General features: G+C 45.0%; 4 protein-coding genes and 1 long non-coding RNA gene across 9 annotated transcripts; 2 read left to right on the top strand and 3 right to left on the bottom strand.

The window, feature by feature from the left end:
• The first annotated feature begins 25,568 nt into the window (after nt 1–25,568).
• Nucleotides 25,569–74,214, top strand: Macroh2a2 (macroH2A.2 histone). Its single transcript, NM_001310271.1, is given in 9 exon segments — nt 25,569–25,716; nt 44,950–45,180; nt 55,911–56,017; nt 57,314–57,511; nt 59,421–59,531; nt 60,982–61,081; nt 65,400–65,489; nt 71,686–71,860; nt 73,419–74,214. Coding segments are annotated over 8 exon segments (1,119 nt in total). The 5' UTR covers nt 25,569–25,716; nt 44,950–45,008; the 3' UTR covers nt 73,585–74,214.
• Aifm2 (AIF family member 2, ferroptosis suppressor) lies at nt 74,198–98,540 on the bottom strand. The gene is made up of 9 exons (NM_001310225.1): nt 98,431–98,540; nt 90,999–91,197; nt 90,349–90,464; nt 88,873–88,992; nt 88,355–88,447; nt 78,532–78,640; nt 77,625–77,777; nt 76,352–76,552; nt 74,198–75,933 (listed from the first exon to the last, which is right to left on the bottom strand). The coding sequence occupies exons 2-9, from the start codon at nt 91,174–91,176 to the stop codon at nt 75,782–75,784; spliced, it is 1,122 nt and encodes a 373-aa protein (NP_001297154.1). The 5' UTR covers nt 91,177–91,197; nt 98,431–98,540; the 3' UTR covers nt 74,198–75,781.
• On the bottom strand, nt 91,027–109,954 carry Tysnd1 (trypsin like peroxisomal matrix peptidase 1). 2 transcript variants are annotated; one of them, XM_087184745.1, is made up of 4 exons: nt 108,625–109,921; nt 107,074–107,204; nt 105,899–106,084; nt 91,027–91,197 (listed from the first exon to the last, which is right to left on the bottom strand). In XM_087184745.1, exons 1-4 carry the CDS (start codon nt 109,788–109,790, stop codon nt 91,178–91,180), a joined length of 1,503 nt encoding a protein of 500 aa, XP_087040871.1. In that variant the 5' UTR covers nt 109,791–109,921; the 3' UTR covers nt 91,027–91,177. The 2 variants fall into 2 exon arrangements, with proteins under 2 accessions (XP_087040871.1, XP_004846250.2); XM_004846193.4 differs by lacking the exon at nt 91,027–91,197 and adding an exon at nt 102,676–103,475 and having other exon boundaries at nt 108,625–109,954.
• Nucleotides 109,955–112,319: 2,365 nt separating this feature from the next.
• On the bottom strand, nt 112,320–130,619 carry Sar1a (secretion associated Ras related GTPase 1A). 4 transcript variants are annotated; one of them, XM_087184746.1, is made up of 8 exons: nt 130,450–130,559; nt 126,837–126,974; nt 125,659–125,732; nt 125,245–125,364; nt 124,768–124,833; nt 120,422–120,525; nt 116,910–117,041; nt 112,320–114,686 (listed from the first exon to the last, which is right to left on the bottom strand). In XM_087184746.1, exons 3-8 carry the CDS (start codon nt 125,714–125,716, stop codon nt 114,570–114,572), a joined length of 597 nt encoding a protein of 198 aa, XP_087040872.1. In that variant the 5' UTR covers nt 125,717–125,732; nt 126,837–126,974; nt 130,450–130,559; the 3' UTR covers nt 112,320–114,569. The 4 variants fall into 4 exon arrangements, with proteins under 4 accessions (XP_087040872.1, XP_004846253.1, XP_004846254.1 ...); XM_004846196.4 differs by lacking the exon at nt 126,837–126,974 and having other exon boundaries at nt 130,450–130,619; XM_004846197.4 differs by lacking the exon at nt 126,837–126,974 and having other exon boundaries at nt 130,249–130,565.
• Nucleotides 130,620–130,731: 112 nt separating this feature from the next.
• LOC110349564 (uncharacterized) lies at nt 130,732–133,656 on the top strand. The gene is made up of 3 exons (XR_002395583.2): nt 130,732–130,864; nt 133,212–133,321; nt 133,434–133,656. It is a non-coding gene; the product is annotated as an uncharacterized LOC110349564 (long non-coding RNA).
• The last annotated feature ends 2,299 nt before the right edge of the window (nt 133,657–135,955 follow it).

Here is a 135,955-nt window from a genome sequence, read left to right as displayed (position 1 = left end):
TTCAAACCCAGTCTGGACTACATAGTGAGTTTAAGGACAGCCTGAACTACCTAGCAAAACCCTGTCTCAAAAAACCAAACAACACACTGCACCTGCCTCACAAATGCAAGGTCCTAAGTTCAATTCCTGGTACAAAAAAAAAAAAAAAAAGCACTAAACTTAATGTTTTTATCAAAATTAAAAATAAATCAAAAGTAAAAGAATTGATAAAGATAAATCCTGCTAATATTAATGAAAAGAAAGCTAGAGAAGCTATATCATCAGACAGAATAAAATTTGGAAAAAGAAAAATTATCAAGACTAAAGAGGGGCATTACATAATGATGAAGGGGCCAATTCTCCAAAAAGACATAGCAATCTTTAATGTGTAAGCACCTAACAAAAGACCATCTAACTATATAAAGCAAAAAATGATAGAACTTCAAAAAGAAATAGATGAATCCACTAGTGTAGCTGAAGATTTAAAGACCCTTTTCTCAGTACTATACAGATCCAGCAAGCAGAAGATCAGTCAACACACAGTTTAACTCAACAGCATCATCAAAAAACTGAAAATAATTCTATAGAATATTCCATCCAACTGAATATGTATTATTCTCAAACTCATGGGATTTTCACTTAGGCCACACACTGGGCCATAAAATACACCTTAAATAATTTTTAGAAGTATAAATAATTCAGTATATGTTTTCAAACAACATGGAGATGACACATATATGAAGATTAAATAACATACATCTAAGTAATACATGAGTCAAAGAAGAATCTCAAGAGAAATTTTTAAATATTTTGGATTAAATGAAAATACAATTATCAAAATTTTGGGCTACAGTGAAAGCAGTGCTTAAAGAAAAATTTGTAGTGTTAATACTTATATTAGAAAAGAAATATCTAAAGCAATAATCTAAGCTTTCATCTTTCTCAGGAAATTAGAATAAGTTAAATCTGTCACAGGGAGAAGATAAGAAACCATTAAAATTAGAGCAGATATCAATGAAACTGAAAATAGGAGCTCAATAGAGAAACATCATTGAAACCGAAAGCTGGTTCTCTGAAGGATCAATAAAATTGATCAACCTATAAGGAAAAAGAGAGAAAACACAAATTGCTAATATCAGAAATGAAGGAGAAGACATCACCACAGATCTCATGGGCATTAAAAAGATAAAAAAAATTCTATGAACAATTACATGTCCACAAATCTGATAACCTAGAAGAAATGGATCAAGTCCCTGAAAGACAAAACGAAATTGATACAAGAAGAAATATACAATTTGAATACATCTAGATCTGTTAAATAAATTGAATCAACAATTAACAATCTGCCAAAGTAGAAACTACCAGGAACTTATGCATTCACTAGTGAATTCTATTAAATATTTCAGAAAGAAATTATACCAATTTTCTACAATTTCTTCCAGAAGACAGAAATGGAGGAAATATTTCTTAACTCATGAGGTCAAAATTACTCCAATCCCAAAACCAGACAAAGAAAATACAAAGAAAAACAAATAATAAAAACCACACATCAGTATCTCTCATACAAAAACCTTCAACAAAATATTAGCAAATTGAACCTAACAGTATATGAAAAGAATTATATACCATAATCAAGTGAGATTTATTCCAGGCATGCAGGGCTGGTTCAACATTCCAAAACAATATAATCCATCATATCAACAGGCTAAAGAAGAAAAATGACCACATAAGTAGATGCAGAAAAGGCATTTAACAAAGCCCAATGCCCACTTCTGATTTAAAAACTCAGCAAACTATGAATAGAGGGGAACTTCACCAACTTAGAACATCTGTTAAAAAGTCTTCTTAGGGCCGGGGATTTAGCTCAGTAGTTCTGCTGCCTGCCTCGCAAACAGAAGGTCCAGAGTTTGATCCCCGGTACTAAAAAAAAATCTTCTTACATTGTACTTTGTGGGTATAAACTAAAAGCTTTCCCACTAAGATCGCAGATAAGACAGCGATGTCTCTGGCATCTTTGCACTGCACTGGATAAGAAAAAGAAAAGAAAAGGTATAAATATTAGGAAGGAAGAAATATAGCCATCTTTGTTTACAAGTGGCATGATCGTCTCCATTCAGAATCTCAAAGAAATGACAAAAAAAAAAAAAACTAAAAAACTCCTGGAACATGGGAGTAACAGACAGCAGCAAGGCTTCAGGATACAAACTTAGTACTAAAAAGTCAATTGGTTTCTTATATACCAGCAATGAAGAAGCAGGAACTCTGCGCTTTCCATTCAATTTTACTGTGAACATGAAATTGCTCTAAAAATAGTCTATTTATAAAGGAAATTTTTTAAATGATGAAAATGATTAGAGAGGAACTAACAAATATTGAAGATAAGCAAGAAGATTCAATATGTGATTAATAAGGATGTTGAAAGAAGAAATCTAAAGCAAGAGAATGGACCAAGTACCAAAAACTGCATTATAAGAAAAGTTTCTTGAATTTTTAAAAAAAGATTCTGAAATTACATTTTAAAAGAACACAACATCCCAGCACCCAGGAGTCTCAGGCAGGACAATCGCTTGAGCCCAGGAGTTCGGGACCAATCTGAGCAACATAATGAGACCCCAATACAAAAAACTATTTTTGAATAAGAAATGAAATAACATGTCATGTGCCTAAGAATAGCAACACTGAATGGCTCATATTGTAAAATATTCTAATAATATTACTTGGCTTTAAGAAAGAAAGAGAGAAGAAGGGAAAGAAAAGAAAGAAAGAAAAATTCCTTTAAGCACCGAGGCAAAATAGTTTATGAGTAATAACAGGGCCAGGGATTTAGCTCAGTGGTTTCGCTGCCTGCTGCGCAAGCGCAACGACCCAAGTTCGATTCCCAGTACCAAAAAAATAAATAAATAACAGACAGACAGTTCCATTATTATGAGGCATTTCCACACCAATACTCTTCCAAAAGCAAATAGAGAACATAGTTAAGATACTCAGAGAAAGAAAATAAAAGCCAAGGATTTCATAGGCAGCAAAACTAACATTCAAGTATAAAAGGCATAAGCTGTTATCAATGTGCAAAAAAATATAGGGTATATTGGTCCCAAGAGCCCTTCTGGAAAAATATATTAAGGCAGCTTCAGTCAACAAAATGACTCAAGAAACATTTAGCATAAGGATTGGTGGTAAGTAATAAACATGTAGTTAGTTATACAATCTATTAAGTGAGGGTTTAAAGGAAAGGGTTATACTATAGACAGTGTATAAAGATGTGTGTGTGTGGTTGTGTGTGTGTGTGTGTGTGTGTGTTTTGATTTGCCATTACTGAGGTTTGAAGCCAGGATCTCAGGCATCCTAGGCAAATACTGTATCACTGAGTTACATTCCCAGCCCTGTAAAAACATACTTTAACTTCCCTCAATAATAACATTAGTGGTGGTCATGTTACTATTATTACTCTGAGAGCATGTTGTATGAATGTAGGATGAAGAAAATGCATTAATTATGGCATATTCTAATTCTGTCTTATGTCCTTAACAAACAAGAGGCTTGATGTAGAACAGAGAAGAGTTTGAATTTCATAACTCTGTGGTTAGGAATTAGAAGTATCAATATGAACTTATGAGACATTTAACATTTTAAAAGAAAAAATGTACACATACACACAATCTCAACTCTGTCCACTGAATACTACTAGCAAACTAATAGCATCTATCATCCCAGCACACAGATTGCTTGAAATAACCATTTTCCTTTGAACAAAATGAAGATTTGCTTCTTGGGAGAAACTGCTGTTTTCTATTTGGGTTCAGAAAATGTAGGCAGGCCTGGAACATCCTGTCATGCTAGATAAGAGGAAGTTATCAAGGGGCCCAGGAATTTAGCTCAGTGGTTCCGCCGCCTGCCCCGCAAGCAGAAGGACCCAAGTTCGATCCCCAGTACCAAAAAAAGACAAAAAACAAAAAACAGAGGATATTATCAAGCTACCTAAGGGCTAAACATGACCTAGAGAAAATTTGAAGAAGCTTCCACCAACCAGAGATGGAACAATTTGAGCTTCAATAAAGATCATTTCAACTGATTAAATTCCATCATTGAGTTAATGACCATATTAAAAATTATTTTTTTAAAAATGAAGGGATAATCTTGAGAGGATGATATGAAACCAATTCATTATCTTAAATGAAGCATTTATTCTCCCTTCTCATATAAACTGTACCATGCGTAATCAAATAGTAATGAGGATATGTTTCTCTTTATAGTGAAGAAGAAATTAAAGAATTAGAATGTCATCATTTTGTAATCCCCAATGAATTAATAAATTTAGGCATTTAACATTAATGGCTGCTAACATCACAAAAAGAGAGACAATCGGGTATTCTGTGCCTCCTAGTGAAAGAGCACATAGCATTGTAGTCTTGCCAAAGGTATTGAACCCAAATCTAATCAGATCTCTGAATCCAGCTGCCCATGTGCTGGAAATAAAAATGACTGGAATGTTGTGTTAAACCACACTTGTGCAACAGCAAAAACGACTGTTTGTAATTATACATCAAAGAGTATAATTCTTCAATAGATAAAATGAGAGGAAAAGAAAGAGGTGAAGAAGGATATTGTATATTGAGAGATCTAGAAGATGCATAATAATTTTTGAATAGGCAAGACCCACCTGCAGTATCTAAAGATGTTCTCCTAGGTGATGAAATGACAAAATAATATAAGGAAACAATCATCATAAAACTCAGGATGAGGACCACTGCTTCTGATGAAGTAACAGGGGCCAGATTTGCCCTCCTGCCCAAAATAACTAACATACAGGCCAAATATGTAAAGGAGGGAAAGACTGTTTTCAGACATTGGATATCGGGCTTCACAAAGACTTACCCCTCAGAGAGGGTTAACAAATGAAGCATGTTCTCAAATTGCCCCAGTTTGCTGCATCTGTCCTGTCCAAGTCAAAACTCAGAGAAGACCCAACAGCCTTCGGGAGTTGAGGAGACAAAGCTGGGAGTTCAAGGAGCCGGGTGACTCGAGCAAGGTACCAGAGAGAAGAGAGGTGCACAGAGATGACATTGGAGATGCAGAAGCACCACTGGGTCCTCACAGCAATGTGTGTAGGGAAACTGCCCAAACCACTCCAAAAGAACAGCATGAATATTTTTAGGCACTTACACAGAACAGGAAAAGTTCATGGTCTCGCCCACTATAGTAGAAAACCTCATGATTCATGAGGCATTGAGTAATGAAACAAAATCATCCCTAGAACAAAAGCTACTCTGAGCTCGCTTAAAAGCAAGCCTCAAGATGATCAAACGGTTTCCAAGTAACTTAACTGCATCCCAGAAAGAAAATCAAGAATGTTTGCAGGAATGCAAACCATCCAGCATCCCACATGGCAAAATTCACTGTGTCTGGATCCAATAAAAAAAAAATTACCAGACATGAAAAGGAGCAGTAAAATGTGACTGAAAATGAAGAGATACAGAAATAACACAAATGATAGAATGAGTAGACAAGGGTGTCAAATAATTTTTATAATACAGTTTATAAGCTTGGTAAATTTTATATGTTTGGTACACTACAACATTTGAGATTTCAAAAACTTGGTAGGAAGAACAGCATAGTACACATTGCAAAAGAAAAGGTTAATGAATTTGAAAACATAGGAATAGAAATCCAAAATGAAACACATAGAGAAAGAAGACTGAGAAAAAAGAACCTTAATGAGCAATGTGCTCCAGCAGCCTAAAAATGTGTAATCAGAGTCCCCAAAGGGGAGAAAAAGGGAAGAGAGTGAGGCAAAAAATTTTTGGAAGAAATAATTACTGAGAATTTTCCACTGCGATCAAAAGTATTAAATCCTAGATTGAAGAAGCTCAATAAACCCAAGGCACAAGAAACGAGAAGTAAAGTCAACCAAGGTATATCAAAATAAAACTACTTAAAACCAGCAATAAAAATAAATCTTATAGTCAGCCAGAATAACAAAAAATTTTTAAACAAAGATTGACTCCTTAGTGCAATCAACGAAAGCCAGAAGTCAGTGGGGCAACATTTTTAAAGTATTGAACACCACCAACAACAAAAGCTATTGGTACACAACATTATACCTATCACAAATATTAAATATTTTTATTTCACAAAAGTGAAATAAAAAATTTTTTTTCAAGCATAGAAAACCTGAAAGAATTTATTAGCTGTAGACCTTCGCTTTAGGAACATTAAAGGAAATCCTTCAGACAGAAAGAAAATGATGACAGAATTTTGAAGCTATGTAACAGAATGAAGAGCACCAAAAATGTAAACATGTGGATAAATAGAAAAGCATTTTTCTCTTCTAAAAAAATCTTTAAAAGATAATGGGCAGTTTAAAGCAAAAATAATAACTACATTATGAGGTTTATAACTTATGTAGAATATTAAAATGTTAGACATGATAAAAACAAGACTAGTGATGACTCGCACGAGAAGGAAAGAGGTTGACAGAGTGACTGCAAGTCTAGTTACCTTGGGTAGGGCTGCCAGAGGACAATTTCTTTATTTTGATGTTGGTGATAACTCATGTTAATCCATACAGGTGCCCCGTTTTCTGTACAAAAGTTTTATAAAAGTTTTAAAAGCAATCAAAAAGTGAATCATTTCCTTTCTGTGAACTATATGAACAAGAGTAGAAAAAAAGACATATAAAACAAAGACTTAACAATAGTTACTTTATGGGTATTGAAGGTAAGGATGCCTAATTTTCTATTTTTTCCAAAATTCTTCCAATAAATAGTATTTACTTTTATAATCAGAAAAAATAAGTAAAAGCAAATATTTTGTATTGATACATTATCCACGAATTGCATCTGTGTTCTATGGGAACAAAATTCATATCTTTGGGCTCATTTCACCATCTTGCTTCTTTGCTCTGATTACATCAGTCCTGCCTATTCCTGTCTGAATTGCTCTGTGGTACGTGCAGACAGCCAGAATGTAGTAAATGGTAGGAATTCAAAAATAAAATCTAAGTACACAACCAAATTAGAGGCAGCTAAAATTATGTTTTTAAAGAATGTCTTGCTGTAATTAATAATAATTTTGGCTGAGAGCTGGGAGGTTAGGACAGTAATCCCAAAGCCAGAGTTGGCCATCTGCTACCCTGGGACTTCACTGGGACACTCTGGCATGGTTCACTGGATTTTGTGGTTGTTTTGTAAGCAAGGAGACTAAGATATTGCATTTACAATGCTGTAGAAGATCACTGAGTTATAGTATTCTAGACAGAAAAACAGAGCACCTCTAAATTTCATTTGACAGAAACCTTATGTTTGCATTAGCTGTACCCAAAACCAAGCACAAGCCTAAATGAAGACTGCCACAAACCTTTAACATCATCAGAAGATGGGATCCCAGGGGAAGAGAAGTCAGCCCAGGAAAATACCAGGTTTGACTAGAAATCTGAGGACCTGGTAAAGACACAGCCTACTAGAAAAATTAATTGCTCACAGAGCAAGCTGGAACATAAAAAATACACTGTGAACATCTGTTGTTTGCAAATGACTGGGGTTGAGTCAAGTAAGATTAGCCACATAGAAGAGCAAACCTCTTGTATTTCCCAAGAAAACAGCTTACACATCCTGCAGATTATCAGCAGGATTACCATGCACTGCAAATGAAAAGGAATACCTTGTTTGACTGTTGATTTAGAAAAACATAAACAATCAAAAAAGAAGTTTAGCATGTCAGGTGCTCTTATTAAGTATAACACAGGATTTCTTTCATGATGGCAGAACTCAAAAATTAGGATTTTACTTAACCTTTGAGAAATAGAAGAAAATTTTAAATACTTCCAGAAGAAGCCTTGGGAGGTATTAATTCAATTGAATCAGAAATACCCACAACCATTTTCAGGGTATTAAATACCCTAAATGTGAATATTCACATTTAAAAGGTGAGCTAAACGTTATCTGGACACTCATTCTGCTTGGATTATAGAAACATGTACACATGAAGATATACCGTTCATTCTTTTAAAAAATTGTTTTTAGAAAATCCAATGGGTGAACATTTATTTCTTTGGGTTATGTGCTATAATGTCCCCAGCATAATTTTTATTACAAACAACCATATGGGTTACCAAAGCAGACATATATATCACTGCAATACCTTGTAGTAACATATGAAGTCCTATAAGCTAGCGCACAGATGTGTAATATAGAACTGAAGCATTTCCTAGACAGTGGACCACTAGCAATAATCCTTAATGTCCCGGGGTCCCCAGGGGCACACTGAAAGCAGAATTCCTAGAGGCTGCATTTGGAATGAAATAACCCTTTGGAGTCAAGCAGGTGGTCTTGCTATTCAGTACTGGAGGGTTCCAAGCCACTGGCTCCTAATCTCAATGAGCAGCAGCTCCCATATCCACTCTGCACGGATATCTTTTTGAAAGTTCTTAAAGATCTACACTGTGAGCATCACCCCTGGTTCTCAGTAAGGTTGTCCTCCCTCTTGTCATATAGTTTGGGAGCAGTTGATTTTATCACAACATAGAAAAAAAGTTGAAAATACCCTCATCTAATGATCTGGATAAAAGGATCAACCAGAGAGAGAGGCCACAGAGTATTTTAGGGGAAAAAAACGGGCCTCATGAAAAAACCTGACTCCAAGGGCTGGGGTGACCTTGTACTGATTAGAGAACTTATCAGTAAAAGTGGTCAAGCTTCTAAGACCCACAAATATACCATAAAATTCTAGGTAGATCTACTTAATATGCCTCTTTGAAGAGGATTATCTTAATCCATTTGGGATGTTGTAACAAAATGCCTTAGACTGAGTCATTTATAAATAATAAAAGCTTACTGCTCATTGTTCTGAAGCCTTGGATGTCTAAGGGCAAGGTGCCAACCAATTCAGTAGTTCCTCATAGATGTATGTGCCTTTTCTTTTTTTGTTTGTTTCTTTCTTTCTTTTCTTTCTTTAGTGTACAGAGGTTGAACCCAGGGCCCTCGCATTATGGTACAACTTTAGCCCTTTTTATTTGGGGGGGGGGGGGACCGGGCCTTGCTAAGTCACCAACTTCCCAAGGCTGGACTCAAACTTGCAATCCTCCTGCCTCAGCCTCCGGCGGTGCTGCAATCACAGGCATGTACCACTATGCCCAGTTTAGATGAGCCTTCTTAATACACCTACATGGTGGAAGGGAAGATAAGCCTCCCCCAGCCTCTTTTAAAAATGTGCTAATCACCCCCTGAAGACCCCAGGAGGTGCACTGGGTTTAGGTTTCAATATCTGAATGGGGAAGGGTCAACATTCACATCATAGCAAATATCTTTCCATGAAAATAAGCATGTGTAATAAAGAAATTGGACCATATTAACTCCTCCCCATCAAACACAACCCGAAAAAATTCTTATGTTGTATCACTTGGGGGTCTAGACTGGCTTTCAATGTTGTATGAAATGTATGATATATCACATCTCATGTATACATACAGACCCAGACATGCACAGAGTCATCTGTGAAAGATTGGTACAGGAACCCCAACATATAACAAAATCCAAGGATTCCCAGGTCCCTTACATAAAATGGCATGGTATTTGCATATAGATCCTGCACATCCTCTCATACTCTAAATCATCTCTAGATTATTGATAACGGACTCAATACAATGTAAATGCTATGTCAATTGCCACACTGTACTGTTTAGGGAATAATGACAAGAAAAAAAACCATTTCTATGTATGTGCAGTAAAACATTTTCCCCTAAATATTTCCTGTCAGCAGGTGGTTGACTCCACAGGGACAGAGGGCTAAGTGTATGTATGTATATGCACATGGGCGTGTATATACACACTACACACATGACAGGATGGTGAGATCACTGGAGCAGAGAGGCAGGTGGTGAGAACCTTGGCATCTCTGTCAGAGTGGAAGCTCCCAGGCCCGCTGGGCTGCTAGCTGGCTACATAGTGTGGGACACTCATAACAAAGGTAGAAGACAGGTTCTGTCTGAGGCTGTGAAGTGAGAACCCCTGTCGGCAGAGATACTCTCAGAGAAAGCTGGAAGAAGAAAAGAAGAGAGTGACCCAGGTACCTTTCAATGATTGAAATGTAAGGATAAAAGGCTACTGTTTATCTCTCTTTCAGAAGGCTAGTGTTAATGCACATGCTGAGTTTTGAAGATGCAATAAGATGTCCTGTTATTCTGTAGGGAAAATAAAAATGTGACTGTGTAAAGAGGAAAGTGATTGGGTTGGTGAGTGCCAGTGGCCACCTGCCCCAGGGGGCCGAGAAGGGCTGATCTCTGTGCCAGGCCTCCACCCCAAGCCACCAATGGCTATGCACAGTGGCAGAGGACACTCCCTGTCCATAAAAGTTCCAAGATCCCACAGCTTACCACGGGAAATACCAACCCTTCACCCTTGGCCCAAAGCTCCACACTGGGGTCTCAACACCTTGAGATATCTTCTTGTGAAGCTGCTCTCCAGGCCTCTGATGGCCCACCAGGCTGGAACACCACTCACATCCCTAATGACCCACTTCCAGCTTCTACTTCCAGTCCTGCCTTCTCCCATCTCCACCTGCTGAGATCTCACACAGCCTTTCACATTTAGCTCAAATGCCATCTTCAACCCCCACGGGGGTTGCGGACAGGGAAGGGTGAGGGATGAAAGCCCAGGAGAAGCACTGCCTGTTACAAAATTTTCGTTAAAAAATAAAACATTTTGTGAAACAGTGAAGAGGAATAAAGAATCAAAGTAGTACAACAGCAAAGACTTTGGAATTACCCTACACTTGGATGTAAATCCTGGTCTTAGGCAAATTCCTTATCCTTTGTAGGCCTCACTCTCCTTACCCATTAGTGGGCTTAACAAGGCAGCTATATAAGGGGTTGCCATAAGGAGTGTAAGAGTTACTACATACAACACAGTGTAGCATGTGACAAATAGTAAGCGTGCAGTAAGGGCTTATTATTATGACCATTAGCATTACGACTAAAGTGATTTACAGTCACTGACACACGGGAAATGTTTAATAAATGGCAGCTATTAATATTATACATGTAAGGTTATATATTAAATAATGTTCATTTTAAAGGTTCTCATTTTAGATTCATTTTAAAGCAAATATTTAACATAATAATTGTGAAAGCAGAATTTGGGTATACTGCCTCCTCCTTATTAACCACTGTTGTCGTTTTAGAGGTAAAGAAACTAACACTCAAAGAGATTCTATTACTTGCCCAAGGTCAAACAATGAAGGATCTGGGAGTTAAATTGAGTCTTTATTCTCTAAACTCATTTTTCCTACCACAAACTGGCTGATAAAAATAAAATAAATTGGAAGAGGGCCAACAGTTCATCTATTCACCCAACTGAGAGATGTGTTCTTCCTCCACTGCTGGTCACTTCTGAGCCTTTTATTTCCCTCATATTAAAAAAAAAAAAAGGAAATTTTATTTGACATGCAATATATTTTCCTCCAGTTAAACACAGCAGATTGAACACACACAATGGATTAGGCAGTACACAGTTCTACTAATATTCCCTTAAATTAGGCAAAGTTGTAAATCTCTCCCTCATAACAAGGAGTATTGGAAAGCCAAGATTGATGAGGTATTCTACAATGTTAGGGACCCATATTCCTTCTCCCTTATTGCTCAGCCTTCCTGGGGTATATCCTCTTTGGCATAGTCGAGGTTGGCTTTGCCACCATGGCTATGTTCCAAGCAACAGGATGGAGAAGACATGCAGCTTACCTGGATGAGAATGATTGGAAAGTTACACACAAATGGGTACAGAACTGGCCAGAACTTAATGACACAGTCATATCTAGCTTCAAAGGAGTCTGGAAAGTACAATCTTTATTCTGGCTCTCCAGCTAGATTTGGAAGACTCTCATAAAGGAAAAAGATATTGAAAAGTGGGTAACAATTAACCAACTCTGTAATTTATGTTTACTTCCACTGTCTCCCAAAATCCACTAAAACAATAGTGAAGGTATTTAAATACATATACCCTCAAGTGAAGAAAGAGCATGAGAAAGGGTCACAGATGAAAAACCAAAAAAAAAAAGATAATAGAATACAGATATTTTCAGACATGTAAACATTTTACCTTTCATAATCCTTTCTCAAGAAATTCCTGGAAAGAATTATACTCCCCTGTGCTAGTCAGCTTTCCATGACGGTAACAAAATACCTGAGATTATCAACTTAAAAAGAGAAAAAGTTACTTTGGCTTACAGTTGTAGAGGTTCCTATCTATTATATTGGCTGGCTTTGTTGCTTTTAGGCATGTGACAAGGCAACACATCATAGCAGAGTGTACGGTGGAACAAAGCCACTTGCTCATGGCCTGGACACAAAACAAAAAGTGAAGAAGAGACTGGGATCCCATAATCCCTTTCAAGAGCATGCCTCCAATTACCTAAGGACTCCCACTAGGTCCCACCTCTTCCCAACAGCACCAAATTTGGAGCCAACTTTTTAAAACGTGAGCTCCTGGGGGACATTCCAGACCCAAACTCATAACAACCACCAAAATGAGGAAATCCACCCAGAAAGAGGAAAACAGATAATCCAGTACAAGAACTGGAGAACCAGGGCCCAAGATGTAGCTCAGTGGCACCACGCCTGCCTCGAAAGGGCAAGGTCCTGAATTCGATCCCTGTACCAAAAAAAAAAAGAATTGTGAAAATTACCAAGAGTATGAAAAAAGGAAGTTCAAAAAACACATATATGGCAGATCTAGAGAGAAGAGGAAGAGGAGGAATAGGAAGTAGAGAAGGAAGAGGAAAGAAAGATGAGGAAAAGAAAACACAAATAAGAGGAAGAGCAGGAGCAGCAACTGCCAGACTGATTACCTGCTTCCTTTGCCCCACTGAGAGGTGTTCTAGAGATCTGTGGTGAGTTTGGGGGATAAATTATGTTCAGGCATAAATCTTATGCAAGCAACTTCCCACCACAGCAAGCTGGTGGGTTGCATTGCTTGTGGATGTCAGACTGCTTGTGTGTTGGGGGGATGGCTCCACCTGAGAGGAAGCACGCTGTGGATGGTGAAGGCACTGTGCAGGGCAGGAGGGCCAGCAGGCTCAGTCCAGCCATCTTGAGAGATCTGTCCACAGAATGGGGGTCCTGGGCAGTGCCCTCTCTGTCTCTGGTACCATTGCTTGGGAAATGAAGTAGAGTGGTATCTGGTCATCTTCAGGATGGAATCAGGAGGAAAGGGCCAGTCCTACTATCCACAGAGCTGTAAGGTTGAGAGACAAGATGTACTCAAAAGGGATTTCAGTGTCAGCTGTGTTCCTGGGCTGCCCCTCATGTGAATTTCCACTTCCACTATGGGGGATTTCCCTACATCTGGACATAGGGATCTTTCACTGTACAGCCCAGGCAGGAGATCAGTGTCTTCACCAAGCCTCACTCTGAGCTCTCATCCACTCTTCTGCTGGAGACGTCACAGAGGGAAGGTGACTATGCCATCTCAGAATTGGCTCCTGGGAGGTTGAATATTCAGAGTCCCCCAGAACCCTTCGGAGAACTCAGAAGACCTCTGTGTCCAAGGGAAGCCTGGGAGAAAACTACATGGTCGGAAGGACACAGAAGAAACCAAGAACTTCGGTTCCTTGTAAAGGACAACTGGCTACCTGTGGAATACATGGAGAGGACCCTGGATTATGTCTACCTTTTGATTTCTGTACTATTTCCAAGTATTGTTTATGGCTTGAAGTGTTTGGAAGACAAAAATAAAAAGCAAATAAAGGAGGATGGGCAGAGAATGGCCAGGCTTATTTTAAGAATGCTTCAGAGGCTATGGGTGCAGCTCAGTGGTAGAGTCATGCTGGGCAAGGCCCTGGGTTCAATTCCCAAAACGACAAAAAAAAAATTGGTATTAACTTAAGAAAGATATTCATTCTGGAAGACTGATTCCAAAGAAGAATTGCAAGTTTGACCCTAGCCTGGGGAACTTAATGACTCAGCAAGACTCTATCTCAAAATAAAAAATTTAAAGGCCACGCATAGTGGTGCACGCCTATAATTCCAGCACTCAGGAGGCTGAGGCAGGAGGATTGCTGAGAGTTGGAGGTCAGCCTGGGCTACATAGTGAGTTCAAGTTCAGCCTGAACTACACAGCAAGACCTTGTCTCAAAAAAAAAAATTTGTTTGTTTGTTTGTTTGGTTTATTTTAGTACTGGGGATGGAACTTGGGACCTTGTGCTTGAAAGGCAGGTGGCAGAACCACTGAGCCAAATCCCTGGCCCAAAAGAAAATATTTTAAAAGTTAAAATTTTTAAAAGGTCTAGAGCCAGGCATGATAGTATACACCTATAATCCTAGCCCTCTAGGAGCCTGAAGCAGGAGGATCATCAGCCCAGCTGGGCTACTAAGCAACTTAACAAGATCCTATCTCAAAACAGAAGATGAAATAAGGGCTGAGGTTGTAGCTCAGTGCAAAAGCCCAAGCTTCAATCTGCACTACAGTACAAAGAAGAAAGGGAAGGGTGGGGAGGGAGGGGTGAGGAGGGGAGGGGAGGGGAGGGGAGGGAAGAGAGTTCAGTAATAACTACTGACTCTTTTTAACCACTTTTCATTGGTAGTTTCAAGGTGACTTCTGCACCTGCCACCATACCCCAGGTTTCCAAGTAGTTTCCAAGCTTTCAGAGAGAAGACAGCATGCCTTTTTGTATCTCTCCTGTGACCCAGCCCAGTTTCTTGAAGAGAATATGTACTTAAGAAGTCTTGTATTTCATTTAAAAATAAATAAATATTCAATACAGGCAACTGATTTTTGACAAAGGCACCAAGAATACTCAATGAGGCAAAGATGGTCTCTTCAACAAACGATGCTGGGAAAACTGGGTATCCATGTGCAAAAGAATGAAATTGTACTCCTACTTACACAATACAAAAATTAACCTGAAATGGATTAAAGATTTAAATGTAAGATCTAAAACTTTAAAACTCCCGGGAGGGGCCGGGGATTTAGCTCAGTGGTTCCGGTGCCTCCTCCGGGGAGAAAAGCTCTCTGACATTGGGTTTGGCCATGATTTTTTGATACGACACCAAAAGCACAAGGAACAAAAGCAAAATGAAACAAATGGAACTACAGCAAACTAAAAAGCTTCTGCACAGCAAGAAAACAACCAACAAAATGAAAAGGCACCATACAGAATGGAAGAAAATATTTTCAAACCACATGTCTGATAAAGATACTATCCCAGATATGTCAGGCTCACACAACTCAATAGCAAAAACAAGAACAAAAAATAAATAAATAAAAGAATTCAATTTAAAAATAGGCAAGTGACCTAAATAGACATTTTTTCAAAGAAGACATAAAAATGGCCAACAGATTCATTAAAAAGGTGCTCAACATCACTAATTATCAGAGAAATGCAAATGAAAACCACAAGCTATCACTTCGCTGCTGTTAGGATGGCTAGTATCAAAGAGACCAGAAATAAGTGTTGGTGAGGGTGTAGGGAAAAGAGAACCCTTGTTCATGGTACAATGTAAACTGGTATAGCCATTGTAAAAATCAGTATGACAGTCTCTCAAAAAATTAAAATAGAACTTCCATATGATCCAGCAATTCTACTTCTGGGTATATGCCTGAAGGAAACAAAATAAGCAGCTAAAAACTAATCTGCACATCCATGTTCATTGCAGCACAATTCATAAGAGCCAAGACACCTAAGCATCTGTTGATGGATAAATGTGTAAAGGAGAGGGGTGTGTATTTACAATAGATTATTATTCAGCCATAAAAGAGAAGAAAATCCTGCAATTTTTGACAACATGGATAATCCTTGAGGGCATTATGCTAAATGAAATAAGTCAGAAAAAGACAAATACTATATGATCTCGCTCACATGTAAAGTCTAAAAAAACTCATAGAAACAGAGTAAAATGGTACCAAGAGGTCGGGAGTTGGAGGAAACAGGAAATGTTGGTCAGAGAGTACAAACTTTCGGTTACACAATGAACAAGTTCTGAGGAATCTAATGTGCAGCATGATGGTGATAGTTAACAATGCTATATTGTGTACTCAAAATCTGCTAGGAGGATGAATCTGAAATGACCTCCACATACACACACACCAAAGAAAAAGACAACTATGTGAGGCGATGGGTGTTTTAATTAACTTGACAGGTAATCACTTCATTCACATATATCAACTATATGTGATATCAAAGTATTACATTGTGCACCTTAAACATGTAAAATTTTATTTGTCAGTTATTCCTCAATAAAGAGGGCACAAATTCAGGAATAAGTAAATAAATATTCACTGTAGAGCCTACTTTGTGTGTGGGCAGCAGGGAAGGTGGAGATAGGGCAGAGCCTTCTCTCTTCTCTTCTATTTCTGTTTTGCTCGACCTAGCATCCTCTTTTCTTCCAGTATTATTAGCAAGATCTAATTTCCAATAAGGACCATCAATAGCATCTAGAGATCAAGTAGCCAGGGATCCAAGAATGGTTTGCCCTCTTGTCCTCTGGAAAATAACCAAGGGCTTGTGATCAAGCCCATGGTTCTATCCCCACTTGATCAGGCAATAAGCTATGATGTGGCTGTAGCTCAATAAATGCTTTTATTTGAATTGTTTTCTAGAAGAGAACATGTTTCTCATGCAACAATCTTAATAGATGCAACTGGGCTCCATTTCTTGGCTTTGAGGTAATGAAAAATTAATTACCATACTTTACAAGTAATAGTTTCCACTCACAATGCTCCCTTAGAAGTAAATATATCATAAATAGTTACTGTAATACCAATGGCTGGTGGATTGGGCAGCCTGGCGTCCATAAATCCTTTTTCAACAAACATGTTATTTCTTCTGGGGGAACAAACAGATTTGTTTTAGATCAGAGAGTCAACTGACAGATGGCCTTTGTAAAAACACACCATTTGTATAAATAAATTATAGTTTTACTATGGTATTCCGCATTTGTGGACTTGGAAAATCAATGTACCTATTCTTTAGAATTGTCCTAAACTGGAAAAAAGCAATTTTTCTCAGGTGTGAGGTCACATTGCACAGATCTGCCAGCACAGATGCTGAAGTCCAAATTCTCTAGATGCTTGCTGCCACTTCCCATTACAACTGTCACAAAGAGGTCTGCCTGGAGGTAACAGGATGATCTCCCAGACAGCATCAGTGAGCAGAGCAAGCCACCAACTGGCACGCTCGCCTTAGCCCTGGGTTCTGTTTCCATTAAACTTAATGACTCCATGTGCCTTATTTTCCTAACCAAAATTTTGCATAATTGAAACTGACAGTGTATTTGTCTTAAAGACCTGAAATGTTTCATTTTCCTATACAATACAGTTCATCAGTTAAATGCTAAACATTTAGAAGATTCCTTTAAAGTCCAGAGCAACCTTAACTTTGAGCCTACCACAATCTCAGTCACTACCTATCTTACAACTATACACAAGTAACAAACACACCACATATTTATGTATTCACACACAGAAGGATTTATACGTAAGTACGTATCTATACACACACATACTCACCCGTGCAAATTTTCTTCCCAGAACCAAAATTCAAAACTTGGTATCCAAAAGGACAGATTTGTTACTGTTTCTCAGATCCAGGACTAGTAAACTGTTTCTTTTATTGGGAAACCAAGTCATTCATTTCAGCCATAGATGCTAAGAACGAGCTTTGTTGGCATAATGTTTGCTGATGTGTCCTTTCTTTAAGGACATATCCTTCTCCATAAATGATTATGATTTTAAAGCCATCAGTTCTGGCCAAGGCAATAATTTCAACATTAATCATGTTCACTATTAAAAATACAGTAACATTGGGCCGGGGATTTAGCTCAGTGGTTTCGCGGCCTGCTGCGCAAGCGCAAGGACCGGAGTTTGATCCTCGGTACTAAAAAAAAAAAACCAGTAAAATGAAAGATTTTGCACTTTTCTAGCTTTAAAAAAAAACATTTTAAATCAAATCAATTGCCTAGTATTTTTCAACTTTAAGGTACTTTCAGAAGTTGTACTTACTCTTTAAAATGATGAGATATTGTTTAGCTTTTTGGTTGCATTCATAACCTTAGACCCCCAAGTTGCTATTTAGAGTTATGACAGTTGGTGCCTTGATGGAATAAATACAATATCCCATGTTGCCTAATTACATTCAAAGAAGAGCTTAAACCAGCGATGTCCATTTGTTTTTATCATACTCCCAAGGAATCTTGGGTTACTTCAAAGGAGACCAGAAACTCTCAAACAAAATTAACCTGGATAAACAAATCTTACACATTTATACTTACATTTCCCAAATATAAATATACATCTAGAGCACCTGGAAGGAAGCTCCCCCACCACCATCCCAAGCTCCTAGGGCAGAGAAGGCGAGCTGGTCCCAGCACCTGGAAAGAAGCTCCCATGCCGCCATCCCATGCTCCTAGGCCAGAGAAGGGCAGAGAAGCTGAGCCAGTCCCAGCACCCAGAAGGAAGCTCCCCCACCACCATCCCAAGCTCCTAGGGCAGAGAAGCTGAGCTGATCCCAGCACCCGGAAGGAAGCTCCCCTGCTGCCATCCCAAGCTCCTAGGGCAGAGAAGGTGAGCCTTGTGGGTGCCAGAAGCACCCACCCCCCGCCGCCATGGAAATGAGAAGACACATAAACAAGCCTCAAAAACAGACTTCTGGATCACTTACAGCAACCCCAAAGGGAAACGAGATGGAACAATCTGATACTCAACTACCTGGACTCTCTGAACTGCCAATAAAAGAGGATCTGGGAAAAATGAAATCAGAAATAATTACTCAGATAACAGCAAGGATTTTGCTCATGGTGCAAGACATGATTAATAAATCTAGAATGGACACAGATGAAAAACTAGAGGATCTGAGGAACATGATGGAATCCCAACATAGCAAACAAATGGAATCCATAAAACAGATGCAAACAGATTTCCAAGAGATTAAAAACTCCATCAAAAGTCTGCGCAGCAGAATGAACCAATGTGAGGACAGAATTTCAGATATAGAAGAAACGATTGCAATTAGTGACCAGGAAAAGAAAAATTGCTTTAAAATTGTAAGGGACCATGAGAAATCAATCCAGCAGCTGCTAAACAATGCAAAGAAGAATAACATAAGACTGATTGGAGTCAATGAAGAAACAGGAGAGAGTGCAGATGACATTAAAAAAAACTGTTCACAGAAGTGATGGCAGAAAACTTCCCAAGGAGGGGAAAAGAACTTGACATACAGATAAGTGAGGCATATAGGACTCCAGCTAGCCTTGATCAAAAAAAATCTACACATAGGCGTATAATAGTTAGGATTCCAGAAATCCAACAGAAGAACAAAATTCTACAAGCAGTGAGAGAAAAGAAACAAATCACATACAAAGGAAAGCCCATCAGAATCACAGCAGACTTCTCAGTGCAAACCCTCAAGGCAAGAAGAGCTTGGAGTGGTGTATTTCAAGCCCTAAAGGAAAACAGCCTCCAACCCAGACTGATGTACCCTGCAAAACTGTCTTTCAAAATTGATGGAGAAATAAGATACTTTCATGATAAAGAGCACCTCAGAAACTTCATGAATACCAAACCAGCACTCCAAAAAATTTTAGACAATACCCTAGGAAAAGACAATGAGGATCACAACCCCAGGAAACCCAGCAGAATGAATCCATTGGGCGTGACAAATTAAACGCAAAAGGGGAGAATCCAACAAAAAGAAAAAGTCATGACAAGGCTTTTAAAACTTTGAACTTCATCTCCCTAATGAGTGTATAATTCAATCTTGTTATTGTACTGATTAGCATTTTTCTGATTCTAGAGTTGCACACCTTTCCTTGTGCTATACTGGCTATTTATCATCTTCTTAGGTCTACTTTTTAATTGGGTTGTCTATTAATGAGCTCTAAGAATTCTTTATATATTCTGCTCATAGGTTATATGCATTGTAAATATGGTCTGTTTAAGGACTACTTTTCATTTTAATGATGTCATTTAAAGTTGTAAATTTTGATGGAATCTCATTTATCAATTTTTTTCTTTTATATATCATGTCTTTTGTACCCTAGGTAGCTCTTGCCTACCCTGAATTCATAAACATTTTCCCTTATAATTTCTTCTTAAAGTTTTATACTTTTAGGCTTTCATATTTAGGTTCATAGATCCCTTCAAGTCATTTTCATGTATGGAAATAAAGAGTGCGGTTAATTTTTTATATACGGATACCAGGTGTTCTAGTGCCATTTGCTGAAAACACTATCTCTTCCTCGGCTCTTGAATTGAGTTTATATTCTATAAAATGCTAATGTTAAATAATCTTTCAAAGCTCAGTGGACCATATATGTGTGGTTCTACTTCTAGATTCTCTGTTTTATTCCAATGATCTATATGTCTTTTCTTACACCAACACTGCCTTGATTACTGTAGCTTTAGAAGAAGTCTTAAAATTAGGTACTAAACATCTTCCAACACTGTTTTTGTTTTTTTGTTGTTGTTGTTGTTAACTTTTCTAGGTCCTTTGTACTCCTACATAACTTTTAAATTTCAATATCCAATTCTTCATTTATAGCAAGTATACACAGACCTGAATTTTTATATATACCTTGTGTTTTCTAATCCTGCTAAATTCAAATACAAGTTCTAGGGCCTCCTAGAGATTTCTTAGTATTTTCTCTGTAGATGATCATTTCATCTACATATAAAGATTTTGCTTCTACCTTCCCAATCCTATCCTAATTGTGTCATTTTATTGCCAGACTATTTTGGTGGGGACTAGGTTTCAAAGTTTAATGGACAGATAAAGAGTAAGCATATCTGCCCTTGTTCCCCACCTTAAGGAGAAAGCATTGTATCTTCTCCACTCATATAAGGCATTTTTGCTGGAAATATGGAGTACATGTCTTTAATCTGTTGAGAAGGTTCTGTTCTACTTCTAGTCTCCTGATAGCTTTTACCATGAACAGCTGTAGAATTTAGTCCAATACTTTTTCTCCAACTAGTGACAGGATCATATGGCTTTTTCCTTTCCTCTGTTAAAATGATGACTTTTGGGGGTGGATCTTCCAATGCTGAACCAACACTGCCATCCCTATAACAAAACCACTTTCTACATACTACAAGATCTGACTTCTAATAGTTTGCTTTGTTAAACAAATGTCTATCTATGTTCATACTTTTTTCTTCTATTATCTTTATCCAGTTTTAGGATTCGCACAATGTTGAGTACCTAAAATGAGGGGAGAAGTGTTCCTTCTTTTTTCTGCTTTAATTGTTTGATATAATTTATCAGTTAAAATGTATATGAGCCTGCTGTTGTCATATAGGAAGGTTTTCAAGCTATGAATATACTTTCTTTAATAGGTGCTATTCAAATCTTATATTTCCTCCAGAGTTAGTTTCATTAATTTGTCTTCCAAAGTACTTCTTAGAAGTTGTCAAATTTATTTCAAAAAAAGACTTTTGTAACATGCTTTCTATATCCTTTTAAATTCTGTAAAATCTGTAGTAATGTCTCCTAGATCTTGATATTGTAATTTAAAAAACGTATAATTGATATTGTGTTACAGGAAGAAAAGGTCTAAAGGAGCAAGGGAAGTGGGAGGTGTAGGGGAAAGGAAAAAAGGGAAAAGAAAAAATATGAGAAAAGGAAAAAAATGGAAACAAAGTCTTTGCAAATAGGGAAGGGTGGAGGGGGTGAAGGGAGGGCAGGGGAAGGGGAAAAAAAATAAGAACCAAGATACTCATGTATGGTACAAGACCCCAGTGATGAATGAAACTGTATTTTATACATAAAATGTACCAATAAACTTAATGGGGAAAAAAATAAATAAATAAAATAAAATTTAAAAAAAAAAAAAATATATATATATATATATATATATATATATATATATATGCATGTAGTTCTTCTGGAAGAGGCAACGTTAGGAAATCAATGGCTGTTACCAAGATCCTAGAAGGGTAAAATGATCACAAATTATAGTATGCACTAAGCACTGGGTTAGAACTAATCAGGGAAAATAAAAGTCCACTGAATTGACAACATCACAAGAAAGAAAAAAGGTCAGGGGAGAGCAAAAGAAAATCAATAAAGCTATTTTTAAATAGGTGATTTTTTGAATCAATTACTAGCAGACCCAATAGGATATGAATGTGGTTGTACGGTTACCCATTTGATCCTTTTTTTTTTTCATAGATATGCTGTGCTACATTCCTGTCTGCGAATGGAGAGGCAATTCATCCTGTATCTCAATAAAATTTTACTAGACATCCCTGTCGCTAATGGAGCCAACTCAGAATCAATACATGTATTCATCATATTATCCACACATACAGGTCAAGGGTTAAGAAAATGTTTTCAATGCAGTTGTAATCAACCAAGCCTCTTGTAATTAGGCTGTTTGCTGACTCCTTAAGTGTAGGTATTGAGAGGGGTCCAAGAGGCTTCCTATCTTATGACCAAGTACAAAATGGCTTTGTTTATAACAAATGCACTTCCCTATCATCACATTAAGGCAGTGGATAAAAGCATGAACCTGCTGCTTCCTAAGTCTCTATCTGTGGGCAAGTTTCTCACCTGCACTCTGACTCAGTTTCTATAATTACAAAAAAAGAGAAATATTGTTTACAGCATAAAAGTGTTATAAGGATTAAACAAGTTAGGAAGGGTGAAGTGTTCAGTGCAGTCCACATAGTAAGCATTTACTAAGTGTGACCTCTTATTATCATCATTTATTACCTGACTTGTCAGAGGTTTCCTAGCTAGAGGTCGCTGCAGAACTCCAGACTACTGATGACCTTATAATCATGTTGACTTTTTTTTTTTTTTGGTACCGGGCATCGAACTCGGGTCCTTGCCCTTGCACAGCAGGCGGTGAAACCACTGAGCTAAATCCCCGGCCCTCATGTTGACTATTTTTAATGCATCTTAATTATAAAATATTACCTTAGTGTTCAGATTTTTATGTGTCAAATGTTCAGTATTAAACATACATCATTTGACTTGATCTGCATATTGGGGGCTTTTTTGAGACAGGGTTTTACTATGTAGTTCAGGCTGGCCTTGAACTCACTATGTAGCCCGGGCTGGCCTCAAACTCATGGCAATCCTCCTGCCTCAGCCTCCCAAGTGCTGGGCTTACAGGCATGCACCACCATGCCTGGCTTTCATCTGCATATTAAGATGCACATTTGTCCCTTATACATCCTGAAAAGCTTGGAGCTGCTGGACACTGCTTTGGTTGGGTCTGGAAATACCCTGGAAACTCCACCACTGATTATCTGCGCTACCTCACCGAGTCACAGCACCCACCTGTGTACCAGATTTCCTCCTATAGCACAAAGGGCTTGGACCAGGTGGCCTCTGTGGTTCTTCTGTTCTAAGAACCAGGGCACTAGGAGGACGATCTCCCCCTGGATTCTCAGAGCTGTGACTGCACCATCTACACATGGTCCCTAACTTACAATAGTGCAACTTACAATCTTTCAACTTCACAATGGTGCAAAAGCAGTAAGAATTTGATAGAAACTGTTCTTGGAATTTGGGTATTGACCTTAGTGATACGGAGTGTGATTCTCTCTTGCAGTGAGCCACAGCTCCCAGACAGCCAGGTGATCACGACAGGGAACAATCAATACTTTACAGTGGACTGTGTTGCTAAGCAAGACGTTCAGGGGGTTAGGAGCATCTGCCTATTAGTTGTACAATATTTTCAACTTACAACGGGTCTGTGGGAGATAACCCCATTGTAAGTGTGCGGAACATCTGTATTTGAAGAAACCGCCTAGGATTATTTGGGAGAATCCTGACTAACAAATTTCTTAGACACAGCCTTCCTCAGGATAGCACATCACCAAATGCTTGGATAAAATCAGTTTCATAAAATTCACATATACCATTTTAATTGAAAAATGATAGGGAGCGTGTAAATCTAATATATGCTGATGAGTTATTCAACTATATTTCAGTCAGCCTGCCTGACTGGAGGACAAAATAGGACTATTTTTCCAGCACTCCTAGAGGGAGGGCTCTGGAAATTTCTTGAATGTTGGTTTGAACTTTTATTTCTGGTGAAGAAATAAGGAGCACAGGCACTTCCTCTGGGAATGAGAAAAGACACTATTCAGAGATGCCACAAGAGATCACTCAAAATCCTTTAAATACATGTCTCAGGCAAAGAAGACTATCCTGCCTGGATTTCTGACCTGGCAGTACCTCCCAAGACAAATAACAGTGAAGTCGTACACAACACGAAAGGCTTAGGAAGGCAAGGGAAGGAAGTCCTGATCACCTGAGACTATGAGGTCCGGGAGAGTTTGAGAAGTCATATGGAATTTTTAAAAAGGTTTATTTACATCTGTAAGATATATGCAAGATTTAGGGGAAAATCAAGAGAGGAAGGCAGCTGATTTCTCAGCAAAAACACTTGTTTAAAATGCACGTTTTAAATTTAAAGTGCTATCTATAAATGCCAGCAATAGCAAGGGTCATTGGCAATAGGTTCTCCACACTCAAGTAATCAGGCTTTCAGTCACCCCAAACTCTCCCATTGCCTACACAGTTACAAGGTCATAGCAGCAAATATACACAATATTGTCAAACAGTAATGGCTCAGAAAAGCATCCATTTGGCCAATGCTGAAGAATTTTGTTTTCATCCAGATCTCTTCCTTGAAGAGATCGAACCATTGCCTCTTGGAATCCTTGAATTCATCAAGGAGAAATGAAAGGAAATATGGATGTTCTATTACAAGTTAGCATTTCCCAGTGACATGAAGAAAACGGTGTGACTGGCCTTCCAGCCATGAGCCCTGGGCCACATCTCACAATACAAAGGCGAGTGCTGGCTTCCAACGGAAACAAGCAGCTCCTACTCCCCACTGTCACACCTGATATTGTCTACCACACCCCCACACAAATGCGTTTTCCGGAAACGAATAAAAATTGGTCCCAAAGACAATAGCCTCATAGTAAGCTCTATCCCCATTGGGATATTACAGATGAACCTAATGCAAGCAGCCCAATTAAAAATCATGCCCATGTACCCAGTTTTGGACACCAAAATATACATCTCCTATTCCAGGGGATACACAACAGATTCTGAATTTGTCTTAATTCTTAGAAGAGAGGACAGGCATGGATACAAATTTTCAGTTCTCATGGCTGTGGCCGCCGTAGGCTCTCTTCCCAGTGGTGGCCACGAACACTAATGTGTCTTATTATTTCAGGACATGCGAGAATTGTTCGCGTTCACCTTCTGAGGCTCTCCCAGAACTGTGAGAGCCACACGACCACCCACGTCTCCTTCTCCCACCAAAGGTAGATCTGGCCAACAGGAGACTCTGGGTAGTGACCATGGTGCCTCGGTCCAGACTCTGGGGAAAACCTCATCTCAGCAGGAGGCCCTGGGCGCCTCCAGCAGATCCGCCAGCTACACGGAAGCAGAGCGGTTTCATCTTTAATGCTCCTGAAGGACAATAGCTCATCAAGCCCCATCGAAAGCCCCAGACCGGTCGTGGAGCCTGGGCTGGCAGGGGATGAGGCTGAGCGACTCCTCCTAGAGGTGGTTATGTGGAGAAGGAGCAATCCCTTCTCCCTCCTCCTCCTCCCCCCGCTACTATCCGCGGCCCGGAGAACTGCCGCTTGCCGCCATTGACACGCACAGATAAAACCCAAAGAAAGGCAAAGAGTCCTGCCCTGCACCGGCGCCGCGCGGGCCGAACCTGCGCCCGGGGAGGGGCGCGCAGAGGGCACCGGGCGCGCGGAGCAGGCGGCGCAGCACCAGGTGAGCCCGCCATGGCGATGGCATTATTGTTTAGGGGCTCCGGGGTCTGGAAACAAAACGCGCTGCCAGGGCAGTGCACGGGCCGGAGAGACCCACCCCTGCCTCTCCCCCTCGCCCCCGCGGGCGCACCCCGATAGCCGACCCATCTCTGCAAATAATAATAAGGATAATAATAAATCTGCCCAACTTGCCTCTTCGGGAAATAAAGGGGGAGGGTTGCTAAAGGAGCGGTAAAATTCCTGCGGCCGGCGAGGGGCCGGGGCTTCGTGGGCAGTGAGGGAGGAGGAAGGAAGGATGCAGGGTCAGCGGCGGGCCCGGGCGGCGGGACGCGAGGAGCGGGGGCTCCAGGGGATGCGGACTTCGGGGCGCGGAAGAGGAAGGAGGCGCCGAGGGGCACTGGGCGGGGGGCTGCGCCAGGGCCGAGGGCGCCCAGCCGGGCCGCGGGGGCCTCGGAGGTGCCCGGGCGCCGCAGGCTGACAATGGAGGGGCGCCGAGGCGAGGACCGCGGGCTGGGCGCAGGCGGCGCCGGGGAAGGTCGGGCCGGGGCCAGGCGGCGGCGCGGGCGGGCGAGGGCCGGGGGCTGCGGCGGGCGGGCGTGCGCCCCGGGCCGGGCCGACGCGGACGGGCGGGCGCAGGGCCGGGCACTCCCTCCGGTTCCCTTTCCGGGGCGCCCGGTGCCGACGCGCGCCGCGCTTTCCCCGGGAAATGGCGGCCCCTCCGCGGCTCGCCCGGGCAGTCCCAGCGTCGCGCTTTGCGCGGGAAAATAATAAATAATAATAACAGAAGAATGGGGAATAAAAGTAGTAAAGTGGCTGCGGCGCAGAGAAGGGCTACGGGGCCCGGCGGGTGGGGATCTGCTCTGCCGCCCCCCGCTCCCAGCCGGCGGTCCTGGCGCACCCCACTCCGCGCCCGGCCAGCATGGCATATCGCGCCCGCGGGTGTCCTTCTCTGCCTTTCCTCGTGGGGGCGCCCTCAGCCGCTGCCCTCTTTGTTCCACACAACAATGGCTAAAGGGGCATTGGTCCCCCAAGAGCCAAATGAGCCTCGCTTTCCAAGAGTTTCGCATCGCTGATTGATTGTTCCCAGGTTGACCCTGAAGACTGGTCATTGCTGGGGCTTTTTAGCAACAGCCTCGTGGTGGATGAGGGAATCAAAGTGGAGAAATGGGCTGAGAAACCAAAGCACAACTCCCTGCATGTTTAAGGGGTGCAGTGCGCACCAGGCTCCTCATCCTGATTGTGGGCCAGTTCCTATGGCACAGGGTACTGGTCTGCGAGGCCAGCCTTCTCCAGCGTGGGGAATTCAAGACGGGGGCCCACGGACCCCAGGAGCCCCAGGGGCTCTCAGTCCACCGTGGCAAACAGTCCCCAAATACAATTGCACCCTCCCTGGGCCGACAGTTGCTGCTGAAACGGTTCACTAGGTGAAAGAAAAAGAAAACCTTATTAAGTCCAAGAATGACTTCATTTATATTGTCTTGAAACACAAGCTAAGCCACACATAATTCTGTCTGTTCATATTTAACTGAAAGTTGTCTCTTACTCCTCTAGCAAACTCTTCTTATATTTAAACTAACTGTTCAGGGATCCAGCATTTGGTACCATGCCGGTGACTTTTAGAATTCTTTTAGCCCAAGATTATCATATAAATAAATACAGGGATTGCCCAGTGGAAAAATTTCTCTCGAATCGCGTACTTCACATCTTGGAAACTGCTCTTTACTTGTATCCAAATTTCCTCTTAAAATATATCTAGTTTTGCTCACCTCTGGTTTCCCTACCTCAGCACAGTTCTGCCTCGCTGGATCCATTCATTGTCAAGCTTTAGATATTGATGATTTCTGCTATTTCAAAACTCTTATGAAGTAGGGGCTGGGGTTTTAGCTCAGTGGTGCTGCCACCTACCTCGAAAGCACAAGGTCCTGAGTTTGATCCCTGGTGCCAAAAAAAAAAAAAATCAACAAACAAAACTCTATGAAGAATTTATCCCTGGATCCAGAATGTCCCAAAGACTCTGACCCTGCTCCCACCTGCAGTCCCTCCCTGCCATTCCATCTTGTCTGCTTCCTGGGGTTTGTGAGGCGCCTTTGGCTGGCTGTTCCCCAGCAGGTGGGACACCCTGCCAGCTATTGTCTGACACAACCACTTCTGTTTTTTCTGCCTCCTGCCAGCAAAGCAGGAGGTGAATTCTGTTGTAGGCGACTTTAAAAGAAAGATATCTGTAACTTGTTCAGGGAAGGGATGTGCAAAAGTTCAACCAACTTTCTCAGGAATGTTTTTCATTCTTAAGAAATAACCTCAGAGTTAGATGCAATCTTGGTAAATGCTTTTGATTTTTTTTTTTTTTTTTTTTTTTTTTTTTGGTACAGGGATCGAACTCAGGTCCGGAACCACTGAGCTAAATCCCTGGCCCTTGGTAAATGCTTTTGAAAAGTGCTTATCTTACACAAAGATAAGGGGGAAAAAAAGTGTGCTTAGAGGTCATTCAGCAAACATTCAAAGCTGAGATTTTCAAATACCTTTGGATGGAGGAAGCAGTGCAGATGTGAGGAAGTCAGGGGCTTTTCTCATTGAACTTGTAACCCCCAGCCTAGGAGAGAAAAATAGAATGCAGACAAAACAAAGTGAAAAGTGAAGCTGACATGCTTATAGGAAATCAGACACTTTCTTATACTCCCAACTGATGCATAAATACAGTCAATTTGAAGGGCAGGTTGGCACTATTAAATGGATACTGTGCACATTCTATGACTCAGCATTCCATTTCTTAGTATATATCCTAAAGAAAAAAGTACATGCATGCTCAAGTCATTGCTGAGTTTTTATAGTTCAAAAAATTTTTTTAAAAACCGTAAATAGGAATAGCCATAAGTAAACTCTGATAAATTTATCTGTCTTCTGGAATATTAGGCAGCCGTTAAAAAGAATGAAACAAGTACATAGAGAGAGATCATCAAGATGTACATTAATTAAAAAAAAGAGAAAGTGTAAAACAGTACATACTGTTTTGTACTATTGATATAAAAACAAAATGAGCTGGGAGTAATGGTGCGCGCCTGCAGTCCAACTACCAGAGAAGCTGAGTCAGGAGGATCTCAGGTTCGAGGACAGCCTGAACAACATAGTGAAACTCTTGTCTCAAAATAAAAATTGAAAACTAAAGATAAACAAGGACTGGGGATGTAGCTCAGCAGTAGAACACTTGTCTAGCACGCATGAGGCCCTGCTTTTGATACCCAGTGCCATACCAAAAAAAAAATGAAGGAAGAAAAGGAGGGAGAGAGGGAAGGAAAGTTTCTATAAGTAAAAATGCCACATAATTGGACAGAAAAAAGGTATAAAACGAGCTATCCACTAAAAGAGCCAAGAACTGGAGGAACTGCCAAGAAGGTATTTTTGTTTTTGTTTTTTGCAGTGCAAGGGATTGAGCCCAAGGTCTCAGGCATGCTAGGCAAGAACTCCAGCACTGAGCAAGGGACACGTGAGCTAATACATGCAAATCAGTGTATATGGCATATAGTAGGGGTGCAGTAGGGCTTTTTTTTCTGATACTGGAGATGGAACCTAGGGTATTCTCACTGAGCTACATCCCCAGCCCTTTTTAAAAAAAAATTTTTGAGACAGGGTCTCACTAAATTGCCCAGGTTGACCTTGAACTTGAGATCCTCCTCCCTCTGCTTCCCAAGTACCTGGGGATTATAGGCCTGCGCCCCTGCACCTGGCCTACAACAATCTCTAAAGGAAGAGGATTTAGGACTGGAAGGGAAGAATTGAGCTAGGCTTCACAGAGAGGAAGCGGAATTTGGAAGTAGGAGGGGAACAAGGCAGAAAGAGGAAGCTCATGCAGACACTGTGCCCTCTTCCCCATTCTTCAGTGAGACTGTGTTGAGTCCCCTGCGGCTGAGCATGGCAGCCTGCCTACCAAGGTTTGAGTTCAACGATGAATGAAAGGCACACTCTCAGTTTCTTTCATCACTATGATTCAGTAAATATCTTAAATGAGATATTTATAATAAAGAAAAGAATAAGCCCATAAGAGAGGAGATGAACTCTAATAATGGCACGGGGGGGGGGGGGTGTTTGTTTGCAGTAGTAGGGATTGAACCTGAGTCATCCCCATCCCTTTTTTATTTCATTTTGAGAAGAGGACTTGCTAAGTTGCCCAGGCTGGACTCAAACTCACAGCGATCCTCCTGCCTGAGCGTCTTATGGAATATTCACTTGTACTGAACGTCGGCTGTGTGGCTGATGCTCTACTGGGTTCCTTGAGGGATAAAGCAAGGAACAGAGTGTAGGAAAAGCAGCCCCAGATGAGGGTTCCGGAATGGGGGCGGGGTTGTAGGTGTGGCCTCACTCTGACTGTGTGTACACACAAGTCATCCCATGCCCTCTGGCCACCCAAAGCGCACCTGTCGCTGTGGCTGGAAGTAGGAAGGAAGGACAGTCCCTCCCCGTCTTAGATTACGATTTAGTAAAGTCCCAGAGTCCAGCACTGCAACAATTGTGGTTCCCCAGCAGATGGATTTGGAGGCCTCGGGATTAGACTAGGAGGGGCTCACAAGCGCCCAGCCTTCAGGAAAAGGAAAGCATTTCCCGTCATGTAGGTGTAGATACTGTGGCTCTCAGGATTTCCCTAGGGTTGAAATTTCATTTCCAGCCCTTTAACACCAGCTCCTGAGATACATGAGGAAAATCAGAGGGTGTTGCTGAATTTTAAGCCTTGTGTTATCATACACAAAGTTCCAAGAGCTATAATATTGTAGTAGCTGCCTTTGAAATGGAGGAACAAATAGACAGGAGTATGCTTTAGGAAAGAAGAGCTGAGTGTGGTGGTGGCACACCTGTGATTCCAGCGCTCTGGGAGGCTGAGGCAGGAGGATTGTTGTGGCTTTGAGCCCTGCCTGGGCTACATAGTGACTTAGCGGGACACAGTCTCAAAATAAAAAAAGCGGCCAGGGATGTAGCTCAATGCAGAGGCCCTGAGTTCAATCCTCAGTACCACAAAAGGAAAGAAAAGAAAACAGAAGACTGCATTCTGCAAAAGTAGTTTTCTATAATGGTTCCTTTTAAAGAAATAAATCATAATAGTTAATGTTTATTAGCTAAATGTTTACTACCAGCCAGGTAAGTACTCTTTATACATATTAACTCATTTAGTTTTGAAAACAGCCCCAAAGGTAGGCACTATTAAACCCATCTTTCAGAAACAAAAAAGAGGTTAAGAATGTGCCCAGAGTCCCCCTGTAAGGGATGCCAACATTGACAGCTTCACTCCACAGCCCTGTGTGCACATAGTAAGGACCAGGAACTACTTGCATTCCTGTGATTCTCAGGCTGTGTTCATTTAAATATTAAAATTATGAAGTGTATATAAATTTTTATTTTAAAAATTCCTTATTTGCGTCACTGTTTTCCCAACAAATGAAAGACACAGAGTACAGATTGAGTCACGTAACACATATTTTAAACTGTCTTGTCACTAAGTATTAAATAAGATGAATTTGGTGGTGTCTGTGAAGCCCTTATTGTTCATTTATCCATCTCACCGTCCATCATACTTTGCCCGATTTATTTGACTGGCATGGCAAATTTGGACCTGGAAAGGAGTAAGTAATTCAAGTCAGAATTTTCGTGCTCTGACAGAAATGTGTGTGGAAATACACATTCGCCACCAGCCTAGGGAGTCCCTCCAGCTGATTCAGCGATGGCAGAAGAGTTAGCGACAATGACTGTGATTTTTAACCCTAAATGACAATTCGTAGTCTGACCAGAAATTTGGGGTTTTTTTCTGAATATGTGAAGCAGCCCTAATGATATAGTTTTAGATGCCTAAATTTGGGGTGTTTCCATGACAGTGTGACAAAGATATAAGATAAAATCAGACTCTTCCTGGATCCCAGACCCTGAGTTTGCTGGGCTGAAGCTCCAAATGATTTGGGTACAGAATTCTGCAGCTCATGTCTTGAGCCCATTGCTGATACTCAATGACAGATTAAAATTAAATAGTGGTGGTGGAGAACAGAGAGGTAAATCCCAGTAACTTATACTGTGTACAAGATAAACTTTCAGGTCAGGCAGTAATTCACGGGCTCCCCATCAGAGCGGTAAACTTCCAAACTGATCAGCCTTGCAGGATTTCAGGGAAATAGTAATCCACTTAAGTGTCCCTCTACTGATAAACTGCACTTTTCCCTGAGCTGTTCTGTAGTCAACAGCATAGATCGTGGTCTTAGGGTGGAGACCAGGCAGTCCCAGAAGCAAGATTTTTCAGGTCCAGGTTTTCTCTTTTGTGATGATCATGGACAATGACATAGTGACTTCTAAGGAAAGATGCCTGGGTATGACTTACTCTTCCCTGGTTGGGCGTCACTGTGAATGTAAGTAACATGTCTGGGTCAGAAGGGGCCAGGCAGTGAGCGTTCTCACACAACAGCACCATCTTTTCAACTGGAGAAGACCTGCAGGTCAGCAGGTGTGATGTTCTCAGGTGAGGGGAGAGGTACAAGCCATCCAGGGTCCCACACACCTCCGCTCCAACCAGGACAGCTCTGCTCCCATCTGTGTTATGTATTAGAGCCCCCATAAACTTTGTTCAAGCAAAGAAGAGCTGCAAAAAATCTACTGATTTGCCTACAGGCCACACAGATGGTCAGTGCAGAGCTGGCTGCCCGCCTCATCCCACCATTATGTCCTCTTTGAGGTTTAGCGGGCTGTGTTGAGTGTGGCACTTATAGGTGCCACTATGGGTCCCACACATGCATAACCACTGAGTGACACTGCCTGTCCACAGCACAGAGCACGACAACTAGGACGGAAGCCCCCAGCCACTTGTCCCCACGGTGCAATCAGGCCTGAGGACTAAAGTAGGGAAAACAGGTTAGAGAGACCCAGGCAGGGCAAGGGCTGGAAAGAGAGGGCTCCAGAGCAGCTGCCCCTCCTTGTGGCTGACTGTTGTTGGGGGATGGAGGGCAGACACCTGCCCACCTGTGTGCTCATTTGCCAGGGGACACCCATGCCACTGGGAGCCCCTGGCACATCAGGCAGCACCTGTTGTCTGGCATGGTTCCCTCACCCAGCCCAGCATTCTCGACCTCACCCAACTCCTCATCTCGAAGAGAAGCCAGCTTGGCCCAGCCCCAGTCAAGGGAAGCCAGGAGGCTGCTGCTGGCACACAGCACTGTGCTTCTCCATGAAGACGCTCTGACTGTGAGGACGAAGCAGAGCCGGCCCACAGTTCCTGTTTGTCAGCTTCAAAGAGCAAAACAACAAGAAAAGACCAGGCTGGACCCACGATGGATTTTGTCTTTTTGTTTTGTTTTCTATGCATAAATGGATTCAGGAAGACAAGCTGCTTAATTTTCTGCTTGACTTTCTTCTTAGACACATTACTAACTCAGATTCAAAGAAAATAAAATTATTGTCCATTTCTCATCCAACTCATACCCTAGGTGACCAGACATATTTATATTAAAAATAACAAGGCTAATAATGAAGAAGCAAACTCTACAGCAGTGATTGCTGCTTTTCTCTGCCTAAAGAAAATCATAGGTCATGGCCGGGGATTTAGCTCAGTGGTTCTGCCACCTGCCTCGCAAGCGCAAGGGCCCAAGTTTGATCCCCAGTACCAAAAAAAGAACAGAAAATCATAGGTCAGATTCAGCAGGCTGTGGTGCCACAATGCAGTATTCCCAGCACTTGAGAAGTTGAGGTAGGAGAGTCCCAAGTTCAAAGCCAGTAAGACCTGTCTCAGAAAAAAAAAAATTTAAGTAAATAAAAAGGGCTGGGGGATGTAGCTCAGTGCAAAGACCCTGGGTTCAATCCCCAGTACCGCCAAAAAAAGAAGAAGAAGAGGAAGAGGAGGAGGAGGAGGAAGAAGGAGAAGAAGAAGAAATAAAAGAAAGGAAAAAAACATAGATCAGATTCAACAAAGACAACAAAACATGTTAAAAGTCTTCTGGGTACGGAAGTCCAGGACCCCACGTGCCCCCTCTTCTTACCATCTCTAGAAGGACTGCACTGACACTCTTCCTCTGAATCACAAAGGGCAGCCAAGCTTCCCACTCCACGTGAATTGAAACACTCTTTGAAAAGGAAATGATTTGTTATCCAATGCTATAATTTAAATAAATTGGATTAATGCTTGGTTCTTACGTTCATGGTTGGTTAATTCGGTTAATTTGATCTGAGTGTCATTTTGATGAAATTGCATTAGATATAGCTCTTTACATTATAAATTGTTAATGTGCTTTAACATATATGACGATAAAATTATTGACTATTCTCACTCACTTAAAGGTGACTGTGGAAGAAAATGGTTTGGAAAGTATTGCTTGTGCAATAATGATTTGCCCTTGGAGTTCATAAATGGAAGTGTAATAGAGCAAGTGATTTAGCTGGTACTACTGAAAACGGTTTTTACAGCTACAAAATAATGCTAACAAACTATTATTATTTTAATGCAATGCTTAGGGTAACACACCAAAATAGATTTCTATTACACGTAAAGCTGTCTAAGAGATTTGGTTCATGCTTCTTAAAATATATTTCTACATATAGTTAATATATTTATATTAAATTCCCTTATGTCTTACTTAGTTTTATTTCATCTCATTTTATTCCCCCAAAGGATAGTTTTGAACTGACAAAGTAAAGATGCTTCCTTGCAGTGTCTACTTCATTTATCATAAATATTTACAATATGAAATATTCTGAAGCACAATACCATAGATGAGGAAAATAGCCTAGGTACTGACAATGAATAAATTGGATCAATTTCTGCAATTTTAAAACAGCACACAAATCTATTAGAGGATGACACTATAAATTTCATACTCATGAACATGTCAGAAAACAGTATTTAAGGTTTTTTAAATTCATTTTCATCATTAAAAAGCTATAAGACCTCTTATTTCTAGATTTGAAATAACATATATGAAAGCATTTAGATTTGTATACTTTTAAAGAGAATAAACTTGAAAGGGTGTTTTAAAATCAGCTGTCTTGTAATTTTAGCTCCTTTGGCAAGACAGACACTCAACATGACCCATCTCACCTGGAACATAGTAACCTACAATTACTGCTCCTGGTTCTCTCTCTCTCTCTCTCTCCCATCTTGACTGTTTCAAAACTGATCATTTAAATCAGGGTGCTTCCAGCTTCTAATGAACCACCTTGCCAATTGGCTGAGAGTTTGTCATGGTCTTTGTTAGTCTACAAAAGGTAAAAATGTTGACAGGAGACTTGAGGCAGAAGGACCGCCGTGAGTTCGAGGCCAACCTGGGCTCCATAGTCAGTCAAAGGCCAGCCTGAACTGCAGAGCCAGACCCTGTCTCAAAAATACAAACAAACAAAAAATGTTGAGAAGTTGCTTGAGGCTTAAAGATGGTTCATTATTTATCTGCTCTTTATACTTGAAAAAGACCTGATTTGAATTAAAATAAAACTATCAATCTAGGGTCCAGGATTTAGCTCTGTGGTTGCACTGCCTGCCTCGCAAGTGCAAGGACCCAAGTTTGATCCCTGGTACCAAAAAAAAAAAACTATCAGTCTAAAGAATCCAGACTGTTAGGGCCAGGGATTTAGCTCAGTGGTTCAGCTCCCTGCCTCAAAAGCCCAAGGTCCCGAGTTTGATCCCCAGTACCAAAAAAAAAAAAGAATCCAGACTGTCTTTTAAAATCAGATAAAGTTTGCTATTTCTTACCAAAAGCAATTCATTCAATAAGGGCAAATGATTAGGGTTTTTCCTTTCCCCTTCTTTCTTCTGGGGTTTCAGTATAATATTAAATATTGTTTATGGGAATCCCATATACTCTGATTGTACAAATACAGCCACAATGAATTGGATTCCATTATATTAATGCATTTTTAACAATCTTGTAATACAAAATTTTATACTCTTCATTTATCTCCAGGCCAGTTCATTTCCAATGACTCACCTGGTGATGGAAGTGATCTCAATTTTTTAATGTGACATTATTACTCAATTATAAGACAGTAGAGCTATTTCTCCTTACCAGTATATTCATTTCTAGGCTAATCTTCAAATGAAGTGTGTCAAGATGTTAAATAAAAATCACTTTTGGGCGGGGATTTAGCTCAGTGGTTTCACTGCCTGCCTTGCAAGCACAAGGTCCCGAGTTCGATCCCTAGTACCAAAAAAAAAAATCACTTTTGGTTCCCATTTCAACATGATGGATAACTGAGCACATGTCCTTCCCTTCAACCTCCTCCTTCTCTAGAGTCTGAAGAGGTCATGACAGAAAGGCGCAAGGGTTGGTTGCTGTAGGACATCAGCAGATAGGTGATTTCAAGAAACTTCTAGAAGACTGAAACAGTCTAAAAATGTGTCTACACTGTCACTGGGAAGCCACAACTAAGAATGAATGGCAGAGAGAGAGCTGTGGTGAACGTGGACAGGGTGACTTCTTGGAGATCTGCCCTCAGACAGCTAGTTGAATTGACCTAACAGCCTGGGGTTCTAACTAAAGAAATCTAACAACTCCAGGGCATTTCTAGAATTTCCAAGATAGATGTGGCTCTATAAAATAAAGCTCCCCTTTTCTGGCATTTCAGAGCTCTCATTCATAATGGGACACCCTAAGGTGATCCCTGCTAATTGTCATACCCTGGACACGCAAAGGTTCCAAGCAGGAAGCATGCACCCCAAATAATAGTTAGGGAAAGGTTTCTTCTGTAATAATCAACTTCATCTTTATTCTTAAATACAATACATAACCAAAGATCACCAGACACTTAGGAAAGACACATGAAATGGAAAGATGAAAATAAATAAATAGAACTGCCTAGATAAAACAATTTAAAGAACAGACACAGTAACTTTAACACCTTTTAATTAGTTTCAGAGAGAATTGAAGAGATGATACACTCATAAAAGAGCAGGATGCTATGAAAAAGGAACAATCAGAACAAGAAATAGCTCTTAGAAATGAAAATATTACCAAAATCAGATGTTGAAAGGAGTGAAAAAATAGAAGACCCTTGGAGGAACAATTCAAGGGATTCGCCACCCTGTTTACAGGCTTGCCAGACAGACAAGCAGAGGGAGATGTGAGAGAAACAAAGGGCTGGGAAACTCAACGCATGCCTTATAGGGGGAAAAAACCCAAGTGATGAAAGGCTTGAACCTTCAGACTGGATTGGCTTATTGCCAGGTTCTGAGCAGAATGAATGGGGTGGGGGTCAAAACTATCAGGGACTTCAAAATATTGAAACAAAATGATTTTGATGCCAACAATTATATGCCCTCCTGAATGATAATCCAGGATCGTTCAATTAACTCAGTTTCATTTTTGTAAGAAAACACAGTCTGTTGTTCTGTACTGTTTCTGAAGAGTTACATAAGGTGGATACCAGCAAAATGAGAGAACCCAACAAAGGAGGTCATGGGCTCAAGGATGAGCAGGGAAGACAGATCCTAGGATGAATTCTGGCCAAAACAATTTCCATCCCAAAGTGCAGCGGAGGTCAGAGGGCTGCGGGACAAGGTCTCCGAGAAGAACACAGTCCTTGCCGAGAACAGTATTGCAAAGTCAGGTGATTCTGAGAATATGGTGATGGCACATATTTCTTTTGTCAACAAGAACAAAGAAAAGTATAGCCCATCCTTATTGCTCACTGGTCACATATTTGCAAATTTTCCTACTGGCTACACTTTATTTGTAACCCCAAAGTTAACATTCATGGCACGATTGCTGAGGACATCTAAGGACACCTCGATGTGCAAGACAGCACGTTTGCCTGTCCCACTGTGCATCTTCCCAGCTAGGGGTGAAAAGGCAAGACCCCACCCCACTGCTTCACCTCCCTTACCACCGACAAGTCCTCTTCGCAGTCTGTTCAGTGCCCTGTTCACTCACATTTTGGGGTTTTGGTTGGTGTTCACTATTGACAATGGCCCAAAAGCATAGTGCTAAAGAGCTGCCTAGTGTTCCTAAGCACAAGAAGGCTGTGGTGTGCCATATGGAGAAAACACGGGAGTTAGATAAGCTGTGTTCAGGCGTGAGTTACAGTGCTGTCGGCCGTTCAGCTCATTGTTAATGAACCAGCAATGTGTGTTAAAGAAGGTGCCTTTAAACAGAAACACACACAGAACAAGGTGATGGGGCTGAGGTGGAGCTCAGCGGTGGAACACTTGCCTCACATGTGGGACAAGGAAACACACACACACACACACACACACACACACACACACAGAGTTATGTACAGATTGGTTGGCCAAAATGTAAGCAGAACCTAGCCCTTAAGGGGAAGTAAGAAGAACTAAGATGTGTTATGTACATGTACCACTCCCCATGAGGAATGTAATTATTATATACCACAGGTACTAATAAACATAAAATTTTTTTAAAGAACCTAACTCTTTACTGCCCCTAGAAGCAAGGGTTCAGTCATTGTTAATTCTATGTTTAAGCTACTTTACAGAACATGCTTACCATGTGTAACAAGAAACAACTGTAGTTAGTTGGAGAGGAAATGCTGTAAGAAAATTACGGTCCCAGTGGGAAGCCAGTGAAATGTGGAATGATTTTGAAAGAGGACCTATTCTGAAGGCTGAAACACAGGGATCCTGGTGCCAGATCACAGAAAAGGAAGTGTGACGCCCATGGCCTACTCACCTCTGAAGGAAACGACCTTGGTAAAGTCTTAGTTGTGTAAATGCTGCCTCTCAGCACTTAATTTCCAAAGTGAACCTAGAGAAAAATGTGGACAATTTTGTTGTGATGATAGAACAGAGTATAAAATGTTAGGAAGCAGGACAATGCAGAGTACCGGAGATGGAGGTAGAAGGGGGAGGTAAAGGGGGGAGGTGAGGGTCAGGGACGGCTAAGGCAGCCACAGCCTGGTGCTCTATGGGGAGGGTGAGAGAGATGCCTGAAGTCAAGAGAGTCAGAAACAGAGATGGAGATGTACTCTAAGGTTCTGAAGGCAGTTCGTGGAAGAAGTAAAAGTGAAAATATAACTGTCCACCATTGGAAAAGGGAGGAGAAAGATAGGTTAAGTTTTCATCCTTCTTAGAGATGTGGGAAGTGAAAGAGGATGGAGAAATAGAAGTATAAACTAGAATTTGAAGGCAGCCACCAGAACTAAAAACAAAAATTGTTTTCATGCAGGGTATGGGGTGGTGCACATCTGCAATCCTAGCACTAGGGATACTGAGGTGGGAGGATCGCTATGAGTTTGAGGCCAGCCTGGGCTACATGGTGAGTTCAAGGCCAGCCCGAACTACATAGCGAGACTCTATCTCAAAGAATCAAAACAAACAAAAAAAGTTGTTCCATGCAGTTGGCCTCTGGAAGTGAGATCAGGGGTAGAAGGAGTAGAATGGGAGACTGTTGCTTTTATTTTATGCATTTCTGTACCTTTTGGGGGTTTTTAGCTACATGCAAGTATTACTTAGATTTAAAGATAAACTCAAAATTTTTAACCTCTTTAACTCTATTTTCCTTGTTTCAGGATAACCTTAAATAAAACATAACTACAGATATTCCTCGATTTATAATGGGCTTATGCTCCAATAAGACCATCATGAGTTAAAAATATCCTAAGTCCAAATCACACTGACTCTATATTACCTACCCAACGTCCCACCTTAGCAACACAGCACACTGGAGAACCTCAGCAATGTCCCCTGGTGATGGTGTGGCTGACTGGGAGCTTCAGCCAATTGGGAAAAGATCCAAATCCAGTTTTTTTCAGTGCTGAAGACCCAACACAGGACCTCATGCTTGCTCGCCAAGTGCTCTACCACTGAGCTACACCCCAAAGCCCCAAACTCAAAATGTGAAGTACAGTTTCTACTGAATGTATATTGCTTTCACACCATTATAAGCTGAGCTGCTGTAAGGCCAGTGCCATCTGTACAGGTTTAAGCTTGTGGGTCGTGGACCCTGACACAGAAATTCCACACTTTCTCAGCTCACAGAGTCCTTAACCTCTCAGCTCTGTGTTCTTGATGCCACTGGGCAGAAAAAAGTACCTATCAATTCCATTTATTATGTGGCAAAGTCCAAAGAGCTTAATAAGTATTTATTTCTTACCAATGTACTAGCTGCCTGCAAAATATGTGAATTAAAAGAAGAATATCTCTCTTCTATTCATAACTAAGTACCATAGATGTCAAATAGAATCTGTACACCTGGCGGTCACTGCCACCCTCATTTTCTGTTCCATGTTGATTTTTACCCAGTACTTTTAATCACAATAATAGTAAAAAAAATAATAATAATACCTGTCTTTGCAAAACTATGACATCATCAAACATAATGCAATCTGGCACTGAACCATCTTCAGGGAGTGATGGGGTCCAACAGAATTCAAGAATTGAGCCCTCAGCTATCCCACAGTGCCCCTGTGGGTTCAACTGTGGTCTGGGGCTGCCATCTATTTGAAATTTTATTGTGGCTTATTATCTTTATTATGGTATTATGGTTTATTTTTTTCCGATGCAACTTCCTTACAAGATATTTAAGGACAAGAGTCATGTAAATGCCACACCATCTAATATAGTTTCATATTCGGTCACAAACATTCCAGAAATACTACCTTTTAGGGGTACTATGATGTCATTGATTGCCTGATGCATACCAATTTCTAGAGATAGTAAAATGTTTTGTTTTGCTCTTAATAAATTTTTATTTTATTCCATTCCTCCCCTCAAGTCCCCTCCCCTCCCTATGTACAAAAGCTTTGTTTCCATTTTTTCCTATTTTCATTTTTTTTCTTGTCCCTTCCTTTCTCCCTCCCTCCTCCCTTGTTCCCCTTCCCATTTTAACACTTTCTTCCCATTTCCCAACATCCATTACACAAGAGATAGTAAAATGTTTAAAAAAAAAAAAAGCACAACGTAAAGTCAGTGAAATATAGTAGTTATTGGAATAGGCTAGTGTGAGTTTATTGCCCATGTCTGAGTTGGTGCTGCAATTTAATATTTACCCTGGGTTATCCATAAAATCTGACTTGTCGGTGTCCTTATGGGCTTAAAACTCGATCGTAGAAATAAATCCTAAAACAACAGAGTCTGAGTACACCCTCTGCCCCAGCACACAACACCCATGTTGTCAGACTGCTGGGCCCCAGGGTGTACAGGAAGGGGCAGGCAGCCCTAATTCTCCCTCCTCTTCCCTGAGTTTGGAGTTTTATTTTCCTGGCCTCCACCGTCAAAGTACTCAAAACCCTCAAATTCACTTTGGGAGTAATTATGAGACTTTCTACCGTGGTCTTTTGGCCCTGTACAGTGCAGATCTAACCTTTATCTGGTTCCTAAAGAACCCTCGTGCCCTCCCCTGTCCTGTGCTGGAGGACAACCCCCGAATACAGCTGTCTGGCCCCCAGGGGACCCTGCACAGTGTGTGTGATGCCTCGAAGGTCTTCATGCAGCCACATCGCTTCTTCAGATGCATACATAATCATAATGTGTTGTCGTCCTTGAGCTTTGCCTAATCAAAGCAAAACTGTGTCAGAGCAGATGGTAAATAAATGTAAACGTGTGAGTATCAGTCAGATGGAAACACGTTTCCACTTGGAGCAGTTCTTTTCTCTTTAAACAAGAGACGTACATGGAGACTCAAATTCACAGGAAGTGGATACAAACCCATCCAATTTTTTGTTTTGTTTTTTGTATTTTGAGACTGGGTCTCGCTATTTAGTTCAAGCCAGCCTGGGACCTGGAACTTGTTAAAATCCTCCTGCGTGCTGGGATTACAGGCGCTGCCACACCCAGGCCCATCCAAATTTCTAACTCCAGACTTCTTCCCAAGACTGAAAAAAATGAGAAGAAAAGGAGGTCTAGAAAAGAAGGAAGTTAGTGGTTATAACTTCTCCCTTCAGACAGAGCCTGGCACAGGCTCAGGGGAGGGGAGGCCTTAGAAAGCAAGGTCTTTTGAGTGGTCCAGGCCTCCAGTTTCCTCCTGCTGGTGGCTCTGGCAGGTGTGACACCCCAGCCCCCCCGCCCCTCCCCGCTTCCCCAGGAATTCCCGGATGTGGTCTGACTCTTAAAGGTGCATGCACCTCACAGTCCCAGCACCCCAGGAGGGTCAGGTAGGTGGATGCCTGGTTGCTTAAAGACAGCGCTGTGTCTGAAAAGATGGGCTCCCTGCAAAATACAAAGAGCCTCCAGTCCTGTTTAAAGCACATCAGTCCATTTCAGGTAGAGCTCACCTGGAGCTGCATCCTCAGCTCTGTCCAAGAAGGCAAAGTCTTGGTGTAAAGGACTATGTTTGCGATGTCCCTACATTTAGGTCCCTTTTTACAATTCGTGACTGGTGTTTTTCTACTTGATCCACCTTGATTTTCCTTACGTGGCTGTTTTATCTTTATGAATATTTTAAGCCTCAGTTCCCTAAAGTAACTTGCTTTTCTTCTGCTGCTGGTCCTGATTTCCAGTTTTTAGGGCAGTATCTGTCACTGGTTGGGTAATACTGAGAAAGTCCCAAGGTGGCTTTATCCAGCACACCTAGCTGTTTTGAGAAAAATGTGTATGTGTGTGCGTGGGTATGCAAGGTGACCTTTGTGGTTCATGCCTCATTCTGTGGTGACCAAAAGGTAAAGGGAGATTGTGGCCGTGCAGTGCACTCCATATCCACAGGGTGTGTCCACCCCGTGATGGCTTTTCAGGTGGTTTCCTTGGCAACAGACCTACTAATCCTCCCCCCACACACACACTTAGCAGTAACTGAAAAAAGCACATAATTGGTTTAGTGAATTCACTAGGAGGTTGCTGTAAACCTGAACAGGTGCTGAACTCTTCAGAACCAACTTCTTAAAGGGACCTAGCTTTTTTTCTAAAACCTTTTGAAAGTGCATTTTAGCAAAATCAAAGTGTCTAGAAGAACCTCAATTAGCCATCTCCCCTGTTGTACAGATGATGCCCCAAAGCCCAGGCAAATGACATCGGGAGCTCACATTGTCAGTTAGGCAGAAGTGGGACACACCAGGGTTTCCTATCCCCAGTCTGGGCTTTTCCTACCCTACTAAGACCTTGCGACTGAGCACCACCACCCAGCTAGCAAGCATGCGGTATGAAGACAGGGACCATTTAACATTGCTTTATGTCCCCTATCCTCTGGAACAGCACGTGCTCCATGCATTTGCCAGTGTTTGGCCTCAGTTTCCTCAGTATCATCACATTGGTGGATAATGTCCTAAAATGCAGGAAGACATCTCTATAAGTGAATCAATGAGCAGGAGCAGTGTCAGGCAGCAGGAACACAGAAAACTCAGAAGTTACAAACATGCCACATTGTTTTGTCCCAGTGTCTTATTGCCAAAGAAACATTTGCTGGGTGTGGTGGTGGTACATGCCTGCAGTCCCAGCACTCTGGGAGGCTGAGGCAGAAGGATCAAAACTTCCAGCCTAGCCTGGGCAAATTAACAAAACCATGTCTCAAAAGGCTGGGCACGTAGTTCAGTGCGAAGGCCCTGGAATCAACCCCCAGTACTATTTTTGCTTATATTTGACTAATGAATACTACATTCTTTGGTGGCAAAAAGACATATAAAATAGGAGAGTAGTAAGTACATATAAACACTTAAAAATAACATGTGAAGTATGTAATAAATGTCCTAAACACACCTCATTCACCTCAGGAATAGCTGGGTGTTGAGAATGGAGTTTGCCTAATTCCTTAGTTACTGCAGAACGCTCCTGGGTCAAAAGAGAGCTATCACATACTGTAAAAAACTACACTTTATGTCCATGCTTTCATCCAGATTAAGTGAATCTCAGTTTTGTATCCATTTCCTACTAGTCATGCATTTGCTTTCTTCCCTCATAGTTTCAGCCACTTTCTTGGACATTTTCATTGCCATCGTGGCTGTTGGTTAAGATGACGCAGTGATAATGTGAGGCCACTTCAAAAGATAGAAAAGATTTCAGTTTATTTTGACCTTCTCATTTTCCATCTCCAGAAGAAGGCTGTTGTCCTGAAGCGAGGAGCTTTGGTTCATTAACACATCTCCTAGAAAATGTCTGGGTCCTATTTATTTGTCCCTTGTAATTTACTTCTATTTATTCTGAATTATATTGCATTTTTTGGCCAAAGTATTTCCTCAACCAACAGTTCAAGCCCACTCAAGCTCTACTACCATTCCCTGGATTATTTTTTGTTTTGTTTTGTTTTATTTTTGGTACCGGGGATCAAATTTGGACCCTGGATTATTTTTAGCCAGGAGGATGTAGTGACTTTATCATCACACAAAAGATAGCTTCCTAAGTAACGGTGAATCATAGACCTGACCTTTGGTGCATGATACAGAAGTCTCCTCTTCATGCTAACATGAATTTTTTTCCCAAAATCAATCTGGATTCCTCATGCCATGGAGTGGGAGCTTGGGTTATGTTACGGCTTTCCTTTGCTGTGTCTGATTACTCTCCAGAAGTGTATGTAATAAAACCGCCCTTTCTGGCCTGTTTTGGCTTCTAAGATCACTACAATATCGGAGAATTTAGAAAAGTGTTTCTATCTGAGAAATGCACGTTGGGTCCAAGTTCCAAATAACTGTTGTGCTGGGAGCGGTGATGCATGCCTGTGTAGTCTCAGCTTCTCTGGAGGCTGAGACAGGAATCTTGCTTGAGTCCAGGAGTTCGAGGGCCACCTGGCCACAGATTGAGACCAGGTGTCAAAAAATAAACCAAACCTACACCCTAAAGCAATACAGATCTGTTCTCTGACAGTGCTGAGGTCCAAAATCAGGCTCGGTGGGCCCAAGTGAAGATGTTGGCAGGGTGGGTTCTGCTGGAGGCCCCAAAGAGTCTGTATCCTCCTGCCCTGGAGTGTCTTATTGCTCACTCTGATCCACTCAGTGATCCTAACAGGCCACTGAGATAATCCAGTGGAATCTCCTCATCTCGAGATCCTTAACTTAATCACCTTTGCAAAGTCCCTTTGTTGTATAAAGTAACACCCACGGGTTCTGGAAGGGAGGAGACCCACGTCTCTGGGGATGCTTGTTCAGCTGACCTCAGGGCCATGTCATCTCTCTCCATGACAGCTCTCTGTGGCCTCTCAGGTCTGGTCAGCTCCATGGGGAGGGGTCTGTGGGTGGGCCTGCCGGGGCCCTGCAATGAGCCACACCCAGCTTTGACCCCTAGCACTGCACCCCGGTCCACCACCTCCACCAGGCAGCCGACGTGTCACAGCAGTGTCCTAGGGCAACACCACTGTGCCCATGATGTTTCCAGCCACCCTTCATGAACCCTGCCTTCTTTCCTTTACAGCATTGTCTTAGTGTTGGGAGCCCAGCGTGTCAGCACGCTGAGAGGGAAACTGAGGCAAGATGTCGGGCCGGAGCGGGAAGAAGAAAATGTCCAAGCTGTCCCGGTCGGCGAGGGCCGGAGTCATCTTCCCAGTGGGGAGGCTGATGCGTTACTTGAAGAAAGGGACGTTCAAGTACCGGATCAGTGTGGGCGCTCCCGTCTACATGGCAGCAGTGATTGAGTACCTGGCAGGTAAGCAAGCCCCAGAGGGCCGAGCGGGAATGCCGGGTACCCTGTGCCCGGCTCAGGGACACGGTGGGTGGTGACAGGGTTTCAGCTGGCCCATGTGGTCATGGCCAGCGTCTGCAAGCTTCTGGGGAGAGCAGAGGGCACAGGAAGGACAGAGAGTCAATGTGGAAGACAGAGCCCCAATCAAGGGGCTCTTCTAGACCTATCCTGAGCAAGATGTGTCTCACCTCAACAGGTGCAGCCCACAAACTATCTAGGACCCTGAAGAAGAGAAACTACTGGGAGGATTTTCTAAAAGGAGATCTTCACTTTATATCAAATTGCTCATTAAACACATTTTCCTTCCCAGGGTGATCGTCCACATTTATAATCCCAGTACTCAGGAGGCTGAGACAGGAGGATCCTGAGTTCAAGTCCAGCCTGGTTTATGTAGTGAAACAAACAAACAAAAAAATCAGTCTTCCTGGTATATTTAAACCAGGACTCAAGGTCCATGAGTAACATTTCTCTCAACATGCAAGGCATCTTCAAGTGATTCTGTGAAGGCCCTGATTTTGCCCTTCTTTACTGAGATGGTCCTCTTTCTGTGGGTACATAGTAGTGCTGTTGGTTGTTAAACTACATTTTCACTAAAAGGTGAGATTTTGAGTATATGTGTTTTTCTTTATTTCTAGTTAGCTGTTTTGGTTGTTCTCTTTTTTTTTTTTTTTTTTTTTTTGGTACCAGGGATCAAACTCAGGTCCTTCTGCTTGCGAGGCAGGTGGTGGAACCACTGAGCTAAATCCCCGGCCTTGGTTGTTCTCTTATAGTTAAACAGAAACCAAACTTCATGATATTAAGGATGCTTTTTTTAAAAAGATGCATAGAAATAAAATATGTAAGAGCCTGTCATGGTGGCACACTCCTGTAAATTCCAGCACTCAGGAGGCTGAGGCAGGAGAATGGCTACAAGATTGAGGCCAGCCAGGGCTACATAATAAAGTGAGCTAAAGGCCAGCTTGAATTACATAGTGAGACCCTGTCTCAAAAAACCATAAATAAATAAATATATTTATAAATAAGTGTGCTTAGTTCCTTGTAGGGTCATTTTATCTATGAGCAGCGATGTCTCTAACTTTGCCCAAGGGTCATAATTTCCCCAGACACCACAGTCCCAGTGCCTTGGGAATTCTGCCTGGTGAAAAAGCAAACCTCCCTCCCCTGGCAGCCCAGCCTCACACACCTCTGAGGGCACAAAGCCTTGGGGCTGGTCCCCATGTGGTTCCTCTTCCCTCCTGCTCCTCCTACAGGGGCAATCTCTTCCCCTCCTAGTCCCACCGACCCCCATCATCACCTACTAAGGAAAAGTCTGCCTTAGTCTGCAGGTGGGAACCTCCCCAGGGCTTCAGATGGGCCCTTGGGGACCTCAGGAGGTTGCAGAGCAGTGTGTCTCACAGTGGGACACCTGGGGGTCTCGTGGACAAGGTCAGGGTGGGAGCACAGATCTGCAATCATAACACACTCCTGGGTGATCCTGGTGCACCCAGGCCAGGGACTGCACTTGGCCTTGCAGCCCCAGCCTAAAGTCCTAGGGGTGCTTGTTGAGCATGCATTTCCTGGCTGCACCTCCAGGTCTGATTTCCTAGGACTGAGATGGGACCCGGGAATGTGCTGGAGTAATTTCTCTGCTCAGCTCAGAGAGGCACAGGAGGGGCTTTGAGACCAGTCTACGAAGCTTCAAAACAGCCCAGTGAGGCTAGAAGACACTGAGCAGCCCCCAGATCCCTCAGCTTCCAAGTGATGAGCTGGGATTCAGGGTCTCGGACCCCAAGCCGTGCACATTTCACTACACTGCCATGCCCTGGTATTTATATAATGAAAATACAAATTCCGGTGTCTCCATTTGGGAAAGTCTGAACTTCTGTACATACGCAAAATTTAACCTTTTGTTATTTGGGGTGTTATTGTTGTTGTTTTGAAACAGGGTCTTGTTATGTACTTCAGGCTGGTTTTAAGCTCACCCTGTGCCCAGGCTGGCCTCAGACTCTTACCAATCCTCCTGCCTCAGCCTCCTGAGTACTGGGATTACAGGTGTGCTCCACCACACCCAGCTACAAAATATGTCCTTGTGAATCGTGGGCCTCTCTGTTATTTGGTCAGGCACGTTAGATGAGGAAGCATAGGCTCTCCTAGTCTTTCTATCTTCTGCAGGATTTGCTGAGTGCCTGTGTACCCAAGCACACAGCAAGTCCTCAGACAGACAGGCTGAGGACGGAAATGGCCACTGGTAGGACACATTAGCAGGAAAGGAGAGCAAAGGGAGGGGGAGCCTGGTGGACGCCCTGGCTGCCTACACTGCTTCCCCCACCACCTCACCATCCTGGGTCACCTGCAACGAAGGTGAGGTTGGCCTTCCAGGGCCCAGGCCTGTCCTCCCTGTGTCCTTTCCCTCTGTTCTGTTCTCCCCTCCAAGCTCAGGCTGGAGTCAAGAGGGTACAGGGTTAGATTTCAGTGCAGATCCTCATTTTGCAATTTGCCAGCTCTGTTAAATGAACTAGTGGATGTACCTGGAGCATGAGAGAGTGTGGGATGTTCTCAGTAAATCGTTCACCAGGCGTAGTGGTGCATGCCTATAATCTCAGTACTCTAGTAGGCTGAGGCAGGAGGATCCCAAGTTCAAAACCCCAACCTACGCAACTCGGTGACTTAGTGAGATCCTGACTCAAAATAAAAGATTAAAAGGAGAAAGGGCTAGGGATGTAGCTCAGTGTGAAGGTCCTGAGCTCAATCCCAAGGAAATAATAATTTTTTTAAAAAAAGGAATTATTCCTCCTGCCCCTCTGTTAGGAGCTGATAAAATCATTCTGGGCAAAGTGTAAATGACTAATTCTGTGAAGGTGGTGTATTTTCAGGCTAAATTTGCATTTTAATGAGACAAAGAATTTAAATCCCAATTTCACTGATTTTAATCACATTAGTGGAATTAGAGGCCATGTTCAGTACATGAAGGGGGAGTTGATATTTGAAGGGGCAGCCACTGAGTTTGTTGAAGGAAGGGGTTCAAAGCATGGAGGCTGCCTGTTCCCCTTCAGGTGACCTTCCCATTCATACAACAAATCCTGACTGAAGCCGCCTTTGGATCCGGTCCTGAAGATGTAGCAGAAAACCAGCAGACTTGGTCCCCCTTGCTGGGAACAGTCTGAGGAGGGCAGTTGCTAAGTTCTTCACAGTGAAATGGGATATGCGTCGAGGGGAGTTGAGGAAGTTTGGGGAGCGGAGATGGGGAAAGACACTGCCTCAGCAAAGCACAAGTCCTGAAGACCTAAAGCAGGTTCTTAGCCCTGGTTTTTCTCAAGTCAATCAGTTGCAAACTCTGGTGCTTGTGTCCAACCCCTAGGGATTCTGGGGTATGTGCTGGGCATTGGGATTTTTAACAGCTGCCCCCAAAGGATTCTGATGAACAGCCAGGGTAGGAGATTAGGAGGATTTATTTATCTAGGTTCCAAAGGGCTAGCTAGCTAGGGTGAGATGGTCAGGGAGGCAGGGATGGAGAGGAAGTGTGTGGTGCCTTCCAGGAACTGAGGAAGTTCCGTTTCCCGGGCAGCGCTGGGAAATGGGAATCAGGGGAAGAGGTAGCAAGGCGAGGACTGGATTCTGGGACTTGTGTTTTACACACACAGCAGGCAGGTATGGAGGTGTTGAAGGCAGTAGCTGGCTTAGGGGGAGCTTTAGATGGAGAACCATTGGCAAGAAGCAAGTTCAGCATCCATGAGGCCGATGGGGGCTGTTTCAGGGTCACTTTGGGGACTGACTGGGGCTAGGGGTGAACAGAGGGGAAGGTGAGAAGAAACACAAACTGTGGGCTATCAGCTCTGCATGATGCTGGATAAGCTGGCAGGGAGGGTGACAAGGATGACTCCAGTCTCTGGGCTTCTTTCTCCCTGCCTGGGCTGCATGTTCTGCAGCATGGATGTGTGGGTTAAAGACCAGGGACCAGAGTATGTGTAGGAGTTCGGCCCCGAGGGAGGAGAAGAGATAGGAAAGCAGTATCTGGTTAGCAGGCTTCGGTGGAGGAGAAGCAGGAGGCGGCCTGCAGGGTGTGCGGGGGCTGTGTTTGGGATCTGTCGAGGGTGGCAGGTGGTAAGATGTGCAGGGCAGCGGGGTGCACAGGGCCCTTGGGTGCAGCCAGGCTGGAGCCGGGAATCTGAACTCAGCTATTGAGAGGCTCAAGTAAAGAGGCTCAGCTCTGCCCAGCACAAGTTGGAAACTTGGTATGTCTGGCCCTCGCTGTTGCTAAGGAAAGACTTCCGAGGTGTATCTAGCTGGAGGCACAGCCATGGTGTGAAGGCCATGGGGGTGAGTGACATCACCCAGAGAGCACAGCAAGGATATAGGCGGGCCCAGGACCGGCCCTAGAGCAACATCAGAGTGCCTGGATTTCTGCCCTGGCAGAGGGGAGAAGTGGCAAAGTACTGAAGGAAAAGCCCAAGAGTGGGCTGCCACAGAAGGGGGGAGGCAGACACCAGAAGGGGTCACACTGATAAAACCAGTCAAGGATAGCAGAGCTGCCGCCTGGAGATCACAGCAACCTTGGTGAGGAAGTGAGCCGTGCAAGGCCTATCCTATGAGGCCAAGTAGCTGAGACCCAGAAGTCACAGTTTTGCTGAGAGTGACTGCAGGACCTCGGTATCTCACATGCTAATGAAGAAGGATCTAGACCACTGTATCCCAGGGACTGTTCATATTTCAAAATATACCTTGGGCTGGGGATTAGCTCAGTGGTGCTGCCACCTGCCTCTCAAGCGCAAGGTACCAAGTTCAATCCCTGGTACCAAAAAAAGAAAATCTACTTTTCCATAGAATGTGTTTGATTTGTCACTGTATGTTCTTTATTTTATAGCGTTTGTTTATAGCAGTACTGGGGTTTTGTTTTGGGGGTTTTTTTGGCACTGGGGATCGAACTCAGGACCTTGCACTTGCAAGGCAGGCGCCAGCACCACTGAGCTAAATCCACGGCCCCAGTACTGGGGTATTGAACCCAGGGCATTCACACTGAGCTACATCCCCAGCCCTTTTTTTGTTTTTTGAGATCCTCCTGCCTCAGCCTCCCAGAGCACTGGGATTACAGCATGTTCCTCCGCATTTGGCTTATTTTATGTATTTGAAACTGATTTGATATATTTGATACCTCTTTGGAGCGACTACTATCAAAAAAAAATCAAAATGCCCAATATGGGCGAGACTGTGGATAATTCGATGGTTTCTCAAAAAGTTGACCTAAACCAGGGGTGGTGACACACACCTGTAATCCCAGCACTCTAGAAGTATGTATGAAGCAGGAGATTCAAAACGTGGAACCCATCCTGGGCAACTTAGCAAGACCTTGTCTCAAAATAAAAAATAAAAAAGGTGCCAAATGTGATGGTGCACACCTTTAATCCTAGCATTCGGGAGGCTAAGGCAGGAGAATCACTGCACATTTAAGGCCAGCCTGAACTACACAGCAAGACCCTGTCTCAAAAATTAAAATGGTTTACAAAATACACTTTATGTTATGTATATGCCCCCACAATTTTTTGTAAATAAATCAAACACCTTATTCTGAGGCAGGAGTTTGGGGCCCCACCCTATCATAGGGATGCCCAGTGGTACCGATGACGCATGGTCCCTGCAGAGTGGGGAGACACTGGCACCCAAGCCAGGCCCCCAGGGAATATACTTACACCAGTGTCCCCCATGAGGACATCAGCATCTCGCAGGCACCCTCCCCTTAGATGCAGGCACGGCTTCCCCCATAACTCAGCTCTTCAGCGGCAGCGCCGGGCCCTTGTCTGTCACCCAGGTCCCCGAGGCTGACCGTGCCCTTCATCTGGCATGGACTGGGTCCTCCAAGGACATCCTTGGACCGGCCCAGCCATCTCCTCTCATCTTCTTGCCTTTGGTTTCTGGAGGCCACTGCCCCTAGAGGCGACATGGGCACCAGAATGGCCTGCAGGAGAAGGCGGGGAGCCCTGGGCAGAGGAGCTGCACAGGTCTGCAGTGACACTGGGCGGGCGAGCGCAGCCTGCGGGGCCTGACACCAGCCCAGGGTCACACAACAGCCTGACGTGTGTGATCAGAGCGTGCCATATCAGTCCCCAGGTTCCTTCGCCCAACAGCACTCTGCGCATGCGCACATCAGCCTCCTGGTCTCATTTTGGCAAAGCAAGTAAGTTTTAAATCGGGACTGATGAGTCTGGTGATGCATGCCTGCAGTCCCAGCTGCTCCAGAGGCTGAGGCAGGGGGATAGAAGGTTCGAGGCCAGCATAGGCAACATAGCCTGACCCTGTCTCGAAATAAAATAAAAAGGGCTAGGATGTAGCTCAGTACTAGAGACCTTGCTTAACATGCATGAGGCCCAGAGTTCAAGCCTCAGTACATAAAAAATAAAAATAAAAACCAGGGGTAAATTTCAGGACACTTCATTAAATCATTGTGAAACCCATCATTTATTCACCATTTTCAGATAACTGGGTTTCTTCACTTAACAACAAGAATTTTCTTATCTAAGCATTTTTATTTTCTATATTTGTGTTTTACAAAAATGACTTTGGCAGCTGAGGCCGTGTGTATGGTTGTGAAGGTTGCACACTGCACAAGGACACGCATTTAAAGAGTATTGTTCACATCTCAGACGGCAAAGATTTGCTTTTGTTGTGGGAATTTCCACTAGGCGGCAGTAAAGAGTCTTTTGGAAGGGCCTGGCTCTGGAGGAGGACAAAACTAGGGATGGGGAAATCACTTAGCCAGTCCAATTACCTGGAAGAGAGAAGAAGCGTAACTCTGGTAATGACGAAGGGGAAAGGTGCGTGAGATTGCTGAGGCAGATGGAGCCCTTGTGGTGACCAGGAGGGGAGAGGGTGGGGAAGGAGGGTAGGGAACTCCTGACAGCCTGGTCGGTCCCCGGTGCAGCCAAGTCCCAAGAGACATGGGAGGAGCAGATTTGGGGAGATGACTGATTGGGGCTGTGGTGAGTTTGATCTACCTGTGGAACCCGAGGGACACTGTCCAGGTGGCACAGGTGGAGCGGGAGGGACAGCCGCAGTCATACAGGCAGGCCGGTGGGAGCCAGGCCCGTGCACTAGATGGGACCTCAGAAAGCTGCAGAGCAGCGGGCACCCCCACTTCATGGGCAAGGCCAATGTGGGCAGGGAAGGAACAGAGTCTGAGGGTGGCCCCTCCATGTCGCCCATCCCAGCCCTACATTTAATGCTCTGTTTGCCATCGGAGGGCTGGAAAACCCAGTGTTGGTTTCAATTGTCTATAAAATGAGAAACAGACTCCCCAGATCACATGCATGGGCTTTACAGCATCCCTTTGGCTGAAGACGCTTTTCTAACCTCTCGGCCACATCCCAGCCGGCTCCGAAAGGAGGGCCCGCGGCAGGCGCCCATGGGCTTGCACAGCAGTCTCGGTCTCCCTGAAACATTTGCAGTAAAACCAATTTGTAAAAATCCATTTTCCTATGAATCACCAAGGTATGAGTTCTTTTGTCCCCAGGATCCATAAACTCGCTCAAGAATGTAGCAAACTTTTATCATTCCTATGGACATAATAACATTTGAAACTGAATGGTTACTATTATTTCAGACATAGAAATGATGGCCCTGTCCAAAGGCATCCAGACTGAACATCTAGAAAACATAAAAATTATTTGATCTAGATTATATACATGTGTAATGTTTTTTGGGGGGGTACCAGGGATCAAACTCAGGACCTTGCGCCTGTGAGGCAGGCACAGTGCCACTGAGCTAAATCCCTGGCCTTGTACATGTGTAATGTTGAGAAGAGTTTCTTTGTTTTCGTGTGTGTGTGTGTGTGTTGTTGTTGTTGTGTTTGCTTAGTTGGTTGGTTGCTTGGTTCCTTGGTTGCTTGGTTTTTTGAGACAGGGTCCTGCTCAAGCTGGACTCAAAGTCAAAATGCTCCTGCCTAAGTCTCTTGAGTGCTGAGATTACAGGTATGCACCACCGTGCCTAGCAAGAAGTTTTTAAAGAAGAAAAAGTCCTACTCCTTTTGCACTAGAGTAGACAATCGAGGTTTTCTTTGTCACACAATATTTCGGCAGGGTTATTTCAAGAGCCAGGTACACTTTCTCTAAGCCTCACAGTGGGGCCTACGCTGCGTCCCAAATCACTGCCTTTTAGTCTCTTCCTGTGTTGCCTTCGATTCCTGCAGCTTCACAGTCTGGGAATCTAATGCCTGTGCCTCTGTCTCACAAGCTGAAAATAACCTGAACTTCCTCGGGGGCTTCCTGGAGGCCCCAAGTATGCAGGGTTCCCCTGAACCTTCCTCACAGACTCAGGGTGGACTTGATCCCTAACTGCAGGGAACCAGAGGAAGGCAAGTGATGGGCCAAGACGCTAAAGTCAGGTCAGCTGCTCAGAAACTTTAAATTAGGTTGATCCTCCTTCCCATCCAGAGAGGGGTGGATGGAGTGCTCCCTCCTCCCAGGTGTGGACCCCAGAAAGGTCAGGTCCTGGGATGTGCAGGTGCAGCACACCCCACTGTGGAGCCACAGTCCTCTGCAAGCCCGTCTGGGAAGGCTGTGTCGCCACACTGCCACTCGCTCTGCATCGCTTTTTGGGCAGCAGCCTGAATGCGTCAAACCAAATTATCTACCATGGCATTAGCTTCAAACACTCTGTTCCATTGTCCCAGAAATATGCTCATATGTCTCAAACTGCAGTGCCCCAATTTTTGATGGAGAAAACAGTCACTGTATAAATGAGTGATTGGTAAACACAATATTCATTGCTTAATAATCAGGGAAGAATGTGAGAATGAATTTGCAGTGATTTAGCACTTTACATTATGGAAATGCCACATAAATATTTAAGTCTAATGTTTATTTTATTCTAATTTTTTGTTAATCACATTTGCTTAGTTAATATGGCATACTTATGCCAAGCTTTTATTATTGCCATAGATTTTGTGAATGATGGCAATTTCATGTGCTGTTTTATTTGAAATTAGGTTGATTGTAAAGCCTTATACAGAATTGCCTGTTAATTTTAGGAATTAGTAGTTATGTTATTGTACCAGCAAATCTCCTCAGAACACACCCACACCTCCCTACACACACACACACACACACACACACACACACACACCCCATATTCATGCAAATGCACATACACACACTTTTCAATGAGACGATGTACTGGTGTGTTGCCTCCAGCTTTCTAAGGGAAGAAATTTTTCTTTAAAGTCTCATTCATACTTTTTTAAGGCAGACAAATTTGATTTAGCAGAACACCCTTCTAAAATTGAGGAAGAGGCCAGGCGTGGTGGTGCACACCTGTAATCCCAGCACTCTGGAGGCTGAGGCCAGAGGATCACTACAAATTCGAGGCCAGCCTGAGCTATATAGTAAGTTCAGGGTAGGCCTGAACTACATAGCAAGACCCTGTCTCCAAAAAATATTAAATTAAATTAAAAAGAAAAAGAAGGGCCGGGGATTTAGCTCAGTGGTTTCGCCACCTGCTGCTCAAGCGCAAGGACCCGAGTTCGATCCCCAGTACCAAAAAGAAAAAAAAAAAGAAGCCAAAATAAAAACAAAGAGGATTAGGGAAAACACAGAGGTGGTATAAACCACTTCTATAGATTTTTATTAGTTGATCCCAAAATTTTGATAGCATATAAAATAGCTTTGGGAAAAATCTCTTTTATTTGCATTTTCACATTTACCAAATCCCATGTTTGTTAAAACCAGAGCCATGCTTGAGTCCTCAGGGACATGTGGAAGACCGCTAGGCCCCAACAGGCCTTCCTGCCCCACACTCATGGGTGTCACCTTTAGTAATTTGCTTTTCAGTTAATCATTCCCTATCCTATAGTCTTAATCTATTCTTTCCATCCATTTTGCTGTAGGACAGAAGGAACCTGGGACATCAAGCAAAGGGGAAAAGGAAAATCTAAAGGGAAACCCAATGGGTACCAAAGACAAACTTTACCTACATTGTTCTTCCCCTCAGACTTGGCCCTACTCTCTGTAGACTGACATTTGGGTCCTGTGTTAGGATTCTGTATTGGTCAGCACTTAGCTGGGTATGGTGGCACATACCTATAATTCTAGCACTCAGGAGACTGAGGCAGGAGGATTGTTATGAGTTCAAGACCAGACCGAATTACATAGTGAGACCCTGTCTCAACCCACCCATCTCCCTGAAAAACCACTCATTTCTGCTGACTGGCTTAAACAAGAAAACTTATTTCATTGTCGTACAAAAGAAGTTTAGAAAAGGCAGTACACAACTCCTTGGTCAGATTTCAGTAGGCACATCCTCAGTTCATGAATAGGAAGGGAAGAAGGTCATAGACCCTTCATTAGCAGGCCCTTCCCAGAAGCCCCAGACAGCACGACTGCTTGCCTTCCACTGGCCAGAGCTCAATCACATGGTCACACTTACCAACAAGGGAGGATGGGAAATGTAGTCTTTGTTATGGGCTCAGCAAAAAGACAATATACTAAGGAAAAAGAGGGAGACTTACTGTTGAGAAACACTTAGACTTTGCCACTGTAACCTATGTGACGTCTTGCTAAATATTGTATTTACCTATAACCGGAGTCCATTTCAGCTTTTTGGATTTCTTTCTAACCCAGGCATAAAAATCACAAATGAGTAAATGTGGTCAAACTCCAAGGCCAATTCTAAAGAAAATGAGTTCAAACCCGGTTCTATGATTGTCTGTGAATACTCCCTTGTAATTTCAGCGGAAATCCTAGAATTGGCCGGAAATGCCGCAAGGGACAACAAGAAGGCACGGATAGCCCCGAGACACATCCTGCTGGCTGTTGCCAATGATGAGGAGCTCAACCAGGTATGTCTGAAGCTGAAGCACAGGGATGGCATAGGGTGGGTCTGCCAGGCATGCTTCTGCAGGTGGGCCCACTGGCCGCAAATCACTCCTGCAACAATTCCCAAACACACACACACACACACACACACACACACACACTCACTCTTACTTACTCAGACCAGGTCAGAGAAGAACAAGTTCTACCCTGTCATTCAGAGTTAAATCAAGTTGCTCTGAATAGTTCCCATTATGCGTTCTGGGTCTTGCCAGACCTTCCTTTCCTTATTAGAGACAAGTTCTGTGCACATAGTTCCTTTCAGTTTTTTCACCCAAAGCATGTTGATGATTTATTTCCATGAGAGCAGAATCCTCGCTTATATACTAGAACTGACCCTTTCCAATTTGGAATTGACTCCAAAGTCAAGTGAATGCCCTCTTGCCCTAAGACATGCAAGGTGAGGGATAAATAGTGTAAGACTTTTTATTGATATTTATTTTCTAATCTCATTCTTCTCAAACTTTGGTGAAGAATTGGTTTTTATGGCCAATCCATCATAGATTGATGATTTCAAAAAAATGTAATAAAAATTGACTACTAGTAAAGTAAAAAAACAAAGACATACAAACTACAACCCACAGTTTTTTGTTATCAGATTCAGTAGCTGTAAAATAACTCTTGTGAATTTGCTATGAAAGTTTCTAGAACATTTTTCACAATGTCAGTGCTTCTCTCCTCCTGGATGGGTAACTTACACATTAGGGATGAACTGAGGTCTCGAACAATACTGGAATGATGCTGCTCTAGGAGAGACAGGCTAATTAGTGTAGCAGTACATGTCAGTTATTTGCAAATAAATAAACCTATCTATTAGGAAGTGCATGGTTAAACGGTATGTTCCTGATGTACATGTTCAAGGATGTGCAGACCGCTGGTGAGTCATGAACGTGAAAGGGTCTAGTCCCCGTGTTGACCTATGAGCCCAGTGTCGTCCAGCTGTGTTCTCCCTCTGTGAAGCCCTTTATCCTCCTGTCATCTGGAATTCCAGCGCCACAAGCAGCCGTCCCTGGCTTCAACTTCTATGACCCTTTTATTTTGTTTTGTTTTGCTTTGCTTTCAAGTCCAAGATCATAGGATCCTTGATACCGACAGAGAAATACTCCATAAGAAGAGAAAGCCAATTAAGTTGTGTATTCTACCATTTCTGTAAGACAGCAAAGACCAGACTTAAGCCTCATTTTCCCAACAGTTACAATTGTACTAAATCCTGATCCGGTGAGGTCTTTGCTGCTGTGTGATGCTTCCATTTCTCTCCTCAGCTGCTGAAGGGAGTGACTATCGCCAGCGGAGGTGTCCTGCCCAGAATTCACCCCGAACTGCTGGCCAAAAAGCGAGGGACCAAAGGCAAGTCGGAAACGATCCTCTCCCCACCCCCAGAGAAAAGAGGAAGGAAGGCCACGTCAGGCAAGAAGGGGGGCAAGAAAACCAAGGCTGCCAAGCCACGGGCATCCAAAAAGGTGAGCCAAGGTGTATCCGTGGATCCCTGCTAGGGTCTGCCTGCTATGTCCCCCAGCTCCCAAGGGACTGGATAAGGAAGTGAGGCCTTTGGGAGGTAATGAGATCACAACAGCAGAGCCCTCATACTTGAGATCAGTGCCCATATAAAAGGAGCCTGAGGGAGCTTGGTCACCATTTCCATCACATGAGCACACAGTGAGAAGGCATCCTGCGTGAGGAAGCAGGCCTCACCAGACATGGAATCTGCTGGAGCCTTGATCTTCAACATCCCAACCTCCAGAAATGGGAGGAATACTTGTCTGTTGTCCGTAAAGCACCTGGGCCGTGGTGTATCATTGTAGAAGCCTGAGGAGACTAAGAGACCCACAGAATGGGAGGGAAGTTGCAGGCTGAAATTGTGAGGGGGCTCTACAAATGCATCTCTGAAAGACTGAAGACCCTGCAGCTTGGTGCTGGGAAAAGTGATGAGAATGTATATGTAGAAGAATAAAGGCCTTTGAGATTAAAGCTCAAATGATTAAACAACTGTACTAGAGATTTCCAAACCCAAACCATGGGTAGTTTTCAGATCCTTTTGCCTGTGTTAATCAGCTTTCCATAGCTGTGACAAAACACCTGAGATAATCAACTTAAAAGGGGGTAAAGTTTATTTGGGATCATAGTTTCAGAGTGTTTGTCCATAGTCACTTGGTCTCATCACTTTGGGCCTGTAGCCAGGCATTACACCCTGGCAGGAGCACAAATGGAACAGAGCTGCTCCCTTCATGGCAGCCAGAAAGTAAAGAGAGAGAGACGGGGCCAGGTCCCACTACCCCCTTCCAGGCCATGCCCCCAGTGACCTCACTTCCTTTTACCAGGCTCTCCTCTTAAAGTTTCCTCCACCTCCCAACAGCACCACAAGTTAGTGACTAAGCCCTTGGGGAACATTTAAGATTTGAACCAGAACCCTGCCCCCACTGAAGTTGTAAGTGAGAGACATAGCTGGAACCCTGCTTCTCCTTTCTCCACGGAGGCCCATGTTGTGTGCTAACCCATCTCTAGTCTCCCATAGATGGTTTGGCTGATGGGTTCCAGGTGCTTCGGGTAGCTTGCTAAGTGACATCATCTGTGGAGTAGTATTTTCCTGGGACACCCAGGACAGTACCCTCTAGGCCCAGGTGGATGTTGAAACTTAAAATTAAGCCATAGAGGGGCTGGGGATTTAGCTCAATGGTTTCGCTGCCTGCTGTGCAAGCGCAAGGACCCGAGTTTGATCCCTGGTACCAAAAAAAAAAGCCATAGTAAAAAAAGTTCAGGTCCTTGATTGCATGAGCCCCATTTTAAGTGCTCAGTAGCACTAAACAGCAGAAACAGAGCATTGCCGTCACAAAAAGTTCTGTTGGACAGCAGGACTGCCTTAGAGGTTGTGAAGTTTTCACTCCACCGACCTCCATAACAAAAACAACAACAACAACAACAACAAAATCAAAGGGTTCATGCCACTGCTACTGGGCACAGGGGAAATCCTGGGGAGAAGGGAGGCTCAGCAAGTCACTGTGAACCACCCCACTTGGCTCTGATGTTTATCATCATAAAGGCAGGGCTAGAACAATGCACCTGTGTCCAGATCTGGATGAGGGCTACAGGGACATGTGGTCCCTGTATGCACTTCAGATTGCTCTTCCCTCCATCAAGGAACAGCAGAGGACTACGGGGGTAACTCCATGGTAGAGCACATGTGAGTATGCGCAAGGCCATGGGTTCAATCTACAGCATCAAAGGAAAAGAAAGAAACCAGAACCTAACACCTGGCCACTTCCTTCCATATTCAAGTTAGTGGCAGCCAGGGAAAGAACTTAGTACAGCCACCTTGGTCTTACTCTGGATTGTTTTTCATTTGTCCTTCTGATTTTTTTTTTTTACCAACAGTCCAAAGCAAAGGACAGTGATAAAGAAGGAACCTCAAATTCCACCTCTGAAGATGGGCCAGGGGATGGGTTCACCATCTTGTCTTCTAAGAGCCTTGTTCTAGGACAGAAGGTAAAAAAGAGAGCCATAATGTGCTGTCGTATAATAACAATACATTGTTATTACTTACTGTTTACAGCAATGATGCCGCCTTCAACCCTTGTTCCCTTAATATGACTTTCACTATAGTCTTGAATTATTCATTTTTAAACTAAAGAGCTATAATGATTTCTGCATTGTGAGAGTGAACAAGCCCTTTAGTGCTGAGAATCATTCACACTGACGGTGGTCAGACAAATTTAAGCACAGAGAATGGTCTGTAAACAGGATGTCATTACTAGTTTTGCTGGGAATTCCCCAGGTCCCGGTTATTTCTGTACCCACCAAAATAATCCATAGCTAACCATCTCCAGCAGTCTCAGAGAGGCCTCCTCCCATGGTTCAATGTAATTTATCAGAGAAAGAAAATAGAAATAAATGTTTCCTGAATGTCCCCGTGTTAGAAATGAATTATTTGCCAATAATTCAGTCTGCTTGCCTTCCTGGGCAACAGAAAGAAAACAAACAGGGCTATACATTTGAACAGTCTCCAGCAACACAACAGCAGCCCAGCCAGACATGCAAATAATTCATTCCCACGGGCATAAAGTTTACTGAGCAGACAATTTATCTACCAAGTCAACTGGGGCTGAAATAAGATACATGAGGAAATAGTCAGTTAATCATATCTCTGGCCACCGAACATTTGCAGCCTGACAGTAGAGTGCACCTCTGTTCAAGCACCTGGGAGAGCATGTTCTAAGAGGAGCACAAATGTGCGGGTTCCTAATTCATCACTGATGGAAGAGAACAGGGAAGCAAGAAGTGGAATTTATGTTTCCTCCAGGGGCCATCCATGCTTACATGATTATTGGCTTTCTCTCATACTTACCTAGGGAATCGTAAAATTCTTACCCACATGGGGAAATGATGGAGAATGTCTTTCACTCTACTCTGCTACAGACATACAGGACAACCCCAAGAACGTGGTCCCCAAAAGTCAAGGTGGCCAGATGTAGGCAGATAGGAAACCCAGAGCCCATGACTTCCCCCCAGTGAAATAGTTGGGTTCGGTGCCCTATCCCAAAAGTTCTGGGCTGCTCCAGGGACCAGAGACCAAGCCCTGGGCCTCTCTCCCTCGCAGGAGCTACTCAGAGAATGTGCTACCAAAACCCAGAGCCGTCAGGGTTGGGAATCAAAGGCATAAACTATAAGGAAAAGAAAGAAGGGGGAGCTCCCATGCCTGTTCCCAGGAGAGCAGGCAGATTTGTTGCATGCAGTTGGACTCAAGGTGAAAAATCAAGTCCACTGAGCTCAAATGAGCCTACTGCAAACCAAACACCTGGGAAACTTGAGCCTGTGGCTATCCATAGCCCTCCTACCGGTGATCAGTATGAGTAATTGAGAGAATTAGTAGCTGTCAAGTAAAATATGAAGATTTTCGACGGGACTGAATGTTTTGCATTTTTTCTTCCTAACTCAGCTGTCCCTGACCCAGAGTGACATCAGCCATATTGGCTCCATGAGAGTGGAGGGCATCGTCCACCCAACCACAGCTGAAATTGACCTCAAGGAAGATATAGGTAAGGTCCTGGGACTTCAGGAGTGGTGCTGTGGGACAGCAAACTGTTCAGGCAGGTTCTCACAGTGTCAGTCACTCTCCACTACTTGGGGTCTCCTGTCACACTCTGTGTGTAATTAATGGCATCACTAGAGAGGAAATTTTGTTTATTTCTGCATATAGCTTATGAATTTCATACTGAAATTTGTTATATATGGAGAGATTATTAGAGTAGAGCTTGATAAATTTTTTCAAAGTGAATATCACTGTGCATCCAGCACCTAGCTCAGGATGCTGGTCTTTCCCAACATCCCAGAAGGCCTCCGAGCCCCTTCATGACCATTATTTCCTCCAGAGGTAACCACTCTCGTATCTCTAATAGCATGGAAGGTTTCTTCTGTTTGGAATGTTGTTCAGATGAAAGCAGGTAGCCCTCTGTGCCTGGCTCTTTTTGCTCAGTGTAGTGCTTGGTTGGGAAGTCCATCCATGATGTTGAAGGTGGTTGTGTTCGTTCATTTTCTTTGCTGTGTGGTACTATGCTATGAAAATGCCATGATTTATTGATTCATTCTACCATTGATGGCATTTGGGTAGTTTCCAGATGGGACTATCAGGAGCAGTGCTGTTATAAATGTTGTACATTTATATGCATTGGATTAAACATCACATACATTGTAAGATTAAATATTGAGAATGCTATTGATAAAAGAGACATCTAGAAAAAAGTAGGTGTTCCATAAGACTGTAAGCACTGAGTTATTTTCCTAGTGGCTTGCCACCTGTCTCGTGAGTGGGGCAGGGAGGTGTCACTAGGTGAAGTCAAGGAGCTGGGAGGTAGGTAAACTTTCAAGGGCACTGGGAATAAGCTAGACAATCACCATCTCATCCATTTGTCACCACCTAGAACTGCCCAAAGGTATCCATGGAAAGGGTGAAGTGATCAGAGAAAATACTTTGTCTTGGGACACAGGGCTGGCCACTGAGGGGGCTGCAGGCAGGAGCCAGCAGCTCAGCCCCCGGTAGTGGCACCAGGACTGCAGCTGCTGGGCTCACTCAAGGCTTCTCCTAGCATCAGAGGGCACTTGCTCTGCTGAAAGGAGATAGGAGGCACTGGGGGATGACAGCCGCAGAGACACAGGACTTCCTTTGCACACTAAGAGGCAAGGACAATTCCTTCCTCACCCTTTACAAATGCCAGGCCCTGCTCTCTCCTCAAAGGAAGGGCTTCCCCTAGTTCCCAAATTCCATCTGATAGGTGTCCTAGCTTCTCCCAAGGTGCCATGTTCCTGCTTTATACTAAATGTGATTTTTAAAAAACAGTGAAGTTTACATTTAGAAAAAAGATTACAGTAAAAGACACATTGCCATTAACCTCTCCTCAAAATGTTTCCCCGCATTTCAAATACACTTATTCCCTTGTTCTTGACATTTTCTGAAACAGTTCTGGAAGTCCTCTCTCTGTAGTTGTGCTGTTGTGGCTGCCTTAATGTCCTGAATCAATTCAAAACCTTTACCTTGCATGGTCATTTTGACTTTTGAGAAGAGCCAGAAGGCGCATGGTCCCAGATCTGGTGAATAAGGTGAATGAGGACACACTGTAATGTTTTTCGAGCCTGCATTTCCATTGGATGGCACTCAGCAACAGCATTCCCTATACTTTCGAGCAAACTTTGTAAAGACCTGAAAGAAGACTTCCAGAACTGCTTCATACAGTGGCAGGAATAATGGGACAAGTGTGTTCAAAACAAGAGGGACTGTTTTCAGGAGGACTCATGACAATGCATCTTTTACTGTAATAAACTTTGTAAACACCATATTTTTTTATCAGCCCTTGTACATTGCTACGGTGTTTGCATTTTATATCAGAAAAACAATAAAGATGCTTCTTTTTTTTAAGTAGCAGTGTGATAGGATAGAGAGAGTGCTGCTATTGGACTAAAACTTCAAGCTCAGATCCCACTGATGAATTCTAAGGGCAGCTTTACAGGGGCCTTGGGAGGCATGGGCTGAAAGGTGGCCAGATGGTGAAAAAGCAGGTCCTGAGCCTGCCTGGTCTGTGTCCTGGCTTTGACAAATCACTGCCTCACTGTGTGACCTTGGGAAGTTTTCTTAACCTCTCTGAACCTCAGTTTCCTCATCTGTGTAACTGAGGGTAACAATAGCATGTGTCTCATAGGGGTTCTATGCAGATTAAAGAAGTGACACATGTATGAGGCTTAGCACAGTGTGGGCTCAGAGGCATCTGATAATCGATAGTCTGTCTTACTGTTGCTGTGTTAGTAGGAGACCCTCCTCTCATGATTCTCTTCTCCACCAATACACAACCCAATCATCCCATGCAGATAAGGCCCCCATTTATTACTGTGAAACATTACGATGGGCTGGAGGTGTAGCTCAGTGGTGCTGAGCATGCGTAGGAGATGTAGCTCATCTCATTGCCTAGCATGCATGAGGCCCTGGGTTCAGACCCTAGCTCAGAAATTAATTAATTAATCAATTAATTAAAACTAAGAAGCTGCTATCCCCGGTACCAAAAAAAAACCAAAAAAACAAAAAATTAAGAAGCTGCAAGTGTAGCTCAGTGTTATAGCATGTGCTTAGCATGCAGGAGGCCCTAGGTTCAGTCCATTCCCAACATCCCAAGAAAAATTATTACAGAAAAGTTCAAGTATATGTACTTACCAAAAAAAAGCAGAAAAATCTAATGAAACCCCACACAACCAGATGCAATAATCACTTGTAAGTGCTGACTGTGTTTCAGCTCTTCCCCTCCACATACTTCCAGACAATCTCTAAAAGATAGGGGCTGTTTGTTAACAGTATAAACACAATACCATTATCACACCTAACTTCAGTAACAAATAACCAGCATTCAAATTCCAATTGCATCAGAAATGCTAATTTTTTAAGTTTATTTGATTTAGGATCCTAATAAACCCACATACTGCAGTAGGCTGATAAGTCTCTTACCCCAGAAGTTCCCCTTAATGTATGTCTGTCTGTCTGTCTCTCTCTCTCTCTCTCTCTTTCATTTCTTTGAAATTTATTTGTTGAGGAAGCAAGGCCATTTGTCCCATAGGGTCTTGCTCTCTCTTTCTTTCAATAAATTGGTAATTGGATCTAAAAGTTTCATGGGATTCAATTTCAAGAAATTGGGGGATGTGGTGTAGCTCAATGGTAAGACACTTGCCTAGCATGTGCGAAGCTCTGGCTTCAATAGCCAGCACAAGAGTGCTCGGTCAGGGTCAGCAATGTAATGTTTTTGCATCAGGAGGCACATGATGCCTGATCATCAGTCTTTGTGTGATGTTAGCTGCCATCAGCGCCTTCATACTCTAATCCTGGCGTTCCTTCATTCTTCCCGGAAATGCTTCCATAGAGAGGAGCTCCTCATCAGCTCTCCACGCTGCTTTATTCTTCGAAGTCTTCAGTGAAGACAGTGAACCCATCTTGCCTTCCCCACATCTCCATTTGGCCCCTGACCTGAACACAGGGTACAGAGCTTACACCTATTCCTCTGCTTCTCAGCATGAACTGCTACCAGCTTCAGTTACTCGGCCCTTTCCAGACCTCTGGAAAAGACCCAGCAGATAACACTGGCCAGGAGTCTGGTGATAGAGCCACTTGATGTGGCCCATGATCATTTCCTAGTTGTGCCATTGAAACCAAAGCACACTCAGGAAGAGTCCCTTCCACAGCCCAAGGGAGAATGACTTCCCGAGCAGACGTTGTCATCAGTGAACTATTCGATGTAGCATGGCTGTCCAAAAATACTTGAGTGCCTCAGTGTGTAGAGAGAAAATTGTCACCCAGGAAAGCCCCTGAACTAGATAAGAGTAATAGTAGTAACAATAATACAGGCTGAGTACCCTTTATCTGAAATGCTTGGGACCAGAAAGGTTTCCGATTTTAGAGTTTTTCAGATTTTGTAGTGTTTGCATAGATATGATGAGGTAGAGAGGGAATCCAATTCTAAATATATTATCAGTTTCATACATACCTTATCCACAGGCCTGAAGGATTTTACACTGTATTTTGAGCACATGTGAGTTTTGATTCTGACCCAGCAGTCACCTGAGAGCAGGTGTGGAATTTTCCATGTTGGTGCTCAAAAAGTTTTGGATTTCAAATTCTCAGATCAGGGGTGCTCAGCCTGTGGTAATAACTAATCAAGAGAGAGAGCAGAGACCTGGCCCAGACAGCGAGCTCCCCAAGTGCATGAGAAGATGAGAACGGAGGGGAGTGAGCACCTCATCTCTCAGTCTGGACAGACCCCGTGTTATCTGAGGCGTGGGAGTGGGGATGAGGACAACCACGTGGCTTCTTCTCGTCCCTTACAGGCAAAGCCTTGGAAAAGGCTGGTGGCAAAGAGTTCTTGGAAACAGTCAAGGAGCTTCGCAAATCCCAAGGCCCTTTAGAAGTTGCTGAAGGTAAGTGTGGGATGGGCCCCTATTCCCAGCATTACTTCACCTTATTCTTTTTTGGTTTTGGTTTTGTTTTTTTGAGACAGGGCCTCAGTGTGTACTTCAGGCTGGACTTGAACTCACTATGTAGCCCAGACTGGACTTCAGCAATCCTCCTGCCTCAGCTTCCCAGAGTGCTGGGATTCTAGGCATGGGCCACCATGACCAGCCCCACCTTATTCTCATCTTCATGGAGTCTCCAGAGAAACTCACCTTGTGAATAGTAATGCAGGCGACAAAATATGGCATAACAAATCAGAAAGCTATTTTAGCATGTCTCCGACTATTTGAGCAGACTGGTATGGGTCATTTCATATGCTCTGGGGACTCTATCTGAATAGTTCATGTCCACATGCCCAGATCCCCCAAACATGGTCTACAGCCACTGTGTTAATTTTTGTGTGCACAGTAAAATACATATAAATTTACTATTGTAACCATTTCAAAGTGTCTGATTCGGTGGCATTAAGTACTTTTTCAATGTTGTGCAGCCACCACCACTATCTAACCACTATCCAGAGGCTTTTCATTGTCTCTAACCACTATCAAGAGGCCTTTCATCTCCCCGGCAGAAGCCTCATGCCATTAGAGTCATGCCCTCCTCTCCCAGCCCCTGGCAACCTCTGATCTACGCTCTAGCTCTCTGGGCCTGCCTGCTCTGGACATCTCATATAAATGGACTCACACCCTGCGTGGCCCTTTCGTCTGCCTTCTTTCGCTCAACATAGTGTTTTTTAAGTTCATCCACACTGTAGCACACATCCATGCTTCACTCCTTTAGGACTGATTCTCCACTGTGTGTATCCATCCGTTGATGGGGATTCGGCTCATTTCCACCTCCGGCTCCCATGAGTAGAGCTGCTGTGATCATTTACACCCAGGTTTCTGTGAGGTAACTTTCTGGCAGGTGCATCCAATGTCAGGGCCCGTTCCCACCACACATCCCTACCAGGACGTTAACTGTACACACAGTCTGTGGCAAGAGACTGCACTAAAGCAAGGGCCTCGGAGATCAGTGGAACCCACTGCTGTCCCGGGTGCATGAGGGCAGCACAGAGAGGGGGCCATGGCCTCTGTGGGGGGTTGGGGAGGATGTTGTGTGGAAGGAGCCTCATGTGGGCTGTGGTCATGGGCAAGCAGGAAAGAGAGAAAGAGCAGCCAGAGGTGATGCCGAACCTACAGGCCGTGCAAAGGGGTCTGCTCTGACTGTGTACAGACCAGAGAGGCCACCTTGAAGTTAAGCGGGGGGCTGTCATGATCAGAGGAGGTTGTTAGAAAAGTAAGGGGGGATTCCAGTCAAGAAAGAATATGAGGGGCCGGGGATTTAGCTCAGTGGTGCCGCCACCTGCCTCAAAAGTGCAAGGTCCCGAGTTCTATCCCTGGTACCAAAAGAAAGAACATGAGTCCATACTTTAAATCTGTACATACCACTCCCCATAGATGCAATGATAGGTGAAATTTCCTTTTTTAAATTTTAAGACAGCCACACTCAAATATAAGATAAGCATAGTTGTGGATGGAAATAGAAAAACTGTGAGCAAGTCAGACATGGTGGCACACACCTGTAATCCTAGTACTTGGAAGGCTGAGGCAAGAGGACCTCCATGAGTTTGAGGCGAGCCTGGGCTACAGTGAGTTCAGGGACACCCTGAACTACATAGCAAGACTCTGTCTCAAAAAATGAAAAAAAAGAAAAGAAAAGAAAAATGATGGGCAGCAGCAACAGGGAAAGAAAGTCACAGGCCCAAGCTGCCTTAGCTCTTACTTCGTAATGGACCAGAGTTGCTTCTTGCTTAGGGACCACAGCCAAGCTTTGAGCTACCGCTCAGAGTAAAGGGCTGGATAAAACTCACACAGGGGTCAGGGATGCAGCTCAGTGGCACCACACCTGCCTCATAAGCGCAAGGTCCTGAGTTCGATCTCTGGTACCAAAAGAAAAAAAAAACAAAAAACTTGCACAGCCTTTCAGGAAGCCGAAGCTCTGAGCACCACTCAGGGCTGTGGTTTTTGTAAAATCTGCCTTTCTAAGAAAGAAGAAGGGGACAGGGAGCCCCTTCCCCAGGTCCAGGGCCCACTCACCTCGATGTCTGGATGGACCACCTCACCCATCAGGAGAAATTAGACATTTCTGGCTGTGCTTGGACCAGGACCCTAGGGGAGGCTCCCGGCAAACACCCTGACAGCTGAGGGGTGAGAAATAGCTGCCCTGCCCGCCACAGAGTGAGAGACTCTGACGAACTTGTAAACAGAGCCCCAGAGGCAGAAAATAGAAGGTAGGGCTGAAGTATTTAAGGAGACCATAGCTGAGAATTTTCCAGAATTAAACATGAGTCCTAGGTTGAAAATATGTATCATAATAAATTCAAAACCTGGCCCATCATAGTGAAGTTTCAGAAGCTCAGAAACCAAGAGAACCCTGAGAGAAACAGGAGGGGACAGGCAGATCATAAAAGTAAGGACACTTTAGGGCCAGGCCATGCTCAGTGGTAAAGTGCTGCCTAGTATCCATGAGCCCCTGGGTTCCATGCCCAACAACACACCCAAAGAAGGGAGGGGGAGGAGCCGCTGTAATGACACCCATCTCCTTATCAGCAACCAAAGACACTTGGAAACAAGAAAAACGCCTTCTAAGTGCTAAATATCTACAAAGTACCATCAAACCAAAATTCCATGTTTCTGTGTTGTCATTCAAGAGTGAGGGTAATTCCAGACATGCAAAAGCTAAGAGGCAGCCGGAAGGAACCAGAAGGGAAGGAGAAGGCTGCAGGAAACAGTGAGAAATCAAGAAGCTGGCACAAATGCATTAGGTCTAAGTCTGGGTCCGTTAGGGGTAGCATCCTGGAAAGAAGGAAAAGAGAGACAGTTCATAGGGTTCTCACATCATATTTCATTGAATTTAAAAACACCATCAGTTCTAAGATATGCCCTTATTGTATGTATCACTAAGAAAGAGTGAATTTCCAAAATGGGGTTGACATTCAGTTCAAGATATGAATCCAGCACAGCAAGGACATATCTTGAAGTTGGTATTTGAGTGGCAGAAAGTGCGTAAAAAGCCTCACTAGTGAATTAGAAGCACAAGCCAGTATTTCTTCAGATTTGCAGCTGAATCCAGTGCTGCCTAAAACCTCAGGGATGGAGAAGTTAGTGGGGTGTGACTTCCATTTGTTAGTATCCCCAGATGACATAGAAGGAAATGCAAGATTTTTTCTGGAAGAACTCAGCTTTACTCCAAGCTAGCAGCAATTGTAAAATGTATCCTAATCTCAAAGATAATCAAGTAAAATCAATAAAAAGATATTAAATGGGCTGGGAATGTAGCTTAGTAGTAGAGTACTGCCTAGCATGGGCAAGGCCCTAGGTTCCATCCGCAGCACTGAAAAAAAAAAAAAAGATATTAGAAAGGATTTTTAAAGTGCATCTTAACATGGGTAAAACAGACCAACTATAGGGCAGGCCTGTGCTGATGGGGGAGGGGAGGGATCAGGAGGCGATTTCAGGAGCAGTACTAAAGAGAGGCTGTGATGGCCACATAGTCTGAAAGGGAAGCTGAAGGTGGATCTCGGATTTGCAGATTGAGCAAGTGGATGCAAAGTCAAACTCAGTGAATATTTGAGCTCCTGCCCTTCCAGATGCTACACTGGGAGCCAGGGAAGCATCAGGGAATGCAGTAAGCAGCTCCATGAAGATGTCCTCTGGGTCAGAACCATCTACAACAGGCTTAGGCTGATGGCACTGAATGTGGATGTGAATGTCCCTAACACTCCTCCAAGGCCTTTACAAGCTGCTGTGGAGACCAGGGCAACACAGCGCATCAGATAACCCAATGAGCTGCCTGTTTCGTGGTGGAGGTTCAGAGAGAATGGATGAGGGAGCTGTGGAGAGAAGACAGCCAGAGCATGGGGGCGGAAGAGGCACTGAGCCCTGCATGTACAGCTGGCTGGGGGATGACTGGACTTCCCACATGAGCAGGAAGTGATGGGTCTCAAAGGAAGAGGGACCAGAGCAGGAAGGGCTGCCAGTGAGGCAACGAGGAGCAGCCACAGATTCTGGGTTTAAATGTGGAGTTTAAGGACCAGACTCAAGCAACCGTACAGAGGATGGCTTGGCAGACAGGGGGCGGAGGCTAGGAGAGTAGCCAGAAAGCTGGATTGGACAAGAATGGGGTGGTAGAGGAAATGCAGCAGACTGGCCCCAAATGAGACAAGCCGAAGGAACTCAACTAGTAGTAGTGCCAGAGATGGGCAAAAGGGATAGATTTTGGAAGTGAATGATGACTTTGGTGGTGTACACTGGGATCAACAGGCAGGAAGCAGAAGCTGATGTGGGAAACAGGCACCAATAGAAGGAAAAGTGGTGTCACAGAGACCAAGGATTAGGGTAGCAGCCCCGAGCAGGTCAAGGAGCCACCAGTCCCCCTTTGTTGTGGTGACTCCTAGGAACATGTCAGGCCTTCCATACAGTGATGATTGCCCAAAGGAAGGTTCTAAAATCTCCTAGCAACAGCACCGCCATTCTCAGAACCCAGGTCCTCACCAGGTGAAGGGGTTCACGACAGGATGTGACATCAGAAAGAGGTCACTTGAGTCATTCTGTTAGTAGGTACTTACACCAAATGCCAGTGTCATAACCTTGTGATTCCTTGACCCTTGTCCTTGCAACTCTAGATCACTGTGAATCACTGTGGCAAGAGGCCCTGTCTTCCATTTCCAGTTGTCATGGAAATCCTTTGCTTTGGGTTGAAGTGTTGTCTAGGTTACCTTCAAAATCATTTTTTCTTGATTCAATTTTCACGCTGCCAATAGGAGCATATTCCTCCTATTTAAAAATGACTTTACATGAAATGAATACTTTTCATGTCACATCCCGGGATGAACACTGAACTACATCCCTAACCCCCTCCCTTTATTTTTGAGGCAGCATCTCACTAAAGTCACCAAGTTTCCCAGGCTAGACTCAAACATATGATCCTCCTGCCTCAGTCTCCCAGAGTGCTGAGATTATAGGCCTGAGCCACAGTCCTCGGCTATACATCTTATTTCAAATCAATCTTTCAATCCAACCCCACACAGCTCTGGAGCACCGAAGACATGATGTTACAAATGCTGCCCCTGTGCTGTGCCCCCTACACACACTGCCAGGGCTCCCAGAGTCTGGCTGATCTAGGAGGATCTGGGACCCCCAGCTCCACCAGGGGCCAAGTGGCCAAGGGACACACAGTACATGGGGTAGGGGATGTGGCTCAATGGTAGAGCAATTGCCTAGCATGCTTTAGGCCCTGGGTTCAATCCCCAGCACTACAAAATAAATAAGTCGTTGTATCTTTTTTCTGTAGCTGGCCTATCAAATTACCATGAACTTAGTGGTCACTAACTCACTCTCTCTGGTTTTTTTTGGTACCAGGGATCGAATTCGGGTCCTTGTGCTTGCTCACTCTCTTAGAGTTCTGGTCCACAGTGAATTTTAAGAGGCTGAAATGAAGGATCCCAGGGCTGGTCCCTTGGGGAGGTGCAGGGGACAGTCTCCCTGGTCATTTCAGCCCTCCAGGCTCTGACTTTCTCTTGCTCCTGCACGTCACTGTATTCCCTGCTTTTTTGTCACCTTATGTTCCCACCTTTGGCCCTCTTGCCTCCCTCTTACAGAGCCCTCATGACTCCATTAAGAGCCCATCCAGATAACCTGGGGCCAGTCTGCTGTCTCAAGGTACCTAACTTAATCACATCTGCAAGGCCCCTTTGGGCTGCCACAGGTCCCACAGATTAGGATGTGGTGTTTGAGGGAGGCTGTTCCTCAACCTCCCGCAGCGCCAGACATGACTTTGCCGTGTTCCTTTGACTAAGAATCACTGAGTCGATTCCTAATCCAGGATCCAGTGGGATCCCCAGACTGCACAAAAGTGACATGCTGACCGTCACATCAACATGACATGCTTTCAGCCAGAGTTTGTGCCTACTGGCCAGTGCAACCCCGACAGTGCCTGCTCTTTAATAAAGAGTATGGAGGCAGGGAATGTTGTCCAGCCACTCTCCCTGTCACATTCTGCCCCCCATGAATCTATCAGTCAGAGATGGAGGCTCGACCTCCCCATCCCCACCCCCATCCCACCAGGTTTAAGATAAGACTTGGGAAATAACCTGCAGCTTTTCTCTCACCCATGTCCCAGCTGCTGTCAGCCAATCCAGTGGACTTGCCGCTAAATTCGTCATCCACTGTCACATCCCCCAGTGGGGCTCTGACAAATGTGAAGAACAGCTTGAAGAGACCATCAAAAACTGCCTTTCGGCGGCTGAGGACAAGAAGCTGAAGTCTGTCGCATTCCCACCCTTCCCCAGCGGCAGGTAGGATGGGCTCCTCCCAGTGAATTCTTTCAGCCTTATCCCTAGGAACCAGCCATTCCTGACTTGCTTCCCCTTGCTCTGCCCAGCCAAGGGCTGCTGGCACAACTAGGCATGTTAGCCAGGCGACAGAGTAAGAACCCCAGTTTCCCACCTTCCACCCATTCAGAGACAGCCTCCTGGTCCTCAGTGGATGGTTGCTACAGCTCAGGCCAGCTCCGCTGCCTCCTTTATGTCGACGCCCTGATGAAAAGGCAGCTGAAGGAGGTGCCATGGGCAGAGGCAAGGTAGCCTGGTAATTTTCGAGAGCCTGCTGTGTTCCAAGCCCACCCCCTCACACACACCAGCTGTCCACATCTAGAACACATCAGAAAACACCAGGTTGAGAGGACTTGCTACTCCCAAGTGTGGTCCATGGACTAGCAGCAGCAACGTGGCTTGGTTAGAGTGTGGAACCCCAGTGTCCTCCCCCTAGACCTGCTTCAGAGTTCCCGGGAGCAGCAGCGCCAGGAGGCTGAGGCTTGAGGAACACATCCAGAGTGGGGAGAGGTAGCCTGCAGGCTTGCTTACGAGGGGGCTGGCTCCGTACACAGGTCTGATCCTGGGAAGGCTGAGAGAGAGCTAAAGGCCTAGCACCTGCTGGAATCATCTCCCCACAGCAAGCAGCACTGGCTCTCTCTCCACAGCTCAGGCCTAGAACCACAGCCTGACACAGTCTCCACTGGTGGGAGCCCAGGCTGTGTGTCCCATACTGGGAAACTCATCCCTCAGAAGAATCGGCCTGAGGCAGGCCCATCTAGGACTTTTCCCAGCAGTCTCAGTGGCTGACCCCAAATGGTACTATGGCTGTGTCCCTGGGGGCTGGTAGACAGCATTATCAATGGCCCTGCCAAGAGCTGCTGCTGAAGTTACACTGGCAAGTCCTTGTGAGTTAATGAGGGAGAGATCAGATGCATGAAAAGGAATTTTTGAAGGCGAGCTTTGAGCCTACATTTTTGCCCTTATTAAACAATCTATTTAGCATGTAAAGCAGTTTTGAGGGAGGTAATAAAACCAATTATTTGCTTTTTTTTTTTTGCTGTACTGTGGATTGAACCCAGGTCTTTCATACTGTGCTATATCCCTAGCCCTTTCTGAATTTTTCTTTTTTAATTCTGAGTCACTAAGTCTCCCAGGCTGGGGTCAAACTTGGAATCCTCCTACCGCAGCCTCACACAGTGTTAGTGTTACAGGCCTGCACCGCCATGCCCACCCTCTGTTTGCTTTTTGATGACCAGGTCTTGTGACTACTTAATTGCTAGGGCTTTTACAGCCAAGTTCTACTTGATTCAGGTGATACAGATTCCAATACAGAGCACAACTCACCTGCCGGCTCCAACTGTGCTAAAATCATCACACCTGAGCAGTGTAGCCTCCCCCACACCATCCACCCCCGGGCTGGCCCTTTGAGAGCTGGTGCTGGACCAGCCCTGCACACAGCAAGGCCACACGCATCACCCTTCTGCACTGAGTAGGTCTCAGGGACCAAAATGACATGGGCTTTCCTTTTGCCTTGGCACAGAAACTGCTTTCCCAAACAGACAGCCGCTCAGGTGACCCTCAAGGCAATCTCGGCCCACTTTGATGACTCGAGCGCGTCATCCCTGAAGAACGTGTACTTCCTGCTCTTCGACAGTGAGAGCATCGGCATCTACGTGCAGGAGATGGCCAAGCTGGACATCAAGTAGCCGCACTCCAGCAGGGACAGAGGAGCGACGTCACATCACGAGAGTGGGTTATTTTTTAAAAGGAGCAAGAAAGGTGACGGCAGGGGGCAGAGGGCAGCTGAGAGGGACGCGGGTAGCAGAAGCGGCCGGAGCAGGTCCTGCCCATGGCGCCTAGGTGCCCCCTGCGTTTTATATTCTCCTTATAAAGGGCCTTGGTCCATGCCGAACCAGGTCTCTGCCAGGGGTTTCTTTCCATGTTTTCTTCCGGTTGTTTTAGAACTTTTTAAAAAAGAAATCAGACCTCGTTTTAGATTTATAGCATTGACTTTTACACACACTCAAAAAATCCTTTCAAGATCCTTCAATCTTTTGTTCCTCCTTTCTCTGAGGGAAGAGGGCATGAGGGTGACTTGGGTTTGGGGGCTGCCTGTGTTCCATGGTGGAGAGAAGACGGGAAAGACGTCTCACTGGTGCTTTTCTCTTGTTTCCGTGTCCCCTCCCACCCCTACCCCCCTGACCCCTATAATATCTGTAACTACTCCTAAAACGTTTTTGCTTCGGGCTTATTTTGGTTTCGTTTTGTTTCGTTTTGTTTTTAAAGAAAATGAAAGGAAAAAATAAAAGATCCAGTGTCTTTCTTATAATGTGTTCTTTTATCGCAACATTTTTCCTCTATTTAGAAAACTCGATCCCATGGAAGGAAACTTCTACAATGTTCTAAGTCAACAGCACTAGCCCTGGCCCTGACAGGCTGAGATTCCCACCGTGCTGGCTCAGGCAGCAGGTCCAAAGCCTTGGGTCACCATCTGGGAGAGGCACGTGTCTCACTTAGGCCTGGGCACCAAAGTAGAACACACCCTGGGCCACAGTCTAAATGGGGATGGATGGAGAACCCTAGAGAAGCGGGAGTCCCAGGGACTTTGTCTGCCCCCGTACCCAAAGGCTACCATTGCTTGCTAGCAATGAGGAGCAGGCCAGGGGAGTCAGGCCCAAATGCACTCAGATAAATTCAGCAACCTCTTCTGCAGTGAACATTTAACTGAGATGGTCCAAAATAGGCTCTCCCACCCTGGAAGATCTCTCCACATAGAGGAGTCACTGACATACCTTACCACAGCCAGCGGCAGACAGGCCGCCATATAGCTGGCCCTGCAGAAAAGTAATGCTGGGGTTGACCACAAAACAAACACAAAACAAAATCCTTCACTGTCACCTGGATTTTGTCACTTACGAAGTTGCCCGAGGATATACGTGTGAATCTGCTGCAGAAGCCCACCTGCTCCCTGGAGGTTGATTAACCAGGTGGCACCCTGCTGTGTCTCTGCTCCCTTGCCTGAAATATTCCCACAGAGGGAAGGCCAGGCGGCAGCCTCAGCCCTGCCAGCTCCGAAAAGCTCACTGTTGGGCTAGCTGGGAGGGAAACTGTATACAGTAACTCTTTCTTCTTAAAAGTACCTATGGTATATAGTTAGGATCTAAAACTGGAGTAGAGAAAGGCTCACAAGGATTAAAGAGTGCAGGGACTACCTGGGTGTAGGGGCGCACACTGTAGTCCCCCACTCCTCGAGAGGCTAGGCTGGGAGGATCCCAGGAGTTCAAGGCCAACCTGGGCAACAGTGAGACCCTGTCTCAAAGGAAAAAAAAGAGAGACTAACCATAATTCAGGGAGTTTAAAATGAGGCTGCTGTTAACAAGCTGCATATTGTAGGATGTGTGGGCTTCCCCACCCCAATGTGATGGGAGAGGGGTCCGTGCAGACCATCTCTCCCCGTGCCCTCCTCTGCTGGCCTCATTTTGCAGGCTGTCCTTCTGGTGTGCGCAGACGGGATGGCAGCCACCAGGAGCACAGTTCTCTCCCTACCCTGAGAGCTCTGCGCACCACACCCACTGGAGCCTGGAGTATAGAATTCTGCCTGTGCCGGACCCCCAAACCACCCTTTCAGCCAGCACAGCTGCAGCCAGTCCTCCCAGACCCAGAAAGGATCCTCTAGATAGAGTTTTTTTTAATTTTTCTCTCGCTCTCATACTCTCACTCTCTAGATTTCTCATCTTTGGGTTTACACAAGTTATATTTCCAGACAGGACATCACTGGCATCTCACTCCAGAGAAAGAAAGAGGCTTTTCGCTTCCGCCCCTTGGCACGAGTCAGGTGGGTCCAATTGTCAAACGTCCCTCACCGGTGCGCAGCGGTGCCAGGTCTCCCACCCAGCCTCCCTGTCAAGGCAGAGACTGCCTCATGGTTTTCCAGCTTGTGGAGACGAACAGGTCCCTGCTCTTGGCCAGCCGAACCATGAGCCGACCCACATAGAAGCCACTGATCTGGCCCACGCCATCATTTCTGCCCATGGACAGGAGGAATGTCAGCGCACCTGTAGGGAAGACACACACATATAAAGCAGAATCCCACTTCAGGGTCATGGGTGGGCCTGCAATTCCCAGGGCATAAACCCTTCTCAGACCTGCAGAATCAGAAATATGTACAACTTTTAGGAAAGATGCTGAGTCCCTGACTGATCTCTGTCTTTTCTACACAGGATCTCACTAAGCCACTAAGCTGCCTGTGCTGGACTCAAACCTGCAATCCTCCTTGCCTCTGCCTCCCACGGTTCTGGGGTTACAGGCGTGGGCCACCATTCCCAACTTAACTGATTTTTAAAGAACTTCAGGAAAATGTTCCTGTCATTGGCCTTGAGAATTTGGTGTGCTGGTCAGTCATCTTGTAGCCCAAAAAGACTTCCCCATGTACTCCTAAACTCTAAAAACTGTGACACACCCAAGCCTCCTTACCTGGCTTATAGGTCTTAAGGGGCCTCTGCTTCATGGAGTTGACAATGTTGGCCACAGCGACGTTGGCATGGAGGCCAGCGAGATAGGCCATCTTGGGCTCGTTCACATCGGCACAGTCGCCAATAGCGTAGATGTTGCTGTAGCCCTCAACCTGCAGGAACTCATTCACTCTCAAAGCCCCGCTGCTGGCCAGTCTGCTCTCTGTAGGCAAGAAAATACACAAGCAGGCCCCTGAGTGGCCATACTGGGCCCTGGGCGCTGGCTCAGTCACCCTCAAGAGGCCATCGTCCCCTTGCATTCCTGCATACAGACTCTTCCTACAAGGTAAAGGGTACCCCAGGAAGTGCTCAGAGCTTAGCCAGTTACAGTAATCGGCCAAGTACTAAATTTTCACTTCATCATAGACTAGAATTTTAAAATAAACCCAGGCCTTTAATACGTGATGAACTGCTTTTCTTTTTAAGGGACTCAACAAAACTTATCTTTGAAAATACGTTAGAATCATTAGGTGCTAAATTCTGGGTTCTCTGTCCACTATATCCCTCTGTTCTCGCCCTGGTACACAGCCTAGACTGACCTCCTGGCCATAGAATAAACACTTCCTACTGGACCCAAGGCAGGAGCTCCTGATTAGGAAAAGGTGCTCAGAAGTAAAGGACAGAGACCTGGGGGTGAGGCAACCACACAACCTAGCCACTGAGTTTCCTACACAGCAGCTTAAACATACATCAGTCCACCAGGCCTCCACTTACAAGCGGCTAAATAAATGTTGCGTTTTTTTAAATGAGGCCATTATTAGAGCCCCTATCCTCTAAAAGGTCTTGCAAGCTAAATTAACCAAAAGTTTGAATCTGGATTTGGAGCGAGCAGGACACTTGTGAACCGTGAAAGACCTGGCCCCAAATTGCCTCTGCATATACATAAAAGAGAAAGTAAAAGAGAAAGTACAGCAGCAGAATGGAATCATTCTCATCTCCCAGAAGACTGTTCCCACCTCTTACCACTAGGGGGCAGCCCTAAAATTAGTCTCCTTTTGGTCTCCCACCACCTGGAGCTAAGTCATCATCACAGCTGTGGAAAGCTCAGAAAGCAGGGACCCACCCTGAAGTTAAAATTCAAGGTCACCATTCAGAAGAGTGTAAGTGAGCTGCTGAGATGAAGGAGAAAGGCAGGGGGTGCTGATTTAGGGGGCGAGGACTGTGGGCATCTCAAAGGAGTACTGGAAAGTGAGAAGTGGCCTGGGGACCTAGGCCATGCCTGGCCACCTGCTTACCGAAAGCACTGCCATAGGCAGAGCTGTTGATCTTGATGCCGATGCAGGGAATCACCAGGTTGGTGGCCACCTCGGTGCCCTTGTCCGTCTGCACTTTGATGTAGTCCCGATACTCGCTGAGAGGCAGCTCCTCCAGGTTGTTCACCCGCTCACCTGTCAGGGGGTCCATGAGCAGGAGGCTGGCACAGGCTCCTCCTCAGTCCCCTCCACTGCCCCAGAAGCACAATGTGGACATCTAGGCCCAAGGGACACAACTGGAGGAAAATTCCAAGGGTAGCTGGAGGGAAGCAAGGCTGAGCTTCTAAGAAATCCCAGGAAGAGCTGATCAACAGAAAGCCCCAGCATGTGTCCCTGAATGACAGCCACCCCCTTTCTGTGCAGGAGGACATCTCCCAGCACACCACCCACAAGGGTGAAGCAGGAAAAGGCAGAAGCTGGCTTCCTGTCCTCACGCGCTGACGTGACAGTAAGGCGCTAACAGTCCTCGTGACCAGTTACACAAGGAGGCTGTGACAGCGTGAAGGACTGTCATAACAGATGCCTCCACCCCTCCAACTTCTCTACAAACATGAGGAGGCTGAGGGCCAGTGTAGTACAGTGTGGGCATCACACCACTGGATGAAAGCCACACTCACCATCCTCAAAATGCAAACCAACAAGCTCATTCCCTCTACCACAGGGACAACAAAACAAGGGGCAACTCCTTTAAATGCACTTAAAAAAAAAATCAGTCAGCAAATACACATCCGCCATCTGCCCCATGCCCAAAGCAATAGCATTGCCTCCATGACCTGGGCCTCCAGCTGGACAAGGTTCACATGGGCTCTGGTGCTCCCAATCATTTCCAGTGCTCCTTGATGAACCCTGGGTACGGTGGCAAAGAGGAAGGGGGTGAGGTCACACGTACTTAGTACCAGCTGCACGCCCTTCCGGAGAAGTATCTCTTTCACTTCCTGCCGCACACAGGGCAGGAGCTCCTTGTCAGCCAGGGATACTTGGGAGTGAATGAGAGTGACCTAGGGACAAAACAACCACAGGACAACCCTTGAGTATCCGGCTCACAGGAACACCTGCCTCCTCCCCCACCTCCAGTTTACTACAGGGGAAACTGAGCCACAGAGAAGCAATCTGCACAGTGCTGGAACTAACTAGTAAGAACCCAGGCTCGATCCATGTCTCCTAATCTAAGACTCTCTCAGTACCACCTCACTTCCCAGGGTCACAAACCACACCACACCCAGGGCCAACTTGGAAATTATTCTCAAGCATTCTTGGGTGCTTATAATTAGGTAATCTACATATAAGCCATAGGCATTCCCACTTACACCAGGTTCATGTCGACATTACAGCTGGTTCTAAAAGTAGCACCCCGGGTCTGCTTGCTGCCTGGGTCAGCACAAGGCGGGAGAGACAGCCTGTGAACATGTCCGAAGCCTGGCTTTCAATCAGACAACCCATATCTGAAACTCACACATCTCCCAAAGACTCACTAACATGGGAAGTTCGTAATGATGAATTAAAAAATGTGTATGCAAGAGTTAACTCCGGACATATGAATTCCTCAATAAAGAGTGGCTGCTAGCTCGGCCTTGAGGTCAGAAGGTCCCAGGTGGCTGTGCCCTGCTCCGTCCAGCTTGCCCCACCCACTTGCATCCACAACGCTGTGAGACACCCCCCCCAGGGCACACCCACCAGCCACCTGCTTAGCTGCCCGGCTTCTGCAATAACAGCACCCCCATACCCTGCCTCTGCCCTCTTGGCTGTGCAGCTACCTGGTTCCACACTACAGAGGAACGGGGACATAAAGGCCACTGTCCTGAGAGAGGGCCTCTCTCAGGCTCCCTGATGAAAACTGAAGCCCACAGGAAAAGTGAAGAGAATCTCTGCAATAAAGGAACACCAGACCACTGTACTTGGTAAGTTGGAGGGATCATCACCTCCCATCGGAACCTGGACTATCTTCAAGGGAAAGGCAGTTGGAACCTGCAGTACAACCTTGCAGAGTTCAACCCTGCAGGAGGACAGGGAGCTCAACTTGGGATTTGCAGACAGAAATCTGCCTGAATCTCACGAGTCTGCGATTGGCTTACTGAGACTCACTGACTTACAACTGCACTGCTGCCCACATTGTTTATTGTGACAGCAGAGACATACCCTCAAGGAGGCCCTTCATTTTTGTCTTTTATTTGTTATTTTCAAAATTACCACTGTTTTTTTGCTCTTATTTTTGATTTTTTCTCTTCTTTTTCTACTCTTTTAAAATTTTTGGTTTTCTCTTTTCTTTCTCTCTTTCTCTCTCCCTCACTCCCTTGCTGTCCCACATTGTTCTTCATCTCCATTTGTGTTCCTGTTCTGGCCCTAATTCATATTTCTTTTTTATTTTTCTTTACTTCTATGTCCTTCTCTCACTTGTGCCCTCTGTCCTCACTGCTAACTTTTCCCTATCCCTCTACCTATTCCTCACTCCACAACTCCTTCTAACTCCCCATCCCGAAGGGTAAAGTTGCTATATTGAAGAGTTTATTCACTATAAACATATGTTGGATTGGTTCTTGATCTTGATTTAATTCACACAGTTAAAGGTGATAGGTTAATAACCACCACAAATTATCATTTTCTAAAAGATACTTGATGCTATTGTGTTGCTGATTGTATCACTTGGGCTAAGATGTTGTGATTGATCTAGTCAGTTGTCCTTCCTGGTATAATGAAAATGAGACAGCCTCAGAGCTATTAGAGATTCAAAACCTAAAGACCAGCTATACCTGGAAGACACCTCTGAGAAGCAGTTATTCCATAAGGGTTCTAAATACATCAACAAAGATACTTACAATAAGCAACTTCAAAGTATCAACCCAGGAACTACAGCAAGGACAGTACCAAAAACAAAAATGAGAAGACATTTAAGCAAGTCACAAACTCAGAACTTCCACCCCACAAAAGGCAAATTATGAGGGAAACGAGGTGGCAAAGTCTGATAATCAACCTCCTGGACACCCTGAACTGATAGCACAGGAAGAAACAAAACAGATGTATGAGGCTCTAGAAAAAGTCAAAGCAGGAATAATCTCCAATAACTACAGAGATGGTGAGCAGAGTGAAAGACATGATTAGAGGTTTTAGAACAGAAACAGATAAAAAAAACAGATGAGCTCAGAAACATGCTGGAAGCCAGGAATGCCCAGCATAAGAAAGAAATGGAAACCATGATCGGCCAACATAAGAAAGAAATGGGATCCATGAAACAGATTCAAACAGATGTTCAGATTAAAAACTCCACTGAAAGCATGCAGAGCAGATTAAGGGAATCTGAAGATAGAATATCAGATATAGAAGTCAGGATTGTGGTTAAGGACCATGAAAATAGAGATTTCTTACAAATAGGGAGGGCCGGGGATTTAGCTCAGTGCTTTCGCTGCCTGCTGGGCAAGCGCAAGGACCTGAGTTCAATCCCTGGTACCAAAAAAAAAAAACACTAAGGGACCACAAGAAATCAATCCAGCAGCTACTACATGATGCAAAGAAGAATAACATAAGACTGATAGGAGTTCATGAAAAAACAGGAGAAAGTACAATTGACATAAAAAAAAACTGTTCACAGAATAGTAGAAAACTTCCCAGACAGAGGTGAAGTGGACATACAGATAAGTGAGGCATATAGAACTCCAACTAGCTATGATCAAAATAAGTCCACGCCTAGACAACTAATAGTCAAGATCTCAGAAAACCAACAGAAGAACAAAATCCTACAGGCAGTTAGAGAAAACAAACCAATCACCTACAAAGGAAAGCCCATCAGAATCACAGCAGACTTCTCAACACAAACCCTCAAGTCAAGGAGAGCCTGGAGTGAAGTATTTCAAGCCCTAAGAGAAAATAACTTCCAACCTAGACTGTTGTATCCTGCAAAATTATCTTTCAAAATCGATGGGGAAATTAGATACTTCCAGGACAAAGAACACCTGGGAAATTTCATGAACACCAAACCAGCACTCCAAAAATTTCTAAGCAATATCCTAGAAAAAGACGATAAAGGTCACAACTCCATGAGGCCCAACAGAGGGAAGCCACCAGGCAAGGTAAGAAACTAAAAGGAAAGGGGGAAAAAATAAGAAATAAAAGAGCCAACAATAGTAAAACATAATGACAAGGATGAGTCAATATCTATCAATTATAACTATCAATGTTAATGGTCTCAATTCACCAATCAAAAGAAATAGACTGACAGAGTGGACTAAGAAGCAAAATTCAATATACGATATACTATGTACAAGAAACACACTTAACTCAAAAAGAAATACATAGACTGAAAGTAAAAGGATGGAAAACAGTTCTCCATGCCACAGGAACCCAAAAAAAAGCAGGGGTAGCAATTTTATTTGCAGACAAAGTAGACTTTAAACCAAAACTAATTAAGAGAGACATGAAGGTCACTGCATCCTTGTGAAGGGAACAGTCCAAGAGGAAGAGATGACAATCATAAATACATATGCACCAAATATGAATGCCCCCAACTATACAAAACAAATATTAATGGACATGAAAAACCAAATAAGCACTAATACAATTCTAGTGGGGGACCTCAATACCCCATTATCACAAATAGATCATCTAGACAAAAAATTAACACCGAAATTCTAGAACTGAACCAGGCTACTGAACAAATGGACTTAATAGATGTTTACAGAGTGTTCCAACCCACAAAATCAGAATACACATTCTTTTTGGCTACACACGGGTCATTCTCCAAAATAGACCACATGTTAGCTCATAGGACATGTCTAAGTAAATGTAAAAGAATTGAAGTTACCCCCTGTATATTATCAGACCATAGTGCAATAAAATTGGACATCAATGACATAAGAAACCGCAAAACTCACACAAACACATGGAAATTAAACAACACCCTCCTGAACAACCAATGGGTCACAGAGGAAATTAAAGAAGAAATTAGACAGTTTCTACAAGTAAATGATAATGCCAGTACAACATACAGGAATCCATGGGACACAATGAAAGAAGTTCTATGTGGGAAATTCATAGCAGTCAATGTCCATATTAGGAAAACAGAGAGAACTCAAATAAATAAGCTAATGCAGAACCTCAAGCTCCTAGAAAAAGAAGACAATAACAAACCCAAAGCTCATACAAGAGAGGAAATTATAAAGATCAGAGCAGAAATCAATGCAATGGAGACTAAGAGAACGATACAAAAAAATCAATGAATCAAAGAGTTGGTTTTTCAAAAGAATAAATAAAATTGATAAACCCTTAGCCAACCTTATCAAGAAAAGGAAAGGCTCAAATCCATGCAATTAAGAAGAAAAAGGTGAAGTCACAACAGACGCAGCAGAAATCCAGAGCATCATCAATACCTACTTCGAGAATCTGTACTCTAATAAAATGGAAAACACAGAAGAAATGGAGATTCCTAGATACATACAAATTACCAAAATTAAATAAGGAAGATATAGAAATTCTAAACACCCCAATTGCAATGAGTGAAATTGAAAATGTAATAAAAAATTTACCAACAAAGAAATCCTGATGGCTTCACTGCTGAATTCTACAAGACATTTAAAGAAGAACTACCACCATTATTCTTTAACTCATCAAGGAAACTGAAAGGGAGCAAGGCTTCCAAATTCATTCCTGGAAGCAAGTATTACTTTGTTTCCAAAACCAGGGAAAGACTCAACCCAAAAAGAGAACTACAGGCCAATCTCCCTAATGAACATAGATGCAAAAATCCTCCACAAGATACTGGCAAACAGAATACAAAGGATCATCAAGAAGATCATTTATCCCAGGGATGCAAGGATGGTTCAACATTTGTAAATCAATAAATGTAATACACTATATCAACAGAGTCAAGGACAAAAACCATATGATCATCTCAATATGATCAGAAAAGGCATTCCACAAAATTCAACACCCATTCATGATAAAAAAAAAAACCCACAGAAAATTGGAATAGATGGTCTTTATCTCAACTTGATTAAGTCTATCTATGAAAAACCAACAGCCAACATCATAATTAAATGGTCAAAAACTGAAAACTTTCATGCTAAAATCAGGAACAAGACAAGGATGCCCACTATCACCACTCCTGTTCAATATTGTTCTGGAAACATTAGCCACAGCAATTAGAAAAGAGAAAAAATAATAGGAATAAAGATAGGAAAGGAAGAAGTTAAACTGTCATTATTTGTTGATGATATGATACTTTATGTAGAAGACCCAAAAAACTCACCAAAAGACTTCTAGACTTAATTGACAGATTCAGTAGAGTAGCTGGATATAAGGTCAACACTCAAAAAACAATAGCCTTCTTATACACAAATAGCAGACTCACTGAGATAGAAATTAGGGAAACAATTCCTTTCACAATAGCACCCAAAAAAATGAAATATCTAGGAATCAATCTAGCAAAGGAAGCAAAAGCCCTCTACACTGAAAACTAAAGCACTCTGAAAAAAGAGATTGAGCAGTATATAAGAAAATGGAAAGACATCCCTTGTTCCTGGGTAGGAAGAATCAATATTGTGAAAATGGCCATACTTCCAAAACTACTATATAGATTTAATGCAATGCCAATTGAAATTCCATCAATATATTTCACAGAACTTGAGAAAACAATCCAAAATTTCATTTGGAACCAGAAGAGACCTAGAATAGCAAAAGCAATTCTAGGCAACAGAGACATGGCTGGGGGTATTACAATCCCCAACTTGAAACTATACTACAAAGGTACTGTGATAAAAATAGCATGGTACTGGCAAAGAAACAGACCCGAGGATCAGTGGAATAGATTAGAAGATGCAGAAATAACTACAGATATACTCAGCCACCTCATCATTGACAAAGGAGCCAACCACCCTCATTGGAAGAAAGATAGCCTCTTTAATAAATGGTGTTGGTAAAACTGGATTTCCACCTGCCAAAGATTAAAACTAGACCCATACCTATCACTACGCACTAAACTAAGATCGAAGTGGATTAAAGATCTAAATATTAAGACAGAAACATTAAATTTGCTGGAAGATAAGTTAGGTAGAATTCTTAAAGACATTGGCATAGGAAAAGATTTCATGAACAAAACCTCAGTGGCACAGGAACTAGCACAAAGAATCAACAACTGGGATCTCATCTTATTAAAAAGCTTCTGCACTGCCAGAGTAACCACCAACAGAGCTAAGAGACAACCTACAATGTGGGAAAAAATTTTCAGCAGCTGCACCTTAGACAAAGGACTACTATCTAGAATATATAAAGAACTGAAAAAAATCAGACCCCCTAAATTCAAAGACCCAATTCAAAAATGGGCATCTGAAATGAAAAGATATTTCTCAGATAAAGAAGTAAAAGGAACAAATAAATATATGAAAAAATGTTCAACATCACTGGTTATTCGAGAGATGCAGATGAAAACAACACTGAGATTCCACCTCACCCCAGTAAGAATGGCTGCTATCAAGAAATCAACCAGTGGGCTGGGGATTTAGCTCAGTGGTTCTGGCGTCTGCCTCACAAGTGCAAGGTCCTGAGTTCGATCCCCAGTACCAAAAACAAACAAACAAAAAAAAAACCAAGAAATCAACCAGTAACAAATGCTGGCGGGGCTGTGGGGAGAAAGGAACCCTTCTCCATTGCTGGTGGGAGTGCAGACTGGTGCAACCACGGTGGAAATCAGTATGGAGATACCTCAAAGAACTAGGCTTAGAGGTTCTATTTGACCCAGCTAGCCCCTTGCTGGGTATCTTCCCAAAAGAATTAAAAGAATCATACCACAGTGATATATGTGTACCCATGTTTATAGCAACAGAGTTTGAAATAGCTAAAGCTTGGAAACAGCCCAAGTGCCCATCAACTGGAGACTGGATAAAGAAGATGTGGTTTTTTAATAAAATGGAGTACTATTCAGCCATAAAGAAGGAGAAACTAGAGACATTTATAGCTAAATGGATGCATATTGAGGCCATCCTCTTAAGTGAAATAAATAGGACAACATGTGTAAATACCGAATAGTTTCTCTAGTGTGAGAAACTGAAAGTGTAATTAAGGATTAAAATGATTAAAACAAACAATGGATAATTTGAAATACGAAGAAAAGGTTCAAAGGGATAGGGGTTGCAGAAGGGGAAGGGTAGAGATCAGGTTACAGGCTGGAATCTGGAAAGAATCCATATATAGATTGTGTTTAGAACCACAGGAAGAGATGTAGATAGAGACTAGGCTGGAGCTCATCAGGGGGTTGGGAAGGAAGAGTCACTGAGATCAAAGGAGAGAAGGGTATGTTTCCAGAAGAAGCACATACAACTATGTACAGTACACAGTACTTGATAGTGTGATAAATGACTGTCACTGTTTTAGGTACTTATCATAACATGCTGTGCTTTTCATCCTTTAGAGCACAATCCTACTTATATCAAAGAGTTTACTGTAAAACTGTGTGCTGCTATGCCAGTGGTAGCCTCATGTATCTGGTGTTTAACTGCGTATTTGGATAATATGAAGGGGCCATCACAGATGACTGACGTATACCTTCTCAGTTTGCACTTAGAAGTTGACACTCTGTGTGGTACCTTGCGATACACATGGATGAAATTGCCTAATAACATATTTCTCAGATTATATCTCCATCACGTGTCACATGACTGTACTGAAATTTAAATTTAAAAACTTTTTGGCCTATGTGGAGTCTACTAGTTAGAATTTTTTCTCCAGGCTAATATTTGTTCAATATTGGTTTTGAAAATCTTCTAAAACAAATCACATCTTCTGATGTCTTGTTAATGCTTGAGATTTTTTTTTTAATTATATGGAAAAATGTTTAAGTACTTTTCAGTTTTGCTTTGGTTGAGTTCTATTATATTTGAATATTATTATAGTTTTTTTTCCTTGCATTGCTTTTCATTGAATAATTTTAATTTCTTTGTACGTGTGTGTTTAGTGAATGATAATAAAGTTATACATTAATAAAATTTTTTTAAATAGTGGCTGCTACATTACTCCAATTTGCCTGTTAAGTATACTATATTTTATACTATATTAAGTATACTATATTATAAGATACTATATTTTGTATTTGAACATGTTTACTAGTTCAGACTGGTCTTTACCTCTGTGATACCCCAGTTCCTGACACAGAGCTCTTAAAACACTTGTAGACAGTGGTGCTGGCTAAATCTTTTGTTTTAACATTTGGTTCCTGATCCAAAACATCTAATACCTTTGTAATTTCCTGAATGATAGGAGCATCTGACATAGAATTCCTGAATCCTTGGAATTTCTCGGGTGATAGGAGCATCTTTGGTTCTAATGAGGATACTCTTGGTTGGCTGGCTCCTGGATGGGGGCCTCCACCAGGATGGGAATTTGGAACCTTCAATCCCATCCCACCTCTAGCCACCAGGAAAGGGCGAGGAGCCGGAGACTGAGTTAACAATCTATCAGTCTACATTGGTCTACGTGGTGAAGCCTCCCAAGAGTCCGTACAGGGTCCAGAGTGCTTCCGTGTTGGTGAACGTGTCTGTGTGCCAGGAAGAGGGTACACCACAACTCCAGAGGACAGACGCTCCTGTGCTGGGGACCCTTCCAGACCTCACCCTATGTGTCTCTTCCCCTGGCTGTTCAGCTATCTTTGGGATAAGTCAGCAATGCTAAGTAGATAGGTTTCCTGGGTTCTATAAACCCCTCTAGCAAATTATCAAACCCAAGGAGAGGGTCATAGGAACTTCTAAATTCTAGCCAGTTCAGACAGAAGTGCAGGTGAGCTGGGACCTACTACGCGCCACTGGCATCTGAAGTAGGGACAGTCATAAGGGACTGGGCCTTTGACCTGTGGGGCCTGCACCAACTCCAGGGAGCATCAGAGTTGAGCTGGAATTTAGGACATTTGGTTTGTGTCAGAGAACTGGTTGATGTGTGAGCACAGAGATTAAGTGGGTTTTCCCTGTACAACAATTATAAATCAAAATGAATAACCTTCAACTGTATCAGTCACTCATAATTACCAACAACTTGTCAGAAAACAGTCATATAATTCAATTAGCCATGATTAATTTTCCCTTTCAAAACCAACCTGCCTTTTCCTAGGGAAAAAAAGAACCATGCACAGGCTCAAAAGGCTCTCAGGTGGCCCGCAGCAGTGGTAAGCAAGCTCCTACCTGCAGGACCCACAACGGCCATCAGCATTCAGCCCTCCCCACGCATCAGAAGGGTCCGGGCAGGCTGATGCCACCTCCTGTGTGAGCAGTCGTTCCCAAAATGGGCAGGTAAGGGGCCACTCTCCCACTGCCACAGGCATGGACGACCCTGTACTACCCAGGGGAAGAGACCAAGGCGCCACTGAGGGTGTGCTTGGCCAAGCTAGCTGCCACCAAGAAGAGATCATCAAAATCTAGGTGTTATCACAGAAGCCTGAAAGGGACACAGGAAGTCTTCTTTATAAGGGATCTCCCTGGGCTTCATCTTCCCTGTTGGACCAGTAGGCAAGACCCTTCTGGATGGGGACTTAGTGGCAGAGGCTCTGGGAGGTCAGGAGCCAGAGGATCCTGGCTTTTGGAGAAAACTTCCTGCAGATTTGTACTTCATCACAAGATGGGAAACACACACTCAGTTGAAAAGAGTGGAGCTCCAGCCTCCCAGGCCTGGGGCAAATTCCTTATGTTCAGAGGTAAAGGAGGTAGAAGCCACTCAGAGCTGAAAGCCGAGGCGGCCCGTCTCACCCCTTTTTCTGGGTAGTCTGTTTTGATCTCTGCTGCCATCTCCACGCCGGCGGAGCCTCCTCCCACCACCACGATGAACTCTGAGCGCTGGACCTGGGGGTGGAGAGACAGTGAAGCACATCTCCACACCCTGCACCAGCTGGTGGTCCGCCCCATGCGGACTCCTCAGCCAAAGGAGTGCAGCACACTCTTGCTGAGCTGGGGTTCTCCTGCCTGCCCGGAAGGGCTGCTATGAAAACTGAGGTCTGGAGCCAAATGTGCTGTACAAAACCCAAAACCCTGTGTGAACACGAGGAGACCTCAGGATGGACCAGTGAGGACAACCAAGAGGTCTGGGGAGTCAGGGTTCGAATCCAGGCCTCAGGGACAGGCCCAAGGCTCCTCCCAGGAAATCCCTTCCCAACAACTCTCCAACTTCCCAGCTGCCTCCGCCACTCTGAAGCCCTTGCCATGCACTCCCTGTCCAGCCCACTGTCACCCTAGCTGTCCCTGCTCCTCGCCCATCAGTGGCAGCTCACCTGCGTGACCATGTCCTCATAGGCCTGGATGGCGGCCTGCTGGCTGCAAACCTTATTAAACTTGCCGGGGAAGGGCCCAGTACTGCCCGTGGCCAGGATGAGATGTGAGAAGGGCAGGGCCTGTGGGGAACAAGGGAAAGAGAGGTGAGGGTGACAGGGCACGGACCCAGGAGCACTGGGTGAAGGAGGCCCCTGCGTGCCAAGGAAGCAGCCCTGCTGGGAGGCAGGAGATTCCCACGCCAGCAGGGCCAAGGGACACCACTAGAGCCCCAATTTTATTCCCGCCTAGAGAAGCCTGGTGGCCACAAAGCCAGCCACCATGGGACTTGGGGAGGTCAGTGAGGAACAGAAAACTGCTTGTGGGGAATGAAGCAGAAAAATGAGCAGGATGCACGTGTCCAATGTGTTTGTCCAATGAGCTGGTTCAGAATCTCCTGGATATTTTAAAAGAAAACTCCTTCTACACCCACTGAAAAAGGGGGTTGTGGAGGAGGATGGGAGGAAGAAATGGAGACAGTGGAAGTCTTGTTTGAAACTTAAATTCATAACAGTGACAAAACAGTTCTGCTCCAAATGGGAAGGGGACCAGTGAATCTGGAACCTTCAGACCCACTTCCCCACAGAGCCCCGAGATGCCCTTGTGGCCCTAAGGCTCTGAGAAGTATGGCCCAAAATGACAGGACCAGGAGGCATGTGGTAGTCTTTCCAACCAGGAGATTCCCTGGCCCTTAAATTAGATCAAGGACAATTAATTCACACAAAAGCAACTGTTCCTTAAGGGCAGGACTTGTCTCCATATTTCATTGCCTTTAGTTTTAACAAATGAGCAGGGGCCTGAGCAGCCCATGGGATATCTGGGCTTGGGCCACATATGGCTGGGCTCTAGTCCTTGCAGGGATGTTGGCATGCTACACACTGGGCAAGGACACAAAGATGAGTGAAGGAGGAGATTTAGCTCAGTGGTTCTGCCACCTGCCTGACAAGCGCCAAGTCCCGAGTTCGATCCCCGGTACCAAAACAAAAAAAAGATGAGTGAAGGAGACCTCTGCCCAGCAACCTCCCAAACCAAGGGGTGTGGCTTCCTGCCTGTGCCTACTTGGCTGACCAGGCCTGAGCCTCACCTGGGACACTGGCTTTCAGAGCATGGGCTCCAGGCTGAAACTGCCTGGATTCAAATCCCAGCTTCAGCTCTTATCAGCTAGGGGACCTTCGGCAAGCCATTTAATAATCCTTTAACCTCTGTAAAATGAGGCTCTATTACCTGCCTCATGAGATTTGCCTTAAAAGGGTCTAGGACAGTGCCTGACATAAAAGAAAGACTCAAGAAATAACTGCCATTGTATTTTGTGGCTGCTGGGATTAAGCTTTCGTTTATGATGCAGATCCTATCTGTCCAGCACCAAGTGGGCCTGGTGGTCATGGATGGCTCTCTTGACCTTTGAGGGACTCTGGTCAGGTTGGCCCTGCCACGCTCACCTCGCCACCCTGAAGCAGCACCGTCTGATTCTTCAGGTCTATCCCAACCACCTGGCCCTGCCGGAAGTTGTCCTTGAAGGTCACAGAATAGGAAATGAAAGTCTTTTTGGCGAACCCTAGGGAATGAACATGAGAGAGGGCACAGTGTAGAGCTGAGCTAAAACTTTCTATGGCTGTCAACCAACAGGGCACGCTGCCAGAGCTGACCAGCATGTGTACCCAGACACCCACTGCCCCTCCAGTGCTCAGCTCTCCTAGGTCCTTGGAAAACCCCAAGCTCTTACTCTAGGGCCTCATTATAGTAGCTTAAGACCAACTGTTGTGAGATTCTCCAAAGTGTGTCTGTGTCTGTGTCTGTCTGTGTGCGTGCGTGCGTGCGTGCGTGTGTGTGTGTGTTACTGGGAATTGAGCCACACTAAGCTACACCCCCAGCCTTTTTCTTATAGTTTATTTTGGGTCCTACTCGTGCTGTCATTAAATTGCCCACAATAGGCTCAAATTATGATCCTTCTGCCTCAGCCTTGCAGAGTGCTGGGATTACAAACAGGTGCCACCATGCCCAGCTTGGAATGCTCCTAAATGGAGAAAATCACGTCCCGCAGTGATGAAAGACTGTGTCACAAAGGCAGCCCAGGAAAGAAACACATTACCACTCTCCACAGAGGCCCGGAGGGCGGCCACGTTGTGGTGGAAGGAGTCCTTCATGTCCACCAGCGTGAAGGGGCAGTTCAGCGCCTGCAGCTGGCTGGCAGCCGCGATGCCACCAAAGCCCCCGCCCACGATCACCACGTGCAGAGCTCCTGTGTCCACTGAGACCTGGGACCCCATCTCAAACCAGGCACTGCTGGGCTGGAAGAAGAGATCACATCAGAGTCGGGGGGCTGGGAGAATAGGGCTGTCCCTGCTAGAGAGGCCTCACCTCCCAGGCCATGAACTGACCTTTTTCAAAGAGCTAAATCCTTCACTAATGAAATCCCTATTTTGTGACACTTGAATTAAATGCAGAAGATTATCCACCCCATCCTGCACCCCCCACTCCCTTCTCCAGAGGCATCCACGGTTACCAAGATTGTGTGAACTCTTCCAGAGACATTCTACACAAGCACAGTCATCATGGCTCTTTCTGCCCATGTTAAACTAACTGTTCAGCCAGGCACAGTGGTGCAGACCTGTAACGCCAGCTACTAGGGAGGCCAAGGAGGAAGGCTGCAAGTTCAAGGCCAGCCTGGCCAGCCTAGTGAGATTTTTTCTCAAAATAAAAAACACAAACCACTTGGGAAGTAAGTCAGAGTAAAGGCTCTGGGTTCAGTTCTCAGCACCCTCAAATAAATTAAAATTAAAAACTGTTATGCACCTTTTTTTTACCCATTATATTATCAAAGACTGGAAGAAGGTAAGGTCACTCAACAACTTCTATGTGCTGAGCTCCTACTCTCTGACATGCTCTCGCTGTGGATCCTATGGTCAGGCAGAGAAGGTCCCTGCCCTTAGAAGGATGGAGTCTACAGCGTAAAGGATGAGACAGCAAGCTAGAGGCTCTGAATTCGATTCCTGGGACCAAGAAAACAAAACAAACCCAAGTAAAGGATGAGGGCAGTGATGCAAACAATGTGGGAAGCTGGGCAGGTAAACAACAACAGGAAATGGTGTGGCAGGCTCAGGGCACAGCCAAGGGGAAGAAGACTCTGAGCCCTGTGCTAAGCAAACAAGGAAACCACTTTCCTGCTAAGTTCCCCGGGCACCAGGTGGAGCCCCAGACCTGAAGAAGTCAATTAGAGTGTGACGGGCAACCTGCAGAATAGGGTGTTGCTATGGGTTGCTATGCTATGAATGTGGTCCCCAAAAGGCACGGGCTGGAAATTTAATTCCCAATGTGACAGTGTTGGGACCTGATGGGAGGTGGTTGGGTCACGAAGGTTCCCCTCTGTGAATGGATAAATAACAATTATAAAAGCCCTTGAGGCCACTGGGCATGGTGGCACACGCCTGTAATCCCCACACTCAGGAGGCTGAGGCAGGAGGAGTGAACATTCCAGGCCAAACTGAGCAACTTAAGTGATTTAGTGAGATCCTCTCTAAAGAAAGAAAGAGAGAGAGAGAGAGAGAGAGAGAGAGAGAAGGGGATGGGGGAAGGAAGGAAGGAAAGAGAGAGGGAGAGAAAAAGAAGTGGGCGGTGGGCACAGCTCAATATAAAGACTCTGGGTTCAATTCCCTGTGCCACAAAAGGAGATAAAGTTTACCTAGTCTGTGGCATTGTTACTACAGCACAAACAGACTGAGACAGACGCTGAGTGAACTGAGGCCATGACAGTGGGGTGGGGAGGAGCCTGCAGGTGTCAGGTCTCCCCACTGCAGCATTCCTGGAACAGCGAGGGGACATGCCCTAAAAGATGGGGACAGGAAGAAAGGCCTTTGGGAGAAATCTCAAAGGAATGTCCACCAATAAGAAAGCAGGTGTGGGCCGGGGATTTAGCTCAGTGGTTCAGGTGCCTGCCTTGAAAGCGCAAGGTCCCGAGTTCGATTCCCAGTACCAAAAACAAGCATGTGGAGGAGAATGCCAATCAGGCAAGCCCCACAGTGAAGGGTGGGGTGACAGCAAGGGGCTGCCTGGAGACACACAGGGAGCGGTCCTCTGAGGGGCAGAGGTGGGGCGGCCCCAGGCTCCCACTCTCCAGCAGCCTAACCAGTTCCCAGCAAAGTGAGAGAAAAACTTGCTTGAGTCCCAGGGAGCTAAAATCCAGGCACCCCTGGCCCAGAGCTGGAAGCTGAGGCCATTGGAGGCAGAGGAAAGGGCTGGGCTGGGTCACCGGATGCTGAACCACTAAGCAGAGAGGGAAAAGCAGCCAAGCTGCCTGGCTCCCTCATTCCATCTGGGAGGCTGGTTGACAGGGCCATTGCACATCCAGAGTCCACCCCGGGGTGGCCAAGGCACTGGGTTGGGGCTGCAGCAAGGGGATCTGTCTTACAGCCCAGCTAACCCCAGAGGACACATATGGTGTGGCCTTCAGACAGGAAGCAGGCTCACTGGTGTGGGAGGAGCCACCTGGCCCAGCCAAGGGACAATCTGACTGCAGCTGAGATGCTGGGAGCAGTTACAGGTTGCTGGAGGACACTGGCTAGGAGAACAGACAACCAAACCTCCTCCTGGCCTATGCCCAGCCATAGGCAGGGATTCCGGAGAGCTGACAAGGACAGAAACAAAGCTCGTCCTGAACAGAGAGCAGCCAGACAGGCTCCACGGCTCTGTGGGCTTTAGGGAGCAGGCAGCCAACGGGGGACACAGGGGTGTCCAGGAAGGAGGAAGTGGACTTGGAGGTCAGCCTTGAAGGACAGACTTGAGCTGCCTCAAGGTGGAACATGTGCCAGCCCACCTGGGACCCTCTTCGGCAGCCCTGTGGCACGGGAAGCCTCCATGCTGCCCTGATCATCTGGGTAGCTGAGGCACGACCCATTCCCTCTCTGGGTCTTGACTTACCCCCTATAACTGGAAATGATTATAAGGCCTGACCAGCTCCGAGCTTTCCTCTACACACAGGGTTCCAAGACATCCTGACACGCAAGATGCTTCCTAAATCTTCCCACACTACTTAGAGGGGTGGCTTAAGGTTAGAACTCCCGGCACTGTTTTCATCAGTATTCAAATGCCCACCACCCAACTTCTGGGGGGGGGGGGCACAGAGGAGGGAGGGCAGGTGGGGCACAGGGGACTGGAGGGGAATTAAGAGTTGTTTCTCTTTGGCCAGATGCTCCCCGCTCACCAGTGCATTGAGGCTTGAGGGGCCCACCTGTTTTATAGATGGAAAAATTGAGCACTAGGCCAGGCTGGGACTAGGACAAGTCCCCCAGAGGGCAATGTGACCTTCAGGTTCTCACAAGGGCTGTCCAGAACGGATCCCAAGCATTCAGCAGGCTGAATCCGCCAGCTGGGCCAAAAGGAGCCCATCTCCTGGGGGCCAGGACCCAAGAGGCTGCAGGGTCCTGGCCAGAGGCAGGAGGGACACCCAGGGCTGAGAAGGCTCTGAGAACGAACGTGGGGGGTGATGAGGCAGGCCAAGGGTGACTGCCACTTGTCCCCTCCAGTGTGACTCCCTGTGCCAGACCCTGCCCCAGGGGCTAGAAGCCAGAGATAAGGTCAGGAAAACATCCAGAAAACCCCACTTCCAAGCTGGCTGGGCACAGGTGCCAAGAGGGGGTCATGGCTTGTTGGGGAAGATCACCCCAGACAACCCAGGAAAGCTCAAGGAGGAACCCCTAGAGCTCTAAATAAAAGTTAGGGGGCAGGAGCCTTCCCAGCAGAGGGGACAGCTTAAGCCAGAGGCCCAGGCAGGAGCAGCTAAGACACATGCTCCAGAAGGGTGGGGAGGCCAGGAAGGCAGGTAACAGGGGCCAGCACAGACACCACAGGGCAGCTTTAACACCAGGTGGCAGACCCCACATGGGGACTCCTTCCCTGGTGAGCAAAAGCCAGTATTCCCTAGGCAGGACTCACAGGCAGTGAGCTGGCCCCAGCATCAACCTGTTTCCCCCAAAGCCGACCCTGGGCCCCCTGCCAAGTAGCCACGCCCCCCTCCCCATGATGGCAAACTGCTTCTCTGAGTTCCCAGTGGACACCAGGGCAGGGCCTGAAGGTGCACCAGGCCTCCGGGGACACTAGAGAAGGGCTAGGGGAGGGACAGCTTCTCACACCCCTGCTGCCTGAGGCCTCTCCTCGAGTCTGACTTCCTCTCTCCTCTACTGACCTCTGACACCTTGGTTCGGGGACGGTGGCCAGCAGCTTTCCAGTACATTTCACCCTTCAGCACCAGCCCTTGCCCAACGCTCTTGGACACGCAGACTCCCCTTGGCTCTACCCACATCAATCCTTGCCTGGCCCCTAGGACAGCTGGACTCCCCTGTGCCAGACAAGACCTACTCTGTCAGACACTTAAACCAAGGGCTTAAGCCCCGGACCTGCATTTCTGGCCACATACCTACTAGGCGCTTAGAATGCATGTGTGCAAGGAATGAATGTTCGATTCTGTGTGCTCCCAGGTGGCAGTGTAAGGCCACCGCAATCGATGGGAGACTCCATTCATCCTGGAAGCCTCTATCAATGGAAGATTCCCAGATGAGCTGTTACACATCCATAAAATGGAACTGTCTGCAGTTACTCATGTTTATTCTTCTTTATTTTCTTGGGGGGGGGGTCCTGCTATTTATTTTTAAAGGGTGAATCACATTTTTACATGAAAAAGTCAGGCAACAGAAACACACATAAAACCAGCAGTAAGATTCCTGCAATTCAGTACATATACACACTCATATGATGACAACACTGGAAGGCATCTGCTGTACTCTCCCCTACATCTTCACATTTAATAAGTGTGAGGGTTTCTCCCTGTCTTGGGGAAAAGTTCAATAACTTTTTCCATTACTCATCAGACCTGACCTCTGCTCTGAAACAAAATGTTAATAAGTCACTGAAGATGACGGGTTTTTAAAATCTTTCTTGAGCTTTTTCATTTTGTTTAGACGTTTTTAGATTTTTAATTACTTTAGAAATTTTTTTCTTGGTACCAGGAATTGAACTCAGGGCCTTGCCAGGGCAGGCACAGTGCCACTGAGCTACATCCCCAGCCCCATTTAGATTGTTTTTAAACAAGTATGCATCATTTGTACAGAAATAATAAAGCTTTTAAAATGAGATGGATCTATCGCCATCTAATTTTTAAGCAAGACACAAATTATATCAAAAATATGGTGAATGGGACCAGGGATGTAGCTCAGTGGTGCCGCCACCTGCCTCGAAAGAGCAACGTCCGGAGTTCGATCCCCAGTACCAAAAAAACAAACAACAACAACAACAAAAAATATGGTGAATGTTTAAATTTTTTTAATGTATTATAATGAAAGACACATTGCCATTAATCCCACTTAAAATACTGCCCCTGCTTCAAACACATCCCATCATTTTTGCCACTTTCTGAAGCAGTTCTGGAAGCCTGGAGACATGAAACTGCTGAGTCATATGGTAATCCCTGCTTTCCCTCTTTTTTTGTTTTTGGGTTTTTTGAGACAGGGTCTCACTATGTAGTTCAGGCTGGCCTTGAACTCACTGCAGCCCAGGCTGTCGTGAACTCACCAACTCACGGGGATACTACTGCCTTAGCCTGAGTGCTGGATTACAGGTGTGCATCACCACTCCCAGTAGTCTCACTTATTGAGGAAATGCCAGACCCACCCTCTGATTCTGAACTGCCATCAAAGCTCAGGAAGGAACTCTGAGATTCTTAACTAAATCCATCTAACTTCAGGAATGTTAACTTAAAAGAAGGCCCAAGAGAACAAACCAAACCTTAACTATCTAGCAACTCCTCAGTAACTTTACCCCTTAAACACACACACACACACACACACATGCATGCACGGACACAGAAGCCCACAGTTGCTAGCTGACCAGAGCTGCGCTGCACTTCACCAATTCATGATTTCTATCCAAGTTCAGCAAAGAACCTGCACTGATTAGCAACACACTCACACTAAGTGGTTTACACTTGAATTTTCTCAGTCAAGACACCCAGCCTGATCCCAGGGGGATAAGAGGCCTTTAGGAATCCACTGAAAAATGAGGAAGCGACATTTGCCAAAGCTGTTGAGAGGTCAAACCTCAGAAGACACAGCAGGAATCATGTGGGTTCTGATTAAAGCAAGAACATCACTCACATGCTGCTTCAGAAAAATTACAAAAAACACAATGCACAGCTTTAGAGTTGTCATGGCTTATGCAGAAGGTAGATTTCAACACTGGTCCTTTGGACAGTGGTGTTTCCAAAGTGGCTATCCAGGATGAGAGAGCCACTAAAGCATGGTGTGCTAAACTGTGACTGTCTCCTCTTCCACCTGGGGGAGGGAGAAGGGCAGGCAGCCTCCCTCCCTGGACACCAAAGACCAGGCTGAGAGTGGGCACTCTGTGGCCAGTCCTCCAGCAAACAACCTAAATGTACCCTAAAGAAAGCCAATCTCTGAAAGAGACTCAGAGTCTGAACAGGGGACAGTCCCCTTTCATGCCCTAGGAGAGGGCAACTCTGGGGCAGATAGGCCCATTTGGGTGTCATATACACTCCTGTACCCAAAACCTAGGTCCATCCTCCCCGGAGCTGGTCACTTTGTGGTCCCCATAACAGTCCTATGTCTGCCAGCATGTGCACCTGGACCCTGGCCTCATTTATTGCTCCAGCAAAGACCCAGCTGGCCCTGGGCACTCAGCTGCCCAGCTCTATGACTTAAGGGCTGATAGTCCTGGGCAAGGCCCTGACCCGGCTGGACCTCAGTGTCCTCCGATATGAAATGGGGGTGTGTAGATCATTGGCCACACAGGGCACCCCTGGAAGTACTCCTCCCTAGATACTGGAGTGACAGCAGGCGGCGTGGGGGTGGGTGTCTAGCAACGACCCCCTGCAAACAGGCTAGAGGAACATTCTCTCCTGAGCGCACAGGTGCGGAGTTGGGAGACCTGTAAGTTCCTTCCCAAACTATGACCCTCTGCCTGCACCTGTCCTCCTGCAGGACCATCAGCTCCCAGGCCACCTTGCCCCTCTAAAATCCCTGGGTAACAGAGGCTCTGGCTGGACAGAAAGGCCAGCTGTTGAATGGGTGGGGCTTGACAGCGCCCAGGACAGCAGTTTCAGGCCAAGTTCAGGCGTCCCATCCGGACTCAGCACGGTGGTCTCTGTCCTACACGGCCTCCCTCCCGGTGCTGTCACTTTCCTCCCCAGAGGCGGAGGTTTTAACCCTGCCCTCGGACACCAGCCTCAGAAACACAGGGCCCAGTGACCTCAGCTTCCTGGCTCTTCCTGGCCTGGGTCCATCTTTCTCGGAAAGACTTAGCAGGGATGGGGCGGGGGGAGGAGTTGCTCTGCCTTGGGCAGGTATAAACCTCCCTCTTATGTTTGGGGGGATGTGCGGAGCTGCAGGCCTGAAACGCACATTGGAGGCAAGAGCCCTGTCCTCCCAAAGCCACGACTCTGCATCCCGACCTCCCCACGGCCTCCTGGGATCGCCCTGTCCAGCCCTACACTCTATGGGCCCGTGGCGCGACCTCACCTTCCGCCGCCTCCCGCTGCGCCCACGCCGGCGCTCCTGCTCCTGCTACCGCTCTGGCTCCCAACCGCTCAGAGCCTCGGGCCTCTTCCGGCCCCGGACCTCCCAGGGCCCGGGTGGACTGGGCGGGACCCGCACCCACACACACCCCCCCGCGGCCCCGCCCCGTGGCCCGGCCACGCCCTCCTGGGGCCCGGCCCAAGGCCAGGGGACTGACCTTGACTGCGAGCCCAGGGCTGCTTGCAGCAAACGCTCCGAGGGCTTCTCCTTCTCTGGTCGGCCAGGCTCCAAGCCCCAGCCCTGCTCGAACCCTTAAGACTTGGCTCGGTGCTGGTAAACACTTACCCTTACATTCTTATTACACGTCTGTAGTGCATAATGATTATATTCCTTGTGGGCAGGTGGTACGTGTGCATAACAATACATATTAATTCTTTTTACTGAGAGACGCCTACCCTTAAAGCTGCTCATGGGTCCTACTGTAAGCTAGACACTGTGTTAGGCGTAGGGGGGAAAACAGCAAAACAGGCATGGTTTCTATTTCGTGGAAGAACACCACTTACGGTAAAGACTGGAAGCAGAGAAGGGTGCAAAGCTTTCCCTAGTAAAATGAGGAGAGAGAGGAAGCTGTGTTCCAGAGGGCAAAGACCCTGAGGCAAGATGAAGATCTGGAAGGAATCCAGCACTTTTTTTTTTTTAATAACTCTGGGCATCGTGGTGCACACCTGTAATCCCAGCACTCAAGAGGCTGGGGCAGGAGGATCGCTGTGAGTTCGAGGCCACCCTGGTCTACATAGCGAGTTCAAGGCCAGCCTGGAATACTTAGTGAGACCCTGTCTCAACCAAAAGAAAAGAGAAGAGAACAACTATAATAAAGAAGTTTTTGCAAATGTACAAAAGCATGTTTTATGTTCAAAAATGCATTTAGGGATTTTGGTTTGGTTGGGTGCCAACTCTTCTGAATACTGCCCTTCACCTTCCCAGGAGCCATTTCTGTCCCTTTTTCTAAAAGCTGCAAAGAACTTTTTACCCAGTACTCTTGAGACAGGGAGCTTTCTGATAGTCCACCTAGAAGACACTGGTGACCAGAATCATCTCCTGCTGGGAGAGAGGTTTCTGTCCTTCCATGAGCACCGTGCTCTCATCAGCTCGAAAGCACAGGCCGAATCCAGTTCTCTGTAATCCCTGCCTCTTCCTTTACCGGAGCAGCACTGCCCAGTACATCCGGATAAAGAGAGGATTACAGTCAGAGGGGTGGGAGTCTCGGCCCTCTTCTCTAAGCCTCCGGGGCTGAAGTGTACAAGTAGAAGACCCATGGGTCAGCCTGTTCTCATTCTGCCTGGCAGGGATCTATCGGGGAAGCCACTGGCTGAATTCGGGATCTGCCAGGCCCAGTGAGCCCTGCATTTGTCCTAAGCTTTGCACACTTCCAAATAGCTTCATCTCCTTTTTTTTCCCTAAAATTCCAAGAGAAAAATAGTTCAGGTGTTAAACTGTGACACCAAGAAGACAAGGAAACTTTAGATCAGCTATCTGGGGCGGACTTACTTTGCTGGACTGTGAGTCACCAGTGTCTGGCACTGACCCCAGCACCAGGTTCCCTAGGAATTCACCCATGTTTGGTAAAGGAATGGTTTTTAAAATTAAGATATAATTCACATGCCAAAAGCTTCACCTTTTTAAAGTATGTAAGTTGAGCATGGTGGCGAACGCCTGTGATCCCAGCACTCTGGAAGCTGAAGCAGGAGGATCACTGCAAGTTCAAGGCCAGCCTAAACTACATGGTGAGACCCTGCCTGTAATCCCAGCACTGTGGGAGGCTGAGGCAGGACAATCAAAAGTTCAAGCCCTGCCTGGACAACTTAGACTTTGTGAAACCTCATCTCAAAATACAAAATTTTAGAAAGGGGTAGGAGGGCTGGGGATTTAGCTCAGTGGTTTCGCCTCCTGTTGTACAAGCGCAAGGACCCGAGTTCAATCCCAGGTACCAAAAAAGGGGGGGTAGGGATTTAACAGTGTGAAAGACCCAGATTTGCTCTCCAGTATCACAAAATAACAACAATAATAAATAAGGGTAGAAGATTCTTAGTTTGTTTTCATAATCTTTAAGGGCATCATCCAAATTACCTTTCAGAGTCAGTCTTCTGGTTCCCATTGTGTGTGTGTACATGTACACGTGTGTGTTCAGGTGTTTCTCTATGGATTAACACTCGGAGGCCAGGAGCTGACGCCTTCAGTCCTCTCCAGGAGTCCTCTCTTGCTTGAGTGTTCGCCCTGCTCAGTTTCTGTGACTTTTCTCATTCAAGGAGCTGAAATCTGACCACACTCACGGTGTAGGCAGCAGCTTTTCCAAAGCCCAACTCTGAAATTGCTGCTTCCCTACGTCATGACTTTCTTCCTTATTCCTTTTTGCCCAGAAGACCCTTTTCTAGACTGTCATATAATATTAGATATTATATAAAATGAATTTAGCCTTACTAGTATTTAACTCTATTATGAAATAAATGTGTTTTATGCAATAAATAAATAAGGGTAAGAGGAATGATGGGAATAATTAGCATTGGCCAACAATACAGTTATTCAACCAGAAAACATCAGTGGATGCTAAACCTCACAGGTTAAAGTAAGATAAGGAACAGTATATTGTATAGTCTGAGTACCTCTGCACAAATTATTTTTTAGTTGGAGAGGAAAAATGGGAAATTTACGGTGGAGAAATCTAACAGGCACTATCTTACTCAAGTGACCCACATTAACATCATCTTGATGGGACAAGTAGACATCGTGTGCCACCCAAGAGGACACAGGAAGAGATGACATTGCTTCTAGGGTAAGCCTGCCAAAGATGCGGATCTACATCTAATCTTGTGGCTGTCCGGACCGATCCCAGTGAAGAGACAGCATAGGAAACGACTGCCCTGCTGTCTTCATAAAGTCAAGGGCATGAGACTCAAGGAGAAATGAGGAGCTCCTCTGAGTTGAGGGCCAACAGGATGGTGGCCATTGCCCGTGATCCCAAATTAGATCTTTTAGTTACAAAGAATAATCACCTGCTGAAGTCTAATGGGGCCCCTGGGTAAAGGGTATATGGGGATTTGGGGGCTTTTCTGTGAACTTCAAATTGTTTCAAAGCGAAATTATTTTTTAAAAGAAGCAGGGGAGGGCCAGGGATTTAGCTCAGTGGTTTCGCTGCCTGCTGCACAAGCGCAAAGACCCAAGTTCGATCCCCGGTACCAAAAAAAATAAAAAATAAAAGCAGGGGGCAGGGAAGATAAAAACAAGTAAATGAATGAATGAAACAGGGGTTCCTTCTGTCCATTTTATTTTAAGACAGGGTCTTGCTATGTAGTTCAGGCTGCCCTTGAACTTACTATGTACCCCAGGGTGGCCTCAAAGTCGTGGTGATTCTCCCACCTCAGCCTCCCAAGTTCTGAGATTACAGGTATGCACTACCATGCCCGGCTTCTCCTGTCTCTCTACCCCACTCACCAGCCAGGTACAGAGGACCTAGTTGAGGACTCCAGGGCCCCAAACCAATGCCACAAGAGGGAAGGCACCTGGATCCCTCCATTACTACTGTACAAAAGCGAACTCTCCCTTCCTGGTTAGACATTTTCCAATTTCCTCTCTGCTTAGCCCTCCTGGAACAAGCAAGTAGTTCCATACTCCCTTGTCCCACCTCCTGTTGTTCTCGGCCTGGAACAACCTCCCCATTTCCAGTCTCCTTAGTACACCCTGAACAACCCTTTCACAGTTAGCTCTTGAGTTGCCTTGATGAACTCATACTTGGTCGCCCTCTCTGGACCCTTGGACATATTCTTCCATGGAAAATGCCACACAGCTCACTGCACCAATGGGTGGACACAGAATCCCCAGAGCATCCTATGAGTACCTTGATGTCACACATGCTGGAATAAACCCCCTCCCTACTCCCAGACCTTGAATCCAGCCCCCTGCTACCACATAGGACTTCTCACACTAATCTGGCCCTCTGCGCCTGCTCCTAATCTGCAAAGGGAAGAACAAGCACGCTGGGAGTGCTCTGCTGCCACCCAGAGTTGGCATTCAACAACTAGGTGTTAGAAACAGCACTCTCGGGTGCTGCCTGGCACGTGGCTGACTCCCAGGGCCAGCCTGGCAGAAGAGCATACTCGGAGACCAAACCCTGCCCAGAAAGCAGCCCAGGCATGGTGCATTTTCTTTCCCTACTGAACTGATGAAAAAAAAAATACAACCTAGCAAAGCACAGTGGTTATACAGATAGTTCATGTTTATTTCTAAGCCGCAACCACACATTCTACCCACTCTATCCCTGAGACTCAGGCCAGGGCTGGCAAATGAAGGCACTGTGTCAGAGTGAAGACCAGGCACCCCAGCTCAGGGACCGGCCTGCCTGCGGCATGTGGCAGAGCAGGGCCCTGTGCTGAGGTTCCCTGAGCAAACTCCAGGGCTGCCAGCACACATGACAGAGGCAGACACGGCCAGTGGCCATCAGGGAGACAGAGCAGCATCTTCCTACCAGGACCTGTGCTCTTGTGCCATTCCACCCGGATCTCCAGAAGGAAAATAACATGGCTGAGTCTAGTACTGGGGGCAGAGAGAAGTACTGGCTCAAGGAAGCGCCCCAAAATTGGGTTGCCAGGTTGAGGTTCCACGGGGCTGGAGAGAAGTCTGTCCTGGGGCCCAGAGCTCAGTCTGTGGGCAACAGGTGGAAACGAGGTGGCCCTGCTGGGACATGACTGGTCAGGAGCAGGCTTTGGACCCTAGGGCAGCCACCACCTCATCACTTCCTGCGGTATACAATGGTCCCTCTTGTCCCTAGAGGGTGGCTCAGAGCTTGCTCCTCAAGGTCATGGGAAGGGGGCACTGCAGCCGCCAAACCACCCTGACCGGCTTGGTGGCATGGTCCAGCTCTCGGAGGCCACCCAGGTCCCCAGTCTGACGATACTGCTGCAGGGCTGGCTGGAGCACCGTGATGGGGATGCTGAAGTTCAGGTGTGGGTAAGTGGCCCCTGTGTTATTGTCCCGGGTGTTGCTGGCGACAATGCCTGTCAGGGGGGTCAGAAAGCAGAGGAGGACGTGAGCCAGGGGACAGACAGCTGTCACAGGGAGGACCGTCTCCATTCTGCACCCCTGGGGCCTGCTGGGAGCTTGAAACTCCCCCCAGTGACAGACACTGAGCTTCCTGTCACAGCACCTGCTCCCCATGCCATCCCCTCTTCAGCTCTGCTCTCCCTAACACCACTTGCATCTCACACACTCTGGATTTCCTTATCTGGTCAACTTGTTTTATCCACATAGTTTCTCTGGTACTGATAACAGTGCCTACCAGAGTAGGCCTAGCAAACATCTGCTTAATGAACAAATGAATGAGTCAGGCCTTGGTTCCTTTTGTTACAGAAAGGTATTTAGAATCCAAGATCTGGACACATCCATACTCATGTTTATAGCAGCACAATTCCTAATAACTAAATCTGGGAAGCAGCCTATATGCCCATCAACAGATGAATAAAGAAAATGTGGTATTTACACATAATGGAGTACTATTCTGCTATAAAGACAGCTAAACTTGAGTCATTTGTAGGAAAATGGATGCATCTTGAGACCATAATGTTAAATGATATAAATCAGACCCACAAGCTTAAATATCACATGGTTTCTCTTATCTGAGAAACCCAAAGTATAAGTAAAGAGCAAGATAAAAGATAGATGATAGGAAGTAAGGAGATCAATCTTTCTCAAATAGGAAGGGGACCTATTTGTGAAAGAGATGGAGGAGGAAGGAAGGAGGGTGGGAGGGAGGGAGGGGATAGGGGAAGAAAAAAAGGAATGAAGATGTTATTATGTGCATGTACCAACTTCACACAAGGAACGTAAACATTATATACTACAAACATATACTAATAAACAAAGAAAAACTTAAACAGTTGCCATTAAAAACAAAGACCCCAAGAACTGAGTTCTAGGTGTGCTCATTATGCCTGGGATGTCACTGCTCCCGGCCCCTTTCAGTGGACAGAGCTGGGAGACAGAGACTATGTGACTGCTAACTTGTGTACACACAACACTATTTACTTCTGTGTTCACTAGGCGATATAGGTGGTTTTAAATCAACCAGGATATGGGGAAAAATAGACATGGGGAAAACCTCTGACAAGTAACTCTAACTGTATTACAAATAAGCAACATAATCTGAGTACTTTGGACAGTGGAGCTTTGCTTGGATACTTTAAACCTAAAGACAAGAACCACTGCACATGCACATTCAAGCCCTGTGCTCTCCTGGTTACATCTACAGCTCACAGGGATGTGGGTTGGCAATTCTTACCCTACTTTCTTTGTATACTAGGAATAGTATACATATATACTATGGTTGGTATGTACAGTTGGACAAATACATACATATATTGTAGACAGCAAGAGCTACATTTTTCACTATAAGAGAAAAATAAGGAAAGGCAGGAATAATAAAGGTTAGTATAAACCAAGTTATACTACATATAGAATCTTGGAGGTTTCTACATGGATTCACACTTTGCTTTCTAACAATATCTAAATGACTGTTTTAAAAACTTGCTAGGCATGGTGGCACACACCTGTAATCCCAGCACTCAGGAGTTCGAGTCCAGCCTGGACTACATAGCTAGTTTGAGGCCAGTTTGGACAACTTTTTGAGATCCTGTCTCAAAAAAAAAACAAAAAAAACCCAAAACCCAACAACAACAACAAAATTTGAGTTACAAGTTTTTAAAAATCGATTTTTTTGTTAGTTTTATAGTTTTCTTGTTTTGTTTTGCAATACTGGGGATTGAACTCAGCACTTTCACACTAGGCTATATTCCTAGGCTTTTCTTTATTTTTTTATTTTGAGACAGGGCCTCGCTAAGTTATTAAATTGCCCAGACCAGGATCAAATTTACAATTCTCCTACCTCAGCGTCTCAAAATGCTGGAATTACAGGCACATGCCACCTGCCACACCTGGCCATTATTGAAAGAGATTTAAAAGTTCCCAGCTTCTTCTGAAATATCCTAGGCCACATTTTTTTATGGCCACAACCTGCTGCAGCTGTGCAGGTTTCACCCTACTTGACCCCTGACCCTTCACCTCCACTTCCTCTTCATTCATTTACCTCCCTGCCCTCTGTACACTGCTGAGTTCCGGACCCTTGGACTAATTCAACTCTTCAATTTCAGAGATCAAGTGAGATTAACTGACTCACTTCAGGTGACACAGCAGATTAGTGGCAGAGAAGGGCCCAGGGCCTAGATCTCTTCCCTCCTAGCTCGGCTCCCTCCCTCTCCACCCCCTGAGGCAGAGCAGCCTGGAAACTCTGGGCACTAACTCTGGGCCTGAGGCCCACGGTCTCCCCAGCCAGAGGGCCCTCCCTAGGCTGGACACAGAACAGTCCATGGGTGGGGCGAGGCTCTAATGGGGGGCGGGGGGTGGAGAGGGCCAAGGGGCTGGTTACCCAGGAGGTCTCCCGAGGGGCTGGAGAAGAGGGGTCCCCCACTGGAGCCACCGTGCACGGCACACGTGGTCTGCAGCATCACCGGTGTGTCATCCACCTGCACCACAGCCGACAGGATGCCCGAGGTCACCGAGGGCCCACAGGCCTGGCCAAAGACACCGAAGCCAACCACACTGACAGCGGTACCTGCCAGGGAGGGAGAAGGCTGAAGCGGGACCTCGCTCCCCACCCAACCCTGTCCTCTCTTGAAGTCCAAACCTTCTTTGCCCTTTGAGTTCTGCTCAGAGACTGCCACCTCCAGGGAGCCCCCCAGCACCCACCACAGGAAGAAGCCAGGACTCCAATGAGTTCCCAGCACTGCGTCTGCTGGACTACATCTTCAGAGTCACCAGACAAGGCAGTCACTTTTTGGGGTTCCTATCAACTAGCTAGGTGCTCAATAAATGTGAAATATTCAGCTCCTCCTGGGACCAACAAGAATCTTGCTGAAGGGCTGGGGATTTAGCTCAGTGGTGCCGCCGCCTGCTCAAAAGTGCAAGGTCCTGAGTTCGATCCCCGGTACCAAAAAAAGAATCTTGACAAAAAGAAACAGTGATGATGGCCACCAAGCAGCCACCTGTTTCCTTCCCCAAATGCTTTGCAGGAGCAGAGCAGAGCACAGCACTGAGCACAATACAGGCCCACCTCTCCCAGTCCTCAGCATGCCCAGGAGGAAGGCATGTCAGCCCTTTTCACAGAGAGGGATACTGAGGCAGAGAACAGGTAAGTGGGGAAACTGAGGCAGAGAATGAGTCCATCCAAGGACACCAGGTGGCAGCCCCTGTCCTCCTCATTGCCATATCACACTGATTCCAGGAAAGAGGGAACCCGGTACCTACATGGGAGCATCTCAAAGCCCTGTACTAAATGGTGCCTCAAAGGCGCCACCTGCTCCTCTGACCAGCCTGAAGTGTCAGGAGGAGCCCGCCAAGGCCCAGCACCCCATCTGCCCCCAGCCCCTGGGCTGTGCTACTACAGTGGGAGGCCTCTAACAAGAACCCCAGCTATGTCACCCTGGCTCCCTAACTCAGCAGGGGTAGGGACAGGAGTGGGCACCTGGTCTGGTATGGTGTCCTTCCCAGGGTCCAGCCCAGACCAGAGGGTTCCTTCTTCAAGCTGTGTCCTTTGACCTTTACCTTCCTGGAAGTGCTCAGCAGGCACAGGCATGGGGACACCGTCTAGGTCCTCCTCCAGGCTCAACACTGCTATGTCGTAGGGAGATGTCTCCTGGGTGGCAAACACCACACGTCCCCAAATCGCCACACTCCTGGGAGCAAGGGAAACAAATGACAGGCTTTCTGCCCCTTCAGCACCAGGGAGGAAGCAAGCAGAGGAGAGTAACAGTAAGAGTCATGGACTTGAGTCCAAAGATCTGGGTGTCAGCTACGAGACCTACCAGCCAGGCAGCCCTGGGCAAGTCACTTAACCAAACATGCTTTCCAAACTGCAGCGTAGTTCATGGCAAAGCTTCCTGTACCTCACCATGAAAACGCACACCTGACATCTAGTGACCCCTGTGGGCCAGACCTGGAGTTGACACCTTGGGGACATCATCTCATTTAGTCTTCATAAACCTGTAACTAGGCACTGGTGTTATCTCCAGTTTAGATGGTGCAACGGAGGCTCAGAAAGATTGAGTAACCATCCCAAGGTTACAGAGCAAGTGTTGGGAGCCAGAGAAGGCATGATGTGCTTCCACCCCTCTGGGTCCCTGTTCACATACATGCTAGCGCCTCCACAGCACACTATGTGCCAGGCTCTGGTCCAAGATGTTACATGTGAACTCACAGGGAGACAGCTTAAGCAAAACTGTGACCTGCACAAGATCACGTGAGAACATCTTACTACATTTCCTTAGGCACAAGAGTGGTGGGGAGGGTGAGGAGCCAAGGGCCACATCACAGGGAAATTTCATCAGTCTTCCCTATAAAATCATGGCTATCTTGCCAGCTACCAGTGGGACCACTGTGGCAAAGCTGGGCTGGGAGAGGAGGGATTTGCAAAGGCCTGTGCGGAAAGCAGGGTTGAGCCTGGTAAGGGAAAGGCTGGGCATTAACACCACGTGCTCCACTGCTTAGCTTGGGCCTGATCAAGCCCCTGAGGCGTCAGAGAGAAGAACACATATGAGAAAGCCACTGTCCCCACTGCCAGAGCAAGTGGAAGTGAAGTAGAGCAAAGGTGCTTTTCCCAGCAGAGGGAACAAGTGACTGCCCAAAGTCCACCTGGCTGCCTAGGGTCAACTCAACACTGTTCTGAATATGCACATCTGCCCTGCGCTCTAATTAGGGAGAGTCCATATCTGTAATTTCCACCCAGGAGGGCAGCCTGGCTAAAGATTAGCCCAGGAGGGTAGCATCCCCAGCCCCAGGGACTTCACTGTCTCTTTCAGGGTTGAAGAGGGTAGGTTGGTGAATTTCTGGTCAAAGGGCTTAGTGGGGTGTGAGGTGTAGGGCTAGGAGGTAGAGAAACTGCCCAGAAGGAACAGATTTCCACAAGGAGCTCAGACTCCCACCTGCATGCAATAGCCACAAGGCTCCTAATTTCAGAGGTGCTAGGAGCTCGGTTCTGGGTGTCAAGAATGAGGGAAGGTCCTACGCTGTGTGCGCAAAGCATCCTCAGAGTGGAAGGCCTGGACCCACACCCGAGACCCGGGGAGGGGCAGAGTGGGGCAGCCCCTGGAGCCTTACTTGGGGGTGGCAGAATGCACCAGGACCTTGGCCGCCTCCCGAGGGGCCACATGCCGGCAGGTCACCACGAGGCGGGGCGCCATGGCTACTCCAGAACCCCACACGCTGCCAAACTCCACCAGCACAGCCGAAGCTACCCAAGGAGGTCTGGGGTCTCGCAGCGGCAGGCCCCGCGGGGCGCCCACCTCGGGCGGCAGCAGGGCGGCCAGGGCGGCGCCATCCGGCAGGTGGGTGAGCGCGGCGCGGGCAGCGCGGAGCAGAGGGGGTACGGCGCACAACAGCGTGAGGCCCACCCACTCGCTCGCCTTCCAGCACAGCGGCACGGCCACCAGCGCCACCAGCGCCCCCACGGACCGCGCCGAGAATACACCGCCGCCCTCGGTGCCGGGCAGGCAGCGCGCGTCGGTGAGCAGCAGCGGGCCGGCCGCGTTGCTGAGCACGCCGCGGCTCAGCGTGTTGAGGAAGATGTCCGGGCAGAAGGCCCCGAACGGGGAGCCGCAGGCCAGCAGCGGCGCGCCCTTGGCCACGGCCCCGAGGGGCGCCACGGTCACGGCCAGCCCGCGCGCCGCCTCCCCCTCGGCCTCCCCGCCGGGCTGCACGCGCAGCAGCGCGAACCAGCCCAGCCCCCGCAGCTGGTCCTCCTCCTCGTCCCCCGACACCTCCTCGACCGGAGCCGCGCTGGCGAAGCGCCACTGCTCGGCCCTCTTGCTCCCAAAGAGGCGGGCGAGCTGGGACCGGAAGGCCGGGCAGCTCAGCAGCAGCAGCAGCTCGGCCGCGCGCGGGGGCTCCAGGAGTCGCCCGCCGGGCTGCGCGGCCGGGCCGGGCTCGAGACTGGCGCAGCGGGACGTGCACAGCCCAGGGCGGCCCTGCTCCGCGCGGCCCGCAGAACTCGCGGCCGTTGGCCCCCACTGCACGTGCAGGCGCAGGTCGTCGCCGCAACTGTCGGCAGGCAGGAAGGTGGCGTCGGCCGAGGTGAGGGCCCCGCTCCCCCCGCGCAGGAAAGGGGTAAAGATCCCCCCGTGGCACAGCACCAGCACCGGGCTGCGGGTCAGGATGACCCCGCTGCAGCTCCAGAAGCCCGCCTCGGGCTGCTCGGCCCGGGAGGCGCTCACCACGCAGCCCGCCTGCGCGGCCGCCCTCACGGAGGGCCCCCACTGCCGCCCCATGGCCTCGGGGACCGGACACCCAGGGCTTGCGGGAGGAAGGACGAGGGAGCCAGGACCCCCGCAGGGCGGGCGACCCAGCGCAGGGTAACCCACTGCTGGACGCGAGGCGCAAGTACTGACACCCAGCTTCCTCGTCGAGCCCGATTGGCTAAACTCCGTTAACTCCCACCCGATTGGCTGCGCATGGCACCGAACTCTGATTGGCTACTAATGCCGATTCCCTCCTGTCCCCGCCCTCCTTGGTTGATTCAACCTGTGGGATTTTAGAAGCAGCTGTGCCCCAGGACCAGCCCTGGGAGAATGACAGGCGTGCGGCGTTACGAGGGGATGAGGTGAGATGCGAGGAGAGGAGGGCGGGTCCCGCTAGCCCAGCCTCTCGTCTGCAGGGTTTTGGTAACAGCACCGAGCACTGACATGGCTAGAGGTGCCCAGGCCTTGACAAGAGCTGTCAGCGTCGGCACAGGGGTAGGACCTTCACCCTCTGAGCCCTGTGGGCCAGGGAATAGTCAACTTGTGTTGTCATTTTACAGCAGTCCACTAGGGGGCATGGAACTCATGAAATTACTTTTATGACCCTTTGTCGCCAAAGCTCCAACAGGACAAATCTCAGGGAAAGTGGGTTTACTCTAAATTAACTGTCCTTTAACTGACAAACAGTAGCTAAAGTAAAAAAACGAATCGTACGTGCTCGCTTCGGCAGCACATATACTAAAAACGAATCTTACAACCCTATAGTTTAGTGTACACATTTCCTAGAATGACATTTATAATCACGACTCAGGATTTATGTAAGTCAGAGGCCAAACCCTTTTTTTCTAAAAGTCCAGAATGGAAATAGTTCAAGTTTTTGCAGGCCATTAATTCTGCCTCAAAATATTCAACTCTGCAGTTGTAGCACACAAAAGCTGAAGGTGGTGGCTGTATTCAAGAAAATCTTATAAATTTGAATTTCATTTAATTTTCATGTGTTACAAAATAACATCTTTTTTTCAACCATCTAAAAGTGTAAAAACCAATCTAGGACACGGGCAGCAGGAGAGTTTTGGCCCACAAACTACAGTATCACTTCTCTCATTTAGGCTACCATAAAACTTCCTACTTTTGGAAAGAAGTATCCTTGAAGACAGGTGAACATGAAGACATATGTTTGGGGAACCTCAGGATATCCCCAAAGCAGTCACCACAAGCAAGACATTTTATGAAGGCCTGCTCTTCTATCACTGTATCACTAAAATACATGGTTCAATTTTATAACTAGTACACATCTGTCAGCACTAATGATATTCAGTTGTTAAATGAATTTTTGCATGGATTCTTTGAATAAAATGAGTGCTGCTTGGTATATCCCCAGCACAGCACATGGTATGTTCCCAAAACTCCTGGTGACACAAACCTGTTTGAGTTTGTTTTCAAGACTAGAAGTAAGCTGTCTTTCTGTAGAAGGCACTGTCTTGGTTTTGTGACACAGAAAATGGCTTGATCACAGCAAAGTCTCTTACCTATCCCAACTTCCTACCAGTTAAGACTTTTTCTCTCTAGAGTCCAGTAATTCTCCCTTGATGATGCTCAAGCCTCCAGCACAAACTGGTCAAGTTTCTGTGCTAATGGCAGACCATAGTACAGAGAAGTCCCAATGACAGCCAGTAGCAGCCAGGACCCACCACAGGCAAGGCTGACTCGGCCTTTGATCCTCACTTTCCACTTGCCCTCCAACAAAACAAACCACCAACCCAAAGAACCATGGCCTCTGTCATAGCAACAGGGACATTAATCTTTAGTTGGAGAGGACTTGTTGCAATTTGTTTCCCAGGCTACTTGTCCTAATACTTTAGTTTTGGAATCTCATTTGGGGTTTTCCAAAAGTGAGGCATTAGGGGCTGGGGATTTAGCTCAGTAGCAGCAAGCCTGCCTTGCAAGTGCAAGGTTCTGAGTTTGATCCCTGGTACCTGGTGGGGGGGGGGGGGGCACAACAAAAGCAAGGCATCAGCTGGGTATGGCGGAGCACAGCTATAATCCCAGCACTCAGGAGGCTGAAGCAGGAAGATCTAGTCTGAAGCCAGCCTGAGATACAGCAAGTTCAAGACCTGCATAGCATGAACTACATAACAAGGCCCTGTTTCAAAAAGATAAAGAAAAGCAAGGCTTCGTACATGCCTATTAAATGCACAGGAGAGAATCCCACCTGTTTTTGCCAAGGGTAGTATTCAGTTCTCTTCAGTATTGTTGAAAATGCTAAGTGAAGCACAGCCAAACAGGTCTCTACTACCCAGCATCCATCTGCCACCCCTCCCTGCTGCAGAGATCGATGACCCAGGGTCCACAGGCTGCTCCAAGGCTTTCAAACATCATTAAGTCTGCTACCTCTGGTGGCCTGGCATATGCTTCCCTGATACTGAAACTGAAGTCTCTCATATCCACCCACCCTACAAGTTTAGTCCTGTACATAGGGAAGAACTTCGTTTTTCCTCCCTCAATCAAAACATCCTGTCTGCTCAAACTGAGAACAAATCAATGGCAAAAAAGCAGAAGTAGGAAGTTTGTTTAAGTTTTTATTAAAATGCTTAGGATACAGACTTTCTTTTGTAAATGACTGTTTTACTTTTCCTGAAATAGGACATTTGTGCACTCTGATAAAACAGAATGAGAAATCTCAATTTGTGGGAGCTCCTGTCAGAGGCTGTGCTCCTTGCAGCAGCCTCTTCCAGCTACCTCAGATACCAGTGGTGTTGTGGGGAAAACACAGGCTGGTTTGACGTGACTTTGCAATCCTCTTTCTCCGGTGGCCAAAATAAACCACTTTCACAAAGAGCTGCCCTATTTAGAGCCCACAGTTTTCTAGCTTGTTACAAAGTGATTAGGGGCAGGTAGAAAAAAATAAAGAAAACTAACACTGAAGAAATCATACTTCTCATGTCCCTGGACAGAGAGTATGAGCAACCTTTAGCCAAAGGAAATAAAAATATGCAAGTTAACTGCCCAGTTCATCCACTGTTAGCTAGACTTGTTTGCTTAAGGCTTTACTCCTTTCAAACCAGCTATCTCGTCCTAATCTGCCCATCCCCACTATCAATGCAATGCATGCCCTTCCCAAGCTCAAACCTCATTGAGCCTCCAAGTTCCATACATACTTGATGCCAAAAAGGATGCTTTCCCAACAGGTCAGTACTGAAGCCCAACAATGAGAGATCCAACCAGGAGTATGTTATCCATACTACCTCCCACCCGAAGCAGGAATCCCCTGAACTGAGTTCAATCCTCTGCCAAGCATCATCATCACAATTTTCAATTTCAAGGAAACTACCTGACTTTTTATTAAAGGGAAAGCCAACAAAGATAACTTCTCATCTTAAGCCATCTCCTATCCTTTCATCTTTCCTACCAGGGTAGAATATAGGTTAAGACTATGAAAATCCAATTTCCTAAGTGGCATTAAGGAAATGGAATGCTAGGAAAATAATGCTTGTGGCCCTCATGGGGCTGCTGCTTTTGAACTGGGAGATCACTGATGTCAGGGAGGTGGCCTCCAAGGGAAGAGCTCCACAGAAAGTCCTTGCGCTAGGGTTTTCTCCAGCTTATATCTGGAACAGGCAAGAACAATTTCATACCAAAAAGAAAAAATCTGTAAAAGCTACAGATGTTGACCTTTACTTTAAACACCAACAAAACAGATAACCAATAAGGAGGAAAAAACAGCTCATTAACAGCCTGAGAAATCAATCCCACGAGTAGAATTTTAAAGCCCACTGAAAGTCTTTCCTAGATTTACTTAGATGCCAAATCACCAGATGTTTACATCCTCATAAACCCTCTAGGCTGAGAGCTCTGTCCTGTGCCCTCCTATTCAGAACATCCCGTGCGCCCATCCCTACGATGGCAACTAAGGCACATCAGCAGAACGTGACTGCATGAGAGATGTCCTCAACTTTTTATTAATGGAAAATGAGAAAGGAAGGTACTACAGAGAAAAATGCAATTTCACAACAGTGTAAAAGCAAAGTTGGGCTGAAATTTGTAACTTTGTAAGCAAAAATAACACAACAACAATCCCTTTATAATTAACTCCTCCACAATGCACAATCTGCTACTCACTCTGTGATGAGGAACGACTCTAGCTGACCACAGTGGACACTTGCCACAACCACAAGAACAGGGCTCTGTCCCCTCCCTAGCTCTCCACGCCAAGCTGACGCCACCTCCTACCAGGCAGTTAGGGAGACAGGGAGCTCAGGGGAGCTTCTCTCACCAACCTGCTAACTCAGCAGGAGTAAGTTCACCCCTCTGAGCTCTGGCCTCCAATGTGCATGTGTTCATAATTTCACGAAATATCTAAATGCCATTCACTAGTTAAAAAAAAAAAAAAAGAATAGAAAACTCTGGACCAAGTAAACTGTAACGCAAAAAGTTGGGAGGGGTATCAATTACATTAACAATGCTTTCTTTAAAAAATAGAATCACTTTCTTTTGAAATCAACCACAGTGGTGAGACGTGTTTTTCTTCTCAGGTGTCCCATGATGGCATACAGCTTTACTTGGCAAATCCTGCCAGCTTCCAGTCCCGGGATACTGGCTTCCACCAGCACGTGGGGCAGTGTTACCTTCCAACAGTGTGGAGAAGAGCACATGTCACCACTGGGTGATGAGAGTTGACAAAGACTCTTGGCTTCTCAACGCCAGACATGGTTGGAGAGCTGTCCTTGTTCTATTAGAAAAGTTCATGAGGAAGCTGTGAATAGGATCAGTCCAGAGGAGTAAAACTCTTTTATTTTCACTGTCCCAACATCAGTCAATGTACTGGGAGAGCCAGCGGAAGCCCTCGCCATAGCCTTGCCTCTTGAGCACACTGCACATGAACACTTCCATGGGGCGGGCATTCAGCTCCTTCAGAGTCACGTTGCCCTGTGGAGGCAAAACCAAGAAGGCCCATTAGCATCTCTGCAGCAGAAAAGCTTCAAAGAACGATCACTTGCACAGCAAAAGAAACCACCAACAGACTGAAAAGACAATCCATAGAATGCAAAAAAAATTTTACCAGCTACTCCTCAGACAAAGGACTAATATCTAGAATATATAAAGAACTCAAACAAAATCAGACCCCCCAAATTTAAAGACCCAATCAAAAATGGGCATCTGAAATGAACAGACACTTCTCAGATGAAGGATTACAAACAGCAAGTAAATACATGAAAAAATGTTCAATATCCCTGGTCATTTGTGAAATGCAAATTAAAATAACAACGAGATTTCATCTCATGTCAGAAAGAATGGCTATTATCAAGAAATCAACCAATAACAAATGCTGGAGAGGCTGTGGGGAAAAAGGAACCCTTCTCCACTATTGGTGGGAGTGTAGACTGGTGCAACCACTATGTAAATCAGTGTGGAGATTCCTCAAAAAACTAAAACTAGAGGTTCCATTTGACCCAGCTATTCCCCTACTAGGTATCATCTTGAAAGAGTTAAAAGCATCACACCACAGCGATATATGTGCACCCATGTTTATGGCAGTACAAATTTATAATAGCTAAATCTTGGAAACACCCCATATGCCCATCAACAAATGAAAGGATAAAAATAATGTGGTTTTGTACAATAGAGTACTGCTTTGCTATAAAGGATAAACGAGACATTTTTAGGTAAATGGATGCATCTCAAGACCATAATTTTAAGTAAAATATATCAGACACACAAGTTTAAATATAGCATTGTTTCTCTTGTATGAGAAACCCAATGGGTAAATAAGGACCAAAATGGATGATAGATATTGGGAAACAAGAAAAACATACTCAAATGGGAAGGGGAACACGGGAGGGTTAGTGATCAATAAATGATTGTTCCTAATAACCTGAAATCTCTAGTCAAAAATCTTGATCTGAAAAGCTAAGTAGTATGCTTTCAAAACACTTCTCAGAATCAAATTTGAAAAAAAGTTTTTAAATAAAATCTCAAACTAGGTATGGTGCCGCATGTCTGCAATCCCAGCACATAGGAGGCTGAGGCACGAATTGGGAGGCCAGCCTGGGCTAAATACTGAGTTGCAGGCCAGCCTGGACTACACAGGGAGATCCTGTCTCAAAAAAACAAAACAAAAAAAATTAAAAATGAATAAAAATACATAAATAAATAAAACCAATCTCATTTCTACCGCATTACACTATATTTTCTTTACTTAAGACTTAAGAGATTATTATGGACCTAGTCCCTGAATACATCTATCCCTGAACCTCAAAGACCTGGCACTAGTAGAGTGACTACCTTAATGAATTCACTCCCCAACCCACTTTCCCTGATGTAGATCCATGGTGTTTCTTTCTTCCCGGGCCCTGCTTGGTCTCAGTTTCTCAGTTGGGTCTCTCCTCTGGCCCAGCCTCTCCTCCCTCTTGTCCCTTGCTCTCTTCACCTCCAACTCCCTGCCCTCAGTCCCTCTGCTCCACGAAATTCCAGCTCAAATTTGATCATGAGAGGTGTTGGTCACAGTCCTCACTATGTCCTTCAAGGTTCCTCTTCTTCCTTCCCCTCACCCCACCTTCACTTCAGACCTGTCCAAAAGAAAAAAAACATCTTTTAAAAAAATTTTTTTAATTTTGGTTTTTCTGAGTCGAGGCCTCACTATGTAGCCCAGGCTGCATCAAACTCACAGCGGTCTTCCTGCCTCACCCTCCTGAGTGATGGAATTACAGGCGCAGGCCACCATGCCTGGCTCAGAAAAAAAATTCTTGAAAGAATGATTGCACACCTAGAATCCTTCCTACTTGGGAGGCTGAGGCAGGGAGATCCCCATTCAAGTCGGCCTAGGTAACTTTACAAGTCCTTATCTCAAAATGAATAACAAGGCCTGGGGATATAGCTCAGTGGTACAGCATTTGCCTCGTAAGTGCAAGGCCCGGGTTCAATCCCCAGCACTGCAAACAAACAAAGAAAAAGAAAAAACATGTTCCTGCCTTCAGTGAGCTTATATAATACCTATACTAAACTAATTCAGTGAGCTTATAAAATACCTATACTAAACTAAATCCTAAACCTGTTTAAGTTCTGAAAGAAAAGGAAAATCTAGATAGCCACACAATCAGTGTTAAATGCCATAAATGTCCTTTCTATGCGTCTTCAAGCCATTTCTCTTACCTTTCCTGTGGTCTGTCCATAAAGCCCAAATATCTCACGGAGTTTTTCTTCACTGATTGCATCTGTTCTGTCAATTTTGTTTCCCAAGATAAGGATTGGCACATTGGATATTGTTTCATCGGTCATTAACCCCTAAAGGCAGGATGCAAAGAAGCTAAGTGATGAACCTATAATAGCCACCAGACAATGAAAACTCTGGCTTCTACTGGTCTCCAAACACATGCAATGTAAAAATCTGACCATCTCTATATCCAATTCAAAGTTCTTCTTGACATTAGGTGAAGAAGCTGTGAGTTCCTCAAAACAATTACAACTTAAAGACTGCCTGTGCACAGGGCAGCAGGGCTGCCCCAACCTTAACTCTGTGCCAGTCTGCTCAGTCACAAACTGTCCTCAGAACACCCGCTCTGCACAGCAATGGAGGCAGCGCTCTGCCTGCAGAGCCTCGAAGACGACTACAACACATTCCCACGTGCCCACTGTGTGCTCAGTGAGGGCAAAGCACTCACAGGACCTCAGAGGAATAAAGAAGGGTAAGAGACACCTCATCCTTATTCATGTTCCTATTTATGTTTAACACAGCTGGGTGACAAGACAATGTGGTGGTGTTTGAGGGTCACAATGAAGGGAGACAGAACATTAATACTAAGACAAGTTCGGGGAAATAAAACAATTTGGGCTTGAGAAAAATCTTAGCAAAGAGAGAACCAAAACTGGGCTCTAAAGGAAGGACGGGACTTGGACGAGAAAGAGAAAGAACACAAACAATGGTTTTGCAGTAGGATAAGAGTTAGGAAAACACATGGAATATGGCCTGCCTTGATCAAAGCATTTATACTGACGGGAAGTGACAGTATATGGATGGGAAGGGATAACCCACATGACAGTGTCAGTCTGAAAAGTTAGCTACATTGATCCTACAGACCACAAATCCTGAAGTCAGTGAATAAAATCTGTACTTCCTGAACATTAAGTTCACAAATAGTATCTATTCGTGTAAGAGGGGATGGTCTACTGCCAGATGTGGTGACACATGCCTGTAATCCCAATGCTCGGGAGGCTGATGCAGGAGGATCATTGCAAATCAACGCCAGGCAATGCTACTTAGTGAGCTCAAGGCCAGCCTGAATTAAATAGGGACATTAAATTGAATGTCTCAAAAAAAAAAAAAAAAAAAAGAGCAGATGGTCTGTAACTCAGTAGCATTTAATGAATAGTGCAGGAGGCATTATGGAGAAAAAAGTGAAGTGAATGTCTAAAGGATAAAACAGACAAAAAGAATCAAAACCAGGCCAGATTTCAAGACTGGACATCTAATTCTCACTGACAGGAAAGCTAAGAAGGGAAGCAGAATTGAAGGGACCAAGGAGAACATGATTTGACATCTGGAATTCCAGGAAATGTTAGCCAAAATCAGTGTTAGGATGTTGCTCATTCATTAAGCAATAAAGTGCCAACTATGTGTCCATTGCTTTGCTAGATATAGGGGTTTCACAAAGAAATAACACAAAGTCCCTACTGTACAGGTCCATAGTCTGGTGGGAGAGATCACCAAGAAAATTGGTATAAAGAAAAGAGACACTGGTGGGAGTGGGGAGGGGACTGATATAGTCTGGGAAATCAGGATACAACTCTTGAGATTTCAAGAACATTTTAAAATTTAATAACAAAAGGGGTGGGGCAAGCAGGTGGGGAAGCCAGGAAGGGAATGGCTACTTGTCCATATTCAAGAAAGGACAAGTTCTCTGAATGGAATAGAATGTAAGGTAGGCAACAGAAAGAAAAGATGCTGGAGAGAAAAACCAACAACACTCAGGCATGGTGGCACATGTCTGTAATCTCAGCACTGGGGAGGCAGAGGCAGGAGGATTGCCACGAGTTCAAGGCCAGCCTGTGCTACACAGTGAGTTCAAGGCCAGCCTGAACTGCCTAGCGAGACCCTGCCTCAAAACAAAACAAAAAAAGAAAAAATTTAAAAAAAGAAAAAGAAAAACAACAATGGGAGAAAATCACAAAAGACTGTTATGTGCTACACAAAAAATTGACACCTTTTTATCCTGAAAATGATAGAAATAGAGAACTGTTAAAGGATATTAAGCAGGGCAATTTTGCATTTTATAGTGCATGGCAGAAGGGTGGCAGAATCTACAGAAATTCACAGATTTTTGGACTGCATGTTCAGGAAGGTGATAGGAGAAGAACAACAGTTCCACTCTGGGAAAACAGACACAGAAAGTGGTGGATCCAACAGATTCCAAGCTCTGGTGTACAGCAAATAAAGAATTGCAAAGTGTACACTATATGGTGAGGGAAAAGCAGCTACATTTACTAAAGGTCACAAACAGAGAGGTGGTCCTGGGAAGACAGAAAAGAAACACTGCCCGCCGTGCAGATACAGTAGATCAGGCTTTTGGGTTCAAGAATGAGAGAGAGAAAAAGGTAGCATGTGCTTTGATCTGGGGTTACACAGAATGGTCCTAGGGTGGTGCCCGAGCTCAAATGGGTGGAGGGGAGTAATTTCCTCAGCCCCCATATTCTACCTGTAACCAGAATAGTCTAGCGGGAAGCATCACATACAAGGGGCTTCAGGAGGTCTGGTCTAGAGAAATCCATCTGGAGTCACTGACATTTGGGTGGAGAGGAGACTGGCTGGGAGGGCGTGCAGACCCGGAGGAAGGGCTGGGCAGAGGAACAAGCTCTTGTGAAAGAGACTGAGAAGTGTGAGCCAGACAGCAGACAGGGAGCACCAAAATCAAGAGTGTAAAGGGGAGTTTAAGGCAAGAGCGGCCTGTGCCAGAGGGAAAGGAAGGTAAGGGCTGCCCTGCACCTTAGGCAGCTCCACAAGACCACAGCTATGAACTTGAGAAAACATACTTAGAAATTGCCAAGCCAGGGCAATGCAATGCTGACAAAGCAGAAAACCTGGTGGCTTTGACTTGTATCAAAGGATGCATGGGACCACAAACTACAGCCTGAGAATAAGTTTTAAATCTGGCAGGTCATTCAAGGAGAGGGTGGGTAAGCACAACTTGGGAAGGTAGATTCAAAAATGTAAAGAACTGGAAATGGCCGAGAGTGGTGGCATGCACTTATAATCCCAGCACTTAGGAAGCTGAGGCAGGAGGATCACCAACCTGAACTACATAGCAAGACCCTATCTTAAAAAAAAAATGCAAAGAACTCAAGTCTCTCTTTTAGGGTCTCACCATGCAGATTTCCCACAAAGAATGACTGTACGTAATACATGAAAAGGAACACTACCAACTATGCTGAGGCAACAGGCATAAACTGAGGAGTGTCCTGAGCAAACTGGGCCATGCAGGATAAAAACCACAAAATTAACTTATTCAAATTAAAGCTGAGGTTCCTCAAGACATTAAAAAGTATTTTAGATTTAAAATCTTTTTCTAGGACTTTCACTGTATGTTAACTAGAATGATTAAATATTGGTAGTACGGAGCTGTCTTCCTTAAAAGAAACACAGGCCAAGAAAGGAAAAGATGTATACGTACATTAAGCTCAACTTTGGATTCCATGAGACGAGAATGATCTGCACAGTCTACCAGGAAGACAATACCATTGATTGCTGGGAGGTAATTTTTCCAAACTCGACGAGCTAAAACATAAATTTGTACTTTCATCAACAAAAAATATGTATTTTGAAAATGAAAAACCTAATGGTTTATAAAATGGGCAAATGTTGGCCAGTTTCAGTGACATTAAGCCCCTATGAAGTAATTCCCTACGTCTTGGTAAGTATTAAGTCAGAATAGAGGATGCATGAGCCAAACCCGATTTTTGTAAATTGCAAAGTCAGAGTTTCTGTCTTCTCTGAAAAACCACAACATCTGGCAACCAGGGGCCAATGATCAGTCAGAACTGAGCGGCCGGGGCTGCCCCTCTGGATGAGTCTGAGCTCCTCAGTCAGCTCCCTAGTCTCACAATCCCTCAATCTGACTCACTCACAGACCGGTCTGGTCCCTGGAACCAAGTGTTTGCAACCTGAGTTACAGCATCAGTACACTAATGACTTTACTCCTCAAATAACTTTAGTCCCTAACTTACCAGTGTGTAGGTAGTGCTCACTCTGCTGCTCGGTCCTTAGGGAGGGGGCTCTTTACTAAGTCCTTTAGGGGGGCTGGGCCTGGGCCTGGGCCTGATAGGGAGCTGAAGTCTCAGGGCCAGTTACTTGGGCTCCTGTATTTAACCCAGTCCCCATAAGAGCTTTTTGTTTCTTTTGTGACAAGAAGTGATAAAAGTTACAGTGAGGTGGGGCCGGGGATTTAGCTCAGTGGTTTTGCCTTCTGCTGCACAAGCACAAGGACCCGAGTTCGATCCCCGGTACCAAAAAAAAAAAAAAAAGTTACAGTAGGGTATGGCGCCTGTAGTCCCAACACTAGAAAGGCTGAGACAGGAGACTTACTAGAAATTCAAGGCCAGCCTGGACTACATAGTTAGTTCACAGTGAGACCCTGTCTCAACTCTGTCCCCCGAAAAAAAGAAGTGACAAAAGTTGGGAAGCAGTGATTTCACTGTATTATTATTTTTTTTTTTTTGGTACTGGGGATCGAACTTGGGACCTTGTACTTACAAGGCAGGTGGCGGAACCAGTGAGCTAAACCCCTAGCTAATTTTTTTTTTTGTAGTACTGGGGTTGAACTTATTAGGGCTTTCACACTGGCTATACCCCCAGCCTTCTTATTTGATTTTTTAAATTTCAAGACAGGGCCTCACTAAGTCACTTAGTTGCCCACACTGGGCTCAAAGCTGCAATCCTTCTGCCTCCTACCTAGCTTGTTTTTTTTCTTTTTTCTTTTTTATTTTTCTGGTACCAGGGATTGAACTTAGGACCTCATGCTTGCCAGGCAGATGCTATACCACTGAGCTACATCCCCAGCCCTGTTTTGTTGTTTTTTGAGACCAGGTCTCACTATGTAGTCCAACTGTCCTTGAACTCACTATGTAATCCAGGGCGGCCTCGAACTCATAGTATCTTTCTGCCTCAGCCTCCCCAGTGCTAAGATTACAGATGTGGTCCAGGATGCCCAGCCCCATCTAGCTTGTATTATAATTCCTAAAGCACTTATTTCTAATCCGCCCAATGGGATGAATAAGGAAGCAACTCTATATGAAAGGTCTTCTCAAAGTGGGGCAGAGAAGGAGAGGCTGGGACTTTCCCTTGTACTTTCCATATTTCTGTATTGAGTTTGATACTTTGGGCTGTCTTTATAAGGTAAAAATGTGAAGTTATGCAAATAAAAAAGGAAATCTCCACATGTACAATGTTCTACTGTATTAATGTCTATAAAATGTGGCCGGCCAGATTATTAGGAAAAGGTATTTCTGCTAAGTAAATTTTCCTTAAATAAAACTATTTTGCTTTAACACAATCTGAAAGCTAAATTTATTACACCAAATTAATTTACAATTCCCAGGTCAGGTATCTAAAGATATCTGGTAACTATTCCTTCCACATTCTCCAGATGGTCTAGGTTTAAGTCTTATCTTGCTCCGAATTTAAATTTTTAAGTAGTTATAAAACCATTTGGAAAAAAGCAGAATAAGACAAGGAATACTCATTCCTATCCAAATGAATAAAATACAAGCTCATTACGGAAAGAAGGGAAACAAGATAATTCATAATTCTTCCATCAAAACACAACCTCAAACTGGGGTGTGTACCCACCTGAGCAATTTAGAGACATTGTCTCAAAATAGGAAAAAAAATCTAAAAAAAAAAAATCTGTGGATGTAGCTCAATGTGAAGGCCCTGAGTTCAACACCTAGTGCTCAAAGAAAGAAAGAAAGAAAGAGAAAGAGCCACAAGCTCAGAGGAATGTGGTGCTGGGATTACAGGTGCACACCTATAATCACAGCACTTGGGAGGCTGAAGCTGGAAGAACGTGTTTAAGTTCAGTCTGTACTACATGAGACTCTGACTCAAGAAAACTGAAAACAGGGCCGGGGATTTAGCTCAATGGTTTTGTCGCCTGCCTTGCAAGTGTGCAAGGACCCAAGTTCGATCCCCAGTACCAAAAAAAAAGAAAACCAAAACCCACAGAAAAAAACAAAAAACCTACAACTTCAGGGGCTAGGGATGTAGTTCGGTGGTAGAGTCCTAAAATCCTCATATACCCTTTTTTCTGAAAACTCTTATGTGGTTATAATCATACTATACATATCAGGATATAAATATTGAATGAAATGCAAGCATCCTAATGAAATCACTGACTATAAAATTATGCTAAATGATTAGTAATTATCAATATTTTGCTTTTTAATTAAACTTTAAAAAAACTATTATTAGATTGAGCCTGATAAAATGCTTCCTTTTTAGAACCTAATAAAAGTCTCCTTTTAGGAGACTTCTCATCTCAATATCAAATGAGTAAGTGTGACCGAAATCTCAGTGGTTTCTTTTTCCTACCTTCCCATTTCCTATACTGTAAATGTTGTACTCCTCCACCTAGAGTCTTGCTAAATGTAAACTAAGTGTGTCTGTTAAAGATTCTCACTCTGAGGGTTGGGACATAGCCACTGGTAGGGTGCTTGCCTACTATATGTGAAGCCCTGTTTCAATTCCCAGTAGAGGGAAACAAAGATATCCATTCCGTAGATCCCTAAAATATGTAAAACACACCTGACAGGAATTTGGGAACCAGACAGACAACCTAAGTAAGAACAACAACAAAAAAAAGACTTATAAGAACAAACTGGTAAAAAACAAAACAAAACAGTAGAAGAAAATGTTCTAGCTGTCCCAAATGAGCAGAGCATACAAAAATTCTGTACAGGGCCAGGGATTTAGCTCAGTGGTTTTGCCGCCTGCTGCGCAAGCACAAGGACCTCAGTTCAATCCCCGGAATCAAAAAAAAAAACCAAAAAAGAATCTGTACAGATTAGTCACAAAGAGTCACTATATTATTTTGGCAACCTGCACACTGAACTATATCCCCACCATTTTTTAAGACAGGGTCTCTCCAAGTCGCTAAGTTGCCCAAGGCTGGGCTCTAACTTGCAATCCTCTGGCTTCAGTGCTGGGAGTACAGGTATGTGCCATCATACCTGGCTATTTGAGGAACTTTTGACAAGTTTAAAATTACTTATAAACAGGGCTGGGGATTTAATTCAGTGGTTCTGCTGCCTGCCTCGCAAGTGCAAGGTCCCGAGTTCGATCCCGGATACCAAAAACAAACAAACAAAAAATTTACTTATAACAGTAAGTTAATTTCCTACATACTTACGCTCCACTGAATAAAAGTATACAAGAGACTTGATAACTTACATAAGTGTGATATTGTACTGGCCTGCTCTAACGGACCAAATACAATAAAAGGAGATTACTGGGACAACTGACAAAGAGGACACATATGACAGAGTAGATAGAAATAAAACATTCTGAATTTAATAACTATTATTAGGAAATAGGCCATAAAGTATTGGGAAATAATGGGCCATGATGAACTAACATCTATTCAAAGGCTGAGGCAGGATTGCCATGAGTTTAAGGACAGACTGGGCTATATAGTGAGACCCTGTCTCAAAAAATCAAAAAAAAAAAAAAAAAAAAAAAAAATTCAGAAAAGTAAACATTAATATGTATTTGAGAGAGCGGAAGGACATCAATAAATCTGGACAAAAGATATAAGTGAATGAAATTTCCTGTATTATTTCTGCAATTCTGGACAAATTTGCAATTTCTTAAAACTAATAAGTACATAAAACAATTTCTCTGAAGTTGTAAGATCACAAACTTAACTGCAGGTAATTTAAAAGGTAAAAATAACACTGCGGGGGGGGGGGGGGGCAGGGGCAAAGGAACCTTATGTCAAAACCGTGCTTCCACTGAGTCTCTCACCTTGCTCATGTCCACCAAGATCAAAAGTGGTAAACGTCATTCCAGCAATTGTCAGCTCTTCTGACGCTGAAAGATCATCAAGAGGAAAAACGTAAGTTTTCCATTCAAACACCCAACTACCAGAACTGTAAGCCAATACAGGACCAAAACTTAATGAAGCTTTCACCTTACAAAGAAAAGGAGACAGGCGTGAAAGCATTCTCAACCTATTCTAAACAGCAAGTTTTTCTCCAGGGTATTTTCTGCTTCTTAGATGTAGACACAGAAGTGCCCCATTACAGAACCAATGGGGAGAGACCGTGACAAAGCTCCAGAGGTCTAGATCTGTAAGTAAGTGGCCTGAATATGTTCTATGGTAACGGGGGCAAGCTGGCTTCTGGGACCTCAGATAATATACAACTACATTAACAGGGGTCATCCTCCAAGCCCAACAATGACCTTTGATGATAACAGGTCACCTGGTATTTTCAAACCTACTCGGATGTAGTGTTGGAACATGCTGGCCCAGCCTGTCATCTTTGAGCATGTGAAGAAGAGTTGTTTTGCCCGCGTTGTCCAAACCCAAGAATACAAGTTTTCCAGATTTCTTGTACAGCCCTGAAAAAGAAAAGTTTTAATGTAAATTGTTCTCTATATACCCAATGCCTGCTTGCATTTAAACTGTTGGGGGAAATGCACACAGTTTTAGTAGTGGTGGTGGTGGTGGTGGTGGTGGTTGTTGTTGTTATTATTATTATTATTATTATTTTGAGACAAGGTCCTACTATGTAGTTCAGGCTGGTCTCAAACTTGTGGCAAGACCAAGTACTGGGATTACAGGTGTGCACCACCATGTCCAGCTTACTGCACACAGTTTTAAACCTACAACATATTTCAAGAAAATGGCTTTACCTAGGAACTGGAGCACACTACTGAAGCCATTGTAGATCCACTCAAAGATGAAAGACATCGTTAATCCTTAGTACCTGTATAAAATAGAAAAGTAGCAAACATTAACCTTCTGAATGCCAGTACTGCACTGGAGAAGTTAACTCTTATTCCATCCCCTGATGTATGTTCAGTGTCAGGTTTTCTAGCCTAAGAATAAAAAGAAGAGGGCCAGCAATTTAGCTCAGTGGTTCCGCCACCTGCCTCAAAAGCACAAGGTCCCGAGTTCGATCCCCGGTACCAAAAAAGAAAAAAAATACAAAGAAGATAAAGGAAACTTCCCCCTTGAGACAAGGATTTCAAATCCTCGAAAGAAGCCTCTAGGATCCTCCTGCTGTGCAAATTCATCGTTTCTTAATAGTTATTGATCAATACCCAGAGTACTAGAAGTTATACTTTCCTTTTTCAGTGGGTGACTCACTCCTCCAGGCAGCTGTTCATTCTATCCCCCAAACAGAGCACTGCTGACTACCAGTTAGCAGCACCTCTAAGAAATCAGTTTCATCAATAATCTACATCAAATGGCCATATAGAACGAGGTGCAGTGACACACGCCTATAATCCTAGCTAGTACTTGGGAGGCTGAGACAGGAACATCATAAGTTTGAGGCCAGACCAGGAAACTTACCAAGATCTCTCCAAAACTAAAATTTAAAAAGGGCTGGGGATATAACTCAGTGGTAGAGTACCTGCCTACTTGCCTACAGGTAAGAGGCCCTAAGCTCAGTTCCCAGTACCACTTCCCTCACCCCCAAGGCCATAGATATACAATGGAGAAAATAAGAGTGACTTGCATGTGCAAGGTGCTGAGTCCAATCCCCCATACCAAAAAAACCCCCCCAAAAACGAGTGAAAGCATATTAACCCATCTTTGTACACAGTTCTAAAAAACCAAAGTCACCCAAGATCCTACTGGCTGTCACAATTGTCTCTGCTCTATTTACAAATATTTTTTCTTCTTAAACAATTATTTGCTTACCCCTTTGCAGATATGTTTCACCTATAAAAAGAACCATGAAGCCAGACATAGTGATACAAGCTTTTAATCCCAGAGACAAGGATGGAAGATCACAAGTCCCACCTGGGCAACTTAGTGAGACCTGTCTCAAAACCAAAAACAAAAGGCTGCGGATAGAACTCACTGGTAGAGTTCCCCTGGATCTGATGTCCAGTTCCACCTCCATCTCCCAAAATAGGAACCATGAAGAATCCCAGCACTCTGGGAGGCTCAGGCAGGAGGATTGCAAGTTTGAGCCCAGCTTGGGCAACTTGGTACATCCCTGTCTCAAAATAAAAATTTGTTAAACATGTTTTTAAAGGAAAAGGGATGTAGCTCAATGCAAAGGCCCTGGGTTCAATCCCTAGTATAGCCAAAAAGAGAGTGAGAGAGAGAGAGAGAATCCTTTCATAAGTAACAAAGTCAAAACCCACTTTACAAATTCTTATTTTCTTAAAATACTCATTCATAATGTAACAGCAGGTTCCTAAGCAGATAAATATCTCAATTAGTACTGATATTAACACCCCTTTTTTGCTTCCCATACACCTAGACAAAACAATCACTCGAAGTTACTAACAGGTCTACACACAGTTGTATGAGATGGGCTCTCATGCCAGGCATGCTTTGAACTCCTGGGCTCAAAGCTTCCTCCTGCCTCAGGCTCCCACATACTGGGGTCTGCAGGTGAATGCCACTGTACCCAGCCCCACCAATATAGTCTTCAAATAGTGCTAGATGGAAACTGGAAAAAGAAAAAAAAGTGTATGCTTTTTCCTTTTCATCCAATTACTGGGTTTTTATCTATAAAGCAGGACCTGTAAACTTTAGGGCCTACTTACTGCTTAGGTTTCAAGGCTCTTACGATAGAGCAGTGATGCTGAATCTTTTAGAGCTTTCAATGATACAAACAGCCTGCCGTGGCATATGTGCCATAGGTTCACCACCACTGCCATAGAGGGACAAAGTGTGGGAATTTGAGTGAAGGTACAGTTCGAGGGGAAACCTTTATGAAAAGATCCTAAATGAGAGGTTTTCTTGCTCATTTCAAACATATTTTGGCAGTGGCTGAGGATGTAGGTTAGTGGTAGAGTGCTTGCTTGGTATGCCCATGGCCCTAGGTTCAATCCCTAGCATCACCAGAGGAAAAAAAGAAAGAAAAGAAGACACAGGGAGAGAGAGACATACACAGAGACAGAGACAGAGTACATTTGCACATTTAGCATGTTAAGTAATAGTACTGTCTGCAAACTTACTTTGGACTTGAAGAAGTCCAATAATTTAAGTACTGTACTCAAAACATGTTCCTATGCTTGGCCAGGCATGGTGGCACATGCCTGTAAGCCCAGCACACGGGAGGCTGAGGCAAGAGGACTGCTGAAAGCTCCAGGCCAGCCTGGTCTACACAGTAAGTTCAGGGCCAGCCTGAACTACATCATGAGACCCTGTCTCAAAAAAAAAAAAAAAAAAAGTCCTATGCTTAAGTTCCCATTTACAATAGGTAAGTAAAAGCAATGAGCCTTTTCTCTACAATCCCTGCAAACCAGCCGTCCTTGCCTACTCTGCTCAGTCTATCACTTGGAGAAGCACAGCCTGCCTTTAGAGAGCACCTCATTCATAGTTTACTCCCACACTGCCCACTCCTTTCCAACCCAGCACTTCTCTGTCCACTTACACTATACAGGCTGCACTCCATACTTTCAGACTCTCTTTCCAATTTTGCCACATCATTTTAGAAGTACTCCCAACCACGTGGACTCTATAAAAGCTACAAAGGCAAAAACCCACACTTAACATGATTTGTTTTGTTTTTCTGTTTGTTTTTTGAGACCAGGGTCTTGCTATGTAATTCAGGCTGTCCTTGAGCTCACTATATAGCCCAGGCTGGCCTTAAACTCATGGTGATCCTCCTGCCTCAGCCTCCCAAGTTCTGGGATTAGATGCATGTGCCACCATGCCTAGCTGTTAAGGGATTTTTTTTTTAAATGTAGTAAGTGAACTACTTTGACTTTTTACTTCCCCTTGGCATGTTTGCTTAAAAGCCCTACAATTCTTCCTTCCAAATGATCTATGGACTGTGAAGAAACTTAAGATGACACCCAAAAAAATAAATAAAAACACTTACTATAGCCAAAGAGTTGAGTTTTACTGCTACACAAAGTGAAAAACAATGGCTGTGATGATTCCTCCATCTTTGAGATCTCAGATTTATACCAACTCATCAGTAATTTTGAAATTTATGTACAGTACTTACATACACACCCCATTTCAACCTTATAACAAGTCTATCAAGCACTGGCCTCATTTAACAAGATGAGGATGCTGACTCTTATGGTAGCTGACTGCTCAGCTGAAAAAGCTGACATTTCCAGGACTTATATTCTCCTCTTTTAACACCAAAACCAAAGCCCTTCCTGATAATATAAAATTCAAATCCAAAACAAAGAATTACTTAAAAACAGTTACCCTGCAATTATATAGACAGTATTTGAAGTCTTTTTTACTTCTTATCTTCTGGCTATTTTAATAATTGACATTCTATTGGGGGGAGGGCGCAGGATCTCACTATAGTAGCCCAGGTTGGCCTCAAACTCGAAGCGAACCTCTTGCCCCAGCCCGACTGCTGGGATCACAGGTGCGTGCCACCACACCTGGCTTATTTTCTATTCTTGATCCACTCCATCACCTTATAGCAAATCAGAATACTCTTAAAATTTAAGGGTCCCAAAGACCAACAAAAACACTGCTGTACTTAAAGTGAAAACTTCTGAATTTCACGACTGATTGAAACATATAGAAAGGAGAAGCACCAAACTGATCATTAGCCAATAAAATATTTACACATTACTTCTGTTTTTGTTTTTTGAGACAGGGTCTCACTATGCAGTTCAGGCTGGCCTCGAGCTCGCTGATCCTCCTGCCTCAGTCTCCAGAGCACTGAAATTACAGGCATGCACCACCACCCCCAGCTCCCACATTACTTCTTATATACATTCAAAGCAAATTCAAGACACCAATGCAGACACATCTGGGGTAGTAGGTGGCTGGCTTTTTGCTGAGAAACTCAGCTTATCTGGGAAGGGATAAATGTCAAAGATCAGCCCAATGGCAAATCTCCTTAAACCTGTCTCAACCTAAGCAGATGGACTGAGGAGAATACTCAGAGGCAATATGATGTCTGACCTTTCGGCTAGAATTGTAAATCGTGAAGAAAACACTTAACTATCCCAAATGTACATTTTTCCATGCACAGGAGAGAGGGAAACAGAGGGAAAGAGAAAACACGAGACTATACACAGGACATCAGATAACGCGGGAAGGAGCTCTAAACGAGGGGCCTGTAGACCTGGTCTGCACGGTCACACCTGCTAGCTTCCGGGCTTCGCAGGGTCTCAGCCCCGGAGTCTGGAGAACAAGGACGATCTTCACAGGCTCCCTCCCACCGGCCCCACTGAGGGCTGAGACTCATCCGATAGGGGACAAGAAAGGTTTCACACACCAGAACATGGACCCAGCAGCTGCAAGACTCCCCAGTGGAATGCATTTGAACCCCATACCCCAGAGGCCGGCAGGAGATGGATCACACACGGCCGAGTCGGCCCGTCCCCGCCCAGAACCAGTCCCGTGGCCCACAGAACCGCCTGCGTGTCACTTCCTCCCCCATCTTGCCGAGGCCGGCCTCCGCCCTGACCCTCTTCATCGACCGCTCCAGTTCCCAGGACCACTGCTGCCTCCGCAGCCTCAGCCCTCTGACTCACAGCCCGAGGGGCTCCTGCAGCGGCAGCGGGCGGCTTGGACCCTCCTCAGAGCACACAGACCACCAGCAACAGAGAGCGCCAGTTACTCGCCGGATATACGTCACACCCCCTCCTCCTGGACTTCCGGGCGCGCGCTCGTCCCGCCCCCAGAGTCTCGCGGCTCTGCCCAGGTGCAGCCCTACCAGGGCCACGGGCCACGGAGGGGCGGGCCTAAGCGTGACGTACGGCGCTCGGGGGCGGGCCCCGGTAACGCCCCAGCTCTCGTGGAGCCTGCAGGCCGCGCGAGACGTGGCAGCGCCGGGTAGGCAGGAGAGGGTGCGGTCGTAGGATCGTGCTGCAGTAGGGGCGCCGGGTACCGCGGCTGCCTGCGCCCCCGGGCGCCCTCGGAGAGACAGAAGGAGCCGTGGACGGATGGGTAGGTAGATTCTAGGAAAGACGAGTTGACCCTGGGCTCGATGACCTCAAGTGGATGCCACCAAGCTAATGCATTAAGTCACGTCTTCCTGCCCTGGGATAACCTAGTTTTAGAAAAAGAACTGGTATTTATTGAGCACTGCGGTTCCAGACACAGCGCTGGGCCCTTGGCGTGCTTCATCTCAGTTAACCCTCATTTCGGTCGAATGAAGCAGATACTTCACTCATTCATTCATTGTACACAGGGGAGAACCGAAGTTCACGTTAAATGACCAAGCCCGAACACAGCAAAGTGGGAAAGCAGCATGTCCCCAGCATACCGTGCCTCTCACGCACAGGACGGCCCTGTGAGGCGTTCTCCGAATTTCACAGATAAAGCAGTCGAGTAGAAAGATGATGCTTTTAGATAAGAAGATTCATTAGCATGAAGATCTCAGTGCTCCTCGAGTAAAATTAGAATTTTAGCCCGGATGTGGTGGCCCACGCCTGAAATACAGCACTCTGGGAGGCTGGGACAGGAGGATCACCAGTTTAAACCCACCCTGGGAAACAGTGACGTAGGGAGACTCTGTCCCCAAAATAAACAAATACTGTAACCAAAACTTTTAAAATGTAGCTAGGAATAGCTCAGTATGAAGATCTGGGTTCAATCTCCAATACTGAGGGAAAAAATAGAAATTTAACTTAAGTCCAAACAATAGAACTAGTAAAATTAATAGGTTGTGCACAGTCTCCACAGTCTTTTCTAGGTAGCTCTCCTACATTGTGCTTCTGCTTTTTTGCTACCATTGTAACACCTCTTGTGTTCATGCAATTTTTTTGAGGTACTGGGTTTATTGAGATATAATTCATATATAACTCACTCCCTTTTCAGTATTGAGTATTGAACATGGAGCCTTCACAGTACAACTCCAGCCCTTTTAAACTTGTTCTGTTTTGTTTTGAGACAGGTCTTGCTGTGTAGTTCAGGCTGGCCTTGAACTCCCAGCAATCCTCTTGCCTCAGGCTCCCAAGTGCTGAGATTACAGGAATGAACCACCACACCTGGCTGAATTTTTTTTTTTTTTTTTAAATTTTGAGACAGGATCACACTAAGTTGCCTAGGCAGGATTCAACTTTTTTTTTTTTTTTTTTGAACGGGGGATTGAACTCAGGACCTTGGGCTTGTGAAGCTGGTGTGGCGCCACTGAGCTAAATCCCCAGCCCAATACTCAAACTTTTGATCCTCCTACCTCAGCACCCTAAGTGCTGGTATTACAGGTGTGTGTGTCAGAGTGCATAGCAAAAGTCAACCATTTAAAGTGTAAAATTCAGTGGTTTTTATTATATTCACAGTGTTTTATAACCACAATCACTCCAAAATCATCACTCCTGGGCCGGGGATTTAGCTCAGTGGTTCCAGTGCCTGCCTCGCAAGCACAAGGTCCTGAGTTTGATCCCTGATACAAAAAAAAAAACTACAAAATCATCTCCCCTAACCCTAGCTTTTCCTATTCTAGACGTCATGTGAATAGAAACTATACTATATGACCTTTTGTGCCTGGCTTCATTCACTTAACATCTTTTTTTTTTTGGTACCAGGGATCGAACTCGGGTCCTTACACTTGCTAGGCAGGCAACGGAATCACTGGGCTAAATCCCCGGCCCAACTTAACGTCTTTTTTTTTTCCAAGTTTCATCCATGTCCTCACATGTAGCGATACTTCACTCTTTTTTTTTGATACTGGGAATCGAACTCGGGACCTTGTACTTTCAAGGCAGGCGGCGGAACCACTGAGCTAAATCTCTGGCCCTGATACTTCACTCTTTTGATGACTGAGTAATATTCTACAGTATGTGTCTAGCACATTTTATTTATACATTCATCAATTGATAGATTTTTAATTTTTTTTTTTTGGTACCGGGGATCAAACTGTGATCTTGTGCTTTCGAGGCAGGCAGTGGAACCACTGAGCTAAATCCCTGGCCCTAATTGATAGATATTTACAGTAGTTGCACTCTTTGGCTGTTCTGAATAACACTGCCACACGTGTACAGTTTTGGTTTGAACATGTCCTCTCTTGGGTGTATACCTAAGGGTGTAATTGCTGGGCTATATAACTCTTAACCATTTGAGGAACTGCTAGTTTCCAAAGTGGTTGCACTATTTACACTCCCATCAGCAATGTAGGAGGTTCCAAATTCTCCTACAATGTTTTTTTTTTGGTACCGGGGATTGAACTCAGGACCTTGCACTTGCGAGGCAGGTGGCAGAACCACTGAGCTAAATCCCCGGTCCCTCCTACAGTGTTTTTACTATATGTTATGATTTAGATTGGAAATGTCCCCTGAAAGTCTCTTTTGTTCAGAGGTGGTGCTTTCAGAAGGTGATTGGACCATGGGGCTCTAACTTCATCAAGCAGATTACTCCATTGATGGATCATAATTTAGTGACTTTATTGGGACATGGAAACAGGAGGTGAGCCTTGTTGAAGGGAACAGAGTATGGGGACACAACCTTGGGGACTCTTTATCTGGTCCCAGCCCCTTCCTCCCTGGTTGATTCTTTTTTTTTTTTTTTTTTTTGGTAGCCCGGATTGAACTTGGGACCTTCCACTTTCGAGGCAGGAGGTGGCACCACTGAGCTAAATCCCCAGCTCCTCTCTGGCTGTTTTTTCCCCTTTCTGCTCCTGGCTGCCTTGTATGTGATGCGCAGCTCCATATTCTCCCTCATCTCCTACCCACAGCAATGGAACCAGCAACCATGGACTGAAACCTCTGAAACTGTGAGCCAGAATAAACCTTCCTCCTGTGTGTCAGGTGTTTTGTCCCCACAACGAAAAGCAGATGAATACCTGATCTCTTTACTTGTGCTATTCTGGAAGGCAGTGTGAACTTGTATTTGACCATCCCAGTTCTTGGTTCAGTGCGGCATCCAGTCAACTTGCAACATGTTTATTAAATATCAGGAAGCCTGTCCAATCCAGTCTGCTGATGGAGGTGGTGGGCCAACAAGAAGCAGTATTCAGGGCACAGAGTAAGATCGTTTAGCAGAATTAACAGCATAGAGTAAAAAAGACCCATAGGAGTTCAGTCTAGGCCAGGAATCCAGCGAGTCTCCCTCTAGCCGCCCCTGGGAGCCTGTTAGAAACACAGCCTCAGATTCCATGGGTGTCTAGGAAATTAGAATCTCTGGATTGGGGCCCTGTAGTTGCCTTTAACAAGCGCTGCAGCTAATTCTGGTGTACACTGAAGTTTCAGAACCACAGGTTTATAGCATTCACTTGAGGGTTGATTAGGCATGACTAGGAAGGGAGAAGTACATTTAATAAGCTAAGATTTGTGCGTGTGTGCATGCGTGTGTGAGAGCTGCATGCCCAGCCCTTTTATTGTTTTTATTTTGAGACACGGTTGTTACCGGGGTTCTGCAGCGCAGAACACCTGAAGTGGGCACTACACTGGGACTCCTGTTTTTAAGTAGATCTATAATGTAGGTGATCTTGCTAGGGCTATGGCTCTCGGGCTCTTGGTAGTCTACCTAATATCCCTCTTCACCATGCTTTCTCCTCCACAGGAAGTGTGGAAACTTTTATTACGAGATCTGTCATAGTCCACCTGTTTATAGACAGACCAGGAAATATTCTGGCCTATTCCTTGTCATATTTAGGCTCTGCATCCTCAACCTAATACTGTAGTGTTTGTCCATTCAGGGCTTCAGATGGTGACCCAGACTGCAGCCCATGACTCTTCTGACAAATTCACCAAGCTTTCTCCCATTGAACAGGCAGTTAGTTCAACAGTTCTTCACATGTAAGTACTGACTCCTTTCTTATTGTGACAAGTTGTTTTTTTTTCAACCCAGCCAATGAGCCACAACATCCCGAGATAGTTGGAGAGCAATATAACCCCTGGTAGGTAGGGCCTGCAGCCCCTTTCAGCCGGAAGTACCTATACAAAGACACAGACTAGCATACCCTCAGTGTCCCATAGAGAATTATGGGGATTTATGTCACTCAGGGACGAATGAGGCAGGAGATTAGGGTGTGGCCAGCCAGCTAGGCAAGTGGGAATGACCTGTCAATCACAGAGATCCAGGACACATGCCCAGAAAAACACTTCCAAAGCCCTGCACTGGGACCAATCAGAAAGTGCTTTCTTCAGTTTTTCTAGTGTGAAACCAAACAGGTTTTTGATAGGACAGCCTGGATCTGATGTCACCTTGAGGAATGGGAGATACAAAAGAGGCTGCCTCATCGCCACTATGCTCTCCCTCAGTGGCTCACTCTTACTCTGCAGAAGGTACTTTTCTTCCTACCTTTAATTGGCCTGAATTTGCTCTGCAGAGCACACTTCTTTTCCTACCTTTAACAAATGTAAAACCTCACTACCTTTTTCCTGTGTTTTGTCCAATTCTTTGTTCAAGACACCAAGAACCTGGAATCTCTGAAAAGAGCCCACAGCACCCCAAATCCCCAGTAACAGGGTATCAGTCACTAACTTCCCTAGGCTGAGCTTTAACTTGAGGCAGGTGCCAGAACCACTGAGCAAAATCCCCGGCAAGCTTTAACTTGTGATCCTCCTGCCTCAGCCTCCCAGAGTGCTTAGCTTCCATGTGCTTCTATGCCTGGCTTAAAAAAAAAGCATGTTCAAAAGCCCTGAAGCCCTGAGATTTGGGGGACTTCCTTAAGCTGGCAAGAGGGCAAACCAGTCAGGTTTCTTTCCCTTTTTTTGGTTTTTTTAAGACAGGGTCTTGCTGTGTAGTTCAGACTAGCCTTGAATTCACTGTGTAGCCCAGGCTGGCCTAGAACTCAGTGATCCTCCTGCCTCAGCCTTCCAAGTGCTGGATTACAGGCCTGCGCCACCACGCCTGACCACCAGTCAGGTTCTGAAGGACAGTTCAGCAAGGGTCAGAATCTTTATAAAGGTGCCTATTCATCAACCTGCATTCTACTTCTAGGAATTTATATTCAGGGAAAAAGTCAGAGATTTTTTTTCCCCAAGATTTGTTTATAAAGATGTCATTGATTAAAACAAAGTGAAAAAAACTGAAAGGTAAATTATGGGAGATTGGTTAAATGAATTGTTACATATCTTCATTGTATGATTGTCTTTT

Source organism: Heterocephalus glaber, unplaced genomic scaffold (assembly GCF_053883595.1).
Source record: "Heterocephalus glaber isolate CG9 unplaced genomic scaffold, H.glaber_assembly_v1.0 deba00001497, whole genome shotgun sequence".
Taxonomy (NCBI): Eukaryota; Metazoa; Chordata; class Mammalia; order Rodentia; family Bathyergidae; genus Heterocephalus; species Heterocephalus glaber.
This window is presented reverse-complemented; position numbering and strand designations above follow the sequence as displayed.

Coding starts and splice junctions, on each gene's coding strand:
- Aifm2 (NM_001310225.1), bottom strand. CDS start 91,176: ATGGGGTCCCAGGTCTCAGTGGACACAGGAGCTCTGCACGTGGTGATC. Junction 88,448..88,872: donor ATGAGGACATGGTCACGCAG/GTGAGCTGCCAC, acceptor CTCCACCCCCAG/GTCCAGCGCTCAGAGTTCAT. Junction 75,934..76,351: donor CCTTAAGACCTATAAGCCAG/GTAAGGAGGCTT, acceptor TCTTCCCTACAG/GTGCGCTGACATTCCTCCTG.
- Tysnd1 (XM_004846193.4), bottom strand. CDS start 109,790: ATGGGGCGGCAGTGGGGGCCCTCCGTGAGGGCGGCCGCGCAGGCGGGC. Junction 106,085..107,073: donor TGCTGAGCACTTCCAGGAAG/GTAAAGGTCAAA, acceptor CCTCCCTGGCAG/GTACCGCTGTCAGTGTGGTT. Junction 103,476..105,898: donor CCCCTCGGGAGACCTCCTGG/GTAACCAGCCCC, acceptor CCCCCCTGACAG/GCATTGTCGCCAGCAACACC.
- Sar1a (XM_004846196.4), bottom strand. CDS start 125,716: ATGTCTTTCATCTTTGAGTGGATCTACAATGGCTTCAGTAGTGTGCTC. Junction 120,526..124,767: donor TCTTGGTGGACATGAGCAAG/GTGAGAGACTCA, acceptor TTTATGTTTTAG/CTCGTCGAGTTTGGAAAAAT. Junction 117,042..120,421: donor AATCCAAAGTTGAGCTTAAT/GTACGTATACAT, acceptor TCCTGCCTTTAG/GGGTTAATGACCGATGAAAC.